General features: G+C 41.7%; 3 protein-coding genes across 3 annotated transcripts; 2 read left to right on the top strand and 1 right to left on the bottom strand.

Moving 5' to 3' along the window:
* Positions 1–34,324: 34,324 nt before the first annotated feature.
* On the bottom strand, positions 34,325–39,693 carry LOC309874083 (uncharacterized protein C13orf42; the record flags this gene model as incomplete). Its single annotated transcript, XM_082752004.1, has 3 exons — positions 34,325–34,566; positions 35,802–35,952; positions 39,280–39,693. 3 exons carry the CDS (start codon positions 39,691–39,693, stop codon positions 34,325–34,327), a joined length of 807 nt encoding a protein of 268 aa, XP_082608130.1.
* A 27,245-nt stretch (positions 39,694–66,938) lies between these two features.
* FAM124A (family with sequence similarity 124 member A) lies at positions 66,939–105,668 on the top strand (the record flags this gene model as incomplete). The annotated part of the gene is made up of 4 exons (XM_082784749.1): positions 66,939–67,009; positions 76,783–76,814; positions 93,456–94,195; positions 104,865–105,668. 4 exons carry the CDS (start codon positions 66,939–66,941, stop codon positions 105,666–105,668), a joined length of 1,647 nt encoding a protein of 548 aa, XP_082640875.1.
* A 19,657-nt stretch (positions 105,669–125,325) lies between these two features.
* On the top strand, positions 125,326–143,094 carry SERPINE3 (serpin family E member 3; the record flags this gene model as incomplete). The annotated part of the gene is made up of 9 exons (XM_082751748.1): positions 125,326–125,346; positions 125,493–125,790; positions 130,111–130,344; positions 131,416–131,613; positions 136,268–136,466; positions 137,371–137,471; positions 139,014–139,100; positions 140,951–141,034; positions 143,054–143,094. 9 exons carry the CDS (start codon positions 125,326–125,328, stop codon positions 143,092–143,094), a joined length of 1,263 nt encoding a protein of 420 aa, XP_082607874.1.
* Positions 143,095–144,179: the final 1,085 nt, after the last annotated feature.

Below are 144,179 nucleotides of genomic sequence, written 5' to 3'. Positions count from 1 at the left end.
ATCTGTGACATTGCAATATTTCAATCATCACATTTCAGATTCTGGTTCATGCATCATTTGCTATGAAAGTTTTGAGATTTTAATCAGTGTTTCAAGAGTAAATTGATACAGCCTAATCATTTAGAATCTCTGGCACAAGCCCAAAGTGTATTATGTTAAGTGTATGTTATGTATTATAAAAGCTGCTTGCTGAAAATTAATTGAGTATTCCCGTGCTAGATAATGTTTCTCCATTCCCCAGAGCCCATCCCTTTGCGTGCGAGTGTTTTCCCAAGTGCAATGCAGATGCCAGAGAAAAGGTGAATATATAACATATGTAAAAGACTGGCTCAGCACAGTATCAGGCCTGCTAACCTCCCTGGCTAGATTGTGTGGCTGTTTATTTGTCTGCACGATGTGTAGGAGGAAAACTGCTGGGTACAAAAGAGAAAAAAAAAAAAAAAAAGAAAAAAAAAGAAAAAAAAAGTATTTTCCATAGACGCAAAGCATAAGAGAGCCTGTGCCGTGACTCTAATTCATGTAAAAAATTGGAAACGTGTTTGCATTTCTCCTGATGACTTATGTGGACTTGGCAGAACAAGCCACCCAAGTAAATGACATGGTTAGCAGCCAGTGAGTCTAGGTAACAATCGTGCCATCATACCGTGTATTCAAAGACTTGGTGAATTCCCATGTCATGGTTGTCGTTCTTTTTGTACCTGTGGCAATGCTCATTAAATGAATGTGTATGGAGATGAGGGGCTGGGCACACCTTTAATTTGCCAAAGGCTGACAGCGGGTGGCCACCAGCATTATTTATGCTTGGTGCTGACATTTCTGATATAAACCATTTCCATCTGGAGGGGTTGATTTCTCAGGGGAAATTGGGCCCCTTTTGCAAAGAGAGGTTGTTTTTGGAGTCTACCCTAACTACCTAGTGCACAGGCAATAGGTTCAAATGCTTTTGACCTGAGTTAAAATAACCCTGCTGCTTGATTCAGGGCTTTGAGCAGAGGCTCTCCAACTGAATATTCCCACCATCCAGATATATTCCCCAGAATTCTGGCTAAAGCTGTTTAGACTGATTTGTGTTTTTCAGTCATTATCAATGTTCAGCACAAGAGGATGGGTGCTTACTACCTATCTCAAGTCACCCTCACACTTCTTTCCTTTTGATCACACAGAAATGATTTTCAGAAATTGGAACATGAGCATCCAGGGCACATGTCCATCCACTCTTGAGGTGCCAAAGCAAGACCTTTATTTTCAAATGGGTAGACCAAAAGCTGTGAAGCCCATTTGTATACATCCCAAGTGAGAGTCTCCTATTGCATAAGACCTTCAGGCTCAAAGTGGGGAGAAAAACATTTCTTTCAATGGCTTTGCCTAGAATAACTTATGTCCCTGTGCTACTGTCTTTCTTTACCCCTTTGGCTTTTTTAAAGCTCCATAACAATGGAAGGAAAGCATATGTTTTGGAGTCACTTCCAATGCTTCAGTCCGCCAGAATTAATTGTTTCATTCTGCTGAATATGAGGAAATATTTTCTTTCTGTTTCAGTCAACACAGTCTCTCCCCACAAGGAAAATCAATAATTCTCAGTGGCCTTAATCAAAGCATGGACATTACCAGACCTTTTAGGGTCAGATGTGGTCCGTAAGAGGGAGGAGGGAGGTAGCTGGCAGGAGGTCATCCTGCTGTTCTGAGGAAAGAGCATCTCATGGTACTCAAGCAACTCCTTTCTAGTCTGTAAGTTTGCAGTGCCTTCCCTCCCTACAGGGTCTGGTTTGACTGATAACATCACAGAAGGGTCACAAGTAAATTTGCTGCATGCACACATACTCTACCTCATTTACTGAGCTGGGAAGTCCCACATCTGGCTTCCCTTAGGGCCAGGTTATTCTGCAGTCATACGTTTGCAGTACCTCTCTCTAGTACTCTCTGGCTTCTTTTTCCAAGAACAGCTAGCTGGCCTCATCTGCAAGCCTCTTGCCAATTGCCCAGTGGCCACAAAACAGCCAAGGGGTGCCCTGTTAGTGGTTCCCCTGCTCCTGGAGGAGTCCTCCTGCAGTCTAAGGCTTTGCTTTATCACCTGACAAATTAATGTGCTGTCTGTGGTCACTGAAGGTACTTGGGTGTCCTAAGTTTCATGTTCACAATCACAAGTGATCTTACATTGCAAGTAAATATAGCTTGGCTGCCCACGGTCATGATAAATAATAGAAATAATCCAAATGTTTAATCAGTAATTCTCTCTTCATTTTTGGCACCTTCTGGTAGGACACTGAGCAGAAAATAGAAAGGGGATACCCAGGTTGGTAAATTTAAGGTTTACAGCCGATATCCTTCAACACTTAGGTTGAAAGTTCTTCCCTTTAGGAAGAAAGGAATGCTTTAGTAACCATGAAATCCTCATCTTCTCCCCTTCCATCATTTGGACATAGATAATATTCCTCCAAGGATGGGAGGCCAAACTTTTTTCACACGGGTCATGGAAGAGCTCGAAGAACTTCCTTGGAATATCCTTCAAAGGCAGTGTAGCTTTAACACCAGATGCCAGAAGATACAAATATTTCTGCTTCATTTAACACATATATAAAATGGCATAAAACCAAGCAAAGAGATGAGATTTAGGGCTGCTAGAGCCGAACATCTCCTTCCTAAAGCTTGCTGCCTGTAGCTGGCTGCTTATTCACAACAGTGCTATGGTCATCCAAATACACTTGGTCTCATTTGCTGTGCTTCTCCAGAGGGGGCCTAAGAGTAGACAAGAAGAATCAAAAAAAAAAAAAAAAAAAAAAAAAAAACCAAAAACAAAAAAAAAAAGTCTGCACTGGGCCAGCTGGGGCATTTCAGGGAGTCTCCTCTCAAACTCCTTTCTCCTCCATCCCATTGATCTAGCCTGTAACATGGGAATTGCTATCATCCTCTGCAATGGTATTGAGAGGTCTCACACTTCTACAGCCCCATCAGGCCTCATAATTCCCCTCCTACAGCTACTGCTCTACTCCTCTCTCAGCTCATCTCAGCATCTTCCAGAAGCATGGAGGGGCAAAGTGGCATAAGGCCATCCCTCTCTGTCCTGTTCTCTGTGCCCTTCACCTAGGCCAGCTAAAAGCCCTGCTGCTAAAAGCCCAGCTGAGTGCAGGCCAGGGATATTATCAGTGATAATATACCTACAAGACCTGTTGCAGGCTGGGGCTCTGCTGGGCTGCAGACTCAGTGGAAGTTGTGTGACTGTGGTTCACAGTCAGATACAACAGGCCATAACAAGAGCTCAGCACTGCCTTCACACGGTTTCCAGTCAGGAAGGGTAAACGAGAACTCATGAAGATAGAACAGAGAGAGTTAATGTTTGCCAGCTCTGCAGGAGCCATAAACACTTCTGTGCTCTTTTACCTCCCAGAGCTAGGCCTGGGTGTGCTTGTGGGACCTTTTCTCTGGATTAGCTCACAGAAAGGGAGGGATTGTGGAGGTTGAGAGCCCCGGCTATATCTCTTGTTCATATCCTGACCACTGCCAAGTTGTTTTGTCTTTCTGTGTCTACAAGCCCTTGAGCTAAATCCCATGGGGCTTATGCAGCTCGGTGAGGCATCTGGTGCTCTTACAATGGAAGGGCCAAATTGTGACAAGAAGTAACCAAGATACCACAAGCTGTGTATGGGGATTGACCTTAAGAATGTCTGCATCAGAAAAGTAAGAAATCACAGACAAAATATTCAAGCAGGTCTCAGAAAACATCACGGAGGGACAGACCCTATCATCATGAGAATCAACCTGGTGTCAGGGCAAGAAATCATAGCTTTACTCATTTCTGTAAATTTATGGTTTCCATCTTTTTCTTATTCCCCATTTACAGACCCTTGGATTATTTTTTTTTCTAAGGGCAGGACACATTGCTGTTCAGTGAATTTAAGCCCACTAACAAAAAGTATTCCTGGTCTGCACAGGTCACAGAGAACCTGGGTTGAAAAATACGTGCTATAGCTGTAAGTAATAACTCTTAGATTCTTGCTGTTCCAGACCTTAGAGGACAACACAATCTCGTTTTCTTAGCCAAAGCATTACATGGGCCGCCTACTACCGGATCTCTGGCTCCCTATGCTTAACTTTGTGCTGCGCTTCACTTGTGAATGAAATCAAGCATAAGGAGCCAAAGTCCTTGGTCAATGTTGCCTCTGAATCTTCTGTATAGTGCAGAGGACTTGAATTATGGATCCAGATCCAGCTTGTAGATACCTGCCCTCATCTTGTATGTTTTTTATTAAAATAGTCTCTTGGTGAATGTCATATTAGCAAACCAAAGTTTGGGGGCTCTTTCCTCATTTAAAGGGCTGGTGTTGTGTCATGATATTATACCTCATCCTCTTTATATTAGCAGCCAAAGAAAAAAGCTCTAGACTGTATTTGCAATAAAGTTTCATCTTTTTTCATTTTGGAACTCAATAGCAAAAGCACTGAACACTTCTGTTTACCTTTTTTATTACACATTACTGGCATTCATAAAGTGTGGGCTGAAAACTCATTATTTTTTTTCATTAAAGTGCTCAATATCAACTTTTCTGCACTGTATCGTTCCTTATTTTCAATGTATTATGACAAAACACTAAGCCTAGGATGTCCACTGCCACTGCTAAAGAGCTGTGTCCTCGTGTGGTTGGAAAGCCACTCTTCACTGTTCCCTTTCGTACACTCTCTATCGAGCCAACTGGCTTCAGCTGCTGACAGATAACAAGTGAGAACAAGAAGAGGTGTTAAAAAAAGTGCCAGGAAAATCTCCAAGCAGTCCTTGGTGTGAACAGACCTAGCCTGTTAGCCACCCCAAGAGAAAACTCTGGCCAAAATGGCAAGCCTCTTGCTTAGATGCCTGTGCTGTCCCAAGAGACTTGCTCATTTTTCTGGGCTCATCTGGTGCTTTGAGTGGAGCTCTGTCTGACAGAGCTGCTACATCATTTCTGATTCATCTGAGATATCCCAGGTTCTACGGACCATGCAGCAAAAGAAGCAATGACAAACCCCAAAACCTTAGAGCAAAAATGTGCCATACACTCTCTTATGGGAGGTGGAGTAAAACATCACCAGGTCCAGAGAATGTATGTGAAGTGGCTTGAAGAGACGTGTCAGACCAAAGGAACAGAGGGCAAAGTCCTGAGCATGATGCCCCTCCTGGTTTGGAACTGTGTCTTGGCAGACCAGAGGTGAGGGTGATGGGCTGAGGAGTGATGTTATAGAAGCACAGGGTGTCTGCATTCTTATATCCCTTTGTCTTCTTTGGAGCTGTACTGACTCATCTGCTTCCCTTTCCCCATGAAGCCAATAGCAACTTTACGATGTCCCTAGGAGAGTCCAAACTTGGGAAGAGAAGTGTACAGCAAACATAAAACTCTCAAAAAAACAGCGATGAAGGTCACTCATGATTTTGAAGCAGGGCTGCTACAGACAAATGGCTCTTGGAGGGGCAGGTGATTCGGCATCAAAAGGACTGGTTGCCAATGCAGCTTGGGAGCTGATGGTTTGTTCTAACACAAAGTAGATGAACCTCACAGTAACTCGTCATCAACCCATAAAAGTGTGAACTCTGCAGTGTCCAGACCAGATTAGTGCTGTATTCGATGGCAGCAGTCCTCAGAGTGAATAGGGCCAAATCAGGCTATAAAACCCCTTTAGCTCACATTAAAGTGTCCCACATAGTGCAGTGGTCAAAACCTGGCTTTCAGCGTGGTTTTGCTCTGGTGGAAACCTAGCAGAGATGCCCTTTAGCAACAGCTGGGTTTAACACTAACACAAATCCCTGCTGCCAAATCCTGTTGCTGCTGTGCAGGTCCATCAGGCTTAGGGTAGGTTTTCACTGGCACTGGTGACCGTGAGTCTTTGCTCTAGGAACAGCCAGGGACCAGGTGCAAACCCAGGCCAGCAAACAAAGCCACAGCCTCTGCCAGCACCAAGCAGAGGTAAGTTGTTAGGGATGTAGTAGCAATACCAAAGGGGTAGATTTTAAAGGGACTTTGAAGCACATAAGTGCCGTAGAAAAAAAATTTGGCCCTCTGGGCACTCCTTGTCATAGCAACCTGATGAGGGATGGCCTGGCTTTTGCAAGGCTCATCTGCACCATTCTCAGCCCACCTCTGCTTGTGTGACATAAAGTGTTGGGACCATTTTAAAGCCAGCCTTTGACGTACTCACCACTGCTCATGGTGAGCAGCTGGTTGCCAACAGGGTGCTTCGTAACAGTGAGCATCTCACTGGTCAGGCTTCCTACAGCATCTGGCCCTGCAAGGAGCTAGAGGAGGGAGAGGGCAGGAATGACAGCACACATGAGCCATGGTGGGCTGAGGAGCTGAGAAACCAAGGCCTCGAAAGAGGAGTGAGAGGGAAGGAAAGCTCTGAAGGGCCAGGCTCTCTTACATTTGTATTTTCTTTTAACAAGCGTAGGTTTTCTTGGGCTCTCCCATACGCACAAGGGCGCACGTGTGGTTGCCAAGCAGCGTCTGTGTGTGCGGCTATCACAGAGCTATGGAGCAGTGGGTCCAAGAAGGGATTAGACAGATTCAGAGAGGGTAAGTCCATGGTGGCTGTTAAACTTGGTGGTCTGGACGCAACCCTGGTCCCAGAGAGCCTTTAAGTTGCTGGTTTCTGGAAGCCAGGAGAGTATGCCAAGTGGAGCCTCAGCCTCTGCATTTCCCATTCTCAAGGATCTTCCCTGAGGAATTTCTACTGGCCCCTACCAGGATACCGAGCTAGTTGGACCTTTGATCTGCCTTCATGTTATTTCCTGATGTAACTTGGGCACAAAAGTGAGAGATGAGCTTAGCTGTCCTCCTCCATCCCTGTGCTGTTCCTAGCATGTCCCGCACACGGAGGTTCTGCAGTCCTAATTTGTTCTGGCTGAAGGCTAAAGTCTACATGCGTCAAGGAGGAATTCATAAATCTCTTGCTGTTTTCACACTCCCAAGGTTCAAAACGTAGTCTTTGCCAGTAGCAATAGTCTTTTCGTCTTGCTATATGGGAAGTGGGATCCTGCTAACTCACTTTCTGCCATGAATGTGCCTGCCCTGTTAGTATTTCACTCTTTCTGTATGGTGAGGACCCATGCTGAAGAGCATGCAGAGAGTTTTCATCTGGACTGAAGTTCATGGGACACTTCATGGGATGTTGCTTCCATGACATTTGTTTTCACTGTTTACTGCAGGGTGGGAGCAAGCACCCCATCAATGGGCACTTTAAATACAAGCAGCTAAGCATGCTTAGAAGTGAACCCCCCTCCTATTGCTGGCAGAGGCATGTTAGTCACTGATTGTGGCTGGCTCCCACTGGCAGAAGGTAGGGTGGTGGTGGGGAGAGTGCACAGCCTGGGGAGATGCACCTTTCTGTGCAAACATAGGCTGCAGCAGGTGAAGGTCCTGGGGCAATTTTGTTCAGAAACAGGGCTCAAAACAGCCATTTGAGTCACGTTTCTAAACATAAGTCATCCCTCAAACTTCCCTCTCTTACACACCAGAGAAAGTTTCTATTCATGCTTCCGATCCTTTGCCTGGTCCCTTGTCCTTTTGCATGTCTGTCTGCTGGTCTGCCCAGACCATTTTAAGACCACCAAACTCCCAGACAAAGAAAACTTTAGCTCTTATGTCACTTGATATCCTATTTATGTAGATTTTGTGTTGTCTCCTCCGGTTCCAAGCCCCGTGCTGGAGACCCATCTATTCTGGGCCGGGGCAGCGTTTCCCTGCTTTATATGTATGGCTTCCCAAGCATGGGGAGGCATAGATGTAATTGCGTGTCTACTGCTTTAATTTTCCTCTCCATCTACTTTCGAATGACATCCTGCTACCTCATTTTCATAACATCCTCTGTGCTCACTGACAGCCTGAGGGGAAGGAGGAAAAAAGGTATACCTGGTCACTGTGATATATAAATTGAGTGTCTTGAATGATTTTATTTGGGATTTAAATTAAAAAATAAATCGAACTCCCTACCTTTATACAAAATTTAGAGGAATATTGTTTTATTGGCTCTATATTAGGCCAGTAGCACCCCTGTACTTCCATCCCACTCAGCCTGGCTGCAGTGAGGCACTCTCCCTTTGATTTCATTCTCAGTTGCATGCAGATTCTTCCTCAAAAAGTATGCAGTCCTCTTCCCTTTCACTTCCTCTTCCGTTTCTCTTCTTTCATCTATTTCAAAGCCTTGGTTTTGCTGAAATCTGCACAAAAGAAAAGGTGGAAGGTAGGACAAGGAGGCCTGTAGCAACAACCAAGAACTATCAAAAAGAAATTGAGAGCCAAAATGACCATGCAGCATTGTTTGATACATTTTGATGGCCAGGACAGTGGTACCCAGGGCAAGAGCTTACTGTTCTAAGTGTGCTTGCCTGTGTTGTAATGGGTTCTGGGTGTAAACAGCTCCCTGCATATACAGTGTTATATAAAAGCACCTAATTGTGTAAACCCCAGTCCTCCAACCACTCAATATACCACAGCCTACTACTTCTGACAAGGATCTACCTGGAGTGGAAAACATATCAAGAGCTTATTTACTTTGAGAAAGGAAACATTTTTTTAAAAATCTGGAGGAAGCGTTGCCTCTCTACTTATTATATAGCTGTACAAATGAATTTAAACAGAAAACCCCAGAGTCTGGTTTATAATGTCTAGTTTATAATAGAGCATGCAGGTAGATGGCTAAACCACTGCCCAAGCATGTCAGGTTGCAGGACTGGGGCTCAGTGATACCTTTTGTTATGGCATATTTCATTTCAGTATCCAAATTCCATGCACAAAAAAAAAGGAGTGTGAGGGTCCATACTTATGGTTTCTGATCTGATTTTCTCAGTTTTTACCAGGAAATCATTTTCATGAATGCCAGCTCTAAAACCATTTGGGTTCTGCTCTTTTCTGGCTCATGCATCATCACCAGGAATAAAAAATCCTGCAACTGGAACTTAACAATTCCACTGCGAGGCATGAATCAGAAACGAATCCAGAGTTCTCTCCTACAGCTCCATTAGCTCTGCAGTGCTAATAAAAATAATTTGTTGCTAGAAAAATTTTTGAGAGAAAAGAGCTTTGCAAGACTTCTCAGAAAGGGATCTGCTCTAGGCATTTAAGACTTCATCTGCACACTTATTTTGCTGTTTGTTATGGCACCTTACAGTAGTTATTGCTGGTGTGAAATATGTGAAGGTGTTATATGCTGGGCACAGCGTGTGGCTTTTCGTGACTCTCTTTAATGAGTATTTCTGTCTGTTTTCGTGGGACCATGTGTCAGTATTATACAATGCAAGTCAAAAAGTCTGTGTGGTGCTGAGCTCTCAAATTGCATTGCAGTAGAATTTTTCCCTCTTTACATAAAAACACATAAATATCTTGATCTCACTAACAGGCAACATTTTTCCTGCAGGTAAAACCAGAATTATTCTGGATTGCTAATTATGAAGTGATGCCCAAAGTGACTAGGGTGTAGGAGCCAGCTGAGAACTTCGACTTTACACAGGGAGCAGAGCAGATGAGCTTCAGTCAATGGTGTCACTACTACATCGTCTGAGCAGATTTTAGACTACTGAGGCAAAAGGCCCATTAACACCAACATAATTTTTGCCTGAGCATGGAATGCAGAGCAGGACTCTTTATTTGTTCGCTAGGGGAGGAAGTAATGCCACAGTGAGAAAGCTGTTCTTGTAAGTTATTTATTGCTGAGCTTGGGGTTGGTTAGGACTTGTGCCAGGTACTAAATCACTGCAGGTCATGGAAATTTTATTTTTAAGCATTGCTCTTTTGGATGCCCCAAAAATTGCTTTAGCTGTGAATTATTCTGAAAGACCATGACCAATAAAAATGTGCGAACCATAAATCAGAGCCAACGTGTTCCTGCTGGAGAACCTGAGTATAAAATAGGAAACCAGAATCAGGACTACCAAAAAATAGGTTTCTTTTTCTTCTGCAGGTAAAGATAAGTTTGAATCCTGAGCATGTTTTCAAAGAAGTGACTTTAATTATTCCACAAAATCTATACGAATCTAAAAAAATAAAATAAAAAATCATGTTTATTTGCCCAAGCAACTTCTCTGAATCCTCTATATATTTTGCTTTCTTCTCCTGTCTATTCTCTGCTCTAAGTTTATTGTGTGTAAGCACCTAGTTCCAGCTTATCCATCCCACATTTAGCACTGCTGTAAAGCAGCCAGTCTCTCAGAGCTCCTGAGATGAAGTACAGAAGACAAGACCAAGTTGCTCAAGGAATCTCCAGATCCTCTGTAGCTCAACTCTTTCCAGGTAAAAGGCTGAACAGAAGAGAAGGGAAGCCTGCCAGAAAAAAAGTCCAAGCAGAGAAGGCAGTGGATGTTCCACCCTTTCCAAGTTATTACTTCACTCAGTACACTCTGTTACTCTGAGAGGCCTTGAGCCCATGGAAACCTGTCCAGGCAGGGAAGCACGCTACTGCCGAGAGGTCTGGCTCTGTCTGCCAGCAATGGACTCTTGCGTGAGCAAAGCATTTGCTAAGATTTTAACAATGTGAAGGTTAGCAGAATCTTTCTCCTCCATTTAAGTACCTGAATTTTAGCTGGCAGATGGAAATAATAAATAATGTGAAAATAATTCTGTTCATGTGATGTGTGCCTGTGGGTGGCACTGTTCACAGCTCCGTTATGGCTTCCCTTGATGTCTCTCTTACACGTTCTGGATTGGTCTCCTGAAGCATCCTTGACCAGCGCTGGTCAAGGATGGATCCCAGCTCTGAATCATCATGAATAAAGTAATAATAATAATAATAACAACAACAACAACATGATCTACCACATGCAGAAACATCTTATTGTTGCTACCTAGAATATTTAGCAGTTCTTCTTGAACCACCACACCATGCGTGACCTTGATCAAGCTTTTCCCCACATCTCATTCTAGGAAATAAATAAAAGCTTACTCCTCCACAGGAACCCATGCACTTTCTACAGAAACAAGAACATCGCCTGGGGCTGAGAACAGAGAGTGTGTTGTTTGTAACAAGAATAGGATGAAGGTGTGTAGCATTATATCTACACTTTCCTATCTTGTGACCTCTATCTTTTGACTGTCACACTGGTGATGGTAATTTGCAGAAGAGAAGAAAAGGGTACAGCACCATTGTACCAGGGTAAAGATCACCTTGGACACCTCTGCACTTGACTGTTCTCTCCTCCTCCTCACCCAGCTCCTTGAAGTCAGTTCTATGTGTATAAACAATTAATGCTAGGTTTTTGTAGCTGGTTAGTAAAGACTTATGTTTTCAACAAACAATCTAACATATGCCCTTGTGTAAGCAGCTCTTACAATTGAGGCACTAGTTCAAAATATATCATTACGTCAATTATTTTGTGTCGGTGCGCAAGTTACTAAATGACTTTCTAATTATCTCTGAACACAAACAACAGTAAAGATAGAGTCTGTTTCTGAGTACTTACTTCTCTAAATAGCCAGTGGCCTGACAGCTTGACTACTATTAAATGTGTGTTTCAGTGTGTTACTAACTCCAGACTGCGAAGTCCTGCCTGCTGCAAAATTAAAGCCTGGATTCACAGTCTGAATTCAGCAAAGGACACGGATATTACCTTGAAGCACAAGTATGTTGAACTCTGATGGGACTTGGGGTCTTGTTTAAAGTATCTATTGATATATTCATTCATTTCAAAGTAAGAATTCTGTCATCCTTATCTAAATGGGCTTCTCAGTCGTGAACTCTTAGGAAGCAAATCCCATACCAAGTGCAAGGTTGGGCACTCTTGGTGAATGGGTAGCAATGGGGACAGTGACTCAATATTCTGACCCTGTTCTTTCACCTGAGAACAAGAAATTTTACAGTCCTAAAATGCTTGATCCCTGTGACCCACTGAAGTAAATGGAAAAGTTCCCATAGATGTGAGATGAACTCCAATAAAGGATCAGTCTTACGAGACATTAAGTGCCTCCATTTCCATTAATGGCATGGGTATTCAGACACTGAAATCATAAAAAGAGACTCATATACAAGATAACCAATGTTCCTTTATCATTTCAAAAATTACCTGGGGACTAATTTTTAGTTTGTTATTTTCTACATGGATGAGTAAAGGAGAAATTGATAAGATCTCTAAATTCTTATCTCAAAACATTGAAAAGAGAGAGAGAAAATACCAGGTTGCAAGAACTGATGGCTGAAGTTCTCAACGAACTATGTCCATCTCAAATTTTCAGCCAATGTCACTTCTTATTATCACCATCAGTTCTGTTTTGTTAGATAAAAGAAAGCTCATCATAAAAAAATAAAAAAATAAAAAGAATTACTTTATAGACATTGCGGACACTTTAATCAATCAAACTTGGAGTAAGCTGAATTCATCGTGTTCACTATTTGGATGGGCTCGCAGGCAGAGCAAATATTTGTGAACATCACAACATCACTGAAGAGTAGTCGGCAGGAATCAAATTCTCCCAAGTACAAAGTCAGCTCTTAGATGTACATTTATTCATAAATGCTTCTATTTCTATTCAACTGTATTAGTACTAGACTTTGACAACAGAATTCTTTAACTTTCCAAAATCCCATTAATTGTTTTAACAGCAGAAGCAGAGCTTGCTGTAGGCATATGAAAGGTTCCCACCTTTCCCTGTTTGGTATTTGAATTATACTGACTCGTGGAGTGACTCCATTTCTCACTTCCAAGCTTCATTTGACATCCCAGACTGAGTATTCTAATATCCTGAATCATTTCTATCATTTCTGTTTTGCATCTGTTTACGAAGTCAATTCTTCTGACAGAATTTTTCTGAAGAAGTGGAAGTGCCCAGCAGACCTCCTGCCAAACAGCAGGCTGGGACCAAAGCAGACTTCTACGCCATGCTGTGGAGGTGTGCTGTGGAGTCATGGACTGAGAAGCAGGATTTCAGCTAACAAAATACCTCAGTTCACTTCCCACACAGTGATTTTTCCTGCCTATGAAAAGTAGTGAGCTAGGATGGGGTAGGGAGTGATGGGAGATGTTGCATCATAGAATTGGGCAAGGTGAGGATGGGATCTAGACACAGGAATTTAGGAACACTTCTGTGCTTCCCAGTTTGGCTGTAATTGGAAAATGCCTTTGAACCTCTATTTTCAGTGAAAAATCAAAGGTGCAAGTTTGCAGAAGTAATTCCAAATTCATGGTCACTATTTTGTTAAATAAACGCATACAAAGTAGGCAACAAAATATTTGTGCTAGGTGAGGACCAGTCAAACATCTCTAACTGGAGTGGCTGAAAAGCACTTGTTAGCACATGTTGGATGGGACTTTGCTGAGGTAGTAGATTGGAAATAAAGCAATACCCATAAAACAAATGCCCTCCTTGTTGTGAACTAGGATTCTACTTTTTCGTAACAGGGTTCTTCACAAAACCTCACATCAGTGGTATTCAGGCATGAATTTATGATTAAAATCCCATAGCTCGAGTTCCCAGACAAAGCCTGTTCTGTACTTCATTGTCATAGCTGTGAAGGTCTTTGATGATTTTTGTGTTCTCTAGCTGTTGTCATTCATCATGTAGAGGAAAGGATACCTTGGAACTGTTGTGGAAAATACAGTGTTACAAAGAGAACTGCAAAGTTTAAGAACGGACACACTAGGAGAACCATAAGCAGAGGAAAATAAAAGAACTTCCTTTTTTTTCCCCTTCCTTAAGCTGATTCCTTAAGCTTCCTTAAGCTGATGTGTTTCAGCAGCATGGCGTGCAGCAAGTTCTCTGTCTTTTCTGACTCCAGATTCTTGGAAATGATCCTGAGCTCTTCCGTTTTCCTCTCCAGCTGGCTTCCTCTGCCAGGCACCACTGGTTCAGCAGGATAAGTTTACTTGTCTTGTCATGAATCATAGAACCATGTAATATTCCGAGTTGGAAGGGACCCACAAGGATCATTGACCCCAACTCCTCAGTCCCCAAAGGACCACCCAAAAAATCAGACCATGTGTCTGAGAGCACTGTCCAAACACTTCTTGAACTCCAGCAGGCTCAGTGCCGTGACCACTGCTGCCCTGGGGAGCCTGTGTCGGTGCCCAACCAACTTCTCAGTGAAGAACCTTCTCCTAACCGCCAGCCTGACCCTCCCCTGTCCCAGCTCCATGCCGTTCCCTCGGGTCCTGTCGCTGTCCCCAGAGAGCAGAGCTCAGTGCCTGCCCCTCTGCTCCCCTTGTGAGGGAGCTGCAGGCCGCCATGAGGCCTCCCCTCAGCCTGCTCTGCTCGGGGCTGAGCAAACCCAGGGACCTCAGCCGCTCCTTTGGGCACTGACAGCTTTGTGCCCTCCTTACACCGTGGCACCAGAGCTGCACACAGTGCTGGAGGACAATCCCTTCCCTTGCCCGGCTGGCAGTGCTGGGCCTGATGCACCCCAGGGTACGGTTGGCCCTCCTGGCTGCCAGGGCACGCTGCTGGCTCCTGTTCAGCTTGCTGGGACCATAACACCCAGATCCCTTTCCGTGGGACTGCTCTCCAGCATCTCATCCCCCAGTCTGTACACACAGCCAGGGTTGCCCCATCCCAGGTACAGAATCCAGCATTTTCTCTTGTTAAACTTCATATTGTTGGTGATTGCCAAGCTCTTTAATTTGTCTAGATATCTCTGCAAGGCCTCATCACCCTCGACAGAGTCAACAGCTCCATCCAATTTGGTATCGTCTGTGAACTAGCTCAAAAATCTTTAAGACCTACATCCAAATCATTTATGAAAACATTGAAAAGGACTGGTCCTAAAATGGAGCCACGGGGAGCCCCACTAATGACAGGTCACCATCCCAATGTAACCCCATTAATGTCAGGGAGTTGCATCTGCAGTTCTTCTAGCAAGGCCAAGCTACAGAGCCTTGGGGTGAACAAATACATCATGCACAGCATGGACTCCATATAGATTATCCAACCTTTAAAAAAATCATGGGTTAGTGACACTGCCAACACATGTGTTTCTCCTTTACACCTTCCCAACCAAATTAATTTGTGATAGAAATAACATATACAATCTAGCAATGTTTAATATTTTTTAGAAACATGTAGTAGCATTTGTCCCAACCTTGGGAAGGGAAGCTCTAATAATAGACTAGTATAAACAACCACGTAAAGCCTCCTGCACAGTCTGAGGTATAAACTTGGCTTCCTCTCATCACACTCCTGCCCACTGTTATACCTCATTCACTAGCAAGACAATGCCAGTGAATTTTTTGTCATGCCCTAAAGCCAATCAGGCAGCTCCTCTATGTATTTGGCTATTGCACCTGGTTATGGAATAGGATAAGACCGTAACTAATAACCAAGGTAGAATTTTGTACAACTAAAAACCTTCCTAGAAAACATACCCTGCCTGCGGTGCAACCCATCATCTCCTGTCCCTGCCCTATGATACAACAAATGTGGGACTTGTTTCATGGAACAGAAACAAAGAGACCTGGCAGGTTTTACAGACATTTTATCAACTGTCACCTTCATGGAAAGACAGGCAAGGTGTCATTCAAAATTAATTGTTAGGAACAAGGACATAACTAAGATCATTCTATTGATGCTTTAATGAGAGGATTTTTGAATTTGGTCATTGGTAACATATCTTTGTTACCACTTCAGTTAGCACTAAAAGTCTCTGTGGGAGCAGATATGATAATGCAGAGTATCTACACATACCAGAAATTACATGTGGAATTATGGATGCTTGGGAAAGGAGTGCTCTAACAAGAAAATTTCTAGGAGAGATATATATTCTGAATAATGTTTTTTGTTTGTTTGTCTGTTTTTTTTTTTTTTTTTTTTTTTTTTTTTCCTATAAAACATATATTCACAAAAGCTTCCCCATGTTTTTTGTCTGTTTTTGTTTATTTTCTTTTTTTTTCTCTCCACTCCCAGGTTTCTGTCCACAAAAGAGAAGTAAAAAGATACTGCAGAGCACCAGTACAGACTGGTTTCTTCATGATTTAGATGAATTTTCTCCTTCTATTTTGAAAACAAAAAGTCATGATGCATTTCCTTATGCTGAAAATGGGGATAGTAACTGATAGATCAATAATGGCAAAATATTTATCTAAACAGGTCCCTGTGTCCCATATTTCTGATGTGAGCTTCTGAATATTCATATCTTCTTGCTAGTTCCACCAACAAAGAAAAGAAGGAAAGCTATGAGCTCCTGTTTCTCATCCCCTCTTTGGGAGGAGGACCTGCTCTCACTATTACATCCTCAGAAGTTTATATCCACACTGTTCCCAACAGATTAAAGCACTTAATGTAAGGACATTATCACTTTTAAATTCCCCTTGAAATCAAGGGATAAAAGCAGGCACTCTTAGATCCTGATGTGCACTCTGAACTCTGAACCTCTGAAGAAAGTATACATGTATTGTAGATCTCTCTTTCACTGCTGACTATAGTGGGGTTCTTGGCTGACCAAACTCTTGACTCTTGCGCTTCAGCTTCTGACAGAATTCTAACTCCACAAATGCCATAATTCTGCTTCTGTCTCAGCCCCTTCATTTGGGAAACACTGTAGTGTCATTTAATGATGAAGATCACAAAGCCCCAGCCTCCCAGTTCTGAAGTATATCACATTTTGAGAACACTGACAAAGTTTGTTTTAATTTCTCAGATATATTAACACAAGCATCAAGTGAACAATGTGGTGTTCCTTGATTTCCAACATAAGATAACAAAGGCTCTGGGGAAAGAATAGGAAAAAAAAAAAAAAGGGAAAAAAAAAAAAAAAAGGAAAAAAAAATCTACCTGCATCAATTTCATAAAAAGGTGGTACAATTTATGCCAGGTAAGGAGCCAGCCCATGGACTTATTTCTCTGCAATAAAGGTTTAGATCCATGTTCAAACCAATAATATTGCCTTTCTGCTTCATCAAACACAGCATGGAAAGGAAATGCACAGCAGAATCTCCTGTCTTCAACCCAAAGCTTCTCTGGAAAAAGATCAAAAATAAGTTACAAGTTTCTGTAAGAGAACACAAGACAAAATAAACGCTAATGCCAAGGATAGGATTTTGAAAAGTGTAAGTGCTGCTAAAGCAAAGGTCTTGATGAAGGAGTTGGATGTTTTTCTGCTCTTTATACCTTCAGAAATATTCTATAACAACTCATCCTAAATAATCAGGCAATTAAGCAAAAAATAACTTTATTATCCACAGAACAAAATATCTTAACAAAGCTGATTTGTAGAAACTTGCTAAATAGTTATGAGGTGATACTTTTTTTTTTTTTTTGGAGAAAATTTAAAAAAAATCAGTTTTCAAGGAAATCCAGACTATTTCAGTTAACTTTCATTTTACTTTGCCTGCAGAAATGCTTTTATTACCTTTCATCAAAGGAATGAATTGACACTTTTACCCTTTCTCCCATGATATTATAGAATCAAAAAATCACACAACAGCTTGGGTTGGAAGGGATCGTAAAGATCATTTGATTCCAACCCCCTTTCAATAGACAGGGAAGTCAACCACTAGATCAGGTTGCCCAGGACTTCTTCCAACCTGTTTTTTAACATGTCCAGGGATGAATGGGGCATTTACAGCTTCTCTGGACAAGTATCTCATATACTCATAGGCAAGCTCAGGAAGTGTGAGCTGGATGAGTAGGTGTTGAGGTGGATTGAGAACCAGCTGAATGGTAGGCTTCAGAAGGTTGTGATCAGCAGCAGAGAATCTAGTTGGAGACCTGTAGCTAGCAGTGTTCCCCAAGGACAAAAAAATACTGGCTCCAATATTATGTAACTTGTTCATCAATGACTTGAATGAAGGGATAGAGTGCACCCTCAGCAAGTTTGCTCATGATACAAAACTGGGAGGAGTGGTTGATACACCAGAAGGTTCTTAACAGACTGGAGAGATGGGCAGTGAGGAATCTCATGAAGTTCAACAAAGGCAAGAGCAGGATCCTACAACTAGGAAAGAATTACCCCACACACCAGTACGGGTACTGTGAAAATGTAGCTAGCTAATTTATTCTGGTAAGGAAATAAACATAAGGTAATGAAGTAGTTTGAAATATTTCTATGAAGCAGGCTAAATGTGAGTATTTTTTTCCAGTTCTTGGACACTGTCCATTTCTTGATGAGTGCAGCCTTACCAAAGTAAAAGCAACAAGTTCATACCAATGCGCCAGGAAAGGGCAATGAAACATTACAGGGAAATCTACATGCCTGAACCCAGGTATAGTCATGTGCAAATTAACAATGTCCAAATTATTTTTAAATTTCCAAAGTAAATATAAAAGCAAAACATCAGAAAGCCTTAGTTATCATGTTGAAACTGCTCCCCAGTGCCAAATTTCTTCCCACAGAAATTTTACATTTTAAGTCCAGAAAATAAGTTTTGTGAAAAATCTGCCAGAAAAAGATTCTGCCTATAATAATAAAAACATTTTTCTTATTGCTGTACAGAACTGCTTTGTATTGTGCTGGAGGCTACCTCAGTGACTTTTGAGATGGCACTTTCTTCATTACAAATACTCTGATGAACATTGAAAGGCAATAGTTGCTATTGATGTGTCTTGGTAGAAACAGCAGTATCTTGGCTGCTTCAGCCTACTGAAATTCTGTGGCTGGCCAAGAGTGCAGTTGTTTTCTTACTGACAGTGGAAGAGTTTGAAGGGAAACCAAAAGCAGTCTTAAAAAAGCATTAAAATGCAGCACATCTGGGCATACATACATATTAGTACTATGTATGAATTCATGAGCCTCAAAACTGAGATCTTGTCTTTAGCCAGCGTACACACAGGTGTATACATATAAGTGTGTATGTGTAAACACTAGTGGTGGTAGCAGGCAACTATCAGCAGTACCTATCTGATATCTGAAGAGTTATCATTCTGATAAAGAAAGAGCTTTCTTCCCCCTCATCATCCTTCAAAACATCGATGTCCCATCTGACACCATTTATCAAGGGTATGTTACATTTCTTTCACTTTGGACTCTTCTTGACAATCTAACTGAGAACAGTTCCTGTCTCCTCCTCTGGTTGTATAAGCAACCGCAGCAATTATGTAACTGCTGAAAACCCAACCTCCTTTCAGGACAAAACACACATAGGATTGAAAGTAACATAAGGAGATCCAGAATATGTATTTTTCCTGAGCAACTCACCCAGTGAACCCAACTATACAAATGGAAGTTAGGCCAAAGTAAAAAATACTACAATCATGAGAAAATAAAGTCAGAAGAAAATAAACTCACTGCATATGACAATCTAGCTGCATTTAGACGAGAAAACCTCTCTCACCAAGTCCAAACTCTGCAATCCTTGCATAAATCAATGACATCATCTTTGGTGACTCACTGCCTACAATATTTATATTCAGCAGGCTGTGTCCCTCGTGGGAAAGTGTCTGTACTGCTGAGACCTATATCTCATTCTGATCCTTGTAGAGGAGGTAAAGAGGATGTTCTCTCACCTTGCCTTCATTTCACACACTCCACACAGTATCCCAGTAGGATTTCTTTTCTCAATTTCATAACAATGTTGGACAATTCTTCATCTCCCAAGAAGCTTCATCTTGTGCTTTTGAGGGAACAGCCTAGAGAAGAACATATGAGTGTGCTCATGTTCATGTGTATGATATGAGTCATCTTGGTAGACTGTTTTAACATGATACACTAAGATAACATGAAGGCTGAAAGATAATCACTTAGTAAACATGAGATGGCAGTGGTGCATGTGATATTCATTTTGCTTCAGTCTCTGAAAGAGTGATGACACATTCTTTCATTATATCCTCATACAGCCTTTCTCAAATACTCTCTCACCTTTTTTTTTTTTTTTTTTTTTTTTTTTTTTTTTTTCCTATTATCTGAGCTGGTCACCTGAGGCTTCCTTTATAGTCAGTAAGAAGAAATCAGCATTTCTGCAGTGCAATTCATCTCATCTGAAAATAGACATCTAAAATATGACAGCTGAATCACACTTGAGAAGTATCCCTCAGTCATTTACACCTGCATAAAATACAGCTGCTTGGCCTGATTTAGCTCACAGACAATTGTCCTGTGTGAAAGGCAAAATAAAGGACAATCCAACTCATCCTTCTCCATCCCTCTTTAAACTTCAAGGCGGTAATGTGTGTTATCTCTAAAATATTTCTGGTAGATGAAAAGAAAGCCAAACTGGCAGAGAAAATTGTAAGCAATTTTCCTCATTTCTGTAAATCATTGAATGCACCTCATTATCTTTATGAAAGGCTCCATTTTCTGAATTTATATCTATTCTTGTGTTTCTTTTGGGGCTGTTAAACTTCTGCAGCACCAGGAATACTACATGTTTCTCTCTCCCTTTATGCTCCTCTTCTTCTTGATTAATAATTTCCATTGTTGCTTCACTGTTGAAGAACTCTCTGGGAATAGATTCTAGCTTACCTATTTCAAAAGTAATCATGGCTTTGTATGGTGGTCTAATGGTTTAAGTAAATTATTCTACATTTACATTATGAAAAATCTTTTCTCTTCTCCATCTTGCTTAACCTGCCTTTCTCTTGTTACCTAGTTCATCAACAGGACTATTTGGTATAAAATATGTCATATAAGGACAATTATAACTATATTTAATGATGATTTATGCTCCTGCAACTTTGCACTTCAATAGTTTTAGTCAAGGTGCAATGATTCCAGATTTACACCAGAAGAACTGAAGTCAACATCTGGCTCAATTTCATTCAGAGTGAGAATGGTTCAAACTCTGAAGCTTCTTTGTGCATGTGCTGGTGAGGGGTAGAAAAAGCAAGAACAAAGGCATCTTTTTGAAATAGAAACACTAGGCAATATTATAATTATATTACTAAAAGTTAGGAAAGCAAGTTTTTTTCTGCCATGCCCAACATAAAATTATAAACCCAAAACCACAATGTGCATCTGACCTTTTAAATGTTATCTAAGTTACTTTCTATCTATGGTTTATAGAGTATCCATGACTGCATACAGGCATCAACTGCATAACCACAACTATTCGGACATAACCAAGCAATTGTTAATTTTAATTATGAGTTCCACTGCCCATGACAATGCAATGCTCACAGTATGCATACACATGTACAGAAAATAAATCCTGACCTTCAGAACAGCCAGAGCTGTGTCTCTAAATATGGTAAAGACAGGCTTAGATCTCAGGCACTTGTAAGCATAAATAATGCAAATCATTGGTTCTGTGTGGAACCAGGAGTTGGACTTGATGATCCTTGTGGGTCCCTTCCAATTCAGGCTATTTTACAATTCTGTGTGCTTATTCCAATACACAGCATTTCTAGACACATAGGTATGGTTCAGAAATAGCTTAGGTTTTGTTCGTACAGCCTCTTCTAGCTATAGTTGTATTGGTAGAGGGACTATCATTCCCAGCCTGCCCAAGAAGTGTCTCACCACCCTGCTTTCTGGCCAGATTTGCCGGCTGTGCTGCTTGTGTAACTGTTCTCTATCTATTTTATCCAAAGCCTGGCATCCAGAAACACACAGACATTTCAGAAGAACAATGTAGGGAGGAGGAGTAGAAGGGAATATAATAATTGGTTATATACTTATTTTATATTACGGATCCCTGTATGTGACTCCGCTTCCTGTGAAAGTGTCCTGTATTCACAAAGAATACAGGATTGCTTTTCTTGAAGCAAGATTTTTAGGACATGCCTGGCCAAGTGAATTGCAAGTGAGGTAGCACTTCTGTCTTAAAGATATGACAAAGGCCTTTCCTGGTAAAACAGCGGTGAAGAAACATTCTTCTTTCTGTCATCCTTTCCACACAAAATGATGGTGCATTCATTTCCTAGTACAGAAAGGTGAAGACCCAAATTTTTTAGAACAGAACTTCATAGCATTTCCAAAGATCTGCAGAGTCTAAAAATATCTTGGGCACATCAGCTGCTGGTGAAATCAGCATTCTATATTTGAAGTAAAATAACATGTCTCAGCCAAGGATCATGAAAACAACCTAACTTACTGGAATGAGACATCCCTTTTTGTTTGCTTTGTGGATTTTGTATTTTGAAATATAGCAGATGAAATTCAGTGTTAATCTGGGGCAGACAACACAGGAGTGCTACTTGTTTCTATGAGCTTTGGTTATCCCTAGGGAGAAACAGAGAGGGATGTTACCTTGTGCAAGCATGAATTCAAAGAATGAGGCACTGCCTCTTCATGCAGAGATTGTACACCCTCCATTAGCCTGGCCAGCGGTGTCCATTTCCCCATTCCTCCATATGCCTAAGCTCAGTTCAGTTATCAACATATTGCTGTCTGGTGACATTTTAGGTGTTACAGGATATCTGAAGCATCCGTATGTAGAAGAAAGTTATGATATAGACTCTGGGGGCTTGTGGGTCTGTAGGAGATGCCCTTTGGGCAGCAAGAAGAATATTTGTTATTGTGCATTCTAAAGGCTGTCTATTCAGAAAAGAATGAGGTATGGAGAAGATATAGAAGGGAACATTAGAGCTGAGGCTTGGGAAAAAAAAAAAAAAAAAAAAAAAGGACCTGGAAAAACTATAAGGATTGACAAGAGCAAAGAATCTAGCAACACTTTTGGATTTGGGAGCATTGAACGAGAAGAACGGAGCTCTGAAGAACACCATTGCTAGGATGAGATTACCAGGGTACCTAGTCAACAGACAGATAAGATTTTATGAATGCAGCCTACATTTCACTGCTTAGTTTTACACAGGCTTGCTTATGCCAAGTGAAGCCTGTCTATAAGAGGATTGACTAGATCTAGCCATCTAGGTGTGTCACTTTGACAACAGGGTGAAAGACCTGGAGCATAGTCTAATGCAAAGCTAATCATCAAAAGTATAGTGTATGTTCCTGTCTCTACAGTCCATGCCCTTTGTGTGTCCTTTCACCATGTACACGAGGAACACTGTGTCTTCTGGAGCACAAAGCTTCACAGGGCTTACTCTGGGATGGAAAATGATTCCCTTTGCCCTCAGAGAAAGGGTATGGGCAGATCTGCCACAATCTGGGATCTTGGCATGACAGAAAGATCTGCCAGGAGGCAGTGAGTTTGATGTCAGTGCTTACTAAGTCTTAGAGAAGTAGCAGACTGTCTTTATTTAGTGTGTTACAGGCTTCTTAAATCAGCCATATGGTTGTGACTTCATCATACACAGCACAGGTCATGAAGGTGTTTTCACCTCCTGCCTGGGTTCTGAAAAATACGGAGGATAATGGCTCCAAGCAACATAGAGGGAAAAACACCCAAATTAGTTCCTTCTGAAAATGAACCTGCCAGTGATAGTGTTGAACACAGGAGAACCAGAAAGCAGGGCATATCATACTTTAAGCTTCTAATTTTAATAGAAGTAACTCCCAAGGAGCAAAAAGAAAATTTAATCAATTTCTTGATCCCCCTGTAAAGATGTCTTTGGAATGGTGGGCTGAGGTGAACTTCACAATAGTGAGAGTTCTGTGCTTTTGTCAGAAGGCATAGTTCCTCTAACAGAAATGCAAGTGGAAAAGCCATGTGAGAAAATAAAATGCTAGCATTACCTCCTTAGATTGCCTTATCTCTTTATGCCTGTTTTCAGCTCAGCACAGAGCTCCCCATGCCTTCCCTGTTGATAAAGAAGATCCATAGATGCTCTCAATTAGAAAAACAGGCAAAACACCACAAATAATGGCTCATCAGAGTATGCGCGTAGCTTGCATTCCTCTGCATTTTCTGCATTTGAGCAACTTCTCAAGGCCTCTGGCCTTGCTGTGTTAGATGCTACAAAAATGCTATGGGGAAAAAAAAACTTCTGGCACAATGGGAGTATGCAAAGGATGACAAGGAAAGAAAGATGATATGAGTTTAGAGGAGCAGTTAACATCAAGGTTTCAAAGGTAGGTGTTGGACAACCAGTCTGAAATATTTCAAAGGACTTGATGATCAAGTGTTTTAAGCTGAACATCTAAAATCAGAGGAATTTTCCAAAAACCTTGACCTACACCACTGTGTCACAATAAACAAAATTTTCCCCTACACAATGAACATTCATGATTGAGGATTCATCTTTTGGTGACCTAACCTACATTAAATATCACTCTTATCCACCTACATGTATGATGCTCCTCATGTGGACATGGTTTGTCATGATTAACTTCTAGACCTGACCAAGTAAATGCATAAAGCAGATTACAGTAAATTCAAATTTCTTCCTAGTGCAGCTACTGAGGTTAATTTAATCTGTGATCCTTTTCTGATGGCCCTGTAAATATCAGCAAAACAGCATAAAAACTACGGAGGTAGGGACAGAGGTACTCAGACTACCCACAGTGTGCTTAAGCATATGACTCCTTTCCACTTATGACCAGGAACATTGGATTCAAGCATGTCTGGATATTCAGCCATCTGGCTGAATGGCATATTGCTCTAAGATCTCACACGTGTTGCGAAGAAAAGATTTGCAATTCCTTCCACCTGACTTTGGGTTGCTAAAAGCCATGCATGTAAGTCAGAGCTAATTGCTGAGAGTCCTTTTATAGACCATGAGAAAGGCATTTTCAGAAGGTGATTCATCCTACCCGTGCTAACTCAGAGACGAACAGCCTGTATGAATGGCTCTCAGCCCATGCTGAGCACAGGGAGCTTAGGCATGGCTTATACTAGATGCATAAATCTTTAGATGGGAAGGGTTGTGCCAACCAGAGTTACACAGGTTGAATGTGAGCCCACATACCATGCTCCAGAGGAATTCAGGTGCATGCATTTCTTTACATTTCATAGAGGATTCTTACACCAGCTAGCTCTCTCTCTGCATGCTCTTGTGTTTCGGCCAATATCTATCATTACATTTCTCCTCCTGTTCTCCTGATGTTAATGCAGAAAGGCACTACTGGAGAAATTCTGTTGTACTGACAGAAGGAGGAGGAACAAAACACACTGTGTGCAAACCTATTTCAGAGGCTGAGAGCAGAAAATTTGAGTGCAAGCAGAAGAGTCTGAGCATTTCTGGCGTGCTCACAGGCACAACACAAGTAAACATCTGAATGACAAAACTACTATCGGCTTAGCACAGAAAGAAAGTTGCCAGATTCAGACAAGAATGAGTGCAAGGCCCAACCTAAGCATGTGTGTGCATGCTGAAGGGAGCCAGAAAACCTCCACAAATGTCACCTTCCATTCCGTTTTGATATACAGTACCCAGAGGCCAAGAACTTGACTCTCGGATCTTTTTGTGCAAACTGTGACAACTCCGACTCACATCAAGAGCTTTCTATATGTTTTGGCTCAATATCTGCTCCCAGTTATGTTGGTGGAAGGAACTTCAGATTCACACCAACCTAACAGAGTTTATTTTGCCATCTGTCTGTGTTTAGTCTTCATATTAATAATTAAGGCAAGCAATGCAGATTGGGATGGAAATTCTTTCTCAGGGAGCAGAGCTGTGTGCCATGCAAACCACCTTACAGCTGCTGAAGCTGTTGTTTCAAAAATTACCAGTGAGAAAGGTCTCTGCTCATTTTTCCATAAGTATCGACACTTCTAGCATGTCCATTGCCACGGACTTGTTATTGAACATTTCTGCTGAACAAAGAGTATGTCCAAAAAGTAGCAGGCTCTGTTAACATGCTGTGAACCTTGTGAGGATTTCTGGTTTTGTTTTTGTTTTTGTTTTCTTTGTTCTGTTTTGTTTTTTTTTTTTTTTTTCTTTGTTCTGTTTTGTTTTTTATTATTTGTTTGTTTGTTTTGTGGGTTTGTGTTTTTTTTTTTTTGGGGGGGGGGTGTTTGGGTCATTGGTTTTTTGTTTGTTTGTTGTTGTTTTGAGCTACAAATGTACTTTCTAATGAAATCATCCTTCCTGTCAATGAAACAGGAGCCACGGCTCCTGGCTTTGTGCCCACACACAGACATGCACACACGTGTGCACACTGTCCCAGCAGCTCTACAAGACCTACGAGATCTGATAGAAGCATAGCACAAGGTTACCTGGACAGAGGCTCACCATCCCATTCACTGGTCCAGGAAACCCTCCCGTTAAAGGCCACATCCCTCCTAAGTATGTATTTTCCCCCTCCCTGCAGGTATTCACAGCCCTGGGTGAGATCCCCTTGAGCCTCCTCTTCTCCAGGCTGAGCAGTCCCAGGTCTCCCAGCCTCTCCTCACAGGAGAGGTGCTCCAGGCCCTTCATCATCTTTGTGGCCTTCTGTTGGACTCTGTCCAGCATGTCCAACACATATGCAACAACTGAAATCCCACAGGGAAAAGGTGAACCTGGCAGAAGGTAAAGGCACTATTAATCTCATGGATAAATGCATCTGTCACTGCTGAAGTGGGATGTCTTTGCTTCTTCTGAGTTGTTTCCTGATTTACACTGAGCACAATCCGCTCCGCTTCTAAGGGGATATGACTCAGCACTGAATTTTGGCACAGGCTGCTGTGAATTAATTACAATTTTGAAGTGCAGAGCTGTGGGGGCCCCAGTTCTTTTGATAATCCTCTTCTCTACGTAATCAGATTTTAACCCCCTTCAGTCCCATTACAAAAGTCCCCATCCAGAACCAGTGTTTCTCTTCTGGAGGACAGAATATGTAATCAAGTTTTTTCCCAGGTCCCTTTACCAAAGTTCTCCATAATAAGAGATTTCAGACAGGAATTGATAAATCCATAGTAAAGGGAGGGAAAACATTAACATATTATACCTCATGGAATAAAAGGGGAAAAACAGAGCTCTTGAAACACTAGTTAAAATGTAATGGCAACCCTCTAAAGAAAACGGCAATGCCCTCGTCTTGTGTACATTTGTTTTTTTAATGGCTCTCCTCATTTTGACCCCCAGTCCTAAATTCTTCACATCAGTATTCCAAGTTTCCATAAGGAAAACATAGTAAATTTTGAAGCCAGACTGTAATTAAAGACAGTTACAAGAAAATCATCTCTGGGTAATTTGAACCCTTTTAGAACCAATATGGCAAAACTATTGACAGAATAAAAAAAGGAAATTAATGGATCTCATATCAGACTTGAGTGAAAAGCAACTATTTTGTTTGGGAAAACCACACCACAATTGGCATTTAAATCTGACTTACAAAGCTTGCTATTGATTTTTTTTTTTTAAAGTGTTCTCTCACCGCATATTTTCATCTTAAGCAGTGATGCTGAAAGAAGCTTACCATGCTTTGGCTGTCTGCTCGCAGCTTCTGCAAGGCAGGTGCTCTCAGCTCTTTACAGAGCTGAGACCAAGTTGCTCCTGCTTGTTGCTGTTCTGGCACACCGACTGTGAGTTTTCTTTTCTTCTTTGTTTCTTTTAATTATTATTTTTTTGTAGCACTTCAGTTTTGAATGTCTAGAGCTGATGGTAGACAGGATTGTGAGACTCACAGTGAATTGAAAAAAAAAAAAAAAAAAAAAAAAAACATTATTTGCCGTTCCTTTCCCAGGAGAGCAGGAGAGCATATTGCTCTGAAGAAAACAAAGAGAAAAGTAGTATTTTTGTTGGCCTGAGTCTGAATTGTGTTTCAGGGTGAAAATCTGAAGTTGCTCAGGAGATGTTGGGGATGGGGTGGATATTATTTTTAATAGAATGGGTTTGAAACCCATGGACTGTGGAAGTATGCTACTCACTTATTCAACTGCTGTTGTTGAGCCAGATCAAATGTAGTCCATCTGTGTGTATCTTGGTGCATGTCTACCCAGTCAAAGGCAGCCCACTACCTGCCCAGTCTTAGCTGACCAGAAACTCTCCACAAGTTGTGTACCAGCTGTACCTGGAAGTCATGCTGATCTTTGTCACCATAAGACATCATACCATATGAGATGTATGACCCATACTATGATTAAAAATGAAATGTTCATACTGAATCTCTTCATCCTGGGATCTTTACTAGGTAAATTAATTCCTTCCTATCTTCTGGTTCCTTTCAGCCCCCTAAAGTCAACAGAAGAGCTCTGGACCTACCAAAGTAAGGGAGATCAGTCTCTGTTCTTCCAAATCTTGCTTCAACATAAAAAAATCCCTAAGGAACAGGACGTGTGGTGTTGACATATGCAGCATCCCCTGGCACAGGAGTACTTTTTCAAGAGACTTTGGACTTGGATGAATATAAGAGCAGCAGCAGTTCTCATATTCACATGGCTTTCATAGAAAATCGAGTTTTGTGAGTAATTGCACTTCTAGGAACACTATCAACAAATCCTTAGGGCACTAGTTACATGGGAGCATCAGTAACAACCAACAGCGCTGCTCAAAGAGGGTGGCAAGGGCTGTGGAAATCTGATAAAGGTGTGGGATGATTCCTTTTTTCAGAAGATTCCTTTTTTCAGAATTGCACTACTTGAGAGCTTCAAGTTAGCAAGGCCTAAAGTTAGCCAGACTGGGCTAATTTTGGACTTATCTCAGTCTAATTTCATTCCTAGAAGTGGAGCTGCTCAAGCTTGGCTCAAAACCATCTTTTCCAAAAGCAAACAGGCACCAGTGCAATTGTCAGTCACCACTGATGCTGGTTACATGATTTTTGAAAATCCCACTAAGGACAGCTGAAAATCTCATCCCAAGTACACTCACTTCAATTTACTCAGCTGTAATTACAGCTCAGCTCTGCTCACACTGGAGTCCTTTGACTGATCTGTTCACTTTCCTAGTGCAGCAAAGATCTATATTGTTGTGGTGAGGGGGACAAAAAAATATTTCTGCCTATTAGAAACTGAAAAGTGAAGCTACTGAAGAGTAAGAATGAGATGAAGGCATAAAGAAGCTTAATATCTATTTATCTAATTTACAAACAATAAAAAAGATATTGTTTATCTATCCCCCTTCTCTCTTTGCTGCTCCCCGTAACAGTATCTGAAAACAACCATACCGTGTTTGTTAGTTAACAATGTCATACAACAAACCAGAAGTCCAGACTGAAAGCCTATGTGTAAGCAGTTCCAGCACTGACATTATACCTGTGCCTTATTAATGCAAGGAACTTTATTAATCTGAACACCTTGGGACCATACTACCATCTGAATTAATGAAAGTTCATGTTGCCAGTATGTAGTCATAACCTGTGTAAGGACATTTAAAAAAAAAGAAAAAAAAAAAAAGAAAAAAAAAAAGTCTTCAAAAATTTGGAGTGCATGCACAATACATAAAAATTATCTGGAAACCACAATAGTAGGAGCAGGTTAGCTTTTGATTAACCAGCTGCCTGGATTAACAAATTCTGGAATAACAGCATTACAGGACCTAAAATGGTGGTAATCTCATACATGGATTCTCCTGGGCTTTGGAAGCAACTTCAAAATCAGGTCAGATTAATATAGTTCTATCTCAAGACTAAACTTTGAATTATCAAATCCTCTGCTTATTAGTTTAAAACCCTCTCTGTGTTTTCTGTGCCTGAGAATGCATACTTTCTGGCAATTACATTATTTTGGCCCGTTGCTTCCAGATGCAGCAAGTGGTCAGCATCTCAGATGTGATTTACTGAGGTCTTGGTGTCTCCTATGATGTCACGGTTATCTATTTCCTAAGGAAATAATCTCCCTGGAAGAATAAACTCATTTAAAGAGCTAATGTTAATTGGAAACTGCCAAACAAGTGTTTGTCAATTCAACAGCCTAGAAGTGAATAACAAATACACACACTAACTTCTGTTGATGAAGCAGGACAAAACATTCCCATTTTCCTTTTATCCTCAATTCTCTTGTTGATCACAGAAATAGGAGGGCTGCAGAATAGCTAGGAATGAACTGCCACCGTGTGGCCAAGGGACAGTTTTAGCTGCATTTCCAGTAAAGTTCTTCAAGAGCTGTTGCTCTCAAATAAGTGACAGTTCACAGTGCTTCCTAGTAAAAGTTTTAGTCTTGATCACACATTTCACTTCCACGGTATTTGCGATGCCTCCCTAGCACTGGTCACAGGCTTTTTGCTGAGGGATTGCTCCCTTTTCATTCTCATGTATAAAAATAAATAAAAAATAATTAAAAAAAATGGGTTAAAAGTGGGTTATATCACTTCTAATTCCACATATTCTCTGCATTTTCTCTAACTGGTCACCTCATTTCTCATCTTCTGACAGGTGTCAGGGTATCAGAATCACTGAGCCATTTAAGCATTGGTGCCTGGTCTTGCCTTAAAAAGGGTGGATAAATTTTTAATAGATCACTTAGTAGACCAAAATGTGGCAAAAGCCCCCTAAACACAGCCTGCTGTGACCAGCCATCCTCACATTGCTTTTTTTTTTCTCTTTGTGGACCTGCTCCACCATGGAAACAGAACAGGAATTGTCCAAAATTTGCCCATGAAATGCTATGGACTGTCCCTACAGCTGTGAAAATTTTGAAGACATCCACTAGGTGCTAATCTAATATTTTTTGTGCAGCCCATTCAGTCCTGAGCTGCAGATAACCGTATATCTTTGCTATGCATTACCTTGGAGGGCTTCCTGCATCACTTAATGCGGTGCTGACACCTTCTGCCTTCATTGTAACTTTATGGCACTGAAAGATTCAAACCAGAGTGCACATCTTGTCCAGCTGCCAACTTTCCATTAGCTGCCTATATTTCTTCTATGTCTGCCAAAGACACTTGCAATTTCAGCTCACTTACGTTCATTGTGGTTACACCGACTTGCTCAACACAGAAGGATAGTATAAATAAAATGATTTTGAATCCCCTAGGACATGACTTCTTCAACAGACTTCATCTCTCTTCAGTTATTGGGTTTCTGCACACAGTGTCTAGTTTCTCACAGACAGCTGTGGTTGTGGCGTCACCGAAATTCATAGCCAGAGGCCAGTGGTCAGCAATGACATTAGGTAAAGGAACTTGAAATACCCCACTACTTCAGCTGAGCTGGATCTGAAACAATGAAATAAGAGATACTCTCCTAATGATCTTGCCCGTTACTCCAACACATTCTGGAAAAGAGCTTTTGGAGCTCAGTGCTGTTGGGAACGCTCACATACAGCAACCTCCATCGGTAGATGCCCTGAGTTTATTCATTTCATTGTCACAGCCTGGGGACGTGACTGAAAGGCCTCACTACTAATCTCTGCAAGGGATCTAGGTCATACGGAGCTCTGCCAGTCATAAATAATTCTTCTGTGCAGTTTGCATCATCAGGGCACCTGTAGTAGCTTCTTAATTAATTACCTGAAAATAACCGCACATTGCATCAAGGTAATTTAGAGGGCCTACACAAAGCCAAGGGGCTCCCTTTGCTGCCAGAGCAGACAGCTCTGTCTCCAAAGGCTTGGAGGGTATAATTCAGAGCAGCCAACAGACACCTTCACAGGCCAACCAACTGCTCCTGGAAACTTAGTGGAAAGCTGCCTAGATGGAGTTGGTGCTAGGCAGAGGCACATTTTAGTTTTAGGGTAACACAGAGGCCACTTCCATCCACACGAAAGACTTCTCTGAGGAGGCAGCCATCACAGGGAGTGGAAATGTTCCCCTTTCCTCTCACCTGCTCCCTTTCTGCTAAACAGGGCTGTCCTAGGTATCAGAATAACCATCTTCTGGGCTTGAACCCCCAGCTCCCACCTCCTTTCCCTGGTGGAGCTGAGCCTTGTCCATCTGAGGAGCACACAAGGCCTGAGATGACTGAAAGAGAATAGAATAAAGAAGCCTGCATCTGTGGACTAGGAGGTAGAAAATGTCCTCAGAGAGAAAGTGCTTTGTTTTCTTTTCTTGATTACTTGAATTAAGATTTCTTTAAATTATAATAGGCTTGGAGTGAGCTTTGAGAAAATAAAATAAAAATAAAAGGAAGGGAAACCAAAAAAAAAGAAAAGAAAAAAAAAAAAAAAAAAAGAAGAAGAAGAAGAAAACACAGAATCCAAGACAAAATTAGCAATCCTTTTTTTACACTGGAGTTTGTGTGCTGGACAGCAGGGGGACCCTTACCCTCCGTCACAGAGAGATGACCAGAAATACCGCAGCTTTATAAGGATGGACAAGAAGTTACAGGGAAGCTCAAACATGCTGAAGCAGTCCAGTTTTGCACACCATAGTGCATCCATGAAGCAACAGCAAAAAAGATCGGCTACTCCAGTGAGTAAAACCTTGGCACTATGAATACAAAGTATACCCCAGGGCTGAACACCATTGGAAACCTTTTCTTCTTCTTTCATCAGTATTTTAATTATGCACATTTAATTCTATTACAGTACATCAAAATGACGATGAGGTTTTCTGTCAGCATCTCTCGGTGTTTCATGTCCCAGTAGCAAAAAAAAAGTGACCACACACTTAGGAAAACTGTTCCTCCACAACTTCGGTGTGAGATTCTGCTTGGAGAGGAGTTTCAGGGTGTCAGAGTTGCCAGAACAGTGCAGCAGCCCCCATTTTCTCACACACACACAGAGCTGCAACCTTGAGGTACCCCAGGCAAGGGGGCTGTGTTTGGAGCAGACTGTGCTCTGCCTCTCCCATCTGGCTGAAGTGAGTGGCCTTGTGTGACCACATCAAAGTCAGAACAACTTTGTTGTAATGGGCAGTTGCAATGCCCAGGTCAGGGCAGTCAGGTCAGGACTGGGGAGTTACAAAGGCAGTGATGCTATCTGTACACAGACTAGTTGTGGGAAGCACCAACAGCAGGGAAGCAAAACACAGACCTTAATTTAAATTTAGTTTACACAAAGATGTGTTAGTGATGTTGTTTTAACTGGTTACTTTCAGAAGAATACAGACTAAGAGTGGCAAAAGCACCTCCAAGATTAAAGCACTACAGAAACAATTCCTCCCTCCCCTTCACAAACTCTACTAGAAAAATAAACAAAATGCTTTAATCGAACAGGAGATGCCAGCTGTGAATAGAGGAGCATATATTCTTTGGCACTCTCCTATCTCATGACAAAAAGTGTCCTTGATCAGTGAGATCTGAGAGAGGTACTTCCACCTTGTGGCAGAAATGCTGGTTGAATAAAGTCACGAGGACCAGGATCGGCAGAATTGCCACTCGCCAAATATTGTGTAGTGCTTACAAGCTTTATGATGGTTATGATATATCAGATGGATGCTATGGATGGCCAGTGCCTCAGGCAATTTATCCAAGGCTGTGGGCATAAAAACTACCGACTGTAGAAACAAGAAATCACGAGGAAATTATCAGCTGGTCATACAAGCGTTGCCATGATCTATCTGCCACAGTGAACAACCAATTCAACATCAGATGAAAAAGTTAACGACTTGATCCCAAACATCTTAGCAAATTCTTAAGGCAAAGTTTGAGCAGGGGATTGTGGCTCAGGCTGACTCCTATGGTAGGAGTTCAGGTATTGAGAGGTAATGCTCCCTCTGAAGGGAGAGCATTAGTTAGTACATCCACAGGGTCTTAGCTTCATGTCACATTCTTTGCATTTTTACATTGATGTACATCAGTAAAATAGTCAGAGTATGGGTCTTAACAGTTCTAAATATCACATGTAACACATACCACCTCTAAGGTAAAAGAGCCTGAAGAAGAACAGCTTTAGACCGTGTTCTTCCTAACATGTACTTTTAATGACGAGCTAGCAGAAATCCAAATACTGGCTATAATTTAATGCTGATGCAATGAATTTGCTCATGATTTATCTTCTGCCCTTGAGAACAACATCTCCTTCAATTTGTTCACCAAGTGCTCTTCTCCAAGATTTTAAGCTCACGTTCACTGGGTTGTCTGTATTCCTAGCATTTGGATAAGGTTCGTTCAGCATCTGGGTGTTACCATATGAAAGAAAGCTGTACACATTTATGCATGTATTTATGCATGCTTACTATCCCTTGGCATTGTATCCAAGTACAGAATGATTCCCAGTAGTAAGCAGAGTACAAGATAGTTTGGGTATTTCTTTCTTTCTTTTTTTTTTCTTTCCAGAACACACTGGAGCAATTCCTCAAAGCAACATTAGATTCCCAATGCTGATTCTCTGCAACCTTTTCTGCTTGTACCACAGCCTGCCTGTACCTCAGTGCTGCTGTATATTTTCAGGCCACAAAGTCAATGATGGCACATACAGATTTTCACATGCAAAAAATAGAGAAAATTCTGCATTCCCACTCTGAAGACGCAAACACTGGTGCAAAAGATCACAATGTCTTAGCTGAATTGCTTTACAGTACTAGAGTCTGAATAAAAATTACTGCACCAGGCAATCTCTGAATCATTGCTTTCAATAACAGCACTACAAAAAGGCTTGTCAGGTTGGAGTTCCCCCCAAGCTGAATGACAAAGCAGTATTGTTAGGCACAATGAACTCCATGAGTTAAACACTCAAATGAGTCCAGCGTTGGAATTGCCATGGCTTAAAGTACATCCCACACAAAGAACCTTCAGTGACTGCACATGTGACTTCTAGAGAGCAAGAGATGGGCTGGGATAAAAAATAAATAATTAATTATTTTTTTCTAAAAAAAGCAATTCTTTCGTGCCTCACTTAATATGTTCTGTCTTCAGCTGAAGATGGAATATTCTTTCAATATTCTCTCTTATGTGTTTTGGGCTTAAATTTTAACGTGTTATATGCTCCTTCCACCGCTTTGGGCAAGTACATGGGATGCCTTTCCAACCTCTTCCTAGAGCCAGTGGTTCTCCGTTGGCTGTTTCTCTGAGACTGGTTTGCAGCCTTGGCTGTTTGGGCAGTATCTTGAGAGTACCTGCGGGGAGCACGAAGGATCCAGTTTGAATGTAAACTGTGTTCACGTGTGCTCTTAGCAACTGAAAGACAGAAGATAATCCCAAGTTAACAGAGTTTGCCAGTGATATATTCATATGTACAGTAAGAGAACAAGGTGGTTCCTGGGTCCTTCCTGAGTAACCAGAAGCTTACTGATAGGTTTCACCCTCTTTACACTTCAGGATATCACTTGGGGTGGGATTCATCTTATCTACTATTTTAATGTCTGCAGTGCAAATACATGTGTCAGAGTAAGTCCTGAACACTCTTTTAGGGCAAAAATAACCTGACCTGTTTCAGGTATTTACCTTAGTCTAAGCCAAAGCACAGACAAACAAAGGGAAAGTCGGATTCTCTCCACTGATTATACAAGATGGATAATGAGTTCAGATGGGAACCTCTTCATTTAGTCAGGTAATCCCATTCTTTCTGATGGCAACATACCATTATTTAGACTAACTTCTAAGGGAACACTTTTTTTTCTATTTAGAGAGAAAACATCCATCCATTTGGGATGGATGCTGGGGTTGTTCACTCTGGAGAAGAGAAGGGTCTGGGGAGACCTTATACTGCCTTCCAGTACTTAAAGGGGGCTTACAGGAAAGCTGGGGAAGGACTCTTTGTCAGGGGGGTGTAGTGATAAGACAAGGGGGAATGGCTTTAAACTAAAAGAGGGGAGAATTAAATTAAATATAAGGAAGAAATTCTTCACTCAGAGGGTGGTGAGGCCTTGGCACAGGCTGCCCAGAGAACTTGTGGGTGCCCGATCCCTGGAGGTGTTCAAGGCCAGGCTGGATGGGGCTTTGGGCAACCTGGTATAGTGGGAGGTGTCCCTGCCCACGGCAGAGACATTGGAGCCAGGTGATCTTCAAGGTCCCTTCCAACCCAAAACATTCTATGATTCTATGAATCTGTGATTTCTCAATGAGAAAAATGAGAATGAGACATTTTCATAGCTCTTTTCTGAGAACAGCTCAGGGTAGAGGTGCGGTGATGGAATTTAACCCTGGGCAGAGGACAGACACTACCTCAGCACTCCAAGTACTACATTTGCTCATATAATGGTCACAAATAAAAGTTTTGCACCCTTTCAATAGGGATCAAGCAAAGTATTACTGTAGTTTCACCTAATGCATGTAATACTCCTGGATTTGGGAAGTAACTCTGGGAGGAAAATTGTGTCCTTTAAATAAACAGACATGGAACTACATTGCCACTCTTTCCTCTATTTGTCCCACACTAGAAGTATTAATATTTTGTCTGTTTTATACCCTACCATCAAAATCAACATCCACGTTTGGCAAATCCATGTCAGGAACTCTCCGCCATCTCTCTGAATCCAGATCTGCAATAACAGAGTCAAAGAATGCTATTGCTTCTCTTATATCTGAACTGTGCTGTGGGACTATTCTTCTCTCCATAGATGCCTGTTAAAAATAAAATAATAATAATAATAAATAAATAGCTAAGGGTTGGACAAAATTACCCCTTAATGAGTGAACTGTATAAGGAAGTTGCAAAGATTGTATTTGGTTCCATATTTCAAGCTGCCAGAAAGGGACATGGGTCCAGACTACTCCAGAGCAGCCATCAAAGAAAGCAGACCAGCAGCCTAACAAGTGTCCATCTTGTTACGTGCTCAACACGAAATATCTTCCACTTGGGCACTGCCAGCAGGATTTTATAAAATCCCTCAGAATCCCCTTATCAAGCTATTTAATTGGGTGTCTAGGTGACAGCTGTGCTTTGTGGCCAAATTTATTCTGCCTAGCAGTAGGCACCTAATGAGACACACACATTAGAAATGTAGTCATATAGGGTTCCTTCTCTAATTAATACAGGGCTCTGGTGCCTTCAGAAGATGAGTCAGACCTTAGGTAGGCTGAATTCCCCTCTGCAGGCAGCTCTGTCCCTTAACTGCAAAGGGATCATAGGGTAACTTAGTTACTAATTTAAGCATATTATTAAAATGCCTAAGTTAGATGAGATGAATCCAGATCTAAATTGCTAAAGTCTTTTTTGAAATGGAAAAGGACTGTGTGTGCTAAAATGTGAGTCATTCAACACTGTGATAATTCCCACAGGAAAGCCACGGGTTTTAAAATTAGGAGCCTGTCTTGATAAAAAAGTACACGTCTGCCAATAAATGCTGAAGCAGTCATAAAGTCCTCGGTTAGCAGTTCTGTAGGACCATGTGGGATGAGCCCTTCTGCCATTCATGGGGGCTCTGCCCAGTGAAGGGCTGTGTATTTTCCATTCCAACCCAAGCTAGGCATGTCGCCAGAGCAATTCCAAGTCAGGAAAGTACTGTCCTGGGTTTCAAGTACATAAGCAAAAAATACATGCTGTATCACATCTTTAAAGGGCCAGCTTGCTCCCCATTAGTGGGATGGTGGAGGCAGACAGATGAGTTGGCTTCCCCTCCTGACATTATGGGATGATTGACATCCTCTGTAGAGCTAAGAGATAACAGCTACCACACATTGACTGAGAACAGTGATGGTTGATATTACTAAGCCCTTACTGTTTAAAAGACATACCAGACAAATGTCTGTGTACTTCCAGCATCTGACACACCTCTCTTTTTTTCTCAGTAGTCCCAAGAGGCAAACTTTGAATCCACAAGCAGCCTGTAGTCCAGGCTTTGGGACTTGCATCTAGACTACAACTACAACTGCCCTGAGGACAATGTTGTCTGGACAAAGCACATTCCTATTAATCATACAGCAGGTAGGAGGAAAAAAAAAGGGAATGCCCAATGACAGGTAATTTAACAAAAAACAGGTAGTAAGGGACAAAGCCACTCAAGCCTGCTGATAAAATCAACTTTGTGGTATATGAACATAAAACTTGCAGTTACAAAACAGAGTATTCTGGATGGTCTGGAAGTCTTCTTGACCTCTTCCTAATTTTTGCAAAGTCAGGGTGGTACAGCTGTGGCCCTGCCATTTATGTCAGCAAGAATAACTCACTGGGTGGCATATGTTCCTTTTGATGTTCCTGAGGGGAAGGCTCATAGAGTTACCATGATACCCAGTATCAGGGCTCTTGGTGCATAAGAGCTAGTTGGCCACAGCGAGATCACAGCACTCCTAGCCTCATCCTGTGGGAGATAAACATATTTGCTAAACCTGAGTTAAACTTCTGGTGTTTTTTTTAACTGGTACTTTCAGTGGCAAATCTCAGAAAGTCACAAAGTTACCTGAAGCCTAGTTGGGAAGAATCTATTTCTCAGCCTTCTGGTTCCTGGTTTAAGTGTTCTTCTGCATTCATTTCTCCCCCCTTATTTAGTGGTTAGCTATGTTCTGCTCCCTTACATCACTGTTCAGCTCATCAGGGGATTCAGCATGCTGTAAATCTCCCCTGTATCAAGCCAACCTTTGTGTGATGGTATGAAAAGTCAGTTCATAAGCTGTGTATCTGTAGTCTTGAGATTTGTCGCCCGGCACATGGCACCAGCAAACCACTCTCCTATATCTCAGTCATTCTCTTTGGATGTTTTCCTAGTCCTAAATAGTAACGTCTTTATAAAATTTGTCTTCTCCAGCCCCCTGAGCAGAGTGTTGTTTCCCACATTTTATTCCCAGCTTCTGAGAATCACCACTCAAAGCATTAAAAAGATGACATAAAACCCAATAAAACCAAATGAAAAATTCCTGCTGACTGAATGGGTGTTAAATCAAGAAGTAAAATGAAAAAATGTGGCATCTAGCTGTAAAAACATGAGTTTTGTCCTTTGGTTAAATAATGCCTGCAACAGAGCTCAGCCCCAGCCATTCTGACATTATGCTGTGACAGAACATCTAAATGTGGAAATAATTTTCTGGTAAAGTCCACATGGATTAATCAGTAGGTCAGCCATATGTCCCTTCTTCCCACTTTCCCTGCTAATATCCAGTTCAAAGGCTGCACTGGGTAACCTGTGAGCCTGCTGCCAAAGCAGGTCTGGTTGCAATTCTTTCCTTTTTCCTCACTGAATCAAGCCCATGGTGAAATTAACTGCTGAACTGTCTAGTGACACGCGATCTGTAAAAGGCAGCCATGAGGAAGCTTTGCATTGCTTTTCTCTCTAGGATACATGGAAATAATCTGCATGAAAAATTCAGTGTTATTTTTCAGTGTCATTACAGCAAAGGGTAAAGAACTACACTGTCTGCCTCACAACTACTCAACAGCTTACTAATTAACAGAGAAAGAAACCCCTAAGAATTCTTCATTGGCTATCAGTAGAACTTGCACCATAGCTAAATGTAGCACTAACAAGCTACCTGACCAGTCAGAGAAAACTGTAGCTGTTTCAAAGAATTCACAATTATTTTCTGTAAGTAATTTTATGCCAATGAAAAGGCTGCCAGTAAACCCAGGGATTTACTGTGCTTGTGGTCATTAACAGCTATAAATAACCATAGCAGAGAACTCTGAGGCACTTAAGTAGCCTGTCAGAGTACTGAGAGAGCAGATCTCTTTTTCATAACTTGTTTTCAGATACTTCCCATACTCTCATAGTTCTTTCCTTATTTTCTCTTCACACACCTCCAAACACATACGTTTCTTTCCATTATCAGTCATTCATACTTGACCTCACACTACTCAGAAAGAATCCTAAGGTATTTAGTAGTATTCCAAATGATGTAACAATAAAAAGACAAGTAGCTGAAACCAGTAAGGCAGAAAATCAGCAGAAGTCATACATCTAATTGATTCATGGCTTAGGACTATTTACATGACAGAAGTTCTTAGGTCTTCAGAATTACCTTAGAAGACTCTTTGGTAGGAAGTAGAAGAAATGACTTCTTTCCGGTTTTGGATGACTTTGTGGATGTTGGGGAATCTGCAGTCCTATGCATGGATTTCAAGTTATTAATGTTGTCAAGATATTTTTTCCTCAAGGCTAACAGATCCTGCAAGTACTTCAAGCAGTCCTGAGTCTTAGAATACATCCAGTCCCTGTCTTCCTCTTTTGACTGGAAGCAAGAGTCAATGCTGGATGTACTTTTGCATTTTTTTAGTGATTCACCAACTTTTTCCTGCTCACCTCCAAGGACGTACATAGAACTGCTGCGGATCAATCTGACAGCAGAACCTGTGCCATCACAGTAAGGGATGTCATCTGTCACATTTCTTCGGTGGAAGCTGGGGTGAAATATAGAATGGATCTTTTTGAACATAGTGTGTCACTTCCTCCCCTTTATACCTCGTCTCTTTCAGCTTCTTAATTTAATCTAAGATCTAGTAACCAGTAGCTGCAACCCTTGCCCTCAGCTGCCAGACGAATTTGTCACTTAGTGTAACGAGGACACAAAAATCTATTACTGCTTCACTTGCCTTCAGTCTAACGCGATGTGAAGAGCATGATGAACACAGAAACGTGCTTTCTATTCCGTTAGTGTCAGGAAAATAGCTCAGTCCTTTCCTCGGATTAAAATATAGCACAGGAGGTCAAACGTCATGCTTTGACCTTCTGTTTGACGGCTCCTCGTACAAACCATCAGCGTCGGGATGGAAATTGCCCCCTGATGTTTCTCTGTCCCCTCGTTTTCACCACCCCGCTCCGAGGGCCGGAGGGCGCCCGGCGCTCTCCATGGTGCTGGATCCCTCCTGAGGTCCCCGGAGCATCCAAACCCGTCCTGGTGGTGCAGGGCACCCCGCCCTGTGCTCTCTGCAAGAGCTCCTTCAGATCAGCCTCGATGGGGACAAAAGGCTGAGTGGGGAGGAATGGTTTCTGGCGGGTGGAATTCAGAAGTCGCTCTGGGTTTCACCCTGTGGTAACCAGGAGATGGCTACAGCTACCCGATACCGCAGCACTACCGGGAGCAAAGCGGATTCAGATGTCAGGGTCTATTACACTCAATACAAAGTTGCCCTGTTTAAGAGATGCTGTAAAGTAAAACTGTTCTAAAATGCTTCTCTATCAAAGAAGGAAGGAAGGAAGGAAGGAAGGAAGGAAGGAAGGAAGGAAGGAAGGAAGGAAGGAAGGAAGGAAGGAAGGAAGGAAGGAAGGAAGGAAGGAAGGAAGGAAGGAAGGAAAGAAGGAAAGGAGGGAGGGAGGGAGGGAGAGAGAGAGAGAGAAAGAGAGAGAGAAAGAGAGAGAGAAAGAGAGAGAGAAAGAAAGAAAGAAAGAAAGAAAGAAAGAAAGAAAGAAAGAAAGAAAGAAAGAAAGAAAGAAAGAAAGAACGAACAAGCTTTTGTTAGCATTTGTGACTTTGTAATGGCATGATACATGCTTTAGAAATAAGTAGAGAGTATATTTGGTCATCTCTCACCACTATGATGATCAACACCTCTTCTAAAGCAAACAGGAATGTCCAGATTTAAAATTTTCAGAAGAGCTTTCATAATTCGTCTTACTCAAGCGTTAGATGTTTGAGAAAATAACTAGACTGAAAGGTCTTGGACATCACCCTCCAGACTTTACTGAGTAAACTTCTGCTAACGATACTGGAAGTGTCAAATGAAGGTTTATGCAACCTAAGAGCTATAGGATCTGAAAAAGAAAGATATCTTCTAATATAAATTTGCATCCATTCCCTCAAGCACTCTGATCCACCAGGCACTAAACATATATTGTAACCTTCTTAAAACATGCACTTTGTCCCTTTCACTTTTAGCTAAATTTGAAAAGTGCTTACAACAGAATGAAAAAATTATGCAAAATAACTTCTTGGCACTTTTTCATCCTTTTAATACTAGCATAGATATGTTTCCTGCTGCAGTTGAGAGCAGCCTAGAGATTGCTCAGAAGTATTCATCTGCTTAAGACCTCGTACCTGTTCAGAGGTATTCCATTATTGATTTTCTCACCATGTCCCATTCTATCCTACAGCTAGGTAATAAATAAAGTTGAATTTATGCTAGTGTGGACCATTAGAACTATGAAAAGAGATGAAACCTATCTGCAAAATTACGTCTGAGTTGGAGAAAAATTCTGGTCATCAATAATGACTTGATTTGGTGTTTGGGTCTATGTTTGTAGACATGACACAATACCAATGAGCCTTAGAGAGGCAGTCTATAAATGACCTTGTACTCTTGTACTCACTTTACCCAAAAACCAACCAAACAAACAAACAAAACAAATAAAATCAGTGGAAGCTCAAGGAGTTATTGGCAATGACTCTAGTCAGTAAGGGCAATGGGAACTCCACAAAGCAACTGCTTATAGGATCAGACATTGTCTTTCAGTAGTGACTGATTTCTAAGCTCAACTGGACTCATGAAAAGCTACAAGGCAAATGAAAAAATATGGAAAAAAAAAAAAAAAAAGGCTTCTGTTTGTAAAAGAGAAAAAGAAGGTACATTATGTACCGTGAAGAGTAAAAACGATGACATACACTGTGATTTGAAAAACATTCCATATAGGCCATAGATTTTCCTGTCCTCCTTCAACAAAGTACTTAAGGCATATGATGACATCTCATTGATTAAAAAGAAATAAATAAGTAAAATTTTCAAGCTCTCAAGAGGGTTCTCACTTTCAAGTATATTTCATTCCTTTTTTTTTAAAAAAAAAAGCTTGCTGGGCCACATTCATTATGTGTCAATGTATGCATGGTTCCCATTTTTCATTGTAGTTTTAAAATAAGAAAGAATTAATAAATGCATGAGTCAATATAATAGCTGCATTATATACCAGAATTTCATTTGGTGTAATAAAGGGTCATTTACAATTATTTCAGACATGAATATTTTATTCTGTGCACTGGTTATGAGCAGTGGGAATACACGATCTTCCTTTCTGATTGTAAAAATTAACATTAATCTGTTTTCTTCAGAGTCTCTACTGTAATTTAAATAGCTCCATGGATTTAGAAAGTTAGAGGGCAAAATTATGGATACCTTTAAAGGTCACAAATGTCTCTAGTGTGTTTTATAAGCAGAGGAATGTCCTACTTCTTTTCAAGATACCTTCCTATAGGGCATTTGTGTTCAAACATGTTTCCTGAATAGCGCTTTATTTATTTAAAGTCAAACTCAAGTCCCCTTGTATCTGTGAGTGCTTCCATTTAAGTAAATAGCAGGGCAATTATAATTCAGCCACCACAGATCACAGGTCTCTTCCCATCTCACCACTGGGAACAGAATATGTTACCATATCTAAGCTGGCTGATAATTAAAAAATGCGGTCTTATTCCAGAATGATTTTGTTCTGCACAAGGACACTTATCAAATGACAATTATGGTTAGAGAAGAATATTTACTCTGTTAACTCAAAGTACCAAATTCACAGGCAGCTATTAGATCATAAAGACCTCCTATAGAAGGAGTTTGTGAGAAGCAGATCACATAGACCACACTAAATATTTAACAGCATCTAAGATTACTAACTTTGACAAGACAATGCCCATACCTTACTGTTCATTTGACTGCTTGATTCTGACTTTACTTGTTCAGTATTTTTAAGTGACTTCTTTCTATTACTGCTTTCAATTTCTGTTTGGCTTTGTAGTTAACATAGTGATCTAATTTCCACAGATCACCACTCAATAACACACAAAATTGCCTTTATTATCTACACCTGGCATACTGGCAGCTCCTGAACCATCATGACTGGGTAAGAAAATGCAATTAGAAAATCCAATATATGTGTTCTGTGTAACTATATTAACAGTGCAGTTGAACAAAACCCCATAAAATCAAATGTGTATACAGATGTAATTAAAATAAAATAGATTGATAGCAAGTGTTCCTGATTAACGAGTGGATTAAATCATAAAATCACACATTTGTAAGGTTTTTTGTTGTTGTTGTTGTTGTTGTTTTTTACAATAACTTATTTGTAAAAATGTATGGTTATCTCCAGAACAACATATCATGTATACAAATTTTGCTTGACTCAGATGATGACTTCACCCAAATCTATGATTCTATGATCAAAATGACTGATACAAAGGAATGTCAAATCTTTCTTGAAACAAAATAACGTTCTGATGCCAAAGAAGGAAACCTTTGTCAAACTGTAGATGACAAGATATTTTTTCTCTGTCATAGAGTTGTATCAAGCAATTCTATCTCATTCAGGATAATAAATTTTGTGCATTTAAAAATATATAAAAACAAATAAAAGAAAAACACTTTCCCTGCTTTTAAACAAGTAAGCAATAAATAAATAAAAATCAGTACTTCTAAAATACATGAATGGATAGCGAGATTATTGAGCCTTGTGTTATTTTAGACAGTTCAGAAACTAAAGTACAGCTGTCAATCTCTGTTAAAATCTGGCTATGTCTGTATAGTTTCATAAAAGAGCAGATTGTCTTGGAGAGAGCTAACTGAAACAGTCCAAAACAGAGGAAAAACATGAACAGCTATTCATCACCATACATATCTACTGCTTCACTTTGTTCCCTAGTCCTCTACTATTAAACACTTTTTATGTTTACTTTGTGTTCTATGAAGAAACAAAAAAAAACACAGTCTCCTAGAGATTTAAGAGAAATAAAAAAATAAAATAAAATAAAATAAAATAAAATAAAATAAAATAAAATAAAATAAAATAAAATAAAATAAAATAAAATAATCAGGAATGCTGATGTCAGTACTCAATACTAAAGAAAAAAAAAATATCCCAACATTTGATACCTGCTTATAGTAGCTATCATGGCACTTAACTGTTTCAAAGACTGTATGTACTTGAAAATATTAGGTGGTGGGGCATTCCCAAATCACAGGTCAAGTGATTTTGGGGGGTTGATAAGAAATATCAGAGGCACAATATTGTGGGACTCCTACCTCTCTGACTAAAAGGGAAGATGGAGGAACAGACTTTGTTACCAAGTAAAGAAGAATCCTCAGGAATGGTTGTTTCTTCTGCTCTGTCAGTCCATTAAAGTAATGGTCTCAAGGAGTTCTGCCTCTTCAAAACTGTTATCTGGAACTGCTTGATGTTTTTACTCTTTCAGGAAGTTCCCAATGTATGGGATGTGAGCACAGTTCTGATACCATACATTCAAAAGAGCTACTACTGCTTCTCTCAGCCATGAAAGCAAAAAAATCAGTTCCCCAAAATGAAGATGAAGATGTTCATTTGAATTGGTTTAGATGTAAATGCAGTGAAATCTAGATGCCTTGCCCATGCCAGATTTAATGATTGTCTTTTTTTTTTTTTTTTCCAAGAATACATGCTTGAACTGTGCTGTCACCAGGGCAACACTGAACTGCAAAACCAGCTGAGTCAGAAAACCAAGGCTTCTCGCAGAAGATGAATAGAATCTTTTGTAAATCTGGAGCATAATCTTCCCATCCAATTTAGATTTGAATCCAGGTATTTCCATTTGACTTGCACCCTACATATTCTCCATGAATTTTCACTGCATGTGACATTTTAATTCATTGAATAAGTTTGTTGCAGCAGAAGCACTGATTGCAACTAACCAAAAGAATGATGGAATTTCCACCAGGTAGCATGAGAATATAAAGAAGTGCCACGATTTATGTACAGAGAAAAGCTTAAGAAATGTTTATGCAAATGAGACATCAGTCTTTTTTCTTGTATATTTTAACTTATCCTGGCATTGCCATTTGGAAACATTTTGTGCATATCCTATGACAAAGCAATAAAATCCACTCTAGTGAAACTCCCCCTGCTTTGCACCCCTATCTCTGTAGCTGTTGCCTGGCAGCATTTTCAGAGGGTAAAAGGTTACCACACTTACCCGCTGCTCTATCTAGCCTTCTCCTTCCCTTTGTTTCCTCAAATAACCCTGCTGTCATTAAAAACTCCATCTCTGTGACAAGCTTGACAAGGGAACTTTGTCTTGTCTTCTGTCACACAGGGTCAAGGGACAACCAGTTGTCCTTGCTTGTTTCATTGGGAGAATTCATGTCCTTTTAGGAGAAACATTGTTAGGAACTTTCTAAGCTTTGTTAGTCTTTGTTGAATTAGTTATTCTCTCGCCTCTTGAGTCTTTTGTCCCAAAGATGGCTGAAGAGTTATTGTGATGTCTAGCTTGCTGCCCGTCACATCCATCACCCATTGATAAAGTCTTTGCCAGGAAAGGATGATAAATAGTTAAGATTCATTCATGATAGCTCAAAGAAGAATGGATGTTGTAAGCAACAGTTCTTCAAATTAGTTTATAGAAGACAAACATTTAAATGACCTGTCTTGATCTTTAACTGGATCATCGGTTTCTCATTCCAATTAAACTCTAACACACTATTATTCCTTCCCACAAAAGGAAGCCCATCGGAGTATTTGTGACAGGGGGCAGTCTGAATCTTTTGGTTAGCCAGACCATATCAGTCATCTTTGCGTAAGGTTCACACAGGATACCCATAGACTCTTTTGTAGTCACCCTTGGATTCATGTTTCTATCTCCTCCCTACTCTGCTAATCCAATGAATCAGCGCAAAGACTACTTAAACAGAAACAGCGAAAAAGGAACACTTTGACTGAGTGATCTTAGAAAGGGGGACTTAGTACAAGGGAGATAGTATACGAACACTAGGAAATAAAGGAAATAGAGGAAATATATCTTGAGCACTTCTCAATAGTGTTTTTGAGAAAATTAACTATTTTTCTGCTCAGACCACAAGGTCTCTGGGGAGAAAAATATATATATATCTGTGTAAGATATGGTCTAATACACAATGCCATGATCCTGTCCCTGCTGACATGACTTAATTAATAAAAAGGAATTATTCTCTTTACTTTATATTCCTTAACCATAATTCTTAGTGTGGCCCATTCAGCATCTGCAAAAACGGTTTCTATCTTGTGCAGCTCTGGTCATGCTAAGGAATACAAGGAGACAGTCAGGACCCTCTCAGCGCACAGTCAGCTAAACTTGCCATGACACCCTACAAGAACTGAGTCCTGCAGCACCACCACGACTGGGAGTGCACACTGCCATCTGTCTGCTCCAAAAAACGTTGCTGTCACTCCATACACCATTGGGCTAGAAAAGGTTTTACTGGGAGCAAGCTGTTCCCTCTAAGTGGAACAACCGAAATATCCAGGAGGATGATTATTTTCTAGGACTGGCAAGAGCAGCGTTTTTTTGGTTTTTTTTTGCCTCTCCCTGAGTGCTTAGTAAAGCAGCAGGAGAATTAAGATTCCACATTGCTCTTGCTCATTTGCCATTTTTGACTGGAAATACTGTTTCTATTTCTCCTTGGCTAGTTTGATCTTCTGCCTGCTTATTTCTCACCTGGCTTCCCACTACCCTTGTAAACAGCCCTGCCAGTCTGTATGCAGTGAAGCACAGCGGAAAGGTGAGGAAAGGAGAGGAAGAAGTGGCTATCCAGTCTCACCTGCCACATTCAAGCTAAACCTCAGAAAGCATTTCCTATACCCACAGTGAACAGTCAAATCACACTCCTCAGAGCTGTGGCTGTTTACAGGGGCAAAGATAACTCATTTACATCCTCCCAGGGATTTTCAATCAATCACTTGTCTTCCACAATAATTAACCCATTATGTGGGATCTAAATATGAAGAAAAAAGCAGTATCTGCACAGAAGTTGTAAAGAGATCTACCACCAGGCTGGTGGACAAAGCATAGAGCTGCTGGAATACCTGGATTCAAAAACATTACACAAAGCCCCTTGGCAATACGAAGTGGATGCTTGAGGTGTCCCTTGAGTAGATGTTGCTTAAAGTGGATTGATAAATTCTAGGAAGCTCTGAGGTGGCTCACTAGTAAAAAACAGAGGAAGTAAGACAAAAATATCTAAACCTCTATCTACTCATGTTTTTAAGCAACCTGAAAAGGCTCAAGAAAGGTACTTGTTTGAGATCTCAATCAGGTCAGAAAGCCAAAAAGAGGCATAGATGCTGGTAAGCATATATATTGAACTGGGTTTGCAGCTTAGCAGGTGTTTACAGTAATCTGCAAAGCCGAATGATGCTTTCCAGCCTAAGCTACTCATTAAAATTAGATGATCTTTAAGGTCCCTGCCAATTGAACCCATGCTATAATTCAATGATTCTATGAAAATTACAAAGTCTGCAAGTAAAGGAACATGGAGATTCATGCCTATACCTTGAAATAAGGCCCAACACTGTGACCCCAAGATGAGCAAAATATGGAGATTCTAAATATTTTTTTTAATTTGAGCTAACCAGGTCAGGCATAAGGCTAGGGAAACTTAAATGGAAGGAAATAGTTGAGTAACTCAGATGAGCTGAAACAGCTGAGTCTTGCAGGCATCTAGTCTGGGTATCAGCATCAACAGAAAGGAACCACCAGAATGGAAAGGACTGAGGTAACCAGCTTTCCTCTTGTGAATTTTTCTAAAACTGCTATTAATAAAAAGCACTTCCAAGAAGCTATGGTAATCACATAAGTGTACAGGACAGAATAGCAGAGCAAATGGGGGTCAGTGCTGGCAGAAAGCAAAGATCACTGTATTTCTGAATCAAAACACTGTCAGCAAGGACTTTGTGGTGGATCTTTTATACATTCACTAGAATTAAGCAGGTACAACTGGAACATCCTGAAGAATTTCCTGCAGTGGAAATAATGAGCTGAGATCAACCATCCATAATTCTTCCTGCATACAGAGAAATCCAATTGTTTTAATACATGAAGCAGCAGGAACTGAGTTGATATTTCAATTTATTTCAGGTCTGTTCACCTTGTATAGACTTCAACACTGTGCAGAACACTATCTTTTATCACAAAGTGTCAATGTTTCTCATTTTTTGCCTAGTGAATATGGTTATGGCTATTGATGTGCTTATGAAATATGCACTCAGATTCCTGCACAGCATGTCTGGATGTGTGCCCGTGGATATCAAGAATTGTACTGCTGTGGCTTGTTTGTTTTATTTTGATTGTTTGTTTGGGGGAGGCAATGAGCAGGGCGAAAGAGGCAGGCTAATATTGCACAAGCAGTCTCTGCAAGGTCAAAAACCTCTTTTGTTATGGAGTTCACTGCGTGTTGCAGCGCAGCCTATAAAGTCATTGCAGTTTCCAAGAAAGGCTCTATTTGTTCCATCTCTTTGGCATATCCTTGCAGAAGTAATTATGAGCCAGATTACAGCTCTAAACCATGTGAGGGGAAAAAGATTATCAAGAGCTTTTGGCAGGATGACCTCAACCTGGAAAATGTCATTCTTCTCACCCTCTATGACAGTCACTTTTTTTTTTTCTGAAAAAGAAATCTGAAAATACAGATTAACATACAGAGATCAGTCTTTGCTTTCTGCCATGCCTGATGCAATGCTTCACACTTAGGTCTCATTCAGTGCACCCTACAGCCAGTATTTATTCAGAATGTCATGCCTGCTTTTAAATAAAAGGCAATGCCCACTCCAGTGACCTATATTCCCTTCCTGCCTGATCTACGCACCTCCTTCCGAACCTCAGCGACGTAGTAGGTTGCCTGGTTGCTTTTTTTAGTTTTTCCTCCTTTTATTTTCTTGCTTTTCTCCCATATGCTACTCGGTCTGTATGCTTATCTGGGTGTTTGCAAGGACCTCACCAGTCCTCGTTCCCTAGAACAGCTACTTTTGCACCTTTAGATTTTACCACTAGATGGAAGCCTTGACCTCCAAAGTTATTCTGTGAGATTCCTGACCATTTAATTGTATATCCGAGTTTCCAGATGAACAGTTTATCTACACTCAGTTAGATATGCAAGTAATAATTAGCTGGGTTCAGACATTTCTGTAGCTCACTGATTCTTACATAGAAGTATAAAAGTGCATAAACCTCCCAGGTATCTCAGATAAAACTGTACAGACTACCAGGGCTATGTAAATCTTTATTAAAATATTGAGACTAGCCATGGACAAGCAAAGGGAAAGGAATGGGGTCACTGGTGTCAGTCTCAACACAGGAGGTAGTCACCAGTGGTATATATATGAGGCTGCAAAGCCTCTTAAAGGCTGCGTCCTTCAACAACACAAAGCTCCCCAGCACACGACTTGGCTCCCAACACTCCTGATAACATCATTGATGGAAATATATTCTGAGTTTCCTACAACATTTCTGGTTGCAAGCACCACGTGAATGAAAAGTGAGCTTTCAATTGTTGTTTGACATAAGAAATTACTCACCAAATACCTCCTGTGGATGGATAGTTTATATATCTTATTTCCAAGCAGTTCATTGTGAACTTTTATGTTCAGAATTCAAGGTGTTTAGGACATACGGCTCTCAGGGGATCATTTGCTGCCTGGCAAGTAGCTATTAGTGGTGGGATATGAGCTGCTGAATACTAGTGATTATGAACTCAGAATTCGCTTTTGAAGAAAACTCATGTTGGCTGTTAGCCATTATCAATTAAATCAATGGGAGATATTTTTACTCCTGAGAGCCAAAGCAGATGCTGAGAACTCTATTGCTTTAGCAAACAACAAATTCTCTTCAATGTTTAGACGAAGCAAACAGAAAATACAGTTTATGGAAATCTGCTCAGAAAACCTGAGTTTTTGATGTTCATGCATCTTTAGTTCTTACTTTTATAAGCCTAGAGAAAGAGCTGGGGGCAGAGGAGTGTTCCTCACTTTTTGTTCTTTGATTAGTTTTTGAATAAAAATGAAAAACTCTTGTGTAATCCACATGGTTATCTCTATGGTTATTCTGACACTCAATACTACAATTATTATTTCTGTAGTGCCATTACATTACAGAACAGTTTAGATTAGATGGTATGCATGCCAAACCAGTGGCATGTGAGACTACATGTATGCAGGTACAGTCAAAGGTCTAACTGCTGCCTGTGAGGCCAACCAACATGCAATGGATTATGCCTATCTGAATAAATTCTCCTTTTACCCCAGAATGCCTGGCTTTGTCCTTAATGCCAACTGGAAAGATCTCTAGCCTGTTGTGTCACCCAACTTGTGACAGGCATTGTTTGATGGAGTGCTATTTAATACCAGTTAAAAGTGATGAAAAGCACATAACCAGTGTGGACAGCCACAGGCTAGTCATGATTCCATGGTGCCTTGGACTCACTTCAACCAGCTCTTAGAGTCAAGGCCCTGAGCTGATATAGACAAGCTAATTCAATGGATTCACACACATTTATTCTAGTCAAGGATTTGGTTAACACTAGTGCAGATCATTATAGATTAGGAAAGAAAACATCTATAGATTTGTTTTCTTCATAACATACCTGGGAATTTCACACTGCTATTTGAAAATGATTTGTATGTAACAAAGACAGCAAAGCCAACACTCTAAAGGGCTTCACAGACAGTTCTTCTTTCTTGGATTTAACTTGGGGTTAGGGTTGTGGTCTCATTATTCTAGCTGTCATAAATCCATTCTCTTCATTTGAGTCGATATTTCATAGTCGTGCTTGGTTTTATTGGGTGTCCTTTCTGTGGACTGGGGCAGTAAGGGGAATATGTACCATGGCTGTGAAGTAATCCATTGTAATAAGCGATACTAATAATTACAAAAAGGAAAATACCTCATTTGTGAGGTAGTCCACACTACACACGTTATCTCAGTGGTACAAACCACTTAATGTCTAAATGTAGTACGTTTGAACTTTAAAAATAGATTGTAAAAAAAATACTTTTCCTGGAAAACTGTTTGTTTGGTTACCACAAGTAACACTGGAGATTATTTTAATTGAAAGGGATGGAAAATCTTGGGCTTGGGCACGGTTTCTTTGTGCATTTTGTTCCTCTACACTCCTTGTGGACTATACTGTCATATGCTGTATGGGTTAGGGTGTGGTCCTGCACCAGCTGGCGTTTCTGGCTAAGATCTCCTCAACTTCAGCATTACAGGACAATAGCCTGAACTAACAATATTTAGCCTGTATCTATCTTTCACACGGTAATGAGGAAGAGAAGGTGCTATAGTTGAAACCAAAAATAAACAAGACAATAAAAACACCAATTGGCAGGACTCTATTATCTGAGAATACTGTGAATTCACTTGTGAAACCAAACACATTTCAGGTTGCCAGTGTCGCTTTAAGAAGTGCCATCAAACATGAAATCTATTTGGAGAAAAGAAACAGAAGTCTCATAGATAATGGGATCAACGTGGAATGCAGAATGATGTCAGTATTTCATCATTGTCTTCTGTGGAACAGCCAGTGTTTATTGAATGTAGAACTGTAAATAATAAATATCTACCTTTTGTACTACTAACCATTTTCAATTTTTGTGATTTGCAGACTCCTGTGATTTTGTCAGTGGAAAATAAACAAAGTGGAGCACAGTGTATGGGAAGAGGCAAGAATGCCAGTCTGATGGCTAAAATTTGAATTACTATTCAAATTGAGTTTTATTTTAATAGATAGTTATAACACAGTCATGTGAACATTCATTTTATGGTCAAACTGCTAAAATATTTTCTGCCATTAATGAACCAGCTGCTGCCTAAAGATATTCACCATATTCAGTAGATTCACAATCTGTCCCTTAATCTAATTACTAATAAGGTTGCCCACAGAAAAAAAAAAAAAAAAAAAAAAAAAAAAAAAATTTAGATTGCTCAATTTTACACAGTTTAATATACATTTACCCATCAAAAATATAAGTCAAAGGCTGAGAAATTTGCACTGGTTCCAACGTCTTATACAATTAGTTTAATGGCATGAAGCCACTGGAGGGTGCTGATTCAGGAAGACTGCTCTGTGCCCAGGAGCTAGACCAAGGACTGTATTTGCCCTTGTTGTCAAAGAGAAGAGAACAGCAATGACAACAATGGCTAGAGGCATCTTTCTGGAAATAAAAACTGTCAGTCACTCCTCGCATTTTCATGATCATAGGCATCTGTCCTACAAAGTACTCCCAATTCATAGAAATTTCAATAGGTTTTTCTGGATGAGGACAGAGAACTTTTCACAAATACATACATACATACGTACATACGTATATATATATATATATTTCTTTAAAAAAAAAAAAAAATTAAAGAAAGAAAAAAAGAGAACTTGGTCTAACGAAAGATGTGAACTGCCACACTCTGCAGGCTTTACATAAGTAGAAGAATGAGAACATACGGAGGCATCAGAATGAGGTCTCCCTGGAAGTGAGAACTCATCCCAATTGACTTGCACATACCCAGAAAAGTCCCTAATGTGTGAAACTTCTTGTGGCACTCATCCTAGGTGTAGGAGTTTTCTCCCCATTTTCTTTCTGCTCCTTGTCTCCATTTTTTCAGAGTTCTTTTTTTTTTTTTTTTTTTTCCTAGTTTCTAACAGCCTGCTTCCAAGCTGTCTTTTAGGTTAGCTGTACAAAGTCAGTACTGGAATGAAAGGTATACCATCCTCCTTGGCCATTGTTCCTGCTATGTAATGGCTTATTTCACTCATTCTTCAAGTGTGTGATCTCAATGGCAAGCTGCAGAGCTCTGTCCTGCTCTGCTGACTGAATTTGTCTCCAAGCACTTTCTCATCCTTCCTGTTCCCCAAAAAGCTGTCATGTTTGATGTCACATCTATACACCCCTTCTACAACAGATGTACTGCGGAGGTGGAAGGAAGCTATCTGGATACAATACAGATCACATCCGAAAGCAGTCTGCGATCCCATGGCACTACACCCATTTTCACGTCCCTTGTCTAGGTGAATTCAGTCAGTGTGATTTGGGACTTGAACGGGCAAGTCTGCATGCCTGGGGAATCTCAGTACTGTGCTCCATGCCCCCATGTAGACATCCCTCTTGATGTCTCCCTTCCACACACATGGACCTCCACCAGCACCAGATTGCATTAAGGACATTTAATTGTGGAGTGGGAAAGGAAGCACTTGGTAGTTTTCAGCACACAGGCCTGGGCTGACAATAAGTGGAAAAAGCTAGAGGGGATTTCAGATGATCTCCAAGCAGTCCCTTTCTCCTCTTGCATCCATGTAGAAAGTGGAAAAAGGAATCCATCCTTTAAAGAGAGATTTCCTTATAAAAGAGCTCTTGAGTTGCTGGAGAGTTTAACTGTAAACTGAGTGCTTCCAGGAGTCCTGAAGCATGCCAACTCTAGAGATTTTATTGTAAAACGTAATTCAGATAAACACAAGTAGCATCTCATCACTCAACATTTCCCTTCTTTGCAACTCCTTTCTGTCCACCCTGGCTACTGTGCTGGAACTGATCTGTGACCCATGAAGATACGCAAAAGATTATACAGCAATAGTATGTAAAAGTAATACAGAGAGCATTTGATCAAACAGCTTCTTTGGTCATTGCTATTGAGGTCTTAATGACAACAATTTTATGGTTCAAGGTAAGTGCCATGGTTTTGGCTGGGATGGAGTTCATTTTCTTGGTAGATGCTCACACAACGCTGTGTTTGGGATTCGTGATGAAAACACTGCTGATAACCCAGTGATGTTTGGTTGCGGCAGAGCAGGGCTCGCACAGAGCCAGGATGGTTCTGCTCCTCATGCTGCCCTGCCTGCGGGGAGCCTGGGAGGCACCAGGAGCCACAAGGGGACACAGCCAGGACAGGTGGCCCAAACTGGCCAAGGAGATGTCCCATAGCACATGGCAGCATGCTCAGCAATAAGAAATGGGGAGGGAGAAGGAGTAAAGGGGGAGTGATGGCTTTTGTCTTCCCAATAAATGTGTGCTGTGCCCTGCTTTGCTGGGAGTAGCTGAAAACCTACTTGCCGATGGGAAGCAGCGAATTAATTCCTCATTCTGCTTTGCTTGTGCACACAGTTTTTGCTTTCCCTAGTGAACTGTCCTTATCTCAACCCAGGAGTTCTCGCACTTTTATCTTACCAATGTTCCCCCCATTCCACATGGGAAGATTTGAGCAAGGAGCTGGGTGATGCTGAGCTGCCTGCTGGGCTGCACTACCACAGGAAGAAGTCTGCCTTGCAATTACACAAATGCATTGCTAATTTCACTGTCTCCAAGCAATGAAATTAGGTGAAGAACTCATCTTCTTGCAAAAAAAAAATGTTCATCATAGTAAGTGGAAAGGAGCAAAGTAATTTTGTGTTAATTCAGAGCACCTACTTATCATAGAATCATAGAATATCCTGAGTTGGAAGGGACCCTTAAGGATCATCAAGTCCAACTCTTGACACCGCACAGGTCTACCCAAAAGTTCAGACCACGTGACTAAGTGCACAGTCCAATCTCTTCTTAAATTCAGACAGGCTCGGTGCAGTGACCACTTCCCTGGGGAGCTTGTTCCAGTGTGCAACCACCCTCTCTGTGAAGAACCCCCTCCTGATGTCAAGCCTAAATTTCCCCTGCCTCAGCTTAACCCCGTTCCCGCGGGTCCTGTCACTAGTGTTAATGGAGAAAAGGTCTCCTGCCTCTCGACACCCCCTTACGAGGAAGTTGTAGACTGTGATGAGGTCTCCCCTCAGCCTCCTCTTCTCCAGGCTGAACAGGCCCAGTGACCTCAGCCATTCTTCGTACGTCTTCCCCTCCAGGCCTTTCACCATCTTCGTAGCCCTCCTCTGGACACTCTCCAACAGTTTCATGTCCTTTTTATACTGTGGTGCCCAGAACTGCACACAGTACTCGAGGTGAGGCCGCACCAGCACAGAGTACTTATCCTCACTGACTTTAAAGGAAGCCCAGAGAGAGAAATTTCCTAGCCTGGGCACCTCAACTTCAGCAGTTGGACCTACAAATCTTCAGCCTGCAAGTATTCTCCAAAAATCTCTGTTATGTTGGAGGCCAGGTGGGAGCACAGCCCTGGTCCTGTGGCACCACATCCCCAGGGCAGCACGGTGAGATGGACAGAGGAGGCAGGCAGCCTGTGGGCAAGGGCCTTACTGGAACTGCTTCAGCAATACCCTTGTCCCCTTGGCAGGGTGTTCAAAATCCGGGAAAGTCCTTTCTGTGCAAGGGCTTTTTGCTAGATTGTGATGCAGAGGCTCTAGGGCTACTCCTAGTGCATTTCTTAGCTGCATGGAGATAGAAAGGAAATCCATGCTGGAACTGAGGAACAGCCCTATAAATAGTTCAAAAAGCAATGCAATGAATAACATGGGAAAGTTTCCTCTTATAACCAGATCTGTACAAATAGTGAGAAAAGCAAATAGCAGCGTCTCTCTACTATAGACTAAATAAATACTCTGCTGCGGAGGATGCTGTTGAAAGTAGAGCTTGTGCTTAGCTAATAAAGAGATCAGATTACCAGCAGGACTCATTGCCCTTTATATTTACTAACGCATGCAAAACAACAAAGACAACATCCTTACAGCACTTCATATCGTCATAGCACTGTGTAAACATTAGTCATATACCTCAGCAAACCCCAGGATCTTCTCAGTGCCCCGGCAAGGCCTTGCTTTATCCAGATACCTGCTGTGCTGGCCTCCCTGCGTATCCAGCCTTTTGCCTCCCCTTCAGGGTGGTTAGATATGACTGTGGCCTTCTATCACTTGCACTGGAAGAGGAACCTACAGCAGATAAATCACTGTGTAGTTATCAGACTGTAAACCACTGGTATTTTATTCTGTTGTTGGCTGGTGAAATGATCCAGCGCCCACACTCACTTCCCTGAGCCATCTAATACCCTTTCCACAGTCATTGCAAAATTAGTCACAAACTATACCATAAGCTCGCACCATTATCACCCATTAAAATTCTTCCTTACTTACAGAATGTTTAAACATGTGGTATTGTATCATGGCTGATATAATCATGGCTGACAGTGTGGGTGGGGAGGTGAATAAAACTTTTTTGGTCCATTTACTTCTTCCAGTGCCCAAAAGCTTTGCCAAAAATGCAAGAAAGGAAGCAATCACTCAAACAATCCAATAAACATTTTCTTCATGTGGCTGATCTCACGATACAGCAACCACAGTAACTCTAGTAGTTACTAAAGGGAACTTTTCTACCCCAGATAAATGATCTTATCCCACAAGAAATGTTTGCCTGGCAGAAATAACCAGCAAGCTAAGAGAGTTACATTAACTACGGTTTATTAGTTAGTGTCATAAAGCTCCTTCAAGAATGAGGAATTTGTAGGCATCTGTCTACATAGGAAAATACTGTTATTAGCCTGGACACAGCTTCCCTGCCACCCACGTGTAGGCTTCTTCCCTAGCAATGTAGAAAAACCCCATGTGATGTGAATCACCAGAGGATGCCTGGTTTTTTTCAGTGACTAAGGAAGGCAGTTGACTAGGTCACCTAAACTTCTCACCAAACAGTGCTCAAGAGTGCCTAAAATTAAGAGAAATTCATTCTGTCCGATACCTGTTTGGTGTTCTCCTGGCATACAAAATGAAGCTGCACACAGGTTTTCACACAAGGAACTGCCCCCAATATTAATGCACAGACAATCTTTGTTTTTATCTTTCAAAATTTTCTTTCAAACAAATCACTCCCTTTGATCTTTTCACCAACTGGAGACATTTCCACTATCCTGTGCTTTTACTCTGAGCTTGTGACAAATCTGCCTGGCAAAAATCTGTCTTTCTCCTTGTACATTCAACACAGACTCCTGAAGAGTGAGACTGGAAAGAGATTACACAGCCCATGTTTATAACAGATTTTTCTCTGTTCCTGCACTGCCTTGACTGAGTATTCTCCAAACTTCATCTGACTGTCTAAGGACAATAGGAAGATGCTGGAACTCACAGGAAGAGGCATTTTCACTGTGGGTTCTTGGGAGCACTATGAAGAAGAGTGGATTTTTGAGGAAAAGAAGTAGAGGAGGAGCAGGAGGAGGAGGAGGAAGAGGAAGAAGAAGAAGAAGAAGAAGAACAACAACAACAAGAACCAGGGACCCTGAAAATGAGCTTAAGAAGGTTAAACTGCAGCAGTGAAAAAGGCAGAAAAAGGAAAAAAAAAAAAAAAGAAAAAAGAAAAAAAAAAAGAAAAAATACCTCTAGAAAATAATCTCCTTAGGGAAATGAGAAGAAAAAGAAAGGTCAAAAAAATGTTAATTTATATGAAAATGGGAGCAAAATGAAGGGATGTTTTAACCTTAGATGGGTTAAGAAGATCCTCTGCACATTTCTTATAATCATTCCATCCTTTCTTACATGCTTTAGACCTTCTTTATCCTCTGCAACATAAATTTGAACTAATGGATCTTATTCAGAGCAATAAGAGACACAGTTTTTAAAGAATGCTGAGTATCTGCATTGCCAATGGACAGTAAGCTCTGGAAATCTTGTGATTTTCACCTGGGAACCTAAACACAGATGTAAATACCTAAAACTGAATGGATAGGCTTAAAACATATTGTCGAAATGTAGCATCAGATTTTATTTGATAAATCCCAAGTGAAAAAAACTTGGCATCTGAATTATAACTCCAGCCACAGAGCTTCTGGAGAGCAGTTAAGGGAGCAACTTCTGGGCAAGCAGAAGTAACTAGTAAAACTTTTCATGTTCTTTGAACAAAGGCAAGTGCTTTAAAATCATGTATTTTGTTTCTTCCTTTGACAGACTTGGAATGAAATTTTTACAAGTTTTTTGCCCAAATACATTTTTTTTGGCTCTTAAATATTTCTTAAGGGTTTTTTTGTTGTTGTTGCACTCACAGCTGTAACATTATCATGGAAAATAGTTATTTATAAGATCAGTCTTGCAAATACAGAATATTGTCCTATGTGTTTATCCAAAAAACACAATGCAGTTCTGTAAAATACTACGCAGTAATAGGCCACAGTAAATAGTCCCAGAAATGCCAACATACACACATACGTATGAGGGTATAAAGGATGCATATGTTCAAAATGAAATTTAACATTTTAATTATTAGTGCCATTTACTGAGTAGATTCAAAATAAGGAACAGTGTTGCTTTAGTGTTAAGATTAACAGTACATTTTCAGACAATGAAGGTTACTGTTTCATTGTTTTCATGCATTTCTGTTTAGCCCAGAATCCATGTCTAAATCGCTTTATGGAAGTCACACACCATTTCTTTGAGCATAAACAACATTCCTCACTCACAGACAAGAGCGTGATGATCAGCTTTTCCTTGAATGGTTAGTTAAAGGAAAGATGATTATTTTATTCCCCATTCTATGTGGAGTTGCTTTTTTTTTTACATGCTGATGTGCTGTGATGAGCACTTTATGATGCATGACTGACTGGCTCTAATACCACTTGATCCTTTATAAATTAAGAGGCAAGAGGCTGCAGCCTATCATGTAACTCCATTACTGGGATTTGGATTAAGAGTGTCTTGCACGTGTTATTTTCTTTCTTTCAGCTGCTACATGTTAGGTGCCTTGAGAATAGCTCTTGGAATCCTCTTCCTCAAGTTGTCCCTTTCCTGCCCACTTCAGCTCTCCTAAAGATCAGCCAAGGATATATTTGCTAGTGAGCTAGTGAGCCCAACTCAGGGAAAAAACCTGTAATCAACAGTAAGAGTAAGAAAAAGAGTAAGCTAAGAAAGAAATTTCCCTGTTTTATTTCCATCTGTCTTGCAAAAGCCGATCCTGCCTAGTAGAGCAAACACTTTCAATTGCACAATAATTTCCAGGTTCAGCCTACGGGTATTTTACCTGTTAGGCCGTGGAAGTAACTGTTTTCCCAAGAAATCTGTTATAGCAGATAGAACAGTGCATACAACAACAGTTAGGCATTTTTCCTTCATCTTTGAGAGCCAGCGGGTTTTTAAAGTCTGAAGACTGCTTTCTCACTTGCACTTCTCAGCAAATACACTTAAGCACCTTATCTGTCTCTGTCCTCCAGACACTGCGATGGCTATAGCACGCGGTGACCTGGTGGCTGCTGTGGTCCTGCATTCTCCTGGGACGTGAGACTTCCTACTGCAGTGCACCCACCACCAGCAGCTTGGTTTCTTCACGCTTGTGAGCAGCTGGGCTTTGGTCTGTGCATCACATAGCTTGAAGCTTATGGATGCAATTAGCAACTTCAGGAGTTGGACAATGGACATTTTCTAAAGAAAATTAATTTAGAGCATAACTGCTGTCAAGACAGCTTTCCTGTTTCATTAAGATATTTTTATCTTAATGAAACACACACAAAATGAAGCGCACACAAAATCAGCCATGTATTCTAATAGTCAAACTGTTACCAAAACTAGATAAGAGGGTGGGAAAAGCAAAGCCCTGCTTTGATCCAGTGTGCAGGTTCTTCTGATCCCTGGTCTTCTTAAATATCGATGTTGCATCTCCAGATAGATCAGCAAGGTATCAGTAAAAATGTGCATTGTCATTATGCTTTTCTAAAACGTCTGCTTTTGGCCACTGAATGAGACAGATACTGGGCTAGATGGGTCTTGGACATGACCTCGTACAACTATTCTTATAGTCTCTAATAAAAGAAGGTTGAAGAGCAGCCAGGGGTTCCTGGAGGCACAGTTATTCTAAGGGAAGGCATTCAAACACTCCAGTGATGGGCAGCCATCCAAAACTCTATGGTGGAAGGGTGGCAATAAACCAAGGAGATAAGCAGATGGCTTCCAAGCTACGGTATGAGTTTACAGCAACAAATACTAATAGTCTTAAGCCATTTTATGAACTTCTTACAAAATACCAAAAACAGCTATTATATGTCTGGGCTTCTTAAACATCAAAGCTATTTTTTTTAAGTTGATTTATGCAAGCCAAAAGAAGTTATGTAATTTTCAGTTAAAGCTTGTAGACCAAAGAAATAGTGTCCTAATGTTTTCCTGATAATCCTTGCTGCTAATGGATTCTGGTCCAAGTTTCTGCCCTCAATGCTTTTATATAGCCCAGTTACACTTCTGCAACACTTTCAGTGCAGTTTGAGAGCAGCAGCTGGAGTCAAAATGAGCCAATCTTTCCCTGGAGGAGCCATGCAATACTGGCTGTCCAGTCCCTCCTTGTTGTCTTGTCTCTGGCCTTTGTGCAAGCAGAAGGTGAGTCTCCTCAGGAAAATAATTTGGCTGAAGATGAGCCACTTTTTTCTCTTGCTGGGCTGGTTTTCAGTCAGACCATCTCCTTGAAATTCTCCAGGTAGTTTGGAGACGAGGAGGTGTACCTGCCTGGTTACGGACAGGAGAGAAGGGTAAAATCTCTGCAGCCTCATTTTAGCAGCGTATTAGCTGCTGAGGAGCACTGATGTTAACAAAAGCATGAGACACCCCAGTTCTTCAGGTCATTGGATGCAATTTGCAGGTTTGGTTGAGACCTTTAATTTGATCCATCATCTCTCAGAAAAGTCCACCCTTTGTACAAATGGATCAGCCAGAAAACTGTTTGGCCTCTGGGATGCTTTACATCTGCTCAGTGATCTGCCTGCTGTGAGACAACCTTAGAAAAGTGCCTGGCCCATACCTTGGACAGTGTTTCTCCTCCTTTTAAGTCCCATTGATGCTTCATTCCTTGCCAAATTTTAACAGAAGCTGACATTTATATCAAGCAGGATTTCTCCCTCCCTTCTCCCTCTCCCCACGCTGATGACCAGAAATGATACCTCTGAAGAAAACATTCTTGGCATCACTGCCTCACAATATTCTCAGCACAGGCAGAGGCATCGTGCATATAAGGCTGCTTCCAGTGTGAGAGAAGGGATATTTTAACATTCCTTCTCCCACCACACCAGTAAAAGGAGTGGTTATAGCCTCAGCCTAATGAGGGAGGGGAAAGAAAGTCTGTACAGCCAGTAAGACACAGCCACTGGACACAGGAGCTCCTGCAACACCAGCCAGTGTAAATGGGACTTTGCCATTTCCCTCTGCAGCAGTAAAGCTACCCTTGTTTATGGATCTTAGAAGTGGAAACAGAAACAAGCATCTTCTAGCAAAAATTATTTAAGTTTTATTTCTGTGATCGACTTTGTGATGTTTACCCTGGCTTAGATTATGCATTAAACAGCCATTCCTGACATTTGCTTGAAAAGCCAGTTGGTAAATCCCACAACTACAGAACGAAGAGTTTTAATAAAAATATTGAAACCCAATAAGCCCAGCTGATTATCAATCTCCTGATTAAAAATTTATGCCACAGGTAATTCAAAACTGGATTTTTACAAATGTGGTAAAGCAATTCAGAAATAAAATCTCCCTTGGAGATTCAACAGTGTTTTAAGTGTAGCTGCTGCTTTCCAGAGTAAAATGTTTTACTGTCACAACCAGCTGCGGTGGAAAAAAAAAAGAAAGAAAAAAGGAAAAAAAGAAGATCATTTTTTCCCCTCAAAAGAGTCTACACATAAAAGCTGCTATAATATTTACTACTACTGCCATAGGGGTTTAATTCTTCCTCTTTGAACACCAGTGGGTACAAGACTGGTACTTGAAAGTAAATGTTTCTTCTGCCTTGTAAAACACACTATTTCGCGAAAAACTTTGTTTAATGGAAGTTGTCATGGTTACCATCATAGGAGTGCTTTTGTGAACATTATCATCATTCTTCGTAGAGCAGTGACACTTAGTATATGTGATGGGCTCTAGGTACTTGCCAGAAGCCAGAACTGTCTCGTTGACCTTATAAAACGGACAGAAGGTCCGCTGTCTGCTCTCCTGGCAATCTTCTCACATACGTGGCACAACACGACACTTGCTAGCACTCCTTTAGACGTGACAATGGAAATATTTCTGCTGTGCTGTAATGGATGTGAGTTAATACATTCTAGCACTTCCATCAAAGAAGAAATGAGGTAAATGCTTGAGCATCACTTAACCCTCTCTCTGGCTAAAATGTTTTCTCCCTCCCCAACTCAACAAGTCCACACGAGGCAACTACAGTCTCTCTCCATAAGCCAGAATAGATGAGAGCAGCTGCCAGCCAAACAGGCAAAGAGCACTTGGAAATATTTACAAATTCGTAGGACTTTCCAGCTACTGAGATCTTGAAAGTATCTCTCCAGGCCAGTGGCCATCCCATACAGCCTTGTCAGGACTGTGGTGATGCATGCTGTTGTGGGGCACCAAAGGAGAGGTGCAGTGCAACACCCATGGTCTCTGACAGTTCCTGTCCATGCTTTGGGCTCGATGCTTCTTTACAGAAGCTGGTGACCAGAAAAAAAGGGAAACTCACCTGTGTGATCTCCACACCCCTTTGCAGAGCTGTGGCAGGTAGCCCTTGTACACCAGGCTGCCACATTAGGGGTGCTTAAACGGGGTGCTGATCTTTGCATCTATGGGCAGCAAGCCCCTTGTACTCGCCTTGAGTCCCAGGCTTTGGGATGATACAGAAAAGGACTCCAAATACTCAAGTTTTTATAGGAGTTGTTACTGAATGCTACAACTTTTCAATAAAAATTTTAATGTACTAGAATTCAAGTAAAAAAAAAGAGAGCAATTTGCTTATAAAATACATATTTGCTGTGCTGTGCTGTACCGTGAACTTTAGTGGGAGTGTGCATGCTAGGGTTTTCAAATGAATTTTAGAATAGTGGGACCTGGGAACCAAACTCCCTTAAACTCCACTGAAAACCCTTGCTTGGTGCTTTGAAGAAACAGCTTTTTATTGCATTGCTGTATTTTACCTCAAAATTGTAGAATTTTAGGAGGTTGGGTGTCTGGCTTGAGACCTACCACAAATGGACCTGACCTCACCATAACCTTTTAAAAAAACCAACGACCCAACAGCCTATGTGAGAAACTGCCACAAATATTTTGGCAGCATTTACCAGTCTGAAAGTCAGCCTTTTAGGGCTGACCTAGCATGAAGACTGAACCACATGCCAAGCCGTAACTCCCCTTCCTTCCAAAACAGCAATCGTCTTTATGCTTTTTTAATCCATAACCAAGTGTGCTAAGTCCAGTGCTGAATGATAACAAAATCTTGATCTGCAGAGCGATAATTTCCTTTGGGGCCACTGAAGGAGAAAAACCTTTCTACAAAGGCCAGGCCCTGTAAACCGAGAAGTTCCTCATTGCAGCACCTAGAATGGGAGGGAAGATGCCAGGATCAGAGCCCAGAACCCCACAGGAAGATCAGGATTCTGCCGACAGAATGAGATAGCAGAGGATGGGGCCAGCGTGGATATGGGATGTTTTGAAAAGTTTTAGTCTGGAATGAAAAATCCTCTTGTGTTTTGTCTTTATCCACAGTTCTGAACCCTCTAAACCAGGTGGTTTTTCTTTCTTTCAGAACTAGGACTCTTATGTATAGTATAATGCAAGAAGGAACTGCTGTGGCATCTGTCACTTCTCTTCTGGAATTGCAACAAAGAGAGAGAGAAGAAGAGAGAGAGAGAGAAATCCAAAATGCTGCATGAAAAGAACTGAATGGAGGATTTTTTTTCCTAGCTGAGTCACCTTCCACCAGAACTTAAGTTAGATGAAAAGGGACATATTTTTCTCCTCTCTTCCTACCTTACAGTGAAGCTCTGCCACTATAGAAAGAAATGTGGGAGGCTAGAAATATTCCGTATGTGATACCTTGATCAGTAGGTCATCCATACAAACAGAACAACCACCTCTTTTTTGCTTACTCCTTTTTGGGCTAGAGGAAATCCTTTTTGGACTCATGCTTTTCGTCACACGCTCCATCCTCACGGCTCGTGCAGGACAGATGATAGCCCGCCAGATAGAGAGTAGAAAAGAGATTGAAATCTGAACCCAGGTGTAGATCCGCCAGGGAAATCGATGCTTTTGCCTCCTGTTTTAGTGCATGTATGATCTGACATGGTTTCAGCTTTCGGCTTTCAGCTTTCTGCTCTGCCTTCATCTAGCAGCAGCCGGCCCTCTCCTGCAGCTTGCTCTCAGCTACTCAGACCAGTGTGTGATGGATGAGGAGGAGTTTTGCAGGTCCTCAGTGTTAATTCATTTTTGACAAGAGAGGGGGTTAATTTTTTGTCTTCCTTGCAGATTTCTCCTGCTACATTGTGAGCACTGCTACTAAATGTTATTTAATGAAAGGCTTGAAATTTTGGGAAATTTAACCTGGGAATATTTTTATTATTATCCTTATCTTTACACCATTATTACAGCCTCAAAAGGGTAAGAAAGTAATTAAAACTTAACCTCTCTTTTCAACAAACCATACAGAAGAGCTCATGTGAAGCACTAGTAGCAGAGAAAAGCTAGCTAAAGGCTAAGACTTAACACCTCGTTCATTAAAATCTCTGAAATGCTTGGAATTTAATGCAGAGAAGTCTTCTTTTCACCATAATTATGTGAAAGACCAGAATAAAACAGAGTTAAATGAAGAAAATGTATAAATAAGAGAGCCTAGAGTTTGTGGTAGCTTTACTTACTATCTTAATTATATATTTCCTTAGAATGTTTCTTTTTTCCCTCCCTGGGACAGATGGAATAAATTAATCTTAAATGCAGCATAAAATCTATTCCAGATCCTCTCATATGCCAGTGCTTAAACATTACTAACTAGAATAATAAAAGTCAGAAATGGAAAAGATCTATTAGCTGACCACCTAAAATTTAACATACAGAAATATATCCATTTAACTAAATCTATTTCTAAATATTTAAGGAGGTTTGGTTACATCTTAAATCAGTTCAATGGTGGCTAGAGTCAATTTATTTCACTTTGAAACCACACTTAAAAGTGAGTGGAAGTGACCTGCTTTTAAAGGCAGTTACGCTAACTAAATAAATACATGTCTGCAGACTAAGAGACATCAAGGTCTGTCCCATCCTGGTAATACAGAATGTAAATAAATACCTTCTGAATAGGCCCTTCGGGGGTTCAGGGTCTCCCATCACCACTGCAGTTGCTGGATAATAAATATCTAGCTGCTCCCAAAACATGTTCAAGCTGGAAATTAAGATATACTGAAGCTTTCTCTCAGGTTTGCCACTCTCTTGCCCTGGCTCAATCATTTAACCATGCACAATGTCTGTAAACATGTTAATGTCTTTTACCTGAGTATGATGATTCAAGTATTAACAAGCTGAGAGTGCAGCATTCTGGTCCCAATCCTAAAAGAAATTGTATGCATGTAGTGTTGTGTAAGTGAACGCATTGATTTAGATGGCAGTATATCAGTTATGAAGGACAGAAGAGTTTGTTTCCTTAAGTTCTTCAGTACTTGTATGTACCTGCACAGGACAGTTTTGTATGAGCACTTTCTACAATTTTGTCCAAACTAGCTTTTAGTAACCACTGAGGGAGAGATGGAATAGGGGTTCTAATTAAAGGGGCTCATTCCATACTTAATAAAGCATTATATTTATTGAAATACTTATGTGAAATCCTCCATAAAAACTGAAGAATAATTTTTACTGCTTTCAGAATGTCATGCATGCAAAACAAGTCATATTCAGAGCAGATAAAATACCAAGTTTCCTATACAACAGTACGATTTTTTCTAGTAGTTGATGAGTAGTACAGATTGAAAGACTCTCCTAAAGACTTCTGGAGACACACGTTGGATCAACCTGTGATGCCAAGAGGCTGCAGGACTGTGCACGAGTCCTGTGGCACTCTTTGGTAGCGCAGCGGGCATTCACCAGTGCCAGGACAAGCATTGCTGGGTTTGGAAAATGCTCGTTGTTCCTACAGTGTGCTGACACCACCTTTGCAGCTGTTCCCAGGCTGTTCCCTCTCATTTTACAGCACTCACACCCGGATACAGATTATTTTAGACAACCATGGCCATAAACTATTAGAGACAACTGTTGCATGAGCTACATCCATTATGAGCCTTTTAAACAATATTAAATGCTGCTTTTGATTTGAGCTACTGTATGGTTATACACGGTTTACTGCGCCACTGGCAATCATGAACATGTCTTAAAAGAAAGGACATCAATGCTGTACAATGTAGACATAGCCAAACATGTACTAGTGAAAACTAAAGCAGTTTAGCTTGTCTTACTCCTGGCTTGTGTGATGTATTTCTACCTCCTGGTACTGTGAAGTATTCTTTTGATTTTGAGATTTTGACCATTTTTCCTTCTTTCCTGGAAGGCAATGGAACAAAAGTATAAAAAACAGGCAAACCAACAAACAAAAAACACCCTGACTTTTAACTTTTGATCGCGTTCTGCAAATAGCTACCTCCAGCAGCTGGCAGAAATTAGACAGTTGCTTGAGATTTTTGAAGAGAAAATTCCCATTCTTCAAAGCTGACATTTTCCACAGCACATCAGTGGGAGAAGTTCCTCAGTCCTGGGGCAGATTTATTTTTTAATTGCCACACGGTATCTAGATTGCAGGGGGCACAGGAACGCGGATTCTAACGTGGTGTGAAGCTGATGTGGTGGAGACACAAGCAGGGAGGGGGCAAAGAGGCCGCAGCCAGGCTCTGTTCAGGGGTGCCCAGCGCCAGGCCAGGGGCAGTGGGCACCAAGGGGCAGGCAGGAGGCTCCCTCTGAGCACCAGGCAGCACTTCTGTGCTGGGCGGGCGGCTGAGCACTGGCCCAGGCTGCCCAGAGAGGCTGTGGGGGCTCCTCCTGGGCGATTATCACAGGGTGCCTGCCCTGGGCACCCTGCTGGGGGTCACTTCCCAAGCGCCGTCAGGCCGCAGGGCTCAGCCCACGATTGCGAGGCCGCCCCCGGGAGCCCCCCATAGCGGCAGGAGGCCGGGCTGCGTGTAGGGGGGGCCGGGGAGGGAAAGGCTCGGCCCCGACCCCCGTGCAGGGGCGGTCCGGAGCCTGCCGCCGCCGCCTCCCTCCCGCAGCGGAGCGGTGCGGAGCGGAGCGGCATGGACGGAGCCGCGGCGCCGCCGCCATGGAGCAGCAGCAGCAGCAGGAGCCCGGCGGCGAGGAGGACTGCGGGGACTCGGGAGCCGAGACGGGAGGGTGAGCGGGGGAGGGCTGGCAGGGACGGGGTTGGGAAGGGAAAGAAGCGGGGAGAAGCTCGGGGGGGAGGCAGAGAGAGTGTGTGCCCGTCCCTCCGTCCTTCAGCCCCACCGCCCGGGGAGGGGGGGGGATGCTCCGGGGGTCCATTTCTCCTGGCTGGGAAAGCCCTCGGTTACCCCAACCTCCTTGGGGTGATTGGGAAAAAGCCTTCCCATCCTCATCATCCTCGTTATGCACCTTGGGGGAAGATAACAAAGCTGAGGGCAGGGCCCGGGGGTGACTTGTTGAGGGCTTGGTGCTGCCCCAGCCTGGGGTAGTTCACATTGAGGATGGGCTTCGATTTGTGGGTGCCTCAAATTTGGGGTTAGTGTCGTCACGGTGCTCACCATACAAAGTGCCCCCAGCTTGGCCAGTAGGCGTCCAACCTGTAAGTGCCTCGCTGAAGTCAGGCAGTGATGGTTTTACCTGGCTCTGTGCCCCAGCGTGCACTGTTGGTCAGCTGGATGGATGACTCCTGAGACCAGGGATCACCCATGGGATCCCCCGCCCTGCTCCCACCCTCAGCCCACCTCTGCAGGAGAGAAGGAGCTTCTGTCCTGCCTGTCCTGCCTGCTGCTGCCAGGTCATCATGTTGGGAACAGCAGCGAGCCTCTGCTTGTTCTCTGGCCCCAAAAGGACAACCAGGTTGCACGATCCCCTTAAAGCTGTTCTCTCCTAGCTCTCCTCCCTCCCTGCTTTCCAACTGTATTTGCTCCAGCTCCTTGTCTGGTGGGTCTCACTTGGTCCCTAGTTTGCATGGGCATGAGGGTGTGCACACACCCAGGGGTGTATCCTGCTCTCAAAGTGATGCCGGTAAATAACAGCACCTACCGGGGTGCCAGAGCTCTGTGCTGGTGCATGAGACTGAGAGCATAACAAAACCGTAGAGCTAATTCTTTGCAAAGTGGTGTCAGGTGCACGGCACCCAAACTGAAGTTGCAGTGCTATAAATTGAAAAAACAAACAAACAAACAAAAAAAAAAAAGCAGACATGAAATATGACTGTCTCTTTCATTTACCAACTATTAATTCAAATAACTTCTTTTTTTTTCTTTAACTCTTCTGTGCTCTGAGAAGCTGAGGACTTTCTCCATCACCTTACATAGTTGTAGTATTGCAGACACACCTGGTGGTGAAAGTTTTAAAATGTTTCATGGGACAGAAAAAAATCTGTGTCTTCTTTCTAGTTCTTGGGATAACATCTTTAGGGGATGCGGGTGAAAGGAAGACTAACTAATCACTGAATTCATGGCTGGTTCAAAGCTCAAAACATCCTTGATGGGTCAAGTCACTCTCAATTTGCTGTGCTTACCCAGAATAGAGAAATCTGCATTTCCTTGGGAGGGATGCGGGGAAGGATTTGCCCCAGCTGGTGATGTTAGCCTTCAGACCTCAGTGATGAGCACGACAGCCCCTTATGTCTGGTGTTGGTGAGGTGTTAAGGCTGAGGATTTTACGAAGTGTCCCTGTCACCGGCCTGACACTGGAAGGTGAAGCTTAGCAGAAGAGTCTGTCTGAGGAACTTCAACGAGGGCATATGGCAATTGATAACCACAGGAGTTTATTTGGAAAAGCAATAGGTCTCTGCCTTTCGATTATTATTTTTAGCTCTGGTTAGCAGCTATTTGGTCTGATAAACACATTGCGTATGTCTCTTTCACAATGTTTATATATCAGTTTTCTCACCAAGCCAACTGCTCACAGCACTTGCCTTTTCTTCTCACCAGCCGATCTGCTTTTTGCTTTGTCTCAGCCCCATCCTAGACGTTGCTGAGTTGAGCTGTTTGCCTCTTTCTCTAATAATTCAATGGTTAAAAAAGAAAGAAAGAACAATTTGGAAGTTCAGCCACCATCCTGTGAAAGTATAAGGACAGACAAGTGTCAAAGTGATTCAGTAAGAGGTTTACATCGGGTGCTCCCTTTCTGTCACTCAGGGAACAATAGCCTGCAGTAAAGCCAGGCGCTGCAAGCCGCTGTCATCCCGATAACTGCACGTAACAGCGTGTGGAGTATGTGCCATGGAAGCTGTTTGTAACAACCAGCCAGCCTCGTACATCAAGTACCCCGTCTGCTTCTTAAGGTTTTGCTGCAGCTTCCACCTGCAAGTGCAGGCGAAGGTCTGTGCTCCAGGAAAGCTCGGTTACAGTTTTAAGCCTTCGTTTTCTTAATCTGGTGGAAAACATCTTCCTCATACTGCATTTGCCTCGGTAAATAGGGTTGGCAAAGAGGCTGCAGAACAAAAACAATGTATTTTAAGTGACTGAATCCAATCAGAATGGATTGAGCTGTTGTTGTCAAGTACCTAAATAGAGTGAGTAGAACGTATAAGCCAATTAGTTTATATTGGCTGTTTATTAATGAGATTTGAAAGAGTTTGACCATGCTGGGTCTAAGAGACATTGCCTGTACCAAGTGTGTCTTCTTGGGGAATGTATCTTTGAGCTTTCTTGTGTAAAACCCTTATTTCATCTGCTACTGAAATCTTTTAGCCCACAAGTATGGGAGACTGAGAGTTTTCTGCTATAACATTTTTTGTAGTATTTTGGTACTATAAAACCAGAAATTTTAGGAAGAAAATGGTCTTTTGGGGAGGGGAGGTGGACATTGATTAGAAAGCCAAGAGTGGAGGACAAGTAGAAGAAAGGATTTAAAAGGAGGAAAAATACTTATGTTTAAAACTGTAGATCAGTCATAGAGAAAAGCAAAAAGGCTAGAAAAAAATCATGCTAAGCTGCTTAAAATGAGTTGTAGAAAAGTGCATTGTTGAATTTCCTTGGTTTTACAAGCCATGCAAATGCTGTTATTTCACTATCCTTACTCAGAATAGCAGAGCTAAGTTTGGGGGGGGGAGGTCTGAAACAACCAAAGTGGCAAACTAAAACAAATTTAGAAGTTGTTGGGCACACCAGATTGAAGCAATGAGACAGATTCTTGCTGTCACTGATGCCAGTGGAGAAGCATTGGTTGAATTCATTGAAGACTGATATCCAGAGGGAAGCATAATGAATGCAGAAAAGTGGTAGTTTCTCAGACCTAAAGTCTTAAATTTTTGATTCCTAGATTTTTGTTAGGCCCAGTTGGCTGTATTTGAGGATTGCTCCTATAGGAATGCTTCCTCCTTTTTATTAATGGTATGTGCCTTAACTGAACATAACACTTCAGTGAGATAGCTGTCATTAATGATGATTTCACTATTTGTGACAATTCCCAGCAGAACTGCACATGTTCCCTTAGACATCTCTAAGAGACGATGCCTTAAGAGGTTCACACTCTAATCATTAGCTTGCTAACAGTGTCAAACTTTGCCTAAGCCCTTCATTTTTTGCCTTCCTCACTTAAAAGTCATTTAAAGTTTTGACAAGTTATAACTTTCAACTTAAATGACTTGAATTTGCAACTTGAGCCTTAACTCATGTACTTTAAAAATTTTATTCATCTTTTTTAGAGCAACTGAAGACTTGAAATCTTCCCTTCTCAATACACAGAAGTATTGAAGTAGAAGGTTGTTTTTTTTCTGTATAAGTTAAAAACCTCAATATTAAGGTTTTATTAATGATGCAAACCATATCCACTAGTAGTTCAATGCTGAGTATTTGATGAATTTTAGGAAGAAGGAAAACTATATATTTTTTGGTAGCAATAAACTGCCAAGGAAAGTTCAAAGGTGTATGGAGAAATCCCTTTCAAAACAGAGAAACAAAAAATTGCGTAGGGTTAGGACACTGTATCACACAGCAGCTATTTTTAATGTATATTTAGCAAAATCCACTACTATTCAGTTGTAGTTATTATGTGGGGGATTTAATCCATCCTTTTTGTCTTCTACTGTGGCTATCTTCCCCAAATTTCTGTAGAAATTTCTATAGAAATTGTCAAAACTTCTTGGCTGTGCCAAGAAGTTCATTATTTTTCCTTGTGGCTCTGTCCTTAGCTGCATGCGTGACCCTGGCTAAGTCACAAACTCTTTGAGCCTCCTTTTACTTACCTGTTAATCAGATAAAAACTCCTTTTCTTGTTTGTTGCAATTCTGTAACCTGTGTGAGACTCAGAAAATCTAGCTGTTAATGGGAGACGGGACAGCCTGTAAAAAAAAGAGGGTGTACCCCACTTACAAGTGTTAAGAATATCATAGTACACGTGTCCTCAGTCAGATTGGGCTGCTTAGATTATGAAATGAGTAGATGAGCCATTTGTCTGGGGTGAGGAGATGTTGTTTCCATGTCATTGTCATATGCTTCTAGCTTAAAGGGTTTCAACACTTCAGACTTTCTCATCTGTGTGGTAGTCCTGCAGTATGACAAGTCAGTCTCTTGTCACAGATATCATTCATTTATGCAAAACTCTCAGGAATACAAATCACTGCTGCTGAAACCTATTTTGAGGTTGTTATTTTTATTTATTTTTTTTTTAAATCTTGGGGCTTTTTTAATTTTTCCCCTTTTTTTCCATTTCTTGAAACTTTCACTTCCTAGATATACATCATTCTAGACATGTCAAGCTATACAATTTATCTATGATTTGTCATTCAAACAACATAAAGTTGCTTTTTTTGGTCATGAATTGGGACTGAGGAGCCCTTTCTGATCAGATTTGACCATTGGAGCGAAGCTGTTTCATTGAACCTTTGGGTAGGCAGACCTACTAGTGTGTTGCACTGGGGCTGGGCGCAGAAAGCAAGATTGAAACAGACTGTAAATCCCCTTTGACTGATAACCACGATGGTTAGGTCTCAGCAGGAATGAGCTTTCTGTCAGCTATTTGTGGCTGAGAGGAACAGGACCCCAGGAGGGGACGCTACATGGAGGCAGGTGTGTGCTATCAGCATCCTGGTGCATCCACCCCCCTGGAAGCACGCTGTGGTGAATGGGGTGCCAAGGCAGAGGTGCTAACCAAAACACCACGGTCCCACTTCATCAGGTGCCTTGTGGAAGGTCAGAAGCAACACTTCATCCTGATACAACAACGATGGGGATGACAGTAGTGATGTCTCCGCTGTTCAGCCTCAAATATAGATATGGGGAATAAGCTCTTGAGTGTGGTGGTGACAGCTGGGCTGTGGGAATCCATCCTCTGACTTCATCACTCTGCTGGGAATCCAGAGCAAGGTGTTTTGAGACGAGCTGCCCTGAGTTATTTCGTTGCAGTTGTCTTGATTACACAAGTAGAAGTACAGCGAAGGTAATGGGTTTGTGTTGGATTGATATTAGTGAAGCAGATTGCAATCTGACCCACAGGAATTCGGTGAGAAGAAACCCAAGGCAGAGCTACAAACCTAAATCTGTCTCACACGTTGTGCTCTAACTGCTGTAAAATCCTCCTGTGTGCCCTGTGGAGGGCTTTTTGGGGGAGGGAAGGCAAAGAAGCTGCTAAATACAGCGCTTATATGAAACAGTGAAATATGAAACAACTGTAGGCAGAGAAGACAGGGGAAAATGTGAGTACATCAGGTACCATACCACTGGTCGTAGGCAAGCTAAGGGAGTAGACAACAGAGGAGCTAGTAAACTTTACATGGTCGGGGATTTTGTGGGGGACTTTTTTTTGTTGTTTCTTTTGTTTTTGATTTGTTTTCCTTTGTTTTGTTTCTGGGGACTGAGGAGTCTTGACAATGGGGACCTTGGGCAAAGCAGGGTGTAGCAGCGTGTGGGGATAACCTGAGAGATGCGTTCGTGTTACACAGCAGGCTGCCTTGTGGGGATGTTGTTTGGCTCAGAAACTCTGCTTTTAGCTATACTCATGCATTATACAGCATGTGGGGGCGTTCTGAGCTCTGAGACAGAGCTGTCCATACTCTTGAATACTTAAAATGATTGATGGCATCAGTTTGGATGGGGCCATCTAGCTCTCCCATGGGATTCCTGGGAGAGCCAGGAACTTTTTTTTTCACCATTTTACCATGGGACCATTCGCAGAAGACCTCTTGCCAGGCTGTTTCGGAAGGAAGCGGTTTTAATGGTACAGGTGCAGATTGTTTCACCTCAGTTGGCCTCAGTCCCACATAGTTATCCTGATGACATTTATTACCCTAGATGTCACCGGTGTGGCACTGCTAATGAGATGCTGTGCCACTGCTGATCATCAGACCCTAGTAACCCAAGCAGAGGGAGATGCTGAAGTACCTGGATTGTTTTTGTGATTCAGAGACCTCATACAGCAGTGCTTCTTCCATAAAGAGATGGGTTTAGGATGTTTTTATGTATTGTACTCAGAAATTGCAAGTTGTGCTAGCAGCTACTAGTATCGAGTGAGCTGTTTCCCCCTCTTGGGTATTTTGAGGCTCTGTATTAATCATCATCAATGAATAATGCAGGCTGATCTCAGAGGACTGCTCAGGATCCTTTGTGCTCATGATGGACTTAGGCTCTCCAATAATGCACCGTCCTGATCCTGCAACAGCTCTAGTGGGAATCTAGGTCCCACATTTATCTCAAGCTTCTGCATTCCTGCTTTAATGCCTCTTGACATGCTCACAGCTCCTCTTTGCTGGTGGGCTGACCGTTAAAGCACAAATTCCTTGCCCTAATTTTCAGTACCTCCCACTGCTCCGATACCCCTTATGATCGTTTTTTTCTCTCATTATGCGCCCATAAAGGGAACAGCCCCCCATTTGTTCAGTTTGTCTCCTGAACGTCTCTTTCCTTTTATCTGTAGTGTAATATCTATCGGTAGCACGGAGGAAATTGCTGGCTGGAAAACCAAGTAATTGGCTGGGAGCCTCTGAGCAGCATGGCCCCAGTCTTTCACCATTAGAGGCAGAGAGTGCTTTAGTCCTGAATTATCCTAATGGGAGAATCGTCTCCCAGGGGAATTGATAGGAGCTGATGCTCAGGATGTTTAAAACAGGGATGGAAAGAATGGGAGGAAACAAACTTGCTTGATGTCAAGTGTCTACATGACCCAGGAGTTGTTTATTTCTGTGCTTAATTTAGAATTCAGTATCCTGCAAGGATGACTATAAGGAAAAACATTCTTTTTTTTTTTTTCTCCTACTTTGTAAACCACTTACCATTGCACACCATGAATCTGCATGGTTTGTGCTAACGTGCTGAAAATATTAAGGATTTTCCTAATTGTCGTTTTTGCTCTTAAGGACTAGTAGATTCAAGATGAAAGAAATTCAATGGAAGGAGTCAGAAGAAGGACAAGAGGTGATGCAGGTTGGCACTCAGAGTACACAGAGAGGCTCATATTCATCCCATTTGGTTTTAGGTATTTAGCCAAAGGTCTTACAATAGCAATGTAGTTTCTGTAGGCTTCATCTCTAGACAACAGCAAGGGAGAGACACACTTCAGACCTCTCCTTATCAACTATAGACGGAGCTCAGGGAGAGTGCAGTCCTTATTTCAGCATCTGAGGTTAACGTAAGCCTTTAAGCTTAATTATCCTTATTTTTTTTTTTAATTTTAATTCTGTGTATGTCAGTTATGCAACAAACATGAATTAAATATTAATTTGAACCATATTAGAATTACAAAAAAAAAAACAAACAATAGATTTCTAAAGCCTATTAAAATGCGTCTGTGCAATTAGTCTCTGAGCACGCTGTTGTCTCCTCCCTTTTCACTCCCCATCATTTTATTTTTCTTCTTGTCTCATTTTTCATGCCCCGCCTGTATGCCGAGTGACACTTCCTTGGTTCAGGACTCATTAATTCTCCATGCCCTGTAATATGCCTGCAGCCCTCTGGGATAATAAAATAACAGTGTGGAGTAATAGAAAGCTGCTTCTATTTGCAGTAAGCAAAAGACGAAACGTTGCCTCGCTCCTATCTGAAGCACAAGCAATGCAGACCCGTTGGAATTAGCTGCCAACTGCTGAACACAGATACAAGCAAGGAAAGCCTGGGGCTGTTTCCAAACAGAAGTGCAGACCAAATGAATCCTTGCTTGGGATGCTTGGAGGCAGCTGGGTGTGTATTGCTTGCCTCTGGGCTTGTGAAGAGTGGCTTGCTACGCGGTTTTAACACCCTTACAAATATGCGTGGTGCCAAAGGATACCCACACGACTCTTGCTGAACATACCCTGCAGCTTTATGCCCCCATACAGCACCAGCCCCTGGGATTGCCTCCCCCAGAGCCTGCTCAGGGCTGGGCTGGTGGTGTGGAGATGGCCCAGAAGAAGAGAGAAGAAGAAGATCTCCCTCTGCCCGTGCCATCACTGCCTCCACCTTTCCCTGCTACACAAGTGTCCTGGGGAAGTGTGGATGAGGGGGGGAACATTTTATTCGTGGAGGAGGTGTTGTGTAGCAGGCACATATAGGTATTGTAAGAAATTCGGGTGGTGTCACCTTTCAGTGGTCCAGCAGGATGGGCAAAAAGAGCTGCGGGTTGTTCCTCGTGCTCTTCCTCACCTAAAGAAGCAGTCCAGGACACCAAGTGCTAAGCACTGGAGTATGACATATGGGGATGACTGTCATTGCTTTGTTTCCTCTGCAGAGGAAAAGTTCATATCAGAACCTAAAGCATCCAGTCTAGTTGTTGAGGGTGATAGCCTTTATTCCCTTGGATGCTTGAGATCTTAGAGTATCAAGGTATCCTGAGAATATGCTTAGATGCTCTCTATTTCCAGACAAGTATCTTAGGAGTCAAGGCTCACAGATTTTTTTGATTTAAAGAAATACTGCACACTTGTTGGAATTGTTTATATAATACTATATAATAATAATAGGTTTGGATCCAAGAACTGTGTTGTGGCTCCATGAACAGTTTGCCTGTTGTGTTCAGGGCACTGCAGGGCATATATGCAAGACCTTGATAGTGGCAGAGGGCCCTGGCGAGTGGGGTCTGTTTGGGGGAATCAGAGAAAAAGGGGTTGGGGGGTCTGTGAATGACTGAAATCAAGCACTCAGAAGTCATACACAGGGCCTCAGAAGTGGAAATGAATAAAAAATAAATAAGTAAAGTACATTTATTTGGCATATTCGTTTTACTTAAGTGTTTCTGAATCTTTAGGACATGAACGGGCCAAGTTTATGAGTTTTAATCAGCCCTAACAGGGCTTTCAGAAGTTTGGGGTTATGTGCAGCTGCACAATTAACTGCAGTAGTGCTCAAAACTCCTAACAGCTCCCATGGATAACCCAATATGTGCTGAAGTAGAACCTCTAGCCCATGTTTTTGCTGAGAGATGTCTTGAAGAGGAAAATGATTTTCTAAAACAAACAAACAAACAAAAAACACTTTGTAATCTAAATGTTTACCTTTCAGTCCTCTCTTTTGGGGCCTTTCCTGCCACTTCTGTCCAAAGAACAATAAAAATTTTGTGAATAGAGTTCTCTTAAAATAAAATAAATTAAAAAAAGACATCTGCAAAACAGCTTTTAGATGATGTAAGACAAGAAAGAAGAGGAACAGGGTCAAAATCTAGTCAACTTCAGCTCCTAATCTTTGAAGCAGCCTTTTTCTTTTCTTATAGAAAGCCTCTGAGCTTTATTTTTATGCCTGAAGTGAGGCAGCATTACCAGCCACTGTCATCTCTAGGAAAAAAACCCTCGTTGCTTTACTTAGTCTATATAAATGCTTTCAAAATTTGCAAAAGATGCCAGTTTTTCTGAGGCCACGTTCAAAACTTGTTCCAGTTATTGCCTTCCTCAACATTAAATAAATAAATAAATAAGCATACTAAATGGACTTTAATTTACTATGCAGTGTGAATTAATTTTGGTACCTTTTTTTATTATCTCTGTTAGATGTAATACGGTAGAGCCCCGTTTAACTGAAGTCTTTGTCTTGCAGGTCTGAGTACAGCCGCATGTCCTCTACCAGCAGTGAGTATAACTTTGAGTCTTTTTGGAAACAAAATCTCATCTTCCTGTTTTCCTGACTGTTTCTGTTTATTAATGTCAACCCAATGTTATGATGGAGCTCACACTGACACAATAAAGCCCTCGTTCCTTCTCTTCTTGGATCTATGTCTAGAAGCAGCATATAAATTAAACTGATTGGAGATTCGTGACCGAAATACAAGCCATGTGTAAAATCATAAATATTAGAGGTCATATGAATGCAAGGCAAAACGAGAACAAAATCTGTAAATACGGCTTGGCCAATGTGCATGGGTCCTGCAACCAAATGAATCTGTAATGATGAATGTCATTAGAGCTGGGGCATGTGGAAATAATTGAGTGCTTATTGTGCGCTGATGCCAAGGACGCAATTGAGAACAAATCCAATGAAGCTTTTTGTTGATTTCCAAGGCGATAGATGCTCTAGTGAGTATCGCAGTCTTTCTGTTTATGATAGCTGAATTTCAGGTTATCCTACTGATAAAAGATGAATCGTAGTATCTGGATTAGTTTTCTTTTCCACCAACGCAAAATGGCATTTTTTAAAGCAATTTCAAGTAGTGAATTTTCAGTCCTCTATCTACCCACTCAAACCCACTCTTAGTTGTAGGACATCCTGTATCTACAGCGCTCATCAAAGGGCAAGAGGATGCCTCTCTCCCTGGTACACACACAGTCCAGAGTATTATTTATGCCAAGTAAGCAGATCAAGAATTCATAGATGAGTAATTGCATTTTATAATCCGGATCTTTAAGCACCATGAAAATCAGAGGGGAAGAAAGCTGTCGGTTTTTCTTCATTCACACACTCTCCATGCATGGAGAGTGCTATTTTCTGTCTCCCATGGTCTTCAGTGGAGAGCTTTTATTGATTTCAGCAAGAGCTGGATCAGACAGTATTCGTAATGTCTGGCTCCTGAGCTGATGTGACTAGCAGGGAGCTTGCTAACTTTTCTCCATCTGCTCTGTGTGTGTGCACACAACTGAGAAAAAGAGAATTCAGCTCAGCTTTTTCCTAAACTTTGTTGTTTAAATACATTGCTGGCTTCCCACTGGCAGGCATAGTTCTTGAAATGATTGGAAGGCAAAATCCAGCCGATTGACTTTTTCCACAAATAGTAAATGCGTATTGAATTTGACTGGTTACCCCAGGTGTGTGCTTTTCCCCTCACATCACGGTTTTGGGTGATGGTTTGGGTTTGCCTCTTAAGCGTGCTTATTTGGCAAGTAAGTTCAGAAGGCAAGGCACAAGTAAGTAAAATATTTCTCATTAGGTTTTGATCTCTTAACAACTTGGTGTGTCTGCCACGTATTTTAAAAATAAAGGTAACGTTAATTTTCTAAGTCTTCATTTTTACCAAATTAGCTGTTTGCACAAGTAATGTTCAGTCATATGGCAGCTATAGTCTGTCATACTGTGTGGTCACCTTGCTCTCTTGCTGCCCAAGGCTATACAATCCCCACAATATGTGGGGATTACAGTTGTATTTCAACACTGGTAATTTGTCAGAACAAGGATGTATTATCATCCCAGCACAGACACAAAAGTTCAGGAGACAGGACTGTCTCTCTCTTTCTCTTTTCTGCTTCCAAGGCAAATTATATTGATACAGCTTCACAAGTAGCAGTATTTAGCTTTCCATTTCATGTGGGATTTTTGTGGTCAGTCTGGTCAGCCAGTGTGAGAGCAGCAGTAACATTGATGTAAAAGAAGTTAGGTGGAAGATAAATGTTTTTGTTTTGGAGGCTGGCAGTTGGGGGTGCATCATGCGTTTGAAGAAAAGATTATTGTGCAAGAGAGATTAGAAAAAAAAACACAACAAGTATGATATGAACATTTATTTGGGGAAGAGATTCAGAAAGTGGTGTCACTTGTACAGAAAACAGTCTGGTCAATGGTGATATTAGGACTTAATGCAGTGTAAAGTAAACTCTCATAAATTAAAAAGCAGTGTCTCCATTATCTACAGCTGCTTCACCTGAAGCTCCTGTGCTAATGAAATGGAACTTATCTGAACCAAAAGCATCAGTGGCTCATTTGGTTTTTGCAAGAGGTCTTATCCTCTGGTGCCAATGAGGCTCCCATTTCAGCATTTAATAAATGAATATTTCTGTATTGTGAAGTTCTGGATAAACTCCACTGGACAAAGGTTTGCTGCAGACATGCCAAAGGAGAGGGTGGGAAGGATTTGGTGGGTGAATTAACCAAAGCTGCCTGTATTGCTTGCTGCGATGAGAGCAGCTGAGCAAAGTGCAGGACCTTGCACCAGTGCAAAGGCACACAGGAACCCTTGACCTGTGGCAAGAGGCACCACCCATGTCAAGTGAAATCTCAACAGCTGCTTTGTGGCAATGGAAAGATCAGTCTGTGCACACTTTATTTCCAGGACTTCTTTTCCCTAGGGAGACGTTCACCAGCTCAAAGGCTTGTCTGGTGCGTTGGTTGGACCTTTGGTCTTAGGCAGCATCCCAGTCCTTTTATTCTTTGCCCTCGTGTGCCAGCTTTGGTTAACCAAAGAATGCTCTTCACCACAGCATCCAGCTAACATTTGGGCAAGAGCACTGAAGTTTGCAGAGTGTCTGTTCATTTCTGTGCAGAAATGGAGCTGCTCATCTCCTGTGCCGGCTCTGGCTGTTGCTAGGGTGACTGTGGGCCACTTTTCCCTTTCTTATCGAGCCGAGGAAATAGGCCAGGCAAACCTGCCTGATAGATGCTGGGGTTTGAGGCATTACGGCTTTGAAAGGTTCAGCAGTGTGGTTTCATGGAAGGTGCGTGCGAAATTAATGTTGACATTCTTCTTTTCTGAATCCTCCTGTGCATAGCCCACTTCTCCCTTTGTTATTCAGCAGGAGGTGTGCTTCGCCCTAATAGGATGTTTTGCCCGGTGGTGTGCTCTTCATTAATCTAGCAAATGCAATAAGCTGCTTTTTGTTCATATTTTCAATTACCTTTTCAATTACAGTTTTCAATTACCATTAGGGATCCCTGATCATATACGAAAGGCAATTGTGCTAGGCACTTTAAAACACAGAAGAGACCTTTACCCAGAGCTCATAATACCAAAATATAAAGGCCGTTGGCGGTTTATGGATACAGGCAGTTGCAATCACAAAGAAATAATTAATTAGGATCGGTCAGCATAATAAGCAATGGTCTCTGCACATCAGCACTGCAATTATCTTCAAGCTGCTTTGAGCTGTGCATTTCAGGGATGACTTTCAGTCGGGGAGGAGGAGCTGTGATGGAGCCTGCTCACATCCTCCTCTGCACAGTCTTTGCGTTTGTGGAGCTTGGGAAAGACCCAAGCTAGAAGCAAAGATTTCAAAGCAAGATTTTTGTGATTTGAGATGTGAAATATTCCATGCTTAGTCAGATCTGGAGCCAATTTAACCACCTTGTCTTAGAAATAACTGTGAAAATAGGTGTTTTTTAATTTGGTTGGTTGGTTGGTTTATTTGTTTGTTTTACTGCTGACATTTTTCATCTAAGAAATCAGTAGGGAACTGCCTGGATACACTTTTGTACCCTGTCAGCTAAGCCAGTAAATGAACACAAAGCTGGCCCTATGGGATAAGGCACAAGCTCGTGGCAGATTGTAGAGCATTCAGGTTAGCAAAACCATGTAGCTACACCATGGTTCATGTCACGCTGCTCGGTGAGGTAAAAGAGGCTTGTCACCCACCTGCTTTGCAGTTGGAAAGCTGGTAAGTCACCTTCCCCTGCTCCTCTGCTTTTACCTTAGCAAGTAGGAAATAATTCAGCACTTCTGGGTTGTTTTTAGGTGGTTTGTGTTCTTCCACTGTAAACCTAAGGCCAGGGCTATTAAAATTTTATTTCCATGTTGCACATACTTGTAACCCAGGGTTCTAAAAAGTAGGCACAGGACAGTTTCTTTTGGCAGGTTTACAAATTTACAACTATGTGAGTTACCAAGCATGTGTCTTTTTTATTAAGATTTACCTTTAAATTATTTTCTGTTTGTGTTCTCTTCCTATGCTAGTATAAACTCAGGGCTCTGTTCTGGGATTGGATCAATGTTTTGTTGGCATTGCCTGTATCAGCTCACCTGGGCTGTGTTTGGACTGTTTTCTCTACAAGTGTCAAGAGTCCTCAAAATCTTCACTGTTATTCTCGATGCCAGAGGCAAAGAGACTAGCCAAGGCTCTTACCCCTGTGCACAAGCTGTGCATTGCAGCACTCTGCCCTAATGAAGGCTTAGGCAGCAGTTTTTACCTTCTGAATGACACTTGCCTGTCCCAATACTTGTTCCTTCTCCTTTTCTGCTTTCATAGCAGTGCTTTAAAATGTCACAGAGCCACAACAGATGAGTAACCTTCTCCTTCATTACTCCTTCAGTTTTCTTCACTCCTTGTGAAGAAAAAGAAGCAGTGGCACACCCTTTATACTGGGTCTGGTCATGGGGAACAATCTGGCACTCCAGAAAGAGTTTTTTTATGAAAAGAGCCTTGAAACCTCATGTTGGCACATGTGCCATTACCCCATCCAGGACGACATACCAAAATCGATGTTCTTTTTCTTTCAGACTTACTTCCAATCTTACTTAAACACCTCACAGTTCTCCCTAAAGGCAATTAGAGTAAGTTAATGGCATGCAGTCAAGTCACAACGTCCAAACAGGAAAAATAACAGTTGCCCAAAATGAGTGCTGTCCTGAATTTGAGGTTATTCTTTGCAGTTTCCCAAGGCTGTGCTACCTTTCCTTTCTGACTCTGTGCTCTGCCAGACTGCTTTCATTTTGAGCAGGTCTACTCTGAACCCTGCTGTGAGGTTGCTGCACCCAGGGTCAACATCAGCAGTGGAAATTCAATATTTGAGTGTGTTTTCATCCCGCAGACCCAGCAAAAGCTTCTCAGGTACAGATATTATTCATCAGGGTAGAGCATGGGGAGTCAGTATTGGGCCATCTGTCCTGTCCATGCTCAGAGCTTTTCAATGCACAGTTGTCACACCATTTTCATACTATAGGCATGTAACAATGATACCTTTCTCCTTTGATCCTTCTGTTTTGTCTCTTTTTCTCTGTTTTTCATTCGTTTTTTTTTTTTTTTTTTTTCTCCCCATGGCTTCTATTTCTTGATGTTACCACAGAAGAATCAAAATCTTCCATCTCTATTCAAGTTCTCAGACTGTAACCATTGTTGGAAGGAAATGTGAAGAGAAACAGTATCCCTGTATATAAAAAGTGTAATATCCACCCTGAGGACCAGGTCATTTATACAGGAAAGCAAAGTCAGTGTCTTCAGAAGTTCTCCCATTTATAATTCTGAAGAGTTTTTATTACCAAACACTCTAGAGACCGAGGGATCACATCGGTCAAAATGGGCACTAGTGGAGCTTTTGACTAAAGACAATAGATTTAGCAGAGATAACAGGAGCTACAGGAGTGTAAGGATTTATAGTGTTACGTAGATTTATAGGTATCCTCAACATCAGCACATGGAGAAATGGATTCCTGTTACTCATGCCTCATTTCGAAATCTGGTTGCCTTCACTTAACTATTAAAGGTGATGAAAACTAATCAGAAGCAGGAGAGGGGTGGGTTTGATTAGGACCATTAAACATCTGTTACAAAGGTAAAAATTAGTAATGTATTTGCCTGCTTTAAGCTCAGTTAGTTCAAACCAGTTCTGTTCCAGGTGCTGCTGGACTGGGTATATTCTCTGTGTGTTTCTTCAACCAGTATCATTTAGTAAGTGTAAGGATATAACTCTATTCTTTTACTGCAATACGAAGATATACCATAGTATATTGTTTCTTATTTCTACAGAGAACTGAGATGATTTTACAATGGCTGGCAACAGGCTCTGTTAAATAAAATTGCAAAATCAAATTATGGTGGGTTTGCCAGAATCATGTTATATTCCCAGAAGGTATCATTACAAAAAGAAGATGAATCAAAGTGTAAAGAAAAATGAAAGAGGAAATTGGGCCCAAATCATGTAAAGCTGTCAGCCTGCAGCATCTGCCAATGCTGCAAATTCAGGTGTTTTATGGAGTGCTGAAACCTGAAGTGGCAGCTCCACAGGAAATACAGGGAGTATCTGCTGCATATCTTACCCAGCCTGTGTCATGCTGCTAGAGATAAAGAGCAGAGTGCTGCTGCCCACTGCAGCTGTGTGAAGAAGGAAAAAGTCATGCTACATGCCACCTAGCAGTAGTTGGCTGTGTAAAATGTGTTGGTGTAACTGCTCATCATCAAAGTACCCTACCTTTTAAAGGTTGGGCTAGATGATCTTGGAGGTTTTTTCCAACTTAAATGATTCTATGCAAGTGCCTGGATATGGGATAGAAAAATGTGGTGCTGAATCACAGAAAGCTGTGGTTGGAAGATTGAAATGGTCTGGTCTAAGCTGGAGATGATCACTGGAGATGGTTGTCTGACCACCCTCACAGTAAAAAAACAAACAAACAAAAAAACCCACAACTTTTTCCTATGTTTAAATAGAATTTCCTGTGTTTAACAACACCAGCCACCCCCATAGCCCCACCAACATCACAGTCTTATCTACAAGCGTCCACTCCTGTGTTAGGCACTGCTGCTGCATCACAGCCTGGGAGCTGTGCCAGAGCTGCTGATACAGAACTTACATTGCTGTTTGCACTTTTACCTTTCCTGAAGATGAGGTTAGGACACTGTTTCCATCGGGAGATAATGTGTTGAGGATGGTCTTACTGCACGTGGTTATTTAGAAACATAAGTATTAGAGGGGAAATATAAAAACCCTAAAGCCCTTAAAGACACGTGCCCTTAATGACATGATTAAAGATGGCCAGTGGCCAGAAACAGAAGACAGTGAAGAACTGAGGCAGAGCCACATGGAAGAACATGCACAAACATCTGTGTAGCGGTGCTTGAAACCAAATCCTGATTTCTGCATGTCAAGTATGTGCTGTTAACCACAAGCAAGCCCTTCCTCTTGTAAAGGTTGAAGTTCCTCTTTAAACGTCTTTAGTTTGGGGTAACCCATGCTTTGTGTTAAAGCCAGAGTTTTAGTCTTCGGGATCATTTAGCACACACCCAATTGTGTGTCCCGTGGTTGAAGTGCTTCCTCCTGGCTTAGTGTTAGCTTGGGATTTCAGTATTGAAGGGGTATAAGCTTACCCTAAACAGTTAGTGGACCAGAGCTATCAGAACTCTACTTGTGCTGCTCCTTATATCACCATTATATATTATTTTCTGACCACATCCAGTTCATTCTTTTTCCTGTCATAGATGCAGCTGATAAAACCTGGACAAATTTTACAGAAAAAAAAAAAAGGTATGAATGACAACCTGACATTTTTTCTAGCTTCTGTTTTTAGCGCACATAGCCATAATCAAAACCACATAAGCAAATCTTTCTTCTTTCTCCTTACCAGACATGATTCAGAAGCACAGGGAAGCTTTGATAAACACTGAGCTATCGACTACCACACAGTCCTAGTAAAAAATTACAGAAAAGATCTCAGAGAAAGTTAAATGGGATTATGAGGTGATGCGGATTGTATTTCCCTGTGTGGAAGCGTTACTGGTGCTGTCTCAGAAAACCACAAGGAGCTAGGCAGCTGTTTAGTGGGTCTTTCACCCTGAGCAATGGGTTGCAGGAAAGATCCTGACACTCCCAGATTCAGCTGCTACAACGATGAAAATGATCTGAAAATTGTTGAGACATCTGCCTGAATTGTTAAAACCCACAGAAGGAAGCTAAGTAAATCTGCCCCATATTAAATCTGTCAGGCAACTCCTGGTTCAGAGGCACCAGTTATGATAGGAGGGGAAAAGCCATCGGATTCACCAAGTGAAATGGCAAAACACTTGTGCAGGCTAAAGCTGTTGAGGCAGTTTCTACTAAATGCTCACTATGTTGACAATGGCAGTCTGAATATCTACTTTGCTCTGAAGCTGATACAGGTGATTGCACAGACACAAATGTGGCAATGCCAGACCACGCCTCAGGGCTCGATCCCATGGTTTATTTGGGATGCGTCCCTCCTGTAGATGCTTTGTGGTGGCTCCTGCCTTCCCTCTGGCTGGGTTTCCCTGCCACCTCCTTGTGAGAGCAAGCTGATTAAAAGAAACCTTCCTGAGAATTAACATTTTTGGCCAGTTCCGTTCTCTGACTGCCACCAGAAGGAACAATCCTGATTATTCCTCGTCTGAGTCTTTCTTTCCAGTCTGTTCAGCAAGCTGTTTCAACTCGCAGCTAGATGTGACACATGGGAAGCAGTGGAAACACTTAGCTGGGAATAGCAGGGGAAAGAGTGCCAGCAGTGAAGTCTTAAATTGTCTTAAGCCAATCATAAAATCACACTCTCAGTTAACTAGAGTACATTGTGTGAGGTATGGAGCTCACTGTTAGACCAAATTTGTCAGCTGCTCAAGTGTACAAGTTTCTTGTGGTGTTTTTTTTTTTTTTTTTCAAATGCCATGTTCTTTCTGTGCTTTTATAAAAAAACATATTTTTTTAGAATCTCAGCTTTATATAGGAGTCAGGTTTGAAGAAAATGCAATGCTTGCAGTCAAAGGACTTTAAACTATATGTTGCTGGACGCAGTTTGAGTGCTGACATGCGTAGAGTGCAGCCTCTGATTTATCGGGGATTGCTGACAGGACTTTTACTGAATTACCACACCTTGTGACTCCAAACACAGGTCTGAAACTAATACCAAAGATCAGTACCTGGGTTCTTGCCCAGTAAAACAATCCGTATCTTTATTTCGGAAGACTTTATGATTGGAAAGGACTTACATCTTTGCAAAGCTTAAGCTGTCTAACGTGGAAAGCTGGAGTCATCTGGAATACCGCTCTCCCTTAAAAAAGTGGGGCAATTTTTTTCAGTTCTACATGCAATAGAAAATGCCAATAATACAAATTAATGTAATGGTTGAGCATTGATAATTAGTGCACTTTTCCTGTATTTTTCCACTGGACTGAATTTAGCAGCAGCCAAGGCTGCTGTGTAGAGTCCCGTGCTTTGCCTGGGCGATGCAGCACCAACAGCATCACTGAACTCACTGGGGCAAACCTGGTGAGCAGCAGCTAACCACTATGACTGACTTCTCCCCAGAGGGTTTTCTGCTTATTGTTTCTGATATATACAGAATAACAAATGCCAGCTGTTCTCCGCAGATCAGGAATATTTTTCAGGGTGTAAAACAAAATTCACTTACTGTTTCTCATATGGGTATCAGGTCTCCTGTGAGAATTAATCGCTATCTGATGGAGCCATTTGAGCCCCTGGATGGGGAAACAGAGGTAGATTGTGGCTTTAGAGTGAAGACAGGTAAGGAAGATGCCAAATCACATGAATTCATTTTGTGGTATGGACACACATGCAGTGCAGACTGGGCTAAGACTCCCAAGACAGCTCTTGAATTGTGGTGAACTCTGTGGGAGGGAAGAGGAGAAATTAAAACAATCAGCCTCCAGGAGAATGCCCCTAAATTCCTAGCATAATACTTTATGCTAAGCTTCCCCACTGTAGCTTACATAGCTTTTCAGTGAACATTTGCCCCAGACTGCTCCAGGTATCAGGAGTACCTAAGTACAGGGCTAGCACCACAAGTTGGACTGCAAAGTACTGTTAGAAAAAATGGTTAGAAGGCCCTGGCACCATCATAATAGGTGGAAGAGCAAGCAGGCAGGGCTGATTTAACAGTATTGCCAGTTTCTGCCATTTTACCACTAGTCTCGATTTAGTAGTGACTGTCCCAGAGATGTGTGAGCACATCAGCACTTTGAGGTTCTTCTTTTTCAGCAAGCTCATAGCTAAATCTGTGGTGCTTGCGGAGAGCACTGAGATAAGACCTCAATTCTCCCCAGAGAGTAAGTACCTGATAAGGAATTTTTAACAAAAAAAAATCTGTTTGCCTGCCTGAAGATCCCATACACCTTTTTCTTGGAGTTGGGGGTCTTTTTTTCTAGATGCTTAGTATACAGCAAGGCACAGCCTCTGTTTTGACATGCCTGTAGGCAGCATAAAACCTAGATAGAAAATACAGGATTTGCAAAGAGAAGGCTGAAGTGTGAGGGATGCAGGATTAGACAGCTAAAAACACACTGTAGCACACCAGTCCCTTTCTTTTTAGCCTGTTTTTGAAGAGAAACGCAACACAATTGTGCCATTTCTCTTCAAAAAAAATCATTTTTTTCAGGCCATTGCTCACATTCAACAAATTTTGATAGAGAAATAAAGGTCTCAGAGATGTTAACATCCCACAGGTTTCATCAGAACTGGAAGAAAGGCAGAGGAAAAAAACCTTTTGCCTTCAGGGATTAAAAAGGCTGCAGTGTGTGTTGAAGCCGTTTGTTTTCTCAACCTACAGCTGGACAGTCAGCTTGCAGACAACACAGACGTATCTTTACACCAAGTGTGAACTGCTTCTTGTCTGCCAGGTAGTTAGGGAGTAAGTGAGAAGGCTGAAGCACTGCGAATGAGGAGTTGGGGGAAACAGGGACTTAGGGTGCATCTGTGAGCTAAGGAGCGCCTGAGGGTTCACCTTGTAGTGATCAGCTTGACTAATAGAATCTGAAAGTTGCTTTCAGATTACGTAATCACATCATTTGAGAGTATTTCTTCTGTAGTGATTATCACTAAAGCATGTCTTGTTTGTTGACAAAGTGGTACAGCAAGATAAGCTACCAGAATGAGAGTGATCTTCAAGATAAGCACATAGGCCCACGACCTTTTCCTGTGAGTTGCATAGCTAGGGAATGAAGATGGAAATGCAGTTACTTAGCTCCCACTACACTTGTAGACAGTGGAGCACTGTGGCCTTGACTACAAAAGGAGTCCAGGACGCGTTTCTGCTGGAGGGACATCCATTAGGTTCCTAAACTTCCACAGGGTGGCTCTGGGCTGCAGTGGTTGAGACCCAGAGAAGAAAGGGAGAAAGAGGGCTTTATACGGTTCTGAAGACCAGCTGAGATGGCACCAAGGACAGGAGGAGCACAAACAGGAGAGCAAGTCAAGGTGCAGTTGTACGCTCAGCTTAAGACATGTAGCTACAAAAGCTACCCCGGCCAACAAAACAGAGTGAGCAGGAGCGCATGGAGGGGTGAAGGAGGGAGAGTGAGATGGCCCCTATCAGCAGCAGCTTAAGCTGAGCATGAAACAATGCCGTTAGGTAGGTCAGGGCTGGTGGGGAGGCATCGGGTTTGTAACAGCAGGTGGGGAGTTCATTGGGTCTGTAGCACAGCAGGGAGTTTCAGCAGCTGCTGCACCATCTAACAGCAAAGGTACCCCACGGTGAGATCTGCCATTGCCTTTGCTCAATCACGCAGTGCCTCTGTGGGCATCAAGTATCACTTTTTAATAAGATTCAGTCCTGCAGGGTTGGCTGCATGCTGTATACTAAGGGCAATGACATCTCCTCAGAAGGCTGTTCATATTAATGCATCAGAAAGCTTTTTATCTCCATCGAGCAGATAACAGGCTTCATTCTCCAGCTTTGGTTTTCCTCGATACCTTTTATTGAGCCCTACAGCAGCCAGATAAAAGCACAAAGAGCCTAACATTATGTGCCTGTCTGGAGGAGCAGATTGACCATTTTGCCCTGCTTGTCAGTGTGCAGGTCTGCTATGCATTTTCCATACTACCTTAGCAAGGATGGAGGAGTGAGCATCCTGGCACCATTACCTCTGTTAGAGAACATTCAACTGCAGCTCCACAGGAAAATGCTGCTCTGATGGGAGTGTGAAAGAGGTTTCTCTTCTTGTCACAGTGCCATGCAGAATATCCCCTTTCTTATCGCTTCTGAGCATCCCTCGTGAGTTTGAGGTGGTGTGCTAAGCAGGACATGCTGAGAAACACATTATGCTGCAGTCGTGCATTTGCCAGATGACATGAAACAGTGGGAAAAGAGAATGGAGGAGCTGGTGAATCTGTCACATCCCGCCTGTTCAAAAGATTATTGATGCTGCATAATTCATCAAAGCATGACCTAGCAGTGGGTTCTGCTGCCAGAGGTGGCCAGTAACCACGTCTGTTGCAGCTGCCCACAGAATAATGCTCCTTGTTTGTGAAAATAAACTCTGTCTGCCCAAGAGCCTTTCAATTAACCCACCTAAAAGGGTCAGTCTTGGGTTAGAATCAAATGAAATGTGAAGGTCCTGCTCGGTGAGACATGGTACCATTTCAACATCTATTTGTGTTTTGGAATGGAATTGAAATAGGGAAATACTGAAATTATCTGTGCAACAAAAATCCCAGGAAGAGTCAATTAAGAAATATTATAGTGATTTTCTTTTTTTTTCTTTTTTTTTTTTTTCCTGACATTATTTATATGAGATGTGTTTTGTTTCTTTGTTTGTTTTTTACATTCCCAGAGTTCGAATATTTTTATTTATTAGCAATGAACAAAATATGCTGATCTGTAATGTTCAGTTTTGAGTTCTTTCATTACCTTCTGCTAGCAGTTATTTCTTGGTAACGAAGCATTGTTTGATGGGTGCTGCAATTCTGGAGCTTGGTGTGTTTGTTCTGATCCTCTCTGACTACCTCATTTACCTCTCCTGTAGTGCTTCACAGCATCAGAAATCAGCCTGAAATGTTACTGATGTAGTGATGAAGGGATCCAGTCTATCAGGCTGTAAGAGGCTCAGACAGAGGCTCCCTCAGTTTGGAAATGCACTTTCCTATGCAGAAGCTGGGGCTGGGATCCAGTCTGACTAAAATCTCTCTTTGCCCCAGTCTCCATCCTAGCTCACATACCTTCCAGGTTTGCCTAACCCTGTAGATAACTCTTCATTAATATCTCCTGGTGAGCGTGAGGGGTCTTTAGGTCCCTATCTTGATTCACCAAGACAGGTGTAGGAGAGATGTCTTGGGTGCTCGTCTCCCTCCTAAGCTGTGCTACAGGCCAGATTTGGGCAGTTAATGCAATTCCAGCCAAGGAAGGTGAAGCCAGGAAAACCAGATGTCATCCAGACTTATTAAATGAGGAAGTGTTTGGAGCACTACCCCAGCAATGGACAGGTCTTCATGCAGGACCTCTCCAGGGGGAAGGTAATCTGGGCCTTCTTGCACAAGAGGGGCCAGGCTGCCAGCTGCGGCCTGATAACCGCAGCAGCCTTTCTGCTGGAGGAGTCCTAGTGCCAAAAAACAAATGCAAGAGGGAGATTTCTCTACCCGAGCAGTATCCAGCTGGCATGGGGAACCCTCTGCCCATTCCTTCTAGGGATATATGGCTTCTGAGCAGCTGGGTACTGACCTGAAGTTACAGCTGCTCGTGCAGCTTTGGCACCACAAGCCCTACATTCCTGGCCAGCTTCAACAAGGACGGTGTTACCCAGATACCAGACTCTGAACCTCATGGCACCTCCCAGGGGCAGCCGCTGTCCCCCCACCCTCCACCCTTAACCCATGGCTTCCCACGTTGCCCATTTGTGTCACTAAATGGCCACTGTCCTGTCTGTCCCCAGGACAAGGCAGCATGAATTTCGGTGAAGCAGCTGGCACAGACTTGACAGCGCCCACTGCTTTTTGTCAGGATGTCTTTTCCTGATGAAAAGATCCCAATTTCTGGGCAGAGAAAGGAGGGGAAGAAGAGGCACAGGATGAGACTGCCATGCTGCTTTGCAGGACTTCCTTTTTTTTCTCTGCCCAGCAATATTGCACCAGCAACACAATAAAAGCAACACATACCAGCCCATCAGGAGCTCAGTCATAAAATACCAGGCCACTTTCTGCTGCCAACTTTAGGACATCAAGTGTGAGAGCCCTCAGCATTTGGGCTGTTTGCTAACAGCTTTAACCTCTCCTGGTGGCAATGCTACCTAGCAGATGAGTAAAAAGTCTCGGATTGTGAAATGCTCTTTCAACCTTGATAGCAATTACCTCTTAGCAATGTTGGTGCTTTGCTAAGTCAAAAAGAATTAATCCCCTTCTGTCATAGGGGGAAAAAATGTCATAGCTGTGAGAACTGCAGAGCTTATTTCCAAATAGATGTCTCAGCATTTTGATATTTTCCGTGGGATTAACCACTAACACAGAAGGGCTAATACATATGCAGAGCTTTCATTTGCTTCTGTGACAATTTGCCGGAGGGCGAATTGAACTGTGTCATGAGAAATGGTGCCATTTCTCCCCTTTCCCTGTGAGTTGAAGCAAAGAGCCTTGTTAGTAACACAGAAACAATTTGCAGCTTACCATCAGCTCAGGGGAAGTTTATCTCAGCTCCTTATCTCTCATTTCTGATTCTCTTCAATTTCTGGTTTTCTTATCAAAACAGAAAGGGCTGCCATTTTACAAGCACAGAAGCCACATAATGAAAGGTGTAAAAGTGGCACCCATACTGCAGTAAAAGCATCCTTGCTAACAAAAAATACAGTTACTGAAGCTCTTTCTGTACTGATTTGTTACACTTTTCCACCTTCAGCATAGTTAGCTGCTTCTAGTTAAGGAAAAAAAAAAGGGGGCTTTTCACTGTTATATATATAACCCTAACTGCTAATTATGGTTTTGTGCAGTGCTTTGGTGGTCTTCTGAGGCTGGATCTCTGAGCATCTGGTGCTGATGGGCACAGGCAGCAGAATACTAATACTGGTGCTGGCTGCAAAATGAAAAATGCTTCAGCCCATTCAGTGTCCAGGCACCACGCTGAGCAACGGGAGGGCAGAAAAGCTACGCTCGGGGAATTTTTTTTCTTCGATTCAGAGTAAGAAGCCCGCAGCAACGATGGCTCTTTGCTTCGCATTGTTGTGCCCAGGCTTCTTTGAAAGCTGCAGTCATTTATATGCATAAATATCAAGCCTGCCGCTTGTTGCATGCTCTGATAGCATTTGTGTGACAAAGGAAACGGAGGGAGAAAAGAACTGAACATCTTCTATGCCAGTCTTAAAAAATGAATGGCTGCGTAGCTATGGCAATTATTTTCTTTCTGGTTTTATTAGATCACTGTCCTCTGTAATTTGTTTTGCCTTCCTGTCCTGCTGTCCCATGCAGAAGGCCATGAGAAGGCCTCCCCCCCATACCCTTTGTCTTTCTCCCACACTGTGACTATCCACAGGGGATATCTCCAAGAATTACCGACCAGTAACAATTGTCGCAGCGGAGCCTCTTGCTGTTTACTGACACAGATTTTTTCTTTTGCTTCAATTTTCTTCCATTAACCAACTGACAGAGTCACTCTGCATCACCCATTTCATGCAGAGATACAAAAACTCCACAATGGTGTTTTTTATAATTTCCTTGGGTTTTCTATATCTCCCCTGGGCAAAAAGCTTGTTATTTGTTCTGCATGCCATATAATTCTGCAGCGTCTAAACTGAGGCTGGTGGTGTGCTTACTGGACATCTCTGGGGAGCTGCACAGTTGCATCTAGCTTTTCTCTGTGTCTTGCAGCTATCCTGTACTAAAAGACATCTAAAACACGCTACTTGTATAGTGCTGCTTTTCCATTAAAGCAATTGCTGAAGTATCACAGGAATGTTGTTCTGACGCCAGGATGGAGGAGGGAGAGGTTCGTACAATTGCCAATAGGAGGGGGAACAGCCTGTGAGACAATCCCTCTATTAAATGTGGTCTGCACAATGAAAAGCTTGGGAAGCCTTTCTAAGTCTTCACACACTTAGGCTTTGTGCCCAGGCCTGGGGTCTCAGACATGTAGGTAGTTTCAGAACACCGCATAGAGGGAACCATTTCAGCAAAAACATCCCGATTACCTGCATGATTTATTAAACTGTCTTGGATGTCTCTTTACATGCTTCTCTCTTGGCATGCAGCTCCAGCAGAACAGAAGTGATAATTCCACCCCTGCCCTCCATCCAGCCATTGCTCTGCTGCTGAGCTGTCAAAGAGGTTTTAGGGACAGCAGCACACACAGCCCCTTTGAATGCTCCCAAGGCAAAATGGGGATTTCTTTTTTCCCTTGAGTAAGTGTAACTTTTGTGCTTCCTGCTTTTACCAGTCATCCCTAATCTTATAAAAACCTTGAAGCAATAGTATTTTTAGTAATGATTGTCTAAGGATATAAACAGTGCAGGATTTGTAGGGAGAAGTAATATCTTTTCCCGAAGAAGGGCTTGTCTGCCTGAAGACTCCTCTGTTGTTTTTTTTCCCCAGCTGTACCAATTGGTCTAACAAAAGATATTGCCTCTACCTCTAAACTTTGCCATATTTATTAAAACAGTTGCCTTCAGGACACGGAACGGTTTAACTTGGTGGAAAACTCCAGTGTGATAGAGTGGAGTTCAGCGGTGCAATTTCCATGCCCCAAGCCAAGTGGCAAATTAAAACAAGATGGGATAAACACTGTCCACTCCAATCGTTCTACACATCATTAGTGTCCCTTCCACCTCAACTCTACATCAATATTTTTGTCTTTCCTACCTCTTAGCTGTAGGAGGCAGTTCTTTTCTAACACAGAAATACACTATGGATAATGTCCTTTGGGTCCTATCTCAGTAGAAGCAGCAATTGTTATGGCATGTTTGATGAAACTTCTGTCTTCTGATTACTTTATTGGTTGCTTTATGACTGCACATTATTTTTGCTTTATTGTAGGTGAGCCTGAGAGAGGTGAAAAAAAAATCCCAGTGTGTCTGAGTAGACTGTTTCTTCATCAAGGAAATGAGTGGGTTCAAAATCTTAAAGGATGTTTTTCTTTTTTACACTCCCAGGTGAACTTTCTGTGGAAGACATACAGGACCCATTCCTCGTTAGTGTGCATATTATCACTGACCCAGGTGAATCCAAGACTCTTCAGCAAGCCATCGATAAGCTCCTAGCCTGGATCCACCCGGACCTGCAGCTGTTTCGAGTCTCAGAAAGACGCGTGTCCAAGAAGCGCAGGAAGCCAGGTAAGGCTGGCGCTCCTCAGCCTGCCCTTGCCATCATTCTGTTCCTGCAGGAGGAGTACGGAGAGGAGCCCATCCTGCAGCTCCACGAAACCTTTCAGCGGCCACCTTGGCATTACCACCACACAGAGCGAGTGCATGGCAAGTTCCTCCCTTACATGCCGTGCAGCCAGGACTTTTACACCTTGGCTCCCGAGACCCCTCTGTGGGCCATTCGCCCGGTGCACTACGGGAAGGAAATTATCCGCTTCACGATATACTGCAGGAATGAAAACTACGCCGACATTCTCAAGTTGTATGAGTTAATACTGAAAAGACCGGTATGTCAGAAAAAAGCAGACTTTTGTGTTTTCCCTGTCTATTCCAACATGGAAATAGACATTCAGTTTTCTTTAAAAAAGCTTCCAAAGGGCCAAATGCCAGTGCCAACCGAGTCAGCAGTGCTGGAATTCAGAGTGAAGGATGTTGGACAGCTCGTTCCTCTCCTGCCCAACCCTTGCAGCCCAATTAGTGAAGGCAGGTGGCAGACCGAAGACCATGATGGAAATAGGATCCTCTTGCAGGTAAGTCCAGGAGCCGGGAAACAGAAGCACATTTATTGCCTTTGTGCAGAAAACCTTAACCTAGAACAGCAACCAGAAGAGGAGGCTTTTCTATTGCTCTACTCTAGGTGAAAGAGGAAGGACTTTGTTGCTAAAGAACTCAAAACCCCTTGCTGTGTGTGTAACTGCTCAGGAAGGCAGTTGAGATAATATCCAGGTATCATTCAACCTCAGTTTATGCAAAGAATGATTTGAGATGAGGTGACTAGTTAAAAGAATGAGGGGAGAGGGAATTACAAGCCCAAGTGGAGAAATGTGGCTGATGGGTGTAGTTTTATGGGAAATACGGGCACAGAACTGACAGTTTTATAAAATAGCTCTCAGTTACAAGATTTTTATGGGAGACAAGCAGAATTCCTGATGGTACATGTTATTTTCTATAACCAGTTTGAAAAAACAAGGTGACAGGCTGTACCTCTCTTTTTCACAGTGATTATCAGGATGAAGGTGGAGGGAAGGAGGTGAAGGAAAAGAAATGCAGCCTGGGAGATATACTCCCACAGTCTGTCCTCTCAAATTGCTCTCAGGTCCTCATAACCAAGTCCAAAAAGAGAATTTATTTGATAGGACACCTGTAGGTCTGATATCTGGGCAGTGCATCAGCATACACCACATCCGAGGGAGTTGAGCAGGACAACAAGCAGCAAGCTTTCAGTAGCTCCCTGCTCTGCAAAGGGATATGTCTGGAAATGCAGAATGAGGTTCACATGCATTCCTTCACAGCAGAGGTGAAGGAATTTACTGCTGCTTAGTTTGTGAAACAAGGAGTGCAGAGCCTCACCTCTAGAAGACTGCTGTTCGGATTTTGAAGTAGGGTATTATTATTATTTTTTTTTGGAGTGCATTTCATTCATGAGCTCAGCTTCCCAACCTTTCTGCCAAGGTAGCCACCAGTTTGTCAGGATTACTGACTGCGGTGTAGGCATATCTGTGTCAGGCTGAGATAACTTGTAAACATAAGCTTTCAAGAGACACCACAATACCTTTAGACAGCACCCACTTTAATCTATATCCCTTTTTCCCCAATGCGTTTTTCTGTATGTGTTTGTGTGGTTTTTTTTAGTGTTTTTTTGTTTGTTTGTTTGTTTTGTTTTATTTTTTTTTTGAGGGGAGGTAGGTGTTTCCTATGTGTTACAACTTCGTTTTATGAGATCTTTGCACTGGTTTCAAGTAAATTGAATGGAAAGAAAAATATAAAGAAAAGAAAGCAAACAGACCTTGTAAATAATGCCTTCAATTTCCAAAGAGCAAACTTTCTTAAATAACAGGAACTGGGCAGTACAGAGTTAAAGTGAGATTGCCATACAACATGCTGAGGTAAGCTTTGCAAAGTTAAAACAAGATTTTTATCATGTGCACAAAAGAGAAGAATGAACGCCTGTTAAGTATGGCCTCCAAATGTGATTGATTTTCATTTCTGTTTTCAATGAGGGTGGTGATGCTGAACAGGAGAGCAAAGTGGTAAATTGGACTGAGGTTACAGAACTGGAAATTATCACATAGAATCATAGAATCATCTAGGTTGGAAGAGACCTTCTGGAAGTGGGATGAGGCAATAGAAGTTTAATATAAGCAAAATGGAGAAAAAACAGACTTTGTGTCTAACATGAAATTGTAGTCATGAAGTCTAGGCCCTGGTATACATACTTAATAATTTTATACAATCAGAATTAGAATCAGGAAAATGTCCTGTTTGTACTCAGACAACTACAAATCACTGTGCAACCTGCCCATGACAAGGGAAATGCAATCTCCAGTGTGTTTAAGAGTTCGTATTTTCCTAAGGAGCATGGGCAGTGCTTGCACCATTGCTCAGGGTACCGAGGGTCCTACCTGTGCTCAGTCCTGGCCTCCAGAAAGGTAACTTTGGAGAGGTGCAGCTGCAGGGAAGGGCTCCCAGCACGTGCAGAAGAACAGAGACTGCCTTTACCAGTGCAAACTGAAGGAGTAGGGCCATGGGAGCCTGGACAAGGTCAGTCTGAGGGGAGCTCTGACTGTGCTCTGAAAATACATCAGAGCCTCAACAGGAGGAAATAGGAAAAGGCAATTTCACCTACATGATTCTTCTGGCACAGGAACAAAAAGCTGCCGATAAACGGATTTAAGTTGGCAGTTTTTCATATTGATGGGCAGCCACCCAGGGGGTGCGGACAGGTTAGTACCTTAATTTGAGTCAGGGTGCTCAGTTAAGGAACAGGAATTATGTGATGGGGTATGGGTTATGGAAAGCATTTGATTTGGTGATCCATGGACTCCTTATATTCTTCAAACTCGTTCTGAGTTATAAACAAATTATAGCGTCTACCCTTTAAAGCAAGATACAGGACTACCTTTTGACTTCTCATAAAACAGTGCTTTTAACAACATTATCAATGCCACAGCATCAGTAACAACTTTCACCTCTTTGCAATTATGCAAATCCAAAGAATGACTTCATCATAGTTTCCAGCCTGCACATCAGGGGTGCTTAGCAATCATTGGCGTTTTTTTATTTACTGCATATTGATACTGTACTTTCCACAGAGTAAAATTACCAATTGTACCCCAAATGGCTGATTTATATCCTTGTTAATAACAGGCAGTGATTAATGTTTGAAATTGGAAGATACTTCCATGATTAGACTAACAAAATGTGACCTCTGTGTTTTTGCTTGTGTGCTTACAGGGACTGGGAGACTTGCCAGCCAGGTTGATCCATGTTCTTCAAAATTGCATTTTGCAAATGGAACTATCAAGGGGCAGAGATAAAGTCAGTGCAAGCGAAAATAAAGTTATTCATGGGCAGGATAAGTCTGTTCAATATCATAGACCTCAGTCCTTCATTTGCTTGGAAGCTGTTCAAAATTCCTTTGTCACAGTAATTTTTCCATGGTGGCAAGTTAGCTCTGGGGTGCACCTCTGTGCCAGCCAAGGTGAAATGGTAAGAGCATGTCCACACCCAACAGGAAGACACCCATGCTGCCTCACCGCTGCTACACCCAGAAGCAGGAGATGTGGGGGCACTTGTAAGAGCAGTGGGAAGAATATATAAATATTGTAGCTAAGAATATACCATATCTTGGTATATGAAACATACTGCTAGCTTTATAGGTGTCGTCCAAATTCCTGGTTGCCTCTGGACATAACCCCCACAGAGTGCTAGTGAATTTGCATGACTGGCAGTGCAATGTGGGAAGCAGGAGAGGTTAATAAGTGGTGGGTTGGCTTGGTTGGGAAGCAAGGAGTAGTGAGCAGGGAGAAGAAAGAAAGTGCACAAATGGATTCTTTAAATTAGGAGAAAGTCTGTGGATAGCATAAGGAAATATAACATAAAAATACAATTTTGGCAGAATTTCCCAGACACTCTGCATGGAGTGAGGATGCAGACATATTTGAGGGGAAAGTAGGCAACAGACAATTAATATCTCTCTAGATAGTTACTCAGTGCTTAAGCATGAAATCTACTGCCGTTTTAGACGCCAAAGGGTACCTGAGACACCCAAAAGAGGCATTCTGGCAGATTAGACTCAGAACCTACAGGAATGCCAAGCAGGCAACCCTAGGAGATATCAAAATGGACCAAGCACCTATGCTCAGGCACCTGAGTCATCCTGTAATAACCAGTTTCTTGCTGAAATCCCTCCCCCTCCACCATCTCCAGTACCAAGAAGCAGATACTACTACCAAAAAGCCAAGATAAATAAAAAATGCCAAGAAATGCCCAGTTTGCCATAAGTCTTTGCTAATCCTGCCTGAAGCAATGTAGTCAGATCTGGCATTGCAAGGCTATTTATTATGCTGATGACCCTATATTGTTTATGGAGTGGCTATTTTCTGCCTAGTGTTGCTTTACAGAACATTATTGAAATTATAGTGCAAATGTTAACTGATTGTAGCTTTTAATTAGAGACATTTTTTAGCCAATATGCTGAGGCAATCAACCAATGTTTTTCTTACCTATACTGGGCAACTGTAATCTTGAGTTCATAAGTGATATAATCATATTCAGGAAACCTGCTTTATTAACTGAAGCGTTGGTTCTGAGAAAACATTGCATGTGGCCCCAACCATTACATCTCATTAACCTGCTGCTGTGTTACCTGCAAGCTCAGGTCTCTACTACCTTGGAAATTCCTCCATCACTCATCAGAGTGTACAAAATGGCTATTACACATCTATGGTTGACCAAAATTCATCCCCTAATGGTTTCATGAGGTCAGCTGCAGTCATTTATGTACAAGATCGGTATCTTATTGTTGCACGTGTCCTTGCCAGAAGTCAGTCTGGGTGTGCAGATGGATGCCACCTGCATTTTGTGAGAGGCATTTGCAGTGCAAAATTGCTGAAAATGAAAAACAGCATGAAGGTTACAAGCCTACACAGACATCAGCGATACGTTATACAGAGAAGGGATTCAAAAGCTTAGAGCTGAAAACCTCTGTGTTTATTCAGTGTAGGATATACAGGTGTCTTTGAGGCTTGTGAGCTCATTACTTCATCCCCTTTTGTCTGGGCCATGAGAATAAAAGTGCCTTTGTTTTCCTCAGGTTGCTTCAAACTTCATGAAAGATGCTGTTGTAGTCCAACTTCATAGTCAAGATAGATGAATGCAGAAATCAGGGAGAGATTTTTCCATGATCCACAAATTCTGAAACATATTTTAGGCTGAGGGAAGGGAGTAGAGGTAATGAGGTAGTGCCGTCATGCAGAGCACTAGTGCTGCCCATAGATATATGGGCAGCAGGGATGGACATTATTGAGCTGCTAAGGGTCAAACCTATTACCAGATCCAAGGTTAGGACCAAGCTCTTCCTTTTATTCTCCCAGCCCCAGCTGAGAATAAAGGAAACATTTTACTCTCCACTGCAGCACATACAAGGGTTTGCATCTCAAGCCTATCTTGGCCAACAAGAGCCAAATCTTGGAGGCTCAGGGTCCACTTCTGTTTCTGTTTAGGGGTTCAGGACACAGATCAGTGTGGTCATGGTGAAATTTACTTCAGAAGACCTTCTAAACCCTGCCAGACCTCATGTGGGTCTGCACTTCCTATCTCCAACATAAAGCAATGTTAATTCTCCTTCCCTTAGTTTACACTTTGGGTACCATGGTGGTCATTCAACATTGATATGATCTTGAAAAAACATAAACAATCCAGGAGCATTAGTCAATCTTCTTCCTTTTAAGAACATTGGGCTTTGTGGCATCTCTGTCTTACGGCTCTGCCTGAAGCATACAGCATTTAGTCTCTTAAATTTCAGAAAACTGAAACACTTTTGTCCACTTGAGTGTCAGCAGGTTCAGTAAAGAAATGGTTTAATGATTTTTAAAATTATAAACTCAGGTCAGAGTGGATGATAGAAGTGTATCCATATAGACTTATGTTCTGTTAAATTATCTAGTCCTTGTTACTCAAAATCTGGGAAATAAAGGAAAGAAAGCACGGCCTCACAATTGCAGTCTTGTGTCACTACAGTTAAGCATATGTAAAAGAGAGAAAGAGAAGCAAGTAAACCAGGAAGCAGAGAAGGGGAAGAGAAAAGACAAAAACAGGCAAAGGGGGGAGCACTTTGGAAAATAAATCTTTGATCTACAGGGAAAATGGAGGTGAGTAAAGAGCTTCAAGCTTGCTTAAATTGGTAGTACAGATAGAGCAAACCTCAACACAAAGAAGGAAGAAAGGCAAGAAAGCATAAAGGACGAACAAGGACGTATAAAGTCACCTTTGCAAAAATTTCTTTAGGGGCAAAAATTGACTCAATCAAGTCAGGTGCCTTAATCTAAATTAAATAATCTGTAAGTCTAATGCTGGCCTCCCATTTTCAAAATCTTGCACTTTTTTTTTTCCTTTCCTTTAGTGCCTTAGGTGTTCGATTCTTCTTAGTGCTAATGATTGCTTTTGGTGGGGATACAGCTGAGTCAGTCAGTAATTCAAATGGGAGGTGATTTTTAAGTTTTTTTCTTTACCCCAAGGTACTTTGTCTTTGTCTTCTCCATTAATGCAGTTATCTTTCATGGTGTGGTAAGATCTCTGATAGCTCTATACATCCAGCAAAATCTCTTGACAGGGAATATCTAATGTTACGAAACACCCATGCATTCTGGTTTTGTAAATACATGACACGCCACTTTTCAAATATTTTCAGTCCAATTTTAAATCACATTTGTGGATTTTGCCTTGTGATATTCTGCCCTTCTGAATATATTGTACCTTACAAATAAGACTTTTTTATGGTGATGTTAAGACTAACTTTTGCCACTTTTTCTCCAGTTTATTTTGTTTTGTTTTGTTTTTTAATTTTTTTATCTATATCAGTCCCACTGGTTTAAATACCACTAAACAAACACTGTTGTGCTCCTGAGCACATGCTGGTAAAATCTGAGTTTGCAATGCAACAACTGAATTTCTCGTTGCAGTACTGACCATTTGACTAATTATAATCTTTTCCTTAAAAAGCAGATAACTTAAAAGAGACTACAGGAGTACTTATGGATTTTTCTTCTCCAGCATGGGCAGCCCATGTGAAGTTGAAAGTACCCCTCTGTTTGCCCCAGGTTGTTTATTGCATTCCTGGATATTTGTCATGAAATTCTTCTGCAACCTATTGTAATGCACAGGGACTCTAAATCCTTCCTGGCTTCACAGAGATTTGTGCAGAGATTACAAATGAGGAGCAGATTAGCGCTAGATGAAAAAACCCGTTCTGTTAGAGAGCTAATCGATTGAATCCTCAGCCGGTTCTGATACACGTATTTGTGGCAGGGCTTGGCAGATCTCCCCCTGTATTTGGAGTCCTTACTAAAACCACCTTTCCTGGTGTGGTGGAAGCTGTGTTGGTGACACAGCCATTTAGATAGTCTTTGTTGTCTCAGGTGGCTGATCCCCCTCACCAGCATCTCCATCGTGCTTGCTCCTAATGCAGGCAGCTGGGTCAGGCTGTGGTAAGGTAGAAGGCAATGCAGAAAGCAAATGATGAGAAGGCTGCAGAGACTTAAACAAAAGAATTCATTAAAAATACAGCCTATGGGACTTCAGAGCCAAAGGAAGAGTTGAAGAGCAGGGAGAAGGCTGAAGAGCAGTTGAATGTGCATGACACATAAGTAGGTCTTTCTGTTTCCAGTCCCACAAAGCCCAAAAGGCAGCAGAAGGTGAGCATCTCCCACTCCCAGGGCCTTGTTTCTCCTATGAACACAAGGAAATCTGGTTTAGTTGTTAAGTTTTCGGGATCTGTCATACACTATACAGCCAAAATAAAGAGGAGCCACCACATGAACATCCATATCCAGTTCTGGGGTGGTAGGAAGGAGTATGGTCAGTGGGCTTGGCACAGGGCTAGGAGTTAGTTTTGCCTGAGTTTGAATCCTTGTTAAATCATGGAATCCTCTCTGTGATCTCTGACAAGCCACAGAATGTAGATATAGAAAAGTCTCATTAGTCCACGTAATCCAGTTCCCCACAATACAGGATTATTCTGTAATCTTTTTTACTGGTATTTCATGAGATGGAGCGCTACCCACAGTATGTGTAACTATTAGAAACAGCTCAAAACAGCTATTCTCGTGTCTGTGTTTTATTCCCAAATTGGTTAAGACTAATTGGTTTCCTAATGTCCAGACTGAACCTCCCCAGGTGCAGCTCTGTGCTGTTCCCATGAGTCCTGCCGTGGGTTCCCAGGGAGAAGACAGTAGCGCCTCCCTCTCCACTTTGCCTCCTCAGGAAGTTGCAGAAAGCAATGAGGTGTATTTTTTGACAATAAATAAGAAAAACAAATTATTACCATTGTTTAAATACATGAGGTTCTTACTGGTGTGCAGAATACCTCCTATACACACCAAATCAGAATGAACACATGGGAGTTATCACTGCAGGATGGTGTATAACTGTAGATGTTTTTTTCTGTGGGCTACAGTCTGTGTTGTCGTTGTAGTCAATGTATGTACTCAAAGGGTATGTACTTACACAGCCCAAGGATCTACAGAGAAATTCAGCTAACCTGGTGCAGCAATCTGGGGAAAACTGAATTGCTCTCCAGATGCCACTGACTGTGCTAACTGGACAACTAAATCCTACTTGTGATTTCTGTGGGCTCTGTTTTACATATACAGACAGGTGGTATGGTCTGCTCAAGGTAAAGGAGAGGCTTTCATACTGCCCAATGCTCTTGTGCACATATCAGGTCTGTCCCTCAAAACCTTGTGTTTCCTTGTAGTTTTGTCTAAGTGGTTACCAGTGCTTGTGATCCCACAGACCTTACCCTTTCACAAACAAGAAGACTGCACTTGCTTGCATCCTTAGTTTCTCTAGATGCCTAATCTGCTCTGTTATCAACAAAATCTGCTTAAATATAAAGACAGCATGGAAACAAACCAGGATCAGGCAATCCGTGATATTTTCTCTGAGAGGTAGGAGAAACATGAGGTACTTCTGTTGGTTCATCAGGAGTAGTGCCTGATTCCATGCAGTGTATCTGATATCAGAGCTACTGCTTAGAAAAAAAGGAGCACCCTTGCTTAGTGCAACCAGCAATACAATAAGGGGTACCTTCTTCTATAAATTTGTCTGAATGGGGTGATCTCTTTTGTACTTGCAGGATATCTTGTTATTATTTCTGTGTTACCCAGAAGTGTTTTCAGCTAAGAAACAACTGGTATTCTCTTCATAGACACATGTCTTTTATCTTGTTGAGTGAGTTCTTAAATTAATTAACTCACCAATTGCATAAATAAAGCGAAGTTGCATGTAGACATCAGACATGACTTCTGGTAATGTTTTGCTGACAATTTAACTCATTTTATTTGATACTTTTGCACTATTGATTCCTTATCAGTTTATCAAACTGTTGCAGTACTGTGGTTAATTTATTCATGAATTCATTTAATTCTTTATGGCATTAAAGAAAACAGCTTATTTTATTACACAGAAATAGGTTATAGATTAACATACCTCATTATGGATACATCGCAATGTATATATTCAACTATGATGCCTGAGTGAGTTCCTAGGGATTGGCTGTCCTATAAATCACCTCTAGCTAGGCAATCACAAACAAGCAAAAATCTTTTACAGATGTGAAAAATCTTTTTTTTTTTTTTCCCCTGTAAAATCTCTTCAATAAAAAAGAGAAGATGGCTGCGACGGATCTGGGTCACTAAGACAATACGATGTGCACTAGTGAGATGTTAGAAGCAACAACGTATGGAGTTCTTTTAGAGAAAGAGTATACAAAAAGACCTCCTTGGCTGCCAGGTCTCATCCCTCTCTATCACGTCATGTAATCTATTTCATAAAACAATCAAGCTCCATCTTTATCAATTTGAATTTATTTTTTTTTTCAAAAGTCATGTGAAGCATTCCAGCTGAGGCCTTACCAGTGTTGTATGCAGTACATTAATAATTTTTTAACTAACTTGAGACAGCCCAGAATCATGTTTCTCACAGCCTTGTCACTTTAGTGGCCAAGATCCTTAATTCTTTCTTCTCTGCTGTTTCTGACTGACAAGTCCCGTAGCTGAGATTATTGTTTATTCTCAGTGGTGTGTTATTCCACATTTTCCCATTAGTTCCTTGCCCTTTTGGAATGGAAATCTAGTTTTTTGAATTATGTGAAGGATTCTAGTAAGAAGAATCTAAATTGAAATTTTAAAAATGCAAACTTCTAAAAGCCTTGCTTAGATAAGTGTGATGATGAAAAATGTTATGATTGCTCTGACACTAGGGGCTCGGTTTAGTTATCTGCAAGAGTGTCTAACCCCATAGGAAGGCCTCCTGACTTCCAGCTGCTTCTTGAGGACATTGACTCTCCACTTCTAACAGCTGCTACCCTTGTGCAAATGCTCAAATATCTGGCAGGTAGACAACTGAATCTGGCTCAGGGGGTGAGATTCAGGCCCAGATTCAGATCAAAAACATCAGGTCTCTTCACTCTAGCAGTCTAAAGCAAATTAGGTGTCTAAAGGTCAACCACTGACCTGATCTAGTGGGTGGCATCCCTGCCTATGGCAGGGGGGTTGGAACTAAATGATCTTTGAGGTCTCTTCCAACCCAAGCCATTCAATGATTCTATTATAAAGCTGTCCTTAGATATTTTATAGAGCAAGTGGATTCTGAAGCACACTGTTCAGCCACATGTAAAAGAGAAAATGAGACAGAGCTGGAAGAAGTGGTGTATTCCCATTGAGATGACAGAATGTAGTTGCTTGCTAAAGTTGCTTTTTGATGTCTCAGAGGAAAAAATAAAAACGTTAACCACAGTAATGAAGAAATAAGGAATGAGAATGGTAGTGCCATCCATCTGCCATTTCTTCATGTTTGTTCTTTAGATGTCTGTATGGCAGTAAAGTTGGAAGGCAGAATATGAATGAATCTGAGCAAGTCAATAGCAAGGGAGGATTTCGAGCTAGTGTAATTCAGCCCGCAAGGCAGGGCTCCTCTACCATTTATTCTTGTTGTCTTTGAGGCTCCTTATGTAAATATTTGGGATTTTGGCAGGGTGGTTTCTCTTTGTTATTGAAGTGAAACATTTGCTGTGAGCATACTGAATGAAGTCTGCTTCATAATTATTTGCAGTAACAACTCAGCAACGGAGACTTAACGGTTGTAAGGCTGCCAACTGTGTATTAATATGATCTTCTTTTCCCCCCTCTCCTGCTGCAGCAAGCACGCAGTTGGTGTAGGAAGTCTGCAAAGCAGAACAAGCAACCGTATCCATCTGTGTCAACAGATTCCCGCCTCACCACTTTGCCAGGCTTTCTTCCTCAGAGCCACCAGCCTGTCCCTGAACAACCAGAAGAAAAGAGTCAAAACAAGGTACACCACACAAACGGCCTTGGTCATCATCTTGGTTTCTCCCAGCAGGACTTGAGGCACGGTGATGGAGGAGACTTCACTCGCAGATCCAGCAGTGCTTCCAGCATTTCGTGGTCATTTCAACGAAGCAAGTCTCTGTTCTGCTTGCCCACGGTGAGCACCTCTCCAACCTCAGAGACTGCTCATTTCAGTGAACCATTTCAGTTTTCAAGTACCGGGTCACCTGCAACCAGGTTGAAAACGTGGAGGTGCAGCCCCAGGCTTAACATTGATGATTTGGAGGGTGCACAGGAGACTGACGTAGACACGGGGAGGAAGTTGTCCTTCTCAGACCTGTCTGTGGTCTCTGCATACTCTGCCCTGAATGGATTTTGCAGTGACTTGGAAGCCTGTCTTCCCCCACAGAAGCATACCTTCGGTACAGCTACACAAGCTGCTACCAGTGGAAGGCCTGTATCTGTCATGTGCAATACCTTTGAGCCTGGGGATGGTTCGCTGCCTTCTCTCTCTGAATGGTCTTCCAGCTCATTTAGGTCAGCATCTCTCTCCAGGCAGCCCAAACAGCCCTCGAGAGCAGCCCCTTGTTCTCTGGATGACTATAGCAGCATTTACCCAGCTTCACCAACCAATGAAGAAGAATTTTACATCTGAGGTTCCTCTCTCCCAGGGCAAATCTGTTCTTCTTCTGATGACCACAGTGGGCCTAGTCTGAGCTTACAGAAATTTCCTCACGAAGAAGAAGGTGGTGAAGCAGAGCATGCTAAATATTTGACGAAAGCTCTCAGATCCTTCAGAGATGGGTGTCCCCAAACCATGTACTGTAAAGCAGTCTGAGCTGGTGCCCAAAACCTCTGTCCTGGAGGAAGTGATCTCTACAGGGGCTTGTCTGTGGCAGTGCAAGGTGGATGGTTTCTGTGACTGACCTTTGGACTGGCAGTGAAGGAAATTCCAGAAACGCTGTAAAATAATACAATTTTCTTCAGCAGAAAAGGAAGAGTAATTTGTGACACCAAACTGCTTCAACTTTTCTGGGAAATTATTTTAACTATGGAAAGATAGCAGGAGAAAGGGATCTTCTTTCCCTTTTACAAGTTCCAAAGGCAACTCTGAGGACAGCAGGTCCAAGCAGCACATCTCCGGTAGCCTCAAACAAGTTTTCAGTGGGGACACACATGGTTCCTTCTAACCTCTGAGAGTTTACAGTACTGAGCAGGGAGAAGCTCCATTTCTTCCACAGGGAAGAGGAATCTCCACTGGATCTCTTTATTTTGACAGTCCAGGGTATGGAAAGTGCCAAACAGGAAACCTTACAGAACATTTTCTACCCATCTCCACATGAATCCCATTCTTTCCAGCTGTGACTGTAGTCTGAAGCACTCGTGCAGTCAATGGTAACCTAAGTGAAAAATGTTTACTACTTCCAACTCAGGCAATACAGAGTTTACCTTTTTGGAATGCAAAACAAGAGACATAACCCAGCATTTTTATATATTCCTACACCACTAGTCCTGAATATATAGCGACTCCCTGCTTTTTTAGGGGTTGTTATTTTTTCTGTTAAAAATAATTGATGCAAAAATGTATTCTACATATTTTCAGTGCAAGCATACTTGGTTTTGGGTAAAACACATTTTCTCTCAAATAAATCTATCCAAAGGGAAAACAAGTCAGATTTTACTGGCTTTTCAAGTTATATTTTTTAAAAGACACCTGCTTCATAACCTGGTTTGCTCCAATTAAATTGTTATTAATAATAATAATAAATAAATGAATAAATAAATTGTAAGTACAAAGCTATTAATATGGCAGCTAAGTATCTTCAGCAGGCTTTAAGTCAGATTTATAGATTGGTTATAGTTCTAAAAACTTACGTTGGTGCCAGAGATGTGGCACTGACTGCAATTCTGGTTTAGCCAGTAGGAAAGTGACCCTGATAAAAGGTGTATGCTTAATGCTGTATGTAATCTATGTACAGGTGCACATGCTGAAGACCTACCATGAGAGCATTGAAAAAAATGCATTTGGGAAGAAAAATGTTTGTTATATTACCAGGGATTTTTACTCAGAAGAGTTGCTGCTTTAAAAAATAAATTAACACACATGTACTCTAAAGTAGTTACAAGAAGTGAAACAGCTCCCCTGGCCCATTGTAATGATTTAAGTAAAAACACAGTCTGCACAAACAATTCTGGAAGAAAGTCTGAGGGAAACTGAACACAGCTTTATAGGGGAGGAGGGAGTATTCCATTAAACTTGTAGCCCAAATCCAGAAGGGGCCAGAGGGACTGTCAGAGCCAGTAAACCACTCCCTAAGGCTTTCTCTTTTTCGGTTATTTTCTCCTCACAGAGAAGGAGACGTCAGGCTGAAGTCCAAGTCTCTTTGTGAGATGCTATCGTAGCATGTACCAGAGGTAGGGTTGTCTTCTGTACTAAATACCATGTATAAATAGGAAATTCTGTTCAGCTCTAAGAGCACAGGAGATTATTGGCCTTCTCCTGCCCTCATAACTGTTTAGATTTACTGCAGTTTTTGGTAAATCATTTTCTTTAAAAACGTCTGGGACCAGAAGTGGCACCAGTGAAGGATTTGTCGTGGTATGCATGTGTTTACCTGCTCTATAGTCAGAATATGTGTAAAACACTGTGAGGTCAGACCAGACATGGTTTCCAGCAGCTTGGAAATCCCTGTGTGAGCAGCAATGCTCAGGACAGCCCAGGTTCCACATCTTTTCTGTGATATTTATGGTAGTACAAAAGTAAATGATGAAATAGCATTGCATATTTATTGGATTGCCATTTCATCAACACTAACCACTTCCAGATATGACAAACAGTATAATGTTGGTTCAATACTGTTAAAATTTTAGTGTTTATTATTTGGAAGAGAAAAAAAATATCTTCTCAAAATATTTTAATAACAGATAACATTTGATCTGAACATGAAATCAAAAAGTCTTCAGAGAGCTGTTTTCAGCTGACATATCTGTTAGACCCTGGAATCAGGCCAGCACTCAAGCTCTTGACAAAAACTCACTGGGGTTTTTAATGAAGAGGAGACCTTGAAATGTCTTTCAGCCTAGCACGTGCATCTGGGGGCCATCTCCTGACATGGCAAGAAGCACTGGTACTGGAAGTCTACAGACAAGCACAAGATAATTTTAAGTGTCAATCGTGAGGCGCATGTGTGGCATTAACCTGCAGCTCCACAAACATCTAAATTCCAGATTTCATCCCGTTGATCCTAACAGGAAGAAAGCTGAATGAACTTCCACAGATTCTGAATTTATGGTGTCCCTATTGGTTGTGTGCTCAAGTATTTCTGTTCTGTTTACTGATACTTAGCTAGAAATGAAGGTTTTTATTGTTTACATTTACTGTGCTTGTAACCAAATTTTGGGATAACTGAGTGTACCACTGTCAGGAAAAGCAGTGATGATAGTGTACAGAAAACTTTTTGTCTGTAACAGAGAAAGCCAGAAGTTGAAGAGTGTTTCACTGAAGGTTGTATTCATTGTTTGTCTTTCCGTTATTTAGGAAGGGGCTGATCTCTTCAGAGAGCTGAATATGCACAAATTTCATGACATTTATGTATCATATTATTTGGTTAACTTATGAACAATGTCATTTGAGAACTGCAGGTTTTTCTTGGACTTTCTCTTCTTCTCACCCCAGAATGTGTTGCTTCTGTTAAATAAAATAGAGACAAAAAAATCAATTTTGCTGAACCTTCGATGTGCTCATTTATGAGGTATTGCAGACTTGCTGACTATTTTAACTAGGCTTCAAAATGAATGCAATGACACAAGCTGTCCAGCTCTTGGCAGTGCCTGTCAGTGGGATAATTACAAAATAAACATAGCAAAAATATTTTTATGTTCAACTCAGCTTTGCCTCTGCAGACCGGATCTTTTGTTTCTCATTTTATTATTGTAAATCATTTGCTCCAGTAAAGCTGAATGATGCAATAGGAGCTGTGACAAATACTGGTAACCCTGCATACTTAAACCCTATCTTGGTTTGTTCCATGTATGTTGGTCTTCATAACAGCTTTTCCCCATTATTTCCATCACTGTGGTGTTATCTACTATATATATATATATTTATTCTCCTCATGAGATTTGTCTGCATGTCAACATTACATTGTACATGCAAAGCTATGTAGGTTTGGCTTTGTTTAGTTTTTATGGTTTTATGGTTTAACGTTGTGGGTTTTGTATATATTTATATGGCAGTTATAGAACTGTAGAAACATCAGAAGTTGGAAGAGGCCTCTGGAGGTTCTCTAGTCCAAAGCAAAACAGGCTCAAACCTCAAAGCTTCAAAGTCAGATCAGGTTGTTCAGGGCCTTGCCCAGTCACATTTGAAACCTCCAAAGATGGCAATTTCACAGTGTCTCTGGGCAACCTATGCTAGTGTTTAGCCACAGTCATGGTGAGGAATTATTTCCTACTCTGCACTCACAGTTTCCCATGTTCCAACTCGTGATCTTTTTTTGTTGTTGTTTTGCTGTGTACCGCTGAGAAACTCAAGCTCTGTCTTCTCTTTGATCCCCTTTTTTTGTGGTGGAAGACTGCAGTTCCTCCCGCAGCCTCTCCTTGCACATCACAAGCTCTAGCTCCCTGACCATCTCAGTGGCTACAGCCCCTCTGAGCTCTCTCCAGGTTGTCGATATCTTTTATGTACTGGGGAGCCCAAAACTGTACACAGCAGTCTGGATGTGGTTTGAGGAGTCCTGAGTAGGAAGGAAGAATAATTTCCATCAACCTGATGGCAACTCCCAACTGCATCCTGGGCTGCCTCAAAAGAGGGGTGATCAGCAGGTCAAGGGAAGGGATTGTCCCCATTTACTCTGCCCTTGTGAGGCCCCACCTGGAGTGCTGCGTCCAGGTCTGGGGCCCCCAGCACAGGAAAATGTGGACATGTAGGAACAGGTCCAGAGGAGGGCCACAAAGATGACACAGCATGGTGCTATCCTGTTCTTGGTTTGTGTCTCCTGTTCCAATCCAATGAAGGGCTTTCAAGGCAGAAGATACGTCAGCTATTGAAGAAACCAGAATATTGGAACAGATTGGTGTTTCCAATGACTGGTATCAGCAAGGAAAACAGCTCTTGTGATTCTGAACCGTAGCTTTTTAAGGCCTGCAGTTTCATGCCTAGGTGACAAGAACCGCAGTGGCCTACCTTGAACACCTGAGCTGCCTTCAGAAGAATATAATAAAAGGCTATAGGAACTGCCTTATATATATACATGTAGGAAATGCTTTATCCTTCTTACCCCTCTGTATCTTATTTTACAATGTGCTTTTAGAGATGGGGTGTCCATAATCACTCATAGTTTTAGAGATGTAGATGCATTGTGGGTTAACAGAATTGATTGAAGTTGTTTTCCTGTTTGTTCTCTGTTCCTTTCCTAGTAATTTGTAAAATGTGATCGTTTTCTTTAACAGCAGCTGATGACTGAGTTACCCTTTTCATAAAACTTTATATAGTCCCAATGTCCAATTCCAAAGCAGTAAAAGTCAATGCATTTACTATCATGTATGTAAAATTAGATTTATTTTTCAATTTAATTTATTTTAGAATTGGTTACATTGAGTTTCATCTGCCATTTTATTGCTCAATTGCTCTGCCCTGTAAGATTCTTCTGCAGCTTCCCCAGTTGTCCACCATCCTTAGTATCTTTAATGCTTAATGTCCTCCACAAACTCCTATCTGATGAGCCCACCCTTTTTCCAGCTTTAAGGCATGATGAATAACATCATGTTCAAGTACAGATCCCTGCATGACTCCACTGCCAACCTCCTTCCACTGTCAGAACTGGCCATTTATTTCTACTTTCTGTTTCCTGTTTTAAAATGGTTCTTTATTCACATAACCTTAGCTCTAAAACCATCACAACATGGTTTCTTTAACAGGTTGTGATGAAGGGCCTTGGAAACTGTTCTTAGCTGTACACATATCTGTTGATGCCTTCTGAAGTGTCTAATAGATTTATGAGGTGTGATTTTCCTGCATAAAACCATGTTGACTCGTCCCCAAACTGACTCAAAATGGTTTCTGTACAAATAATGAATTCTCTCAACTGTATCCGTGTCCTTTGAGTATAGAGCATTCCTCCCTGCAGCATCCCTTTCCAGCTTCCAGGACTTAGCACAGTGTAAATTGATGAATTTACACAGAATCCAGGCTTCCTGAGCCAAACCCCGTGTTCAGATCATTGTGTCAGCACCTGCTATATTGTGCTACCAATTGATTTATCATTCTTCCCTGTTGAATTTCTTTTAATTCCTCTCATTTCCACAATGGTTCGTGACAATAACAGCACTGAATTCATCCTCTGCATGAAAAGATACTCATGTTTATTTGCAGCCTTCACTGAGATCATCTCACTGAGTGCTTCCTCTTCCAGGTGAGGGCAATGCAGACTGCTGGGCAATGTTACTTCAGCCTGCTTTTATTTAGCCACTTACAGATAGACAGTGTTATCTGGCCACAGAAAGGGCATCTGGAGTCTGAGAGAGCCTCACAGCAGAACAGGCACAGTCTGCCTCTTCTTCCACTCAGCCTTTTGGCTTAAAAATGGCTCACTTTCGAATCCCTTGTGCTTTTTAATTGCTTTTCTCCTGGATAGATGAGGCATAAAATGCAAACTAGCTTGGTAGATTGGGGCTGTTAATCTCACCTGCACATTGCAAATCAAAACTTCTGACCATTAATGCCTGATGAAGTGGCGACTGAAAGGGGTTTAGCCGAAGCTGGTCACTAAGAGGAATACCCAACCAGCTGCAGGACTGTGGGGAGCTGACTGCAGAGTACCTGCGTGTTTTGTGAGGGGAACACAACAATGCAGCATGCTAACCATGTTTTTTTAACTTCATTTTTTTAAAGCCACCAGCCTGCAAGAGTTGCTGGTGCCATCTGGTGGCTTGCTTGAACACGAGTGTCCGAGCAGGGAGCTGTCAGCCCACACTGGTGACAGCCCCAAGGCCCAGGACTGGGGACCAGTGTCCCCAACAGGGTGCCCTCAGCACCATGTCCCCTTCCCCTAGGCACATTGGGTGTAGTAAATATCCCCAGAGAGCACACCGTGTGTGCTGCTTTTCGGGTTTGTGCTGGGCTCCCACCCCCTCCATGTTCTTCATCGCCCTCCCTTCACTCACAGAGCTGCTGAGCCAAATATCTGAATCGTTTGGTGGCCCAAATGGCTTTGCCGTGAGCAAGCCGAGCATCTGCTGTGAGCCAGCCCTAGAGCACAGGGCGGTAAGCTGCCTGCCTGTCACAAATTCCTCTATTACTTGAAAATTGTAGCCCTCCTGGTACGGGGATAATCTGCTAAGTATGACCCAAGTGCTGCCAAGACAATGCTGCCTGTTAGGCCCCGGTGTCCAGCGGTGCCACCAGCGCGTGGCGGCTCCTGGGGGGCAATGCGCCCCGCGACAGGGCCTCCAGGAACCCGGACGGGTTAAGAATGCAATACACAGCACCAATTTCATAACTCCTCCTTCTCTGGTGAATTAACAGACATGGTTCTTGTAGTTCACACGTGCTATTGCACAGACCGAATTTTTTAACAGAATTGTGATTATGATTTTTATTTTTATTTTTTGCATAGTTTGCCATGACACATCGATGATTTTCCTATATTATTCCTCCTTGTTTTTGTTGCTTTGGTCACAATTACAGCAAAACTTTAATTTATTGCTCTGCTTATGGGTTTTGACCAGTCACCAGCGTTCCCTTGCCGTGCCACATAAATTCACAGCAAAGCAACCTCTGCCCCCAACCTCTGCTCTCTCCTAGGCACTTCGCTGCCTCCTTTCAGTACCTGGTTGCTCCCATCTCTTCTGACAGCACCCAAGTTTGGGGCTGCACCTGCACTTCTGCATCCAGAACAGAGCAGGACAGGTACCAGCCTTGTTTCCTTCTGGCCACTCCTCTCCTGAGCATCTCCTTATTAAATCAGAGGGATCTGCTAGAGAGCTGCTGGGCACAAAACTGTTTTCAGCACCAACAGGAGTCATCATCCAGAGACACCCACAAGGATGCGGCTGCCAGGGTGCCCCACTCTTCTCTGCACATGGCTGCTTGTTGCCTGATAGACGTGCCAGGTCACCAAAACATGTCTTTTCTGGGTTTTGGTAGATGGTCAAAGGAAAACCTGGCTGCTCTCTGGAGTGACAGCTAGCTTGCAGCCTGACACGGATGAATAGCAGGACCGAACAGATTTTTGCCCCAGGCATCCTCTGCTGATGTGTTAAGTTTGGCAGCATCTTTTGGAGAAGAAGTGAATTAATCTTATTGGAGTTGTGTACAAAAGAGACTGGAAGAGAAAAAAAAAAAGAAAAAAGAAAAAAAAAAAAAAAAGATGTGTGAATCCATGTTGATTATTTTGAAGCCATAAACAAGTGGCATCAGAAAAGAATCTGACAACCATATGGACTTTCAGAAGTGTGAAATCTTCTGAAAATGATATGCAATGATGTAAAGGCTGGAATGAATAAAAAGAAGATTTGAGACACGGATGGATGAGACGTACAGGCAGAGGACTGCAATCTGTGATATAGGAGTTAAGATTCTGGGCACATGGAAAGAGTGCTGTAGAGAAAACAGTATGTGAAGCAAAGTAAATCCAAAGAAGTTACACAAAGAGTTCCACAAAAGTGATAGGAATAACAGTTGGCCCTATTTCTTATTTCTGGGCCCCAGAAATCTTTAGGGAGCTGCAGTCTCAGGGACTGAGCACCAACTTTTCCATGAAACAGCCGTTAGGAGGGGAAAAGCTAATCAGAATGATGGAGAGGAGGGCAATGAGTGTAGGAGGGATTGTCTTGAAGATGTCTGTGCAGTGAGAGGCAAGGTAAAGTGGAAGATGCTGGTCATTTTTATTTCTTTCAATGGTCAGTGCAAGACTCTCATAATCAGTTCCTGTCCCACTCCTCCCCCTACATCTGGGACTCATTTCTAGGGCAACACGCTGGCCTCCTGCCTGCTCCACATCCATGTGCATGAACTGCATTTGTCTGGCCTGCTGTGTGATGTGCCTTCGGGCTTCATCCACTGGGGCTGGGGGAACACCAAGGCCAGGAAAGGATCTAACTGCTGATCTGCTGTCTTGGGGGAATAAGGGCCATTGGCAAGGGTAACTCCTCACATCCAGACAAGGGCCACCACGCTGCGTGAGGTCTTACCTGCTAGGGGCAGAGAAGCTTGAGGAGTCCAGACTCTGGGGAGCTAAGTTTAAATGCTGGCATCCCAATCTTCTTAACCCCCTGATTGTTTGACACCTTTCCTCTTCAAGTTATCACAGCACACAATACTATAAGATGCAAATTGCAGCAAAATCTATGCAGGATTGATTTGTAAATGGCTCTGACTTCCATTTGGCAGCTGTCCAGGCCCAAATACTGTTTTGTAATGCTCATCGTGGTGTGACTGAAGGGGGAAAGAGGATGAGAGGTGAAAAGCTGAAAGTAGAAAACAAACCGACTGTGCCATCCTAAAGAAGCAGGAAAAAATGTAGGCTGAATGCTCAGAGAGCAAATGATCTATCATGAGAAAACACAGAGCAAAAGCTGGCTTTCATGGACCAGTAGATAGCTATGATGTACATGAAATGCATCTACTGGCATGGTTTGGATACTGGATCTGACACATCAGCAGGACTTGGGCTGTGACGGTAGGGTGGTCTGGGAAGAGAAAGCTGATGCCACTCCTGCATGCCATAACGCACGTTACTGTGGCTCAACAAAGCATGGTGGTCTTGGTGCAAAGAAACACGAAGATGACCAATACTGGGGAGCCTCCTTCCCACATCTGAGAGTAAAATGAGGTGTGAACAGAGCACAGAACCTGGGACACATGCAGTCTTAAAATCTAACATTTAATTAATCTTAAAATCTAACATCATAAAATCTTAAAATCTAACATCTAATATTCCCATTAGACCACTATGTCTTTAAAAAGCGAATACCCATACAAAAAGGTTCACGTGTGTCTTAATTTTTTGTTATATCTGCCTTCTAAATCCACTCTTTCTCTCTGTCCCCTTCCCTTTCATTACACCATGGCAACACACAGCAATCTTTTTTTTTGCTTGGTGACGTTAGTGCAGCCACCAGTAGATGCAATGTCCCATGCTTCATCCACCCCCTTCCACCACTGATGCTGAGACTGGAACTTGAAGTTAGCCCAGGGAGGGACCATCAGGAAAGTGACACTGATGAGAACACGACAAAATTCATAGGGGAACATAAGGCTCTTTTGCTACTTACAAAGGAAACTCCTGAGAATCGTTTAAGACACCATAATCTGTATTTTCAGACCGTGGAGTGACAGGCCTAAAGAAAAGCATATCCAGGCCTTCCCCATTTCTTTATTTAATGAGGCACAGGGTTTAGCTGAGGAATTTAGATGATTGACGGATAAGTATTTAGAATTCTTGAGGGTCATAAAGGCAAATGGATCAATCCAAAATAATTAGTTTTGACACTATGACAACTGCTAGCTTTATTTTTTTTCCCTAAATAAACTGAATATTTTTTATCTCTTATTGAAAAACTGAAGTAAAAGTCTTATTTTTCAAGGAACTGAAATATTAAATGTCCTCCTATTTGACAAGAGCATTTACAGACAGATGTAACAGTTCTACCTCTAAAAGAAAAAAGAAAAAAAAAAAAGTTGAAAAACAGCAATTTCTTAATTTCATGATTCATTCATCAGCTGGTCCTTTGACACTTTTTCTTAATTAATAGAGTTGTTAAGAGACAAAGCAGCAAGAGAGACACATTAAGCAAGGAGAAAAAAAACCGCTGAGAAATAAATGTTTGATATTTAATTACAACAGTCGTGCAGTGAGCATATGTGCTGTGCCACATCTCAAGCAGAATCAGCACATCCTTGTATCCTCAAAGAAGTGACCTTCAGAAAGAGCAATTAGTTTTCTAGCACTTTTTCTTTCCTATTACTAGTAAAGTTTCTGATGAAACAGGATAGTTTAGAGGCTGAATTTCTTCTTCTAGAACATGTATTTGTTAGACATACAGCCTCAGGGGCTGGCAATATGGCAGTGCTGAGGGACCTAGCTTGGAAGGCATCTTGGGACAAAAGTTCATGGAGAACAACTCCAGTTGCAGAGTCTAGGCTGTAATACCAGCACCTGTCCTGTAGCTGATGGCACATGCCCTCTGCGTGGCCTCACACAAGTCCCTCTGCCACATGGTAGCTTGGTTTCCCCAGAGAAAGAGAGACAGCAGACAGCAAGCCCTGTTGCCTCTTGCAGCATTAACATTCAGGATTAACACCGTGCAAGGCCTATTTTGGCTCCATAACAAGTTTTTCCTGCTACTTCATGTACCCAGCTTTCCCTGTCCCCTCTGCAGAGAGTGGGCCATCTCTGGCAGAGCTGAGCATCGCACCATCCCATCCCATCCCATCCCATCCCATCCCATCCCATCCCATCCCATCCCATCCCATCCCATCCCATCCCATCCCATCCCATCCCAACACTGGTGGGTAGGAGGGTGCAACTGCAAACCAACCCTTGTTTCTGTGGGGCCTTCAGGCCTAACTCTGCATTGAGGGGAGAAATTACATTCCTATGACCTTGGTGCCAGAGACTGAATGCTTCCCAAAGCCCCAGGAGGAGGGAGGAAGACTGGAGAACAGCCAGCAGGCAACACCAGGCCATCACAGCCTCTGCAGAAAGGCAGGGAGGAGAAACTGGTGGCCCAAGGCCAGCTGCTGCCAGGGGACTCAGGTGGATAATTTCTCAGGTGGATAATGAGCTCTTCCCTGAAGACTGAAGAAATCTGCTTTGCCTCCTAGTGAGAAAAGCCCTGGGCTTTATCCTCAGCAGCTAGCTCTCTCTCAAACACAGCAGAGAGATACAGGAGTCGTCCTTCCAGGACATCAGTGGGGCCCTCAGATTCTCCATCGGGAGAGAAGGGACAAAGTGGCCTCAACAGCTGCATCTCCTCGTTGAGGAACCAAATGCCATGTCCAGGTTTGAGTTGGTGAAGACCAGCTTAGGCCTATGGAGGATGTGTGCTATGGCAGTTTTCTTCATGAAAAAAGAAAAAAAAAAAAAAAAAAAAAAAAAAACCTGCTATAAATACAAATGCAAACTTCTTTTTTTTTTTTTGTAGGAAACTGTCATTAGAGAAACAATGTTGTACAACCAGGGGGAATTTGCAAAAATTGTTTCATTTTTCAGCCAAAACAGCCAGACCATATTAAATTGGACACCAGGAGGAGGTGCAACACATCTACCTTGCTGTAAATCAACCCCTTATTTTTTTATATTGCCCTCTTCTGCACCGACTTTCACAGGCTTCAACTACCAGAGATGTATTTTCATTCAAAAGAGGATGCCACTAGGCCACTAGGTAGAAATGCTGGACATTATAATTTTTTTAGGAAGGCAGCAAGCCAAAGGCTTTGCCTGCCATCAGCTCACAGCACTGGGGTTGATCCCAATGTGAGAGCAGGAGTCCAGCCTCACAGGGGCTGTTTTGGGCTTTCAGGTTGCACCAGGACACGTGGAAAACATCATCCTGAGCATTTTGCTGCATTCCCACCTTGCTCACCTTGCAGCGTGCTGCTTTTGCTTTACAGGCTGCCGTGGGGCTGGGGAAGGCTATCAGGGCTGGGATTTCCATGAGCAGAGCAGAGTTTCTCTGCTTGTCCCAGGGTTTTCAAGGAAAGACAAGAGCCACGCTGGGAAGCATGCAATGAAAGACAAACTTTCATTCATCCCTTCCCAGGGCTCTGTCAGAAATGGTGCTTGCACATAGGAAAGACAAAGGGAGAGGACTTGTATCTGCAAAGTCGTCTTCCCTTACTGCTGAAAAATAAGATGAAACTATTCTTCTCTTTGGGTTTCTATTCTGTTTAGTTTCTGCCCTGTTGCAATGTCAAAGTCACAAGTGTTATTTACAAAATAGAAACCTAGGTAAAAAAACCATTTGGAAGAGACCTTTCAGCTCATGCTTTCCGCTCTCTCCAGCCCCCCAGCTTTATGCAGCAGCCTCCACGCTCTGTGTTAAAGCCGTCTCTGCCCGTAACTCACTCCCAGTGCCAGTGCTAGACCTCCCTCTGCGAAGCACATGCACCGGCAGATAATCCAGATCAGTTTACCTCCGTGTACCTGGCAGCACGCTACTGTGCAGTGACCAAATATCAGAAGAGTTAGTGGTTAATTAGGATCAGCTTAATCCCTGCTGACTGCCTGTCTCTGTGTAAAAAGGGCACTAGAGGTTAGAAAGTATTAAGTGCCTTAAATGTGCACTTGCATAACGTGAAAACCAAGTGAAGACCCAGACTTTGTTCTTGGAAGTGCTGATGTGAAATGATTTACTCCTAGAAGCATTTAAACATGCATCTTACCCTATCAAAGCAAGAAAACCCATCTAAAAATTTTTGGGAAGAAATGCCACAAAAATGGAAATGGAAAATAATGAACCAGCAGCACAATGGAGACAAGACTTCTGCAGAAACGAGGTCTTAAAGAGTCTGAGTATTTCTTTCAACTTGTAAAAATTTAGTTCAGCATATGAAATATAATTTGTATAGCTGGAATAAAGCTTCTTCTAGGCTACAACTGTGCCTAGATCTCCATTTCATTAGTTTCTATTTGTCATAAAAATACAACAGCTAATCATTAGATAACTTTGCATTTACACCCTGTCTATGGCACTCCTCTTGGAGCCCAGGCTGACAGCTTGTATAAAATTATTTAACGAGTGCCTGACAATAAAATGTAGATTTTACTTTGTTGAGATGCTCAGCTATTGCTAAGCATGAAATTCTCTAATGGCATGTCAAAACATGGAGATCCTTCATGATTTTCTCTTTATTTTACACATTACTCTTATTTTAAATGAAAAAGGATCCTGAGGCTGATTAAAAGAGCTGAGTTGCTGTTTGAATGGAAAAAATAGTAGGATGATTTGTAGAAACAATGCAAACTAATAAAACACCAACAGGCCTACAAGACAGTGGTGAACTCACACACATCTTCACACGCACGGATAGACCATTGCTATTCTTCCCAACTTATTCTATTATTTTTTTTGCTACTGGTACATTTATATAAGTATTAGTGACATTTATGTAATAACAGGACATTAGCTCCTTTTGAGGTCATCTGTCCTGGTGACTTTTTCCCCATATCCAGCCATAAGCTCCTCGTTGTGACATCACTTTGGCTGCCGTGGCCATACCTGTGATGTCAACAGGAGGGATTTATGACCTGAGGGCGGGCATAAGCTGCAAAGAGCAGATCAGCTCACAAAGAATAAAGGTTTTGTTTTGCCCTGCTAGCAGAAGGAGAAGGAAGCACCCACCTGCCCTTCCTCCTCTGCCTGTCCTGGTTGAGCAGGACCCTGTAAAAAAAAAAATAATGTAAAAGGATTAAAGTTTTACATGGTTGGTGTTAAAGGACCCTCTGCTGCTGCCTCCAAAACCCAGTGGGGCTCTGCCAGGGGAGCTGGGCTGTATCAGGCCCTCTGGAGCTTGGGCACACACCTACACTGCTGCTCCTCACTGCTCCCATGGCCACCTGGTCTGTTCAGGCCACAGGAGAAGCAAAACCACAGCTGACAAACTGGCCTGTGCAGATGTGCCCATAAACAGTGTTTTTGGACTTCATCTACTCTGGAAGTTCCCATTTGATCTCATGTCTCTCTTGTCCACTCAGTCCAATCCCTCTTTCTGAAAATCAGGCTTCGTAGGGGAAGCCAGCTCTGCAACTTCATAAACATATTCACGCTTTCATCTTCTGTTTGGTTCCCTGTTGTTCCAGCCAGATCAATAGCAGAAATTGCATTGGCAACATGTTTATCTGAGGACCTCTTCCAGTGTCATTTACTTGGCATCATTTATTTGGCATTGCAGGAGTCTGTGATAGTCAGTGAGATAAGCATTTGGGAGGGTATCTGAATTAAGATCAGCTTTTGCCATACTTTATATTCCCTGTCAACAGCCGATGTATTTAAATTGTCAGCTCGTCTAGTCAGCTGGGATAAAAACGTGTTGCTCCCCAGCACTGCCCTTGGCTCACCGGCATGAGCGTGGATTTCAACCAGGCCCCAGCGCAGGGAACCGACTCCCTCCCAGCTGCACTTTGAATGCACAGAAAACCAAAAGGGCAACTTTTTGGGGCAGAGGTGGCGTTTCACAGCCTGCCAACTCGGCTCTGAGCACGCTGATGCAGCACCTCTGAGCTACTGCGGACAGCAAAGTGGCTGATCTGTGACAGCAACCACCACAGGTCAGCTGGACACAGAGGAAGGGTCTTATCATATACTGAGAGTCCACAGGGAATAATAGGCTTTTCTACTAAGTTCTTCATATGGCAGTGCAGGAAATACATATGCAGCAGGATGCTGAAGAGCTGAGATGATGTCTTTGCAGCTTACGCATTGTTTCACCCAAACAGAGCTTCTTAAGCTATCTTCCTCATGAGACTTGCACAGGAGAGCTACTCAGATTAAAATAAGGATGTACAAAATCTTTTCTCCCTCCTCAATCAGCTTTTCTTTCTTCTTTTAATTCAAACATTTTTTATCAACCTGAAAAGGTGATCGTGTCCTCCTCATTTTGCAGCTCTTTCAAATTCTGTCTACTGAAAGCCACATAATGAGAATGGTCACCACCAGGCTGACCTGATCTGGGCTCCTCTTCAGTCTAGGTTTCTGCCTGAGGAAACTTGTGTCACTTTATCAGTGTTACGATGTCAGCCTAATTCAGAGAGAACTTTGCTTTGCACCAGAGGAAGGCACAATTCTGCCCACTGCAGAACACAACACACGACACGTCAGAAATAACCACCACACAACCTAATAAAGTAGATCCCACCACTGGATCCCCGATAGCTCACGCTTCTTAGCTTGCTGCCTAGCTCAGTTTTGGGCTGCTCCCACTGCCAGTCTCCAGAACTGCTCCTGGGTACAGTTCAGGGCTCTTTTACTCCAGGACTCTCCCCAAGAGCCCCCGTGGCAGAGTCTGCACCAAGCTGTGGTCCCATGCAGTCCTCCATCACCAGTCCTCTGGTGCCAGCCATCAGCCCTCACACCCCAAAGGGCACCCACGAGCTCTTGGGCAACTCACAGGGCAGGAAACATCATCAGTCCTCAATGTCATGCTGTAAAATCACTCTGATATTCCACTCACAGCATCAGAAATACAGAAAACGAACCCATGTTTCATTCCATTGAGCTTCTCCTTTGAAGAAGAACCTGTACAAGAAACATCCTTTGAAGAGTCAGGTATTTTCTTCATGCCCCAGCAGGGAAGCAGTGCAGGAGGCAGAGGCAGCGGTGGTTTTTACATGACCCGTAGATAGCAGCAGGCAAATTCACTTGAACTGGCTCCGCTAGGTGTTCTGTGGCTCTGCAGGTAACCGCCTCCCAAAAGAACAAGCTCTGTGTTTTGAAATGATGATGCAAATTTTCTTATCCTGAAATTCAGCAGAAACTTCTTCCTAATTGGGCAAACGTGTTGGTGTCTCGCAGTGAGAGCTCTCTGGTGCAGCTGAGATGTAAGCGGGAGGCAAGCTGGTTTGGATTCAGCTTAATTTCCCCAGGGAAATATATTTTAAAGTACAACAATTCTGCTGATACGAGGGTTGTGGTGGAGTGAAAGGAAGATCGCTGGACACCAACCTGATGCAAGAAAACAAGCAAGAGGTTTCTGAAGAGGAACACGTGCTCCACACAGCCTTTGTTTGGGATAAATCCTGCTCACAATGGCTGTGTAAGGTCAGTGCAGCAGGAGCCCAAGCAGAACTGCTGCCCATCTCCCCTAAGCAGCCACACCAGACCAAGGCTTGGTTTTATTAGAGCACAAAGAAACGAAATAAACTGTGTTTTCCACATCTGGTGATCAACCTCTTCCCACAAGGAGCCCCAGATCCCACAGCCCTCCAGCAGCTCCATCCAACTATGCAGCATTGGGTGCCCCTATGGCAGCAGCACTCCCACCCTGCAGGTTCAGGCAGGATATCGTCCCTTGGCACAAGTGACTGCCACCAACCTCTCCTCCTCAGTGATCTTGAAATTTTTGGGGGTCTGCTCAGACATCAGGAGGTTCTTTGCTTGTTTCCTTCCCAAAGAGCAGCTGTTTTCCCTGTTCAGCTTGAAGACAAGAGGTTGGGCTCCCTCTGAAGCCCTTTGAGCTGCTCCTGTAGGTGCCCTGAGGAGCTCCGTGGAGGCACAGCACCACATGCTCCAGCCTCGTACCCCACACCACCACAGCTTGCCTTCTCCAGACATCCCCAGCCTGTGCCTTTCCTCACATCCCTCAGAGGCAGCCTAAGCTATCTTCAAGCACCATCTCCCAAAACACAGCTTCTATATCTGCCCCTTTCTATCTTTGAAAAGTTATCTTGGGGACTAATTGATTTTTTTTTTTTTTAATTAAAACAAAAATTCATCCCCTGGGTTGTGCCCCCAACCCACCCTCACTTGAATAGCTCAGTGTCTGGCTTCCCAGGACTGGCAAGCACGGTTTTCACCCCCGTGTGGCACCAGCTTCTCCTCATACACCCAGTTCTAAGCTTTGGACCCCAGTTTGGGAAAGAGAAACTTAAAACAGGCTGCTAAACTGAAAGGGCATGAGATTTTTGGATCTATCCTCAATCATAATAAATGTTCATTTTTCCCCTCTCCCTCCCATTTTATCACTTATTTTTTAGCCACAGCTAGTTTAATTGACTCATCCTTTCTTACTTTAATGCCTTTTATCCCTTTAATCACCTCCTAATGGGTTTTCTTCTTTTTTTTATTTATTATATTTAAAGAACATTTGTTATTCCCCACAGCTTCTTTGAACAGCATTGATTCATTTTGAGTTTTCTCAAGTCCTCCCTCCTTGCCTACAAACATTGTTTTTGCTGACAAGGTTCCTCCACAGATTTCCTTTCCTAAATCAGGTGGAGGGAAACACACACCCCAAGCTGTAGGTCTCCTCTTTGCTGAGCCAGAATGTTTTTTTTTCTGCTTTCCACATAAACTTTGTCATCTTACGTCCTATTTTAATAGGTCCCATTTTCAGTTGCATGTTCCTTAGACACGCCAGATCTGAATAGCAACATTGGCTTCATTTTTTCCATGCAGGAACTGAACGTTAATTTTTGACAGCAGTATCTAAAGCATTCAGGGGCTCACTGTCCTTCTTCCGAATCTTAGTAAGTCCACAGGAGAGTATCAGGTAGGGCACAGAGGAAATGTCTCATAGGTTCTAGGACCTCTGGAAACACCACATCAAATCCAACTGTACAATCCTCACCAGTGACCAGAAACATTTTTTGTAATGACAGCGCCAAGCCCATCAAGAAATCATTTGGCATCCTCAGCTTAATTCCCTTTGAATACATCCCCAGTTCAGTGGTACCATTAACAACAGCTTCAGCAGAGAGGTCCTTATTCAGCAAAGCTCTTAAGCCCAAGCACAACTTTCAGCATGAGAATACTGCCATTGAAATCAATGGCAAAACCTATGTACACGCCTGTCACGCTACACAGGGACTGACCAAACTGTTGCCCTTCTTCTGTCCTAACAGGTTTAAATCCCAGGATCCTGAGGCAGCCCCTGGTACAGTGTCTATTCTGTCACCTTGTGAAAGCAGCAGAAAAAGTGGAGCAATACAAGCACAGATAGAGGAGATCATGCTTTCATTCTCATTTGGGCCCTAATTAATTCAGCAGCTGCTCCTCTACTGCTAACGATGAAATGGTAGCACCTAAATGATATTACTTGATTGCAATGACCTTTTCCCCTGTCTTTTCTTTCCTGGTTGCAACAGGACTGTACAATGTAAGATAACCAAGCACCTGTATAATGTCAAACCCCATGAGGATCATCAAGCTGCAGTTTTACAAACACCTTTAGGCTGCAACCTTGCGTGCCTCAGAGAAGGCTGTGAGGCTGAAACTGTGGATGTGACAGGCAGGGTTTGATCCTGTCACACAAGGAAAGCCACACGTAGTTGAACCTGTGCCTAAAGCGGTCTCCACCACAGCTCTTCTGCTCCTGGTTCATTCAGAGTGACCCCCTTCCATCTCAAGCAAAGTGCACTGCGCTGCTTTGCTGTTTCTTTCCTCCCGGAAACTAAAGAGTGAATGAAAATCTTCCTGTTCAGGATGGTATAAAAAAAAAATAATGGCAAATAAAGACATTTTAATTGCATGGGATTTCTGGAAAGAAAAAAAAAAAAGTTTCAAAGTGGGGGAAAAAAAAAAAAAAAAAGTAGGTATGTGCCTGGTACACAGAGAGCCCTTTCTCTTCCCCTTTGTGGCAGAGGAATCAATGGAATTCATATAAAAGCAGGAGGGGGGTGGGAAGAGAGATAGGAGATTCCTTGCTTGGTACCAGCAGGTCACAAGTCTCATGAGGCTTGAGCAGGGCTTGGAAGGGAGCTGCTGGCTCTATCTCCGTGTGTACCTTTTTGTTCCTTGCCTTGGATTTGCTGGTCCGTGGCATGCTGCTTTGCCTGACTCTATATAGAGCTTGTAGCCTACAGGAATTTGGACAGAGTGGTACAGACATCGCCGACAGAGACTCTGGTCACTGAGTATCCCTTTAAAGGCAGTCTCATGACCCAGTCCTTACTCCACTACCTATTAAAGAAGGAGACAAGACGTACATAGACAGCTTCCATTCAGACACCCAGAAGGACACAGAAAGGCAAGACAATTTAACAGAGCTAACTGTGAGTAAACGCGAGGCATTAGAGGTGCTCTCTAGAGCAAAGGGCATGGAGAAAGATTTGTAGGAAATCCTCAAGTGAAAGAAGGCGCAATATTTCTAAAAATATATTTGCATACGTTGTTCAAGAGGCAAACTTCTGTAAAAGAATGCTATTCTGTCATTTTAGCATTTTTTTCCTTTAAATACAAATCTAAATATCTCTTAATATAGCACTGACCAATGCTTGATTTCCCATAAAAATCCAAAGCGTTGATTTTGTGCTGCAGGTACTGGAGCCTTTTGCAAATACAACCTTTTTTTTTTTTTTTTTTCTTTTTTTCACTGGGATAAATTGCACAGAAGGAATATCTGGGGGGGAAACCTGAAGACAGCCTTTTGCAAACGTGGATTGAAACCCCAGCCCGGAGCCTCCAGCTGAATGCCTGCCCCTCGTGGGGGGCAGATTTCCCTCTGGGAGTGCTGGACGTGACCCTTTTTCTGCTGGGGATGGAAAAGAGCTGTGGGTGCTTGGCAGCACGGAGAACACACAGCTTCCACCGAGGTGTCCCATCGTGCATGCAGGTTGCTGGCTTTTTAATAGAGGAGTACAGTGTGTACTGTGATGGCCAAACATCCTATATGGGTACAGCATCCAGGAAAAGCTTGGTTCTTCTTAACCAACAGTTGTCAGCATGTCCCTACACCCCATTTTTTCATGGCAACAAGATCTGGCCAGGTATTTTACTAGTGATCATTATTTTCTCTAAATATCTGTGTTATTAATTGCAGGTATGGTTATCTGGTGGAGAGCATTCCCAGCTCACCTTCATGTTGCCCATTATCTTCTCTGTATCCGTCCTTTCTGCTTGCTGCTTAAAGCAGGGTAACTGCATTTCCTACGATGAGCTGAGAGACCTGAAGACTGAATTTGCTATCACTCTCTATCACCACATCTCCGGAGCAGAGAACAGAACCAACCTGGTGGTTTCCCCAGCAAGCGTGGCCATTTCTTTGGAGCTGCTGCAGTTTGGAGCTCAAGGAAATACCTTTACAGAGCTGCAGGATGCCCTAGGATACAACATTCATGGTAATGTACTGCTTAAAAAAAACTTCTTGCCTTATGTTTTGCAGAAAATTCACAGCTTTACTTAGAAGTCAGCAACAGCAAACATCATAAACTTCTTTTTCTTCTGTCTCACTGCAAAGATGTAATTTAGAAATGTTTTCTCCACATTTGATAGACAGGTATCAGATGCATAAAGAACACTTAGTAGCAGATGCACACATTATTATTCCTCCTTCTTTTGGGGTGATGCTTATTGTTTTACTTCACTGAAGTTCAATTATAAAAAAAAGGTACTCCCATGAAAAGCAGAAGTGATCCTGTTTTCCTAGGGCTTTCTGGTTCCTGTTGTGTCCTGGTCTCCACCATGTCCTCTACAAGGAGATGATAGGAAGAAGATAGTAATTTGTCTCCTATCCCACTCAGAAATTTTATGAATTTGATGGAAAATGAATTATCTTTATGACTTTAGCCCTATTCCTAATGTTACTACAACTAGCCAAAAAGATGAAAAGTTAGCAGAAGGAAGTTGGCAGACAGTGAGATATGCTGACAGACGGATGGTGCGATTGCATCTTTCCCTGAGAGCAGGCTAAAATAAAATTCTCACTGGGAATCTGGAAGAGATATGGAAAAGGCAGATGTCTCAGAAGCCAGCATTAAGAGAGCTGAATTGAAGGATGCTGTTTTCATTTTAACTCTGGATTATCCTACCATCTCACACCACATGGCAAAAACTATTTTGCGTGATGGGCACAATGTTTATGAGAAGTGGATGACTGCCTCATCTTCAAAATTTGCAGCTTACATACAAGACTTATGTATAGAGATGACACCATTATCCCTCAGCATAAAATTTACTTTCAGCATCTGAAGACTAAAGATAAAACCTACAGAAATTTCAGAACTGTCCTGTAGCCTGCTTCAGCCATCATTACCATCCTCTATATCATTGATATTCAAAACCAGCACAGCAGTAAGAGCTGACTCTGTTTGATATAGACAGGTACAGATACGTGTACTGACACAAGGACAGTGTCTCTATATTGTGAGCAGGTGATATAATGACACCTTGCCTATAAGACTCCCTTTCTGTAGATTTAGGAGGGTAATTTTAAACAGCAATAATTCATACAAGGATTTTAACTTGGTAATTGTCACACTTCTTGTCATGTAGGGGATCTATTAAGAAAAAAGTAAGAAAAAAAAAATTAAAGAGAACATTGCACATTGAAATTTAGGCACAAACCTCCACACAAAATATAACAAAGAGAAGTGCAGAGGTTGTTAATGACCTGCTAGCTCTTTTGCACTGTCTGACTTCTGTCTTCTCACATAATACGAAGCAGACGTTTTATCTCTACTTTAGCTCTTGTGGCACAAGCCACGTGAGTCTTGGCTTTCAGTAATATTAATGTATGAATGTGGGAAGAAAAGTAGGATGGGATCTATTGCTATTGGTTGTAATAGCAAATTTCCAGTGGGGGATTAGGAAATGACCAAAATCAAACACTTTAAGATCAAATACTTTGAACAAATTTCCTATCAGATGAGTAAAACCAAATTACATATATATGCATGTCTGATAAAATTCCATTCTTCCATATTTGCATTAATATTTTAGTCAGTCTTTCTTTCACAATAATGAAGGATGTGGTTAAAACCTTGGCAGACTAAAAACAATGAAAACATTGATGGTTCATTCACTATTCACAGAGAATCAGCTCTTACATGCACTTGTAATCTTCTTTTAACATTTGGAAGATTTGTTCACCTTTATTCTAGTACTAAGAAAAACAATGTTTAAAGGGATGTCTCTCTAGACAGCACAGATAAAATGTTGTATTTTAAATATTTTCTCCTTGCTATTTTACTTTACCCGTCATAGAGTATTTTAAAGCAAATTTGAAATGCTTTCTGAGTAAGAATTCAGGACTTTGGTTAGCTAAGCACTTTGATACGACTGAAGTTACAACCTCAGGATACCACACCTCGCATTAACATCTGCTTCCAATTTACCATCTTTGATTTCTTACATCCTCCAGAGAGCTTGCCAAACACTCCTGCACTAATGAAAAACACACAAGGAAAGCACTTTACACCTCAGACTGTGTGAGTTTTCTTGACATCTGTTCAAGGAGTTCAGTATTTTATCCCTTAAAGAGTAATAGATCTGAGTCTTAATACCAACCTTCATATAGGTGATTAGTCTTCCTGCAGGTTATTAGAGGAGAGCTATTAGGTTAGAAAGCATGTGCTGGGTTCTTGGGTGGTAGAAATAGTGAAGCTTTCCCTCTACCCCAGCGAAAATCTGAGCAGATGTAGTAGAAGTCTCCTGTTGAGATCAGGGACCTGGCTAGGAGCTGGAGTCTCATGGCAATCCTCCCCTTGACTTGGTGATCAGCCTGGGACAGGCTGGTCCAGGCAGGATGGATCCAGCCCACCAAAATCCTCCCTGGGTTATCAGCCCCAAATCGCCCATGTCCCAGGCAGCAGCCCGGCCTGCATTCCCTCCAGCTCTGCCTATGGGAAACGGGGTGCTTCCTTCCTCTGACTTAGGCACTACCTGGTGTTAAAACCAATATTTCCAGTCCGAGCCATAACTTAAGCCTAGCCATGCCCCCTTTGGGGTTTCAGGTACCTGGGATCTGCTCAGGGTGCCCCAGGTGTACAGGCCGAGGCAGAGGAGCACCTGAGCTGAGTGCGGCCCTGAAGAAGCTAGGGCACAGTACTTATCTTATCTCCAGTACTTATCCCCATGAGGATGGTGGCCAACATTTGTATATGACAGCGAGTTACTGAGCTTTCACACAGAAATTAGGACACGTGGTGACATTTCACCTAGGGAAAGCAGAAAGGCCCACTGGTGCCACAGAGCCAAGAGGCACTGATGCCTTGCCGAAAGACTGCTGCCCCTTCCCTAGGGCAGTCTATCTACGGGAAGAGGAACCTGATGGAAACTTAATGGCAAGTCACAAACTCAACAGGACTTTTATTGGGTGGATGTAGGCACATCTCCTTCAAGGGCTAAGGGGAAGGTGCTGACCCACACACATGGGAGGTCTGAGGTTTGGCGTCAACGCTGTGCAGAGCAAGTGTGTGCCTCAGGAGGTCACCTCAGAGTGAATTGTCTCACCACAAACCATTAGAGTGAACAAAATGTTGACAGCTAGAAAAGGCTGCTAAACCATCCTTCAGGAAAGCCTATTAGAAACTCTGAGATTTTAGAAACGTAAGATCCTCTACATTTGGAAAACTCACCTCCCTGGTGGCCCACCCCACAACCCTGTATCCATCACAGAAGCCCCCACCGTTGGCCTACCATGAACTCCCCAGGAAAAGGAGAGTAGGGCACTATTCCACTGTTTTCATTTTTGGACAATGTACTAGATAATATATTATTGAATTTTTAAACGACGCTGAGTTTGTAGTTTCTACAAGCATTTTGTAAGACCAGAATAGAATTTAAAAGGCTCCTGGCAAACTGGAGAAATGTGTGAAGCTAATAGGACACTATTCAATAAGGAGAAGTGCAAAATTCCACATTTAGAGGAAACAATCAGCTGTTCAAGTCCGGGAACTATGAGCTAACAAGGAGGTGTTGTTTTTTTTTTAATAAAAGGATCTGAGGGCTCTTAGGAAATCCTAAAAACTGATTATTAAATGTGAAATGTAATTGTACTTCAAAACACACATCAGGAAACTTAGCAGCTCTACTTAGCATTGCCAGGAAATACTGGGTCAGTCTGGGGCACTGTCCTTCGATGATGATGAGGAGGAGGATGATGATGATGATGATGATGATGATGATGATGATGATAATAATAATAATAATAATAATAATAATAATAATAATAATAATGAGGGCCAAGGGTAGCAGACAGACCTGGGGCAGTCAGGGAGGTGCTCCTCCTGGTATGGGTGGCATTGACGATGGCACGAGATGTCTGTAACTGTACCATTGGCAGCTCGGCAAGTCACAGCTGGAGGTGCTTGATCTAACGGGAACTCAGAGAGTGCCCAGAAGAGCTTAATGTTCCTTACAAACTGTAAGAGCTATATTCACGTAGAGGTCTGAGCCTGATGTTGAATCACCCATTTGACATATCTGCACTGGAGTGCTTTCTGCAGCAGCATGAAGAGTGCTTTTCTACGCCCAGTGCATCACCGTGCTTGACAGTAATACCCCATAAAGTCAAGGGTGCTTCAGTTGTGACAGTGCTGTAATTTTCAGAGAGCACTGGTGTCAGCACCAGAGCTGAGAGCTGCTGAGCCCTGCTGCAGTCTCTGCTGTCTTGGCCTCAACATGATAACTACAGTTTTTCCCTCTCTCTCACCTGGCAGATCAAAGCGTGCAGGATTTTTTACACACAGTGTACGAAGGAGCAGCCGACTCTGGCCAGAGCACGGTGGTCCAGCTGGCATGTTCCTTCTTCGTGCCCATCGGCGTGATGCTCTCACCCCACTTCGCTGCACGTGCCGCGCGCTGGGCAAACAGCAGCCTGCAGCAGACCGACTTCACCGACCCCAACCGAACTGCAGCCCAAATACAGGAGTGGATCTCCAGTAACCTCGGAGGTAGTGTAACAGCCCACGAGAATGATTGCACATGGATAAAATGTAAAATGATAACCAGAGAGCATGCACTTAAACAAGTGTAAATACAACCAGGCATCTCACCACACTCCCCGTTGCCTAAACCAAGACCAACAGCCAGGAAATCTAATTCTTGTGGTGCTGCTGCTCATTTTTAATGGAAGGGAAGAGCCAGCATATCTGTGAGCACAAGCCTGCAGTATTAAGCCATCAACCGCATGGCCTTATTCCTCTAGTTTTTAAAATGGCAATCCTTTGCAGCGCTTTCAGTTTTAATGAGGAGCAGCCCAGCTCCCCAGGGACGGAGCTTGCTGCGCTGAACGCCTTCACGCTGCGCTGGGGAACGTGCCGAGCTGTAAGCTCAGCAGTTAGGCTCCTGAGTTTAAAAAAGTCAAAATGGGAAATGAAGAGAGTTCGCTTTCCACACAAGCAAGGAAACTAGTAAAATGAGATTGTATGTTAATGAAAACAAAAAATAATTGAAAAAGAAAGTCCTTATAAGCAGCAGACCAAGTCAATCCCTGATTCGCCCCATTGACTTCAGTTACATGAATGTTAATTTGGCCATCAACATGTAATGTGGTGTTTAACACAAACATTAAAGCTGTTATTGAAAAAAAAATAATCTGTGCTTCTCAAATGGACTGTAATAAGTGATCCAGCTTCAAGAAAGGAAATTATTGCTCTAGAAGTGGGTACTAGAATGGGAGTTCGTATTGTGGTACTCAGATGAGTTAAAGGTGGATCACACCTACAAAATTCTTTGAGATACCCAAAGTGGGATGAGTTGAACTGCTAATTACATTGGATACGGGGAGAATTAGGATATGAGCTTCGGTTGACTTAGTTACTTCATCTTTGTACAATGGCCCTCAGCATTGAGAAATTTGAGCTCAATTATGGGGACAACATGGACCAAGAGGCAACCTTGAGGTCCATGTAACTAGTTGTACGATGACTCTTGCCATTTGGGCTGCTGAGCAGTCCTGGCCTGCTTTATTTCTTCACAAACAGGACAGCCTGTGTCCCCCTCCCCATCTCTTTCCCATGCAGATGGGGACGTGCACGGCCTGCCTTTGGAGGGAGCTGCATCGCCACTCAGTCGGGTCACTGTGGTGAGCACCATGTACTTCAAAAGCGTGTGGCTAAAGAAGTTTTCCTTTATGGATACACAGATCTTGCCTTTTACCACGGCGGAGGGCATAATCCTGAAAGTGCCCACAATGCATCACACAGCTGAAGTTAACTACGGTAACTGTCCTTATCCCTGACTTTCTCTATAATACAACACAGAATATTTTTACTTATTTAGTTTTCCACAGCTACTGCACTAAGCTATTTTCCCAGCTGAGACAATGATGAGAAAAAAAATCACCTAAAACAAAGACACCAACTGGGTAACTGAATTGACTCTTAGTCCCAGTCACAAAATACATACTTGGTTCAACATGGTTCCTAAAACATCTACTGTCCCTCGCCCATCCCTAACAGACCAACGCTTGCCAGCACCCATCAACAAGCTTGTTAGTTATAGCCCCTACCAATTTGGCTTGTGGGTTGGGTAAGGTCCTGTCCCCTCACCCTGATCACTGTCCCTCAGGTGTGCGAGCACCAGAGAGAGGATAATATCACTGTGAGCATCAGTGCTCTGGTCACAGTCCGTCTCCAAGGATTTAGGGTAAAATATTCAGGGCAAATTCTGCAACAAAGAGGAGGGGAATTTTTCTGGCCCTTACATCCAGCGAGTGGATGCCATCAGCATGGAATTAAAACACTATGAATATAGGTCAAACGTATTTGTATAATATATAAACATATTGTATTCTTCTTTCAAATGTTTGGAGCATAAAGGTTGGTGACACAAGGATTCATACTGTAGACTTAATGTTCAGCAACCCGGGATTCTTCCATTTAACTCTACAATCCCTTTTCAAATATAAAAAGCTCCTTTCCCTTCTGTTCTAAATTTCAATATCTCACTTGTATAAAAACCTTTTTAATTCCTGATCTAAATTTCTTTAAGACTAGTTTATATCCCTTAGTATTGTGCAAGATATAACCTTTAACTTAAATAGCTTTTTTTTTTTCATCTTTGATATTTACTCCTAAATGTATTTTTGAGTGAGATGCCAGGCTCATCTAATCTCCTCAGTAAATAGGTATTCCAATTCTCTACTGTACTTTTCCATTTTGAATTAATCTTCATTGAAAGTATGGGACCAGAAATTTATATAATTTTATTGAGTCATACACATGCTCAATACTCCACTCTTAGTGTTTATATGCCTTTGCTAAAATGCCTTGTTTAGTTCATTGGGTGTTACTCAGGCTGTACCCCACCTGTTTTGTCATTTTCCACTCATCCTTCCATTATTTTTTTTTCAGTTGAGTCCTGGGTAAATCAAGGGGAGGGAAATCTCAATAAATACATGCCCTTTTTTGTGAGTTTCTGAGACATTATTGGATTTCCACCACCCCAGTGATAAAAGTAACCTCACTGTTCAACTTTGATGAAAATCTTGATCATTGGCAACACTTTGGAAAGCCACTGGTAACTTCTTTTCAACACAGGAACCCCTTCGAGCAGTTGATTGCTACCTTCCAGTTCTGGCTTTAACTGACACCATTTCTACCTGTAAACAGCACCATAGAGAAACCGTGTCCAATGTTTCACCTAAAACTAGACAGCTGGATCTATGCTTTTTTATCAAGCCAATTATCCAGTCAAAAAGATTATAGATTTGTTTGCTAGGGTCTACCTGATTTGCAGTTTATCTCACTTTCTATTTCCCTCTATGACTTGACTATTCATTTCTCCAGGGTATACTCAAAACTTTTCAAGTGAAGACCCAAAATTTCCCAGACAACTTTCTTTTTCTTTATAAATACACTCTTGTTTTCTAGACTACTGTCTAGAGACACAACCTCTGAATTTACAGGTTTATTGAAAATCTTTGCTAACACATTTGCGATTTCACATCCAAGTTGCCTTTGAATTCTGAGGTGGTAATTATGCAGGCCCCAGATTTGTCTCTCTGAAGTAGGTTAAGCCTCATTTCCATTTCTGGTACTGTAATTCCTCTTGTTCTTTCCTCATTTCCATCATTATCCGATGATATATCATCAAACTAATTCTTTCCCATTGCTTCCAGTAAAAAATTGGAAAGGAATCTAAAAAAAAAAAAAAAAAATTGATTTCAGCGTTCAGAAACACCATCCATCCTTCATTTTTCTCTTATTGTTTTTTTATATGGTTAAAACATTTTCCTTTTCTGGTCCACAGTCACATCAAGCAGGTAGTTAGCCAGATATTGTTTCTATACCTCTTTATCTCTGAACCATAGTTAACCTGGCAAAGGAATCATTTTTTCTAGTCTTGGAAAGCTTGCCCATACTGCTATGTCTTTGTGGTATTTCCTCTTTCAGAAAGTCCATGGTGTGTCAGCCACACTTCCTCCTCCTGCTGGGACCACCCACTCCTGAGCATGTTCACACTTCTGACTTGGAGAGCTCCCATTCCTCTCGTGCATTCTGACTTTTTCAGAAGTTAATTGACTTTACCAAGGATTGCCAAGTTTCCTTTTCCAAAACCTACTGCCTTCTCATCCTCATTGTTGAGTAGTGTAAACTACTACATCAGCTCACAGTTGTTCAGCCCTGGGTGACTCTGTACCCCTAGCTCACTGCAGGATCTTTGCTACCCCTGAAATCTGGAGGAGCATCATCCTTTGTTCCTTCACAAGTTATCTGGTTAAACAAATGGGTTTCTTGGGACTATCAGCTCAGGAACAGACCTTTTATCTGAACAGTTAGTAGGGTGAGACAAAGAAATGAGACATCTGAAATGACTGAATGCAGGCTCATATAAATGGAGAACTTGGGTAAAGACCAGTGATCAGAAATTCAGCAGCTGACCTACATTACCTGAGCATAAATGTGCTCAGAGGCCTCTGCAAACTTGGTGTAAAATCAGTTGTTCTCGTCTGACCATTTGTCTAAATAGAAGAAGTCCATCCTGTTCATCCGTAATATTTCCATAGAAAAGGGAAGTTACCAAAATACTGGGGTTACCTCTTCATCCAGTCTCAAATTCGTGAGCTTTCTTTAGCTGGAGAGACTTTAGAGGAACTTTAGAGGAAAATAGAAATGAGACAGATCACTGAAATTTTACTGATTTTCAGATTTGGTAGGGACAATTCAGTCTTTGTCCCTAGAAATGCTACAAACATCTCTGACAAATTAGTTTGAAATTAATAAAAAAAAAAAAAAAAAAGACAGGCTTACTACAACAAATTAGAGACATGAGATAACTTTCCTTCATTATTAAATGATCACAGCTGTATACTGTCAGCACTCAAAATGCAGAGTTAGTTGTGGCCTGTATTGATCTAGCATTTACAACATTGTTTATCCTTTTAACGTGACCATGCAGAACAGATCAGCCTGGGGACAATTAACACTGCTCTGAGTAAGTGTCAAAGTACTATTTACACATGTTTTTTAAATGCTGCAGCTATTTTGTATTGGTTTTAGTGTTGTGTTTTTTTTGTTTGTTTGTTTGTTTTTTCCCTAAGTGATTTGTTGACTGTGTTTGAATACTGATTTAGCATGTGTACATATAGTCCTTATGGGATGCTCAAAACCAGCTCAAGTAAGGAAGATGAAACATCCTGACTCAGTCATCTCAAGTCTTTGGTTTTCTTTTTAATTAACAAGCCAGGTCAGCAGACAACACAAATTGAGACACAAGCTTCAAAGTGTCAGCATGCCCACAAATTAAACCACTCCTGGCCAGTGCACAACAAATGTAAATGTTGTCTGCTTGCAAACAAGGTCTTTTTAGAGCAAAAGAATCCATGTGCTGGGAATTGGTTTTATGAGTGCAATTCCCTCACTGCGCTGCATGGTGTGAGGGTTAATCTAAGAGTCTAAAACTTAATCTAGCAGAATAACCAACATTTAATGAATGCTATCTAACATAGAATTGCAAAACTAACAAGCATTGTACATGGAATATTTGAGACTTTCTATAGCTATATATTTCTGAAAAAATATTTAGGTATGATGAGCATTAGCTAGCTATGTTTTGTTTTTTATTTTATAGCTGCTGACTCAAAAAGCATGAATATCTAACCTTAAAGATAAAACTACTACAGTTTGGTGAAAAGGGAGTAGATCATTGTGGATAGCCTGTGGCAATGGCAATTATAAGTCACTTACTCGTAACTTGTATTTAACTCCTTGCACACTATTGCTGAATGTTCCTGAAATGATATTTACTGGATCAACAGATGAAAAAATGAGGAAAATTGTGATAATTGGGTTTGTTCTGTTGTTTAACAGAGCTCACTAGAAATGTCTGGATTAATTGTTCAGCAAAATATAGAATTAAAATGGTACTTTAAGATGTTTTTTACAAGATGTTGCATAACTAATCACAAGGTTGGAAGCCAAGCAGCTATTACTTTTTACACTATTTTTCTAAAACCTTCATTTGATTTTCATAGTTTCTAGGCCTAGATTTTCAAAACTAATAAATTTGGTGCATAAGTATAACCCTAACTACTTTATCATTTAATGTAGCTATTTGTCTCCTGAAATTAGAAAAAAATATATATTTTTTTTAATGGTAGTAAAGATAGAAACATAAGGCAAAGTAAGTTTCAGTTAATTAAATAGTATACTCTTTTTTCACAAATTCTTTCAGCAATGAATTTTTAGTGAAAGGTATTATAGATGGAAATCACGGAGAGAACAGTACACTTACTGAAAGAGCACGCATTGCAGAAACAGTCACCATCACATTACTGTCATTGCCTTAGTAATGTTTTGAAAACTTCTCCAGAGTTATTTTATTTTTTCCTACTTCAATGGTGAAATGAGATCTGTATTTGCCCACCTACAGGCCAATTCCAGACGGCAACTCTGGAGCCTTTCAGTGTGGTTGAGTTACCCTACCTAGGGGAGAAACTCAGCATGTTCATAGTGCTTCCCAGTCACAGAAGAACACCTTTGTCCCAGATTGAGTCTCACCTTTCTGCCAAAACCATAACACTCTGGACCAGCAGCTTAAAGAGGATGAAGATGGACGTTTTTCTACCTAGGTAATTTTATTCCTCAAAAATGGCTTCCCTACTCCAGTTGTCACAATTACGAGTGTTAGTGCTGGCATGAGTAACCTCCAAGACAGTGTGATACTTTGAGATCTCTTCTTCACAATCAGAAAAGCTCTAACCCTTTAATAAGTCATGATGAAGAGGTGAGCTGAGAATACCAAAGTTTTTCAATGTGTTCTGTACTATTTAGAAAAAAACAATAGTAGCATATTTTTTTACAACTTACTACATACTACAAAAAACCACTGACCAACTAACTTGTCCCCACTTCAACTCATACCCATTTTTCTGTGCACAAAGCAACTTTCAGCCATACGTTTTGAACATTAGTCATTAATTGCTGCTACCAAATGCACATATCCCTGGTAGTACTTTCTATCAGATACTCAAATGAAATCATGTAGCAAGAGGAATCTAGCACAAGCAAGCCTTTTGTAGCTGCACCTATTGTATCCATCAGCATGGAAGGGCCTCATTACACATTCCTTACAATACATTCTCCACATTAACATAGTACTGAAAAACAATCTGTACACTAATACCCATTTCCTCCAAGCTAATTTTTGGTAATGTTTCAAAGAGCCCTTTTGCTACAGCTAAGTAGGGCATTAATAAAATCACATACAGGAAAACGCAAAGTTCATGTGTCAAGAAGAATGAGCAGCAGGCTGATTGCAAGAGGTGAAGGCAAGGGATTCTTCCTGTTAACGTCTTCAAGTGAAGATGAGTTGCCTTTCTGGAAAATATGCTTAATCAGATGAAAGGCATTGAGATCATACTGAAATAGATGGCTGAAATGCAAAGGCTTGAAGTAAATTGTATCTGTTCCACCTTTTAGCTCTATGAAACTATGAATGCTGCATTTAAATAAGATCTATCATCTTAATTCCAGGTTCAGTATTCAAAGCCTTTTTGACCTAAAGACAGTTTTTTCTGCCTTGGGAATTCGAGATGCATTTGATCCCATCACTGCTAATTTTAAAGGTGTTTCAGGTAAGAGGCTTGACTGAATATAAAGTGGTCATTGACACAATGGTTGTAGACTCTCAGATCATATTTGAATGATTCAATAGACATGGGCCCGCTGGACTGATTGTGCTTCCTTCTCTACAAACTCCAAAACACAAATCACATTCAGCCAGTCTAATTTATTATTGATAACTCCATTTTGAGCTGTTGCTTTGTAGAAAAGAGAATCTGATAGGGACAGGGTTGGTTTGGGGTTTTCCTTTTTCTACTTTCACCGAGTAACCCTGCTTTCAGCCACAACAACTAGGGAGACCTCTCAAACAAACCATTCCTATCAGGTCCAGCATTTAGTTCACCCATTGTCCACGTGGTAGGAAAATATTCATAAAGATGAAAGAACAGGTAAATTAAGGTAAAAACGAGGGAGAAAGGGGTATTCACAGTGACTTAAGTCACCTGGAAAGTCCCTGTAATCAGAGACAGTCGAATTTGTGCATTTCTGCTCATGCCCGGCCTTCCTCCATCAGCAACGGAGATCTGAGACATGCTGTCCTCCCTAGGAGGAAGTAACCTGATGCCACCTTCATGCATTATCTCACTCTAAAGATGTTCCTACATTGCCTCAAAGTGATGCTTTTCTGTGGCCTGAGCCTGTGACAGAGGACATGCTCAGACAGAGATTCAAGACAAACGAGAGTTTTAACCTTTTCTCTGATTTGCCTGCACTTGGAGAACGCTGACCCAAAAGCCACGCAGTCCCATGATTTCAGCTACATGCTGAGCTAAGAAGTCCTTAATATAGAGCTAATTTAGACATTCAGGCTGTCTATATTCATCCATCTATAAAGACACATCTATGAAAACACTGAATCAAACTTAGAATTGAGGATCTTCTAACATGGAAGCCAGATACAGAGAAAGTAATTGAGAGGGAGATGCATACTGTGCTGTCCTGCTGAATTTGATGTGATAAAGGAACCATGGAAAAGAAATGACAGTAGAAGAAAAGCTGATAACATGACATATGGTATTCAGCATCAGTTCACATGTTGATAGCACATACTCCATGTTATTGCAATAAGTTCCCCGAAAGTTAAACATTGTCTAAAATTATATTCCTTCTAGTAAGTGTTAGGTATTTCATAAGCGGTGCAATCTTAAGAACATTTTAGAAGTCATAAGAAGGGCTTCAAAGTTCAACTAGTAATAGTAGCTATGTTTCATTTATTAAAAAAAAAAAGGAAACCAGCAGAGGCCAGGCACACATCAGTATTTGAAAACCAGGATCAGATCCTGATGCAGGCAGCACTACTCCAGCTAAACACCAAAGGACTGGAATCCTTTGGCCTATCTAACCTGCAGGGTAGTTTAGTTTCAGTCAAAGTAATTGCCCAAATAAAGTATCTGTTATGCATTTCTTATATCCTGTAGGAAATATTAAAAAAAAAGGTAAAAGCATTCTAAAACAATAAAAAAATAAAATGTTCAAAGTGAGGTTCAAGAAGGCACTGATAATATTCACTTGTTGTGCTTTTTCTTGTTGTATTTTCTTTTTTTCTTCCCAAGAGCAAGCTGGTCTTTACATTTCAGAAGCCATTCACAAAGCAAAGATTGAAGTAACAGAAGATGGTACAAAGGCATCAGGAGCTACAGGTAAATCACATATACAGATATAATTATCACTCCTGAAGCTTATCACTATAAAAACAACAGCTACTCTTTCCTTTAAAGCAGCATGCCAGCATTTAGAAGTATGCCTAGTCTAAATGCAAACATTTGTATCTAACACATTTCCATTTTACCTTTGTGATTGCTCATTAGAGCTCTTAAAACTCTTCCCTTTCCATGTCTGATGTTCAATTAAGCATGCAAATGATCAAGTGAAAACCAGCTTTGCCAGCCCAGGGAAAATCCAGTTTAACAAAATAAACCCAGCTCTCTGTTGGTAAGATCATGAAAACAAAATAAGAGGGTTACTATCATTTTATCCATAACTCCTGAAACTCCTGTTACAAGGTTTGTTTTCTGAATATTGCCTTTTTTGGTGAGCATTGAAGTTCATGATGCAAAAGTTTCTTCTTTGTGAAAATAATTCCAAGCTTGTTACTTAAGCACTTAAAACCATGACAATTTGCATGCAGTAGTTTCTCATAACAGATAATTTCCACACACGCAGCAGGGACTGGACTGCAGAGTTAACAAATTACCTTTGTAAGCTGAATGATGTGTTCACAAGTCCTCCATTGCATAAAATTACTGAGTTGTGCAATTTTTTAAACCACATGAGCTTTATTAAAACACCCTGCATTTTCATCTCCTTTATGGAAGCCTCAGATGCTCCAGAGATGCTCCAATCCAGAAGAGGCCAAGATTTGTGGGTATTATACCCACAGCAGCAACTTTGAATAAGACACATGTTATATATACACATACATATCACAACCACTTGTCATAGCTAAACTAATCCTACTGTAGAGCTGTAGAATTTTAAATCTCAGCAATTTTCATCTTTAACAGTGCATTCATATTTTTAGTCACTTTTTGCTGGCAATTCCTGTACAAAAGGAAAGCCTTTAGGTGGCTCCAATCACATACCAAAGATTGTTGCAGTCAGACAACATCAGACCTTTCCTAGCTCCACTGAAATCAATGCCAGCACCTCCATTGATTCCAGTCAAACCAAGCTAAGAAACTGGTTTAAAAAAGTCTAATTATGTTTGTTTACTATAAAATCTCTGCTGCTAGCCACAGTGACTCGAAAACTAAGGTAGCTTTTCTTAGAAGCACTGAAACAGCACCAGACTTATTTTATTGAGTCCTACTTGAATTTTTCAATTGGATTCTGTTTTAATCACTCGTTAAATTAATTTTTGTTTTGTTTTGTTTTGTTTTTTTTCTTTGGACAATATAGTCTTAATACTAGATAGATACAAGGCAGAATTCATTAAAAACAGCTTATTTCAATAATAGCTTTCTGAGCCATCATACTTTTTAGGGACAATTTATTTACTCTCATTAACCCACACTCAGAGAGAAAGTTATGTCATGCAGCAGTTTGAGATCAAGGATGCTCAGGTTTTGTTGAGAGCTCTGACAAATTCCAGGATGGCATACTACTTCTCTGTTCTTTCCCATTGAGAAGAACAGCAATTTAGAAGAATATATTCATGCCTTATCTTTTGACTGGAACAGCAGAGCTAAGGGGTTGCATAATGGCATGGTATGACTTCAGCAGAGTTAGGGCTGTAAGAACAACAAAGATTTTGTTACCTTTGAAATCCAGAGCCAGACTTCAGCAACGAAGTACACATGCATCATCTGCCTGTAATCTCTCAACACTTATTCATTCACCTAGACCGATTTCACTGCTGGCTAAAATCATTGTTTTATCCTTAGAGCAGCAGTTCAAGCTCTGGTGTTTGGTACCATGAGTTTTGAGGGCACTGCACAGAAGATGGAATGAAAACAGACATTTTACTAACGTTTCCTTCATTGCATTGCAGCAATGGTATTACTAAAAAGATCTCGAACTCCTGTTTTCAAAGCAGACAGACCTTTTACATTTTTCCTGAGACAAGCTAATACAGGTATGTATGCTGTCTAATGCAGTAGCAGGATCATTCACAAGTAGCACTGAAATCACTTAAAAGTTTGTTGTACATAAAGCAACGTTCTTCAGCCTAGGAAATGTTAATAACCATGAAAATAGCAGGTTTAGATTTTCAAGTATACACAAATAATAGTTTTATTTGTTTTAAAAATGGTAGTCAAAGTACAGAACTCAAATTCCCTTCTTCCATTTATAAGAGCCTAAATAGCCTTTCCACAACTATTATAGACACCAGAAATATCTTACTGAAGATCTTGAATGCCCCAGCACAGGAGACAGACCTCCACAGGGCAACTCAAATCATAAATTGGCTGGATCAGTATCTCAAGTTAAAATTTAGATCCTCCCCGTAAACGAAACTTGCTCATGCCTACACAGCACAAAGCAAAATAGACTTCTGATTGTAGACACCAGGCTTTCAGGGCCTGAAATTCCCTGTTTTAATTCCTTCCTTAGTTTGAAAGGCTATGGAAGTTCAGAAGTTCTGCAGACTAACAACCTTTTACCCAGCTACAGCTCAGAATACACAGAAACAAAACTTCCCTTGTATCATAAATATCAACACCTTAAATAAATATCAACACCTTAAAGGAGATTAGACCCCTCACTGCTTCACATCCTCATGAAACACTCGAGTTATAAAAAGCCATAGATATTTATTGTAAGTCATTTGGAAACTGAGACCTCAGCCCTGCAAAAAAATTTAACTTATATATTAATTTTTACAAATAATTACCAAAAAACACGTTTTCTTCTGCAAATGGCAACTTTCTCACTAAAAAACTTCCCCCAAACAAAAAAAAAAAACGCAGAATATACCTGAAAACCTGAAGCATCACCGTGCTTTTTTGGTTTCTGCGTCAGACTCTCTCCTTTCAACTGTTGAGTTATTTAAACTACCCCAGATTCTCTGCCAAAGGAGAACACCATAAGGCCAGTTGACAGTAACAAATAATTCTTACACACCTTTAGCATGTCCTTGCTCCTCTGCACTCTCAGGCCAACTCCAACAACCCTTACCCTTCCTTTCCATGCAGGAAATTTGCACCTTAGGTCTCTTCCTACAAGATCCTTTAAACCACCACATTTCTCTTGTAATTCAGGTCGGTCACTCCTGTTCAGATTTTCAGGGAACACACAACCATTCTTAGGGCCCAGTAACACACTGCTTGGGGCCTGCCAAAAAACTGAAGGGAATCATTTTCCCTACCTGCTTATAAGAAACCAATGATGTTCCCTTAGAGTGTGAATACATGTGCAATTAACAGCCTTAAAAACTTTAAGATCCAAAATACAATTATTAAAGACTAAAGCACACTAATTTATAAATGCTTTGACAATCATTACCGTGTAGCGAATAAACATCTATTCTAGCCTAGCAGATGTGGAATTAAAAAAAGGCACTAAAAAAGGAAATCTGATCTATGAAACCTGAGCTGCAGTCAGATCAAACAGGGATTTGGGCGAATAAATTTGCTGTTTACAGTGTATGGTAAATTGTATAAGAAGCAGATCAGATTGTAACAGGATCCTTACATGAAACACTACGTACCCTCCAATCAGCTCAAAATCAGAAGTGCATTTATGTAGTTTAAGCTTTTTAATGAAGAAAGAAAATTGAGAACATTCAGGTGTTTTGTTTAGACTTCGTGAATGAAGTTTTTCCAAGGGGAAAATGGGGAAGGGTTCTACTTTTCTGTTCAAAGGTGATTCTTTAGTCAATGCTTTGGGCAAGTTTCTGGTTTGGGCACATTTCTAGGTTACTATTTAGAAAGGCCTTTGTTTTTAGTATGGAAATTTTTAAATTATTCTATTACTCTATTAAAAAGGCAAGCATACAACTTATGTATGGAACAACTGAATGTGCAATTGCAACAAATGATCACAAATCTGCTAGTTCCATGCTTAATTTGTACTTAATTGTACTTAAACTGTACTACGCTTTTTGAAAACCTGGTCCCAAACACTGAAATTTCAATATTATTTTCATTTACAGGTTCAGTACTCTTTATAGGAAGAATTACAAATCCTTCATAATAAATGCTAGTCAATTACACTGTCTTCTGTTCTTTCTATGGTGAACCTTCCTTCAATTAAATTAAAGGCTACATTATGCATATATTTAATAAAATTGTTTAAAACAACACTTGCAAGGAAAAGAGCAAGTCTGCCACCTGATTACTTCATACACACCACAGGAAGCTGCTGTCTAGGAATCATTAGCACCACAACTGCAAAGACTGTAGGCATATACACATTTGAGGAAAAGCTGAACAGATTTTGCCACCTAAACATTTAATAATCTGAGCCACAGCTTCTGATCAACTTCATCATGCTAGCAGGTAACTGACTGAAGTCAACCTTGATACCGAACAGATCGAGCTATCTGAAAGCATCCCCCAGGAAGGCCAGGTTTTCAAGCACAGCTTTATTTCTCTTTCCTGAGGTCTTGAGAACAAAACTGAAGTTCAGTCTAGTCCCAGACTTCGCTATACTCTAGCTGAGATAGGGAGCAAGCAAGCAGCAAAAAGCTGTGAAAAGTTGAGAAGTTGTTCCAAAACTGACAGAAGGGCAGGTAGGAAGTAGATATACCACTGAATCAGTAACCAAAAAATATTACTACCAAAAAGGTAGTAATACCTACTTTCACCATCTTTTTCTTTTTAAACGAACACACCATAGAACACATTCCTGAAGAACACAAAATGAAGCTAACGATATATTGAAAAATAGCTTTTTCAGCACCCTATTAAAAGCTAAGATATAGTGTTTTAGTACAAGTCATCAACTGATTACACGATGCATCAGAAACCCCTGCCCATAAAGATTTTAGGTGAAGATCACAATCCAACTCTTCAGAAAAGTGCTGCTCCCATTGAGTCAAAGCTTTCCAGAAGTTAGCAAAGATGAAAGACAGGACCAATAAAGTATTCAGTAATAACTTGTGTCCAAGATTGCTGGACTGGTTCCATTTATAAACACACAAAAGCTTCTGACACAGAAGTGTGCAGAATTCCTCAGAAGCTACTGACCTCTGCTTTTCTACCCTGTATCTTCATAAAATTGTCATTGATGTCAATGCACATACAGTACATAAGTTTGTCACTCTATTCACTAAACAG

This window comes from Aythya marila (assembly GCF_965140915.1).
Source record: "Aythya marila genome assembly, chromosome: 1".
NCBI classification, from domain to species: domain Eukaryota; kingdom Metazoa; phylum Chordata; class Aves; order Anseriformes; family Anatidae; genus Aythya; species Aythya marila.
Note: the sequence above shows the minus strand (reverse complement) of the source record. Positions and strands in the feature narration are given on the sequence as shown.